Here is a 119,907-nt window from a genome sequence, read left to right as displayed (position 1 = left end):
TAATAATTGAGCATTTAATTTATTGGGAACAATTACATTTACACCCTTTGATCTATAGTCTATTTACACAAACTATCCTTATCTTTTAGATAATTACACATATATTTACCAAAATAACAATATCACTTACACAAATCACCCCTTAATTTTTTTTGAAAAATTGCACGCACACCCTTAAATATTTTAGCATCATTACACAAATTACCCCTATTTTTTTTGCAATTAAGAATAATTTTTGTAATTATGCAATAAATATAAGTAATTTGTGCAAACAGACCATAAGCCAGGAAATGTAAATGTTATTAACCCAAATTTATTATAAGAAACTAATAATAATAAGTATTTAAAAAAAAAACATTGGAGTCATTACTCCAACTAACAACTTAAGAGCCCTTTAAAAAAGAAATTAAAGTCGTTAGTGGGAATAAAATCTTTCTCTAATTACAAAATTTCTCTTTAAGCTTTAACTTGTGATTATATATATATATATATATATATATATTAATTAAATAACAAAGCCAGTTAACAGGGGAAGGCCCACCAAATAAGTATAAGGTCAATCACAGGCAATATATGCAACGCAACGTAATTCACGGCGCACGATAGAGATGGAGATAGAAAGACTGGAATAGCGGTGGACGTGGATGCATGCGTAATATAGAATCCGTGTGGAAAGTGGGGAAGAAGCAAATTTCAATAGAAGAATAAGTACAGAAGTATAAAAGTAGTGGGAAAAAGGAGGGCGCTGACATTTGATCAATGAGTGGAAGGAAGAATCTCTACTTTTATGACTTCCTTACTCATTTGCATCATAGTACTTATTGCATATAAATATAAAGGATAATTACACTTAAATTTGATATAATTTCACATAAATTTCTTATAATTTAAAAAATTATATCTAAGACTACTTATATTTGTTTTTATTGAACAAATAAATTCATTTATTAGTCAAAATTCACTAAATTTATTGATATTAAGAAAAAAATATATATTTATATCTAATTGGCTTATTACTTACTTATACAAAAAAATTTATGATCAAATTACCATCATACGTCTTCAAGTGTTAATGTGTGTGGGGAAGAATGTCTTCATCGTTATAAGGGTCGTTTAGTTTGGAAAAAATTATTTGACCTACAATAAGTTAATAGAAGATAAATATTAATTTTCATTCAATTTTTTTGTTAATAATTTAATATCAATTAATTTAGTTAATTTTGACTAACATGTTAGACAGAGTAAACCTCATGGGTGCTAGATGTAATTTTTCAAACCATAAGGGATTTATGTCTAATTCCACTAAAGTTCAAAGAAAAGGAGTGTAATTATCCTTATATATACTTATAGTTAGACTTTAGGCTAAATTACGTGATTTTTTAAATTTAACATAATTACAGATAATATTCCATAATTTAAAAAATTATTGATATTTCTAATATTTGACATGACTAACATAACCTTTGAATTGTGAGGTAGAATATCAACTTTAATTTAAAAAAATTCTTCAATTTTTTAAATTTAAAAAATTCAATATTGTGCGGTGTCCATGATGGGGCTAAACTTGGCAAGGCCCGTGGTGATTAGGCCAAATCTAGAATGGGCCTAAAACATCCTAACTAATAATACAGGCCCAAAAGCAAGTGAGGCCCTCCAAGCTCACAACTATAAAAATCAGCACGAGATGCTGAATGAAAAGCAAGTGTCTGCATCTTTGAGGACAGATATCATTCGAACGAGTGATTTTATGTATATATATCCTGGTATTTATGAAAGTCAAAGTAATTTATTCACGCGTAGACCTTTATATGTATTTTTATTCTGACTTTACGACCTATGCCCTTATAAGATCTAATTTGAGTGTTAAAATGCTGACGTCGAGTATAATCCGACCCCTTTTTTATTGTGTAGGTCCCGAGCTGATTCCCATATTTTCCTAGTTCAAGAGTGGAACAACCTACGACTCCTGAAAATCGAACCACATCAGTCCAATTTGCTCCTTTGCATTTATATCTCTATATTCTTAAAGTAGCCATTTTTGTCCATAAAAATAATGTATATCATATTTTAAGGTTTAAAAGATCATTTTAGGTTGTTGAATGCAAAATCTAAAAGAAATCCTGAAAGCTAGCAAAATTAGTCTATTGTTGTCGGATATTAGTTTGAGGGAATATCGATAGTTTTTTAAATAACAAAAGAGTATTTATAATTGTATTATTATTTCTCAAATTTTTTTATATGACATTAATAAAGACACAATATTATTTTTATCAATTTTTTATTAGTTAGTTGGTGTAATTACTCTGAGTAAAATCACACAATATAATTATGATCAATTTTTTGTATATAATATTAATAAAAATATCAATTTTATTATTAATTAATATTGGAACTACTTTATTAGTTAAAAAAATTATAAAATTAAAAAAAAAACAGACAAAGAACTGCCCAGCGAACATAAAAAAAAAAAAAAATACCGGCTTGGCCTATTTTTTCAAAAATTCTCAAAGAACTCTATTTTTATAATTTTCATTTTTTATATATTATTTAAATAATTTTCTAAAGAATGTGACCGTTGCAGTAAGAAAATATTACCGTTGGGAGGTGCAGAGCTGTAACAACTAGCAAGAGGTTTACCCTTTGGTGGAAAGAAAAGAATAAAAGGCTGAAATTAGAATTAGGCAACAAATCTCTACAGATATTCCCCCGGAAAGCAAAACCCATCTGGGTTCTCTTTCCGATTACTCCAAATTCCATCAAGGGCGATCAGTCGAATAATTGAATTATTCATTTTGGGAGAAGGGAAGCTACAATTTTGGGTGGGGGAATAATCGATGGATGATCAGGTGGTGCAGCGAGTATTTCAAGAAGGTGGGCGTGATTTCTACCAACAGCAGCCTTCGACTTCTTCCTCTTCTTCATCCATTCTCCAGGCTCTACCCCTACATGTGGTATGCACCCTTCTTATTTGGGGTTTTCCGGTTTTCCTTTCTGCCAATTCTATTTGTTCAGAAACGTTGAATGATTGAGAAAAAGGGTTCTATGCTTAGTAGTAGTTTAATTATGAAACCCTGGAGTAGTTCCGGGAGTTGAGTACGCGTGATTGAATGTGCTTTGCGCTAGTGTTGGTTCGTTATGGATGAAGTTGTTGTGGAAATTTAGAGTTGGAGTTTTATTGCTAAAACATTGTTGTCGATGGTCTCATTATAGTTATGATTATCTGTAAATCTGCATTTAACTCTAATTATATGAATACCGGTGCAATTAGTTCTGCAAAGGTTTTTCTTTATTTCTTTTCCTTTCTTTTCATTCTTTTTTTTTTTAATTGTTCTGTTGATTGTTTTTATTTTATATTGTTTGAAGAAAGGAGCCAAGGGGTTCTGATGTGGGTGATGGCATCCATATTTGAAGTTGGTATACTATGTGCAATAGTCTTTAGTTCTATGAGATTGATGAACCTTGTGATTTTGCAGTCTTTTGATCATGGATACTACTTGCTGGTGAAATCTATTCAAGAACTTAGGTCAAAAAAGGATGGTGTGGTCACTGTTGGAATTGGAGGTCCAAGTGGATCAGGAAAATCGAGGTCATTGTCATGGTTACCTACTTTTAGTTTTTTCAATTTCAATATTAATTCTTGATGGGTTTTCCTAGAAGCTCGAGGATTGTCTACTTTGTGGGTTGTCTTATACTCAAAATGTGTATTATGGTTCTTGAAGCTTAGCTGAAAAGGTAGCCTCTGTAATTGGTTGCACTGTTATCTCAATGGAGAACTATCGTACTGGAGTTGATGATGGACATGATTTGGATTCAATAGATTTCGATCTTCTTGTGCAGAATCTCGAGGTATGCTTTTGTCTTTTTCATGTGCATTTTCTTTGTAACAACTGTGCCAAAATATTTGTTGATGCCCTGAATCGGAGAAACATATATTGATGCACTATTGATTATCTTTGTTAGATACTTGATTGTATAGAGTCTTGAAATAGACCATTGTGAAACCGTTGTTGAAAAGGCGAAGTTTGGATGAGTCTTAAGCCCAGAGTTTTCATCTGCAAAGATGGTACGAGATAATTTTATTAATTTAAAAAAGTAGGCTATCAAATTAATAAAAAACTATGATTGTCTAAGAAATCTTGGTAACAAAGTTTCCTATGGACATTCTGAAATTGGCAAAAATAAATTTTGATTCTACCCATCTTTGAACCATATGCCAACTGCCAAGTGGCCTTTTGTGCCCCTAGCATATGAGAAATGCCTCTTGGCACTTCAAGACAATTTACCACTGTGTTGCCCTAGGGCACACACCACAAGCCGGACCCATGAGTGCCATTTGACCACTGGGTCAATCCTTATTTCATGTTTGGATACAGGATACCTATGCAAAACATAATGAGCTGTGGAACATTTACGCCATTCAGATTGAGTAATACGCATCTCGTAACTACGTATTTTCTTTGAATAGGACTTGACAAATGGCCGTGATACATTATCCCCAGTGTTTGATTTTCAAGGAAGAAGACGTATTGGTTCAAATGCTATAAAAAGCATTTCATCTGGGGTGGTACGTGTGCTTGTAGTTGCTGTTTTGCTAAACCTATTGATTCTGATTCTCCATGTTTTGACTGTAGGTTATAGTTGATGGTACTTATGCCCTGCACGCAAAACTACGCTCTTTGTTAGACATACGAGTTGCTGTGGTAACTCTTATAGATCTTCTATCAATTTTTCTGTATATTTTAATCACCAGTTATCACTATTCTTCTGCTATATTATTTGCGTTCTAGTAAAACAAGTGCTTCTATGGGTTTGATTAAATTTCCATATCTATGGCGAAATCAGGTTGGTGGTGTTCATTTTAGTTTACTTTCCAAAGTGCAATACGATATTGGAGAGTCGTGTTCATTGGACTACCTGATAGACAGCATTTTCCCACTTTTCAGAAAACATATCGAGCCTGATCTTCACCATGCTCAGGTTAGCATTAAGTTATCCTGGTATCCTAAGTTTGTATGGTTACTATTCTTCTTATTCTTGATTAGCTTCATTTCTATGTAGATCAGAATTAACAACAGCTTTGTTTCATCATTTAGAGAGCCAATTTACAAGCTCAAATGCAAAAGTGAGGTATGTCAGGATTTGCTGCTCACAGGATGGGTTCTTGCAAACAATGACAATTTTGTACACAATTTTCGAATTTGTGGAGAAAAAGTATTCTTTATCCAAAATCTTTAAGTTTAGGTTTTGAAACATATATCTCAGTAAATTTATTACTTGTTTATTCATCTTCCGAAACCTTCTTAATTTGGGATTCATTGTCAACTGCAGTCTCAAAGTGGGCTTGCTGCCTACATTTTTCATGGAAAGGAAACACAGGTTGACAAGTAAGTTTTCAATCGACGGAAGTTTACCACCTTTATTGTCCATGAAGATGGTTAATTGCTATTTCATTTGTCACTTTCTTTATGTTAGTAGAATCTGAGCTTGTGGATTTTTGCTTCAAGTTTTATTGAGATGTACTTGAGACCACCTTCTGCAAGTGAAGAAGCTCGAATAAATGATTGGATCAAGGTGCGCCAATCTGGTATCAAATACTATCTCTCCTTGGGTGATCAGAGGATTGTTGATAAAAATTATATCATCCGGCCAAGAGCTGAATTTGAGGTAAAACAGTTCCACTTGTGATTATGTTCCTTCCTATTCTCAGAAAGTGTCAGGATTTTTGACAAAAAACATGATTAAGTTCAGCACCAATCATGTTGCTGTTTATCAAAGAACTTTTGAATGTCTAAAAAGTATATTTTGTTTGTTGGTGTGTGGGAGAGAGATCAGGGAATAAGATTGAACAAAGCCTTTTGGTAATTGAAGTTGGAAGAAGTCCCAATCCTTGTAACTGTACATTGCGCTTGCAATCCATGCATCTGGGATGAAATGTACCACTTTGTGGAACAATGGATGCACTTCCTTGCTACATGTCTATACTCTTCTTTGTGTACTTTTTACTATTTTTCTTTACCATGTAGTTTTCCTCAGAAAATATTCTAAAGCATACAGACACATATCCTCTCTCTTTCTGCACTATCCATATATTGGAGAAAAATTTGGAAAACAGAAGTTAAAAAGTTCCATCTATCTATTCTGAAGGAACTGCATTAGTAATATCGAAGTATTTTAATTGTAAGAAAAGAACCCAACCAGTGCAGCTTGTGGGAGGGTAGTTCTTCCTAATTTGTTGAGTGGTTGGTTTTACTCGGCAATCTCCACGATAAAGTAACTGTAGTTAATGAATGTGGAGTTACTTACTGCACTGACTCCCAGAATTTCCTCATGGCATGGTTAATTTTTTTTAACTTTCCCAGTCAACTAAAATAGGCTTTAATTGAGAATAATTTTATCAGCCTAAACTATCAAAGATAACTGGGAAGTTCTGTAGCCAGAGGCCTGAATGCACTGAGTTTGGTTGCAGGATTGAGGAGTACTGATATTTGTCAATACAAAGCGCTTAATGTGCTTTATTCTTTATTCTTTTCTTTTCTTTTCCTTGTTGTTTGTGAGTCTCAGTTGTATTTTAAGAATAAATAAACAAACGGTAATATGCTTAATACTACTTTCCCCTAATTCAATTTTTAAAGATCTCTTGGTGATTTTTGAAATATCTCCATTACTTATATTTTGCATGATGGTATCTCAGGTTGGCCGGATGACTCTGGGTGGTTTACTGGCCTTGGGATATACAGTGGTGGTCAGTTATAAAAGGGCGTCAACCTCAGTTATTGATGGCAATCTCTCAGTGTCCTTGGAAACAATTGATACTCTTGGAGAGACCTACATGGTGCTCAGGGGCACAAATAGAAAAGTATGGCCTTTTCTCCTTCTTTAAGAATTATAATATTCCTGAATTTATATAGCCGAACAGGACAATCTTTGGAAGTTTTTCTTTATCTATCAGTGTTTCTCTTCACAATTTTGGGAATTTTGGTGTGAGTATGTGCTGATGTGCAAAGTTCTTGAAAAATGGTTGTATTCAGATTTTCTGATGCTTCTTCATTTCTATCTTATATTGTTTCTCTTGCTATTGCTTTCTCAAGAATGATTAATATGAGCTATCAATGAGATAGCTGGTAAAATATTTTCCAACATATGGAGATAGATGCTTGTTGCAAGTCAACGACTGTCTTAAGGCCTTCCCAGTAAAGTCAATTAAATCACGCACTTCATCCTATTCTCATCAGTGACAAGATAGTGAAGATGTCTTTCTTTTGCCTACTATTTTTGTACATTACATTTTGCTCAAATAATTTGTTTACCATTATCCTTCCTCTAAAAGTTACAAAATCACATGGGATCACAATTTTTCTTTATGTCTTTATGTATTACTTCGTTAGACTGGCCTGTATTGGCTGTTACTGCCTATCATTGTGGTTCCTCATGGCTCTATGTAACTTTTATAGTTCGTCACTTGACACTCAAATTTGTGGTCCGTAGAGCTCATTGGTTTATTAGATCTTGCTAATCCATGTGCTTCACTATACTTTAGTTGATCAACACAATATACACTTTGGTTATGCCTTTTCGGTTTCACATGGCATATTAAATAGCAGAAGTTGGAATTGCTGGTGAGTCCCTTAATAACCAGGACAACTGTGGAGTTGAACTATGTTTGATGCAGTCAATCTCTTCTGTAGGTAGTTGGTATGGAATCATCAAGGCTGGGTATCACTGGACCGTGGATCACTAAATCATATCTCGAGATGATCCTTGAGAGACAAGGTTTGAACTTATATCTACCTGCATGCATATATATCCTATCCTTGCTTTCTTTTTAGGTTTCTTCTGTTTTGTTTGTCATGTCACGAAAAAAGGCTAACTTGTGTGCCACTAATGTTAGGAATTGAATGTAGAATTTGAGGATTAAATGGTAAGGACTGGTTCTTAATTTGGTTTAAACTAGTTAGGTTCTTAATTTGTTTGGTACCAGCTTTGTCTATACTCTGTGTAACATTGCAACCATGTTTTGGTTGATGGGAGAGAGACACTGGAAAACCACTGAGTTACTCGAACTTGGTTTAAGATTGACGCTAGAGTTACAGGTGTGGTTCATTAAGCATGACAACCAAACTTGATCACATTTTCTCATGAAAGCCCGTCTCAAGATCCATTTAATTAGTTAAGATACTCTAAATATGGAAGATAGCAAGTTGCTTGAGTTTGATTCCTGTCATCAGTCAACTTGATCAAAGCTTGTGTGTGAACTCAAGTTTAATAACCAAATCAAGCTTGGCCACTACCTTGTTGGGGTCAACTCAGTTGTTGACACTACTATATAGAGATGGTCACCAAGGGGTTAAAAATGACACAAAAGTGGATGATCAGATAGTTTAGCAATTTAGTTGTCTATCCCAGCTAGTGGTTCATATGGAGAAATTCTAAATTGTGATATTTTCTGCATCCTATGATCAAGTATACATAATTATCAGCCATTTCTCTTTCTAATAGATTTATCCAAGTTTCAGGTGTTCCAAGGCTCAACACACCTCCACTTTTGTCTAATGCATCCCCGGCTACTACTCAAGAAAAGTTGATTGCAGCTCCAAAGCCACTTCGTATAACTCCCAACCTGGTGAACCGGATTGATGATTTGTCTCAGCCATGGACTCGGTCACCGACCAAGTCTAAAATGGAACCTGTCCTAGCAACATGGCATTTTATCTCACCAGATCCACTCCTATCGGGGGGATCTGCTGCTGGTATGTCCTTTTTGTAGTAGTTGGGTGCCTTAAAATGTCTGTACAAGTGAAATAAAATATATAGGTGAATCTATTTATGGTTTATCCCCTATTGCTCGATTATTCTCATAAAACAACCACAGGTTCTCCATCTTCCAGGGACTCACTGCAGCTTGCTCCAATGCCTGAATCATATGACTTAGATAGAGGACTGCTTCTTGCTGTACAAGCAATACAAGTAAGTTTTCTTGTAAATCATGGGATTTGTTTGCTTCTTGTACTAGTTTAGTTTGAGTTCATAGTCTGCCAAAATCTGTAATGAGCACAAACTTGAATTTATATATAACTATTTCAGGCTCTGCTGGAAAATAAGGGACTTCCGGTCATAGTTGGAATTGGTAAGAGGAACTCTCTCTCCCGGCACACCAAATAGTTGCAGCAATTAAATGCTTACTGAATTGAGTCGAAGAAAAGTGTGTAGCCCAACCTTTAAAGAATTGCATTGAAGTAAAGTATTTTGCATGAAAAATAGAAACCCAGAGTTTTTAGGCAGTTTATGAACAGTTCCTTTTAATATTTCTAGTTTAGCTTTTCACATTTTTATTCTATCAGGTGAGTAAAATGTTAGAAGCTCTGTTTCTTTCCAAATTCTGAAATAGTAGATCTTGTGATGCTTTTGGGTACTTAGATGGCCATGAGAACAATTAAATTCTTAGACAGAGAAGTATGCAATTGCATTATGCCATCCTTCAGTTTAGAGCATATTCTCAATCAGGCAAAGCATTATGAAAAGTAGGGTTTAAAGTTATTTATATGTGATTGAGTTACATAAATGATGTGATCGTATTTATTTTGTCTTCTCCGGCAAGAAATATAGTGTTTTCAAATAAACTTTTCTTTGCACTAAAAATGCCATTTAATGGCTCCCAAGCCGGTGTTTCCTCTATTTTGGCGTTCCAATCATTTTTGTTTAGATATTAATTGATGGTTGAATCTCGTCTTATTCATCATCAGCTGTTGTTGAAAGTATTTCAACCGCACTGAAATGAATTCTTTATATTGATGGAGTTATTATTATTAAGACTTCTGGTAAGGGGTTCTATGATGTTTCCTTCACCTGCAAAGGAATTCGGTGCCATGTTTTCTACTGTTTATTCAGGGCATACGTCAAACTTGCAAATTGATAAAACAAAGAACAACTAGTGAAAAATGGCATTTTAAGATGGTTCCGCTGGATTATGAGATAATCTAAAGCTATAGAAAGTGTGTACTATATTTCTAGTTGCATTTATCAGAATGCTTATCATTTCATTCTCACTCATTTTGTCATTCTTTATATCCTAGGCCTCTTTTTGGCATGTTTTCTTACTAACAATATATTTCTCCTTATATATTGAATTAGCTTGGACTAGGGTCAGTCTCATCCTTTTTTCAGAGAGGAAATGGTTACATATCATTCAAATCCCATGGCACCAAGTCTCATGTTCAGTACAGAACCAGAAATTTGCACATACTGCAGGAAAATCCTACTCGAGAAGAAGGTTTCTGGGCACTGGGCAATGAGGGTGGTTGAATGGAAGATGATAAGAAATTGTATCGTTACCTAAATGTTATCTAAGAGTAGATATATTATAGATGCAAGAGAAGTCATTGATGAAATCAATATAATATTTAGAAAACCAGGGGGCTTCTTTGACTATGAGGCGAGGAGAAGTTTGAGTGAGGGCTCTGAATTACTAATTTATTTTTGCAAAAGAGAAACTGCTAAAAGCTTGCTAGAAAATTAAAAGGCGTGATAACTGGGACATGTTTTTTAAGTCAGTTAATTATGCTCTACTCCAGAAGAAGGTTTTCTGGGCACTGGGCAATTAGGGTGGTTGAATGGAAGATGATAAGAGTAGATATATTATAGATGCAAGAGAAGTCATTGATGAAATCAATATAATATTTAGAAAACCAGGGGGCTTCTTTGACTATGAGGTGAGGAGAAGTTTGAGTGAGGGCTGTGAAAGGAGAAGCCTTTATTTACTAATTTATTTTTGCAAAAGAGAAACTGCTAAAAGCTTGCTAGAAAATTAAAAGGCGTGATAACTGGACATGTTTTTTAAGTCAGTTAATGATGCTCTACTCCAGAAGAAGGTTTTCTGGGCACTGGGCAATTAGGGTGGTTGAATGGAAGATGATAAGAAATTGTATTGTTTCCTAAATGTTATCTAAGAGGTTGATATATTATGAGGTTGAGAAGTAATTGATGGAATCAATATAATAATTAGGAGGCCAGGGGACTTCTTTGACTATGAGGTGAGGAAGTGTGTGTGAATGAGGGCTCTGAAAGGAGAAGCCTTTATTTATTCATTGCAAAAGAACTGGCCTGAAGCTGTTCCATATTCATGGTTTATGATGTTCGTTTCTTGTCGGCATAATGGTGGTGCTCTATTTCCGGAGCAATGTCATTATAGTTTGCTCTTGAAGAGCTGTAACCACACTCCGCACTCCCCCCTGCTCGTGTCTTTGACTTTGCATATAGTGAGCCAGTGAGCTTCTGGATCAACAATTGTTTATAGACTACTACTTTTTTTTTAATCTGAAGGGTTTTACATGTCCTATCGCTGAATTCAGCAGTTTGTTTTTTGATACTCTTGTTTCTTATAATAACCATTTCTCCTCCTAATCTTGTTTTAGGAGGTCCAAGTGGATCGGGAAAAACGAGTTTGGCTCGTAAGATGGCAAATATTGTTGGTTGTGAAGTCATTTCCCTTGAAAGCTACTACAAATCTGAACAAATGAAGGATTTTAAGTACGATGACTTCAGCTCTCTTGATCTGGCTTTACTGTCAAAAGTATGCATTTTATTTTAATTTATTTTCCATCCTATGTTTTCTATTTTATATATTATTATCAAAAGGTTTTGAAGAAATTGCCTGTATATGAGGTAGAGACGATAGATGCATGAATTATGAAACTTAGGTTATACTTGCTCCTATATATATACATGTAAAATAACCCATTATATATGTCTTTACTTCAGTGCTGTGTCTTGATACTTACATTGAACACATTGATTTTTTTGAGTATGTACTCTGAAGCAACTTCTATTTGGCTAGTGGATAGACTTGAAGCAGATAGGAACCTTAGGATTAACTGTCATACACTCTTAATCATGGACATGTTCTTAATGGCAGTTTGGGCCTTGCCTTGGCTTACTGTTTCTCTCTATCAACGTACATATATGTATGTATGTGTGTATGTTGTGTATTTCCTGGAAAAGCCTCAGGAGTGTTTAATTGCAATTCTTCATGTCTGGAGCAGTAGTAGAGAGGATCTTGTAATGTGAATATTCTCAGTGTCATATGGTGTAACTGGCTTTCAGTAGTTCTTCGCCAGTACTTTATGTCTTTATGTTATAAAACTTGTTTCAAGATGAGAAGTATAGAAGCATTAGATGGAGAAATGTTTCTGATGGATGTTGGTAGTGGACTAGACCTTAGTTCCTTGCTTCTAGGATCTTTTCCTCATTTATTAACTGAATTGTCATCCTGGCCATTGCAGAACATTAATGATATAAAAAATTGCCGGAGAACGAAGGTACCTGTGTTTGACCTGGAGACTGGTGCTCGTAGTGGTTTCAAAGAGCTTGAAGTATCTGAAGATTGTGGTGTGGTATGACATCAAATCATTTTGCTACTTTGTGGTGTTATATTTTATGATCAAATACACTCTTTTGCCTTATTAGGACTGAAGACATTTGGCTCATATATAAGTAAAAACTAAAATGAGTTATCCTCCTGGTGGCTAGTATTGAAAAATACATGATCCAGTGATTTTTTGCAACTTCTGAATTCAGTCACTAACATATTTCTTCCAAGGAAAAACTAGATGCTAAAGCTCACAGCATCATGTCATCTAATTCCTTCCAAATCACTGGAAACAACTCTGCTTGAAAGCTACATTGGATAAATCTGATTACATCTGGTAGATAGGATCTAAGGATGTAGAACCAGTTATTCATCTGTAATTTCATTATCATATATGGTCAATGTATTATCTGAATGTGCTAAATCTTTACAGGGTTACAATTAAACCTGGTTTTATTTTTATCAAACTGGTCTGAAGAAATTGGCCCTGCTTGTCTTGGCCAGGTAATTTTTGAAGGTGTTTATGCTTTGCATCCTGACATCAGAAAACCTCTGGACTTATGGATTGCTGTTGTAAGTGTGACAGAGATATTGTACTTCATCACTTTTACTCTTTGATCAATCTTGTCAATTTGAAAGTAATTATGCATGTCATGAAACAGGTTGGAGGAGTCCATTCACATCTTATTTCTCGGGTTCAAAGAGACAAAAGTAAAGTTGGATGCTTCATGTCCCAAAATGAAATTATGATGACTGTGTTTCCAATGTTCCAGCAACACATTGAACCACATCTTGTTGAAGCTCATGTTAGTTTCTTGTTGCATTTTATATTTTGATTTGGCAAAATTTGAATCACTTTAATCATGCAGTGGCCATTGCAAGAGTGTAGAATGGAGCCTCATGCTAGTTGATTTGAATTTTACTACCTCCTGGAAATTATTTGCTGCACATGCCAAAAAGTGTTCAATATTCTCGAGGAAGATCTCATACTCAACTCTAGAATATCTCATGCACTCACGTGCAGTCGATCACAGTAATGCATGCACTCACACTCATCACATTATAAGCTAAACGCTAACTGTCAAGAACTCCAGAAAATATTTTGGTAGAGATTCTTCTTTTGTCAGCAAAGGTTTTGATATATTAAAAGAGGAAGACAATTAAAGCTTTTATCAATCAGTTCTACAGTAGCTTCTAGTTATTTTGTGAGCGCATTCCCTCTGATGCAGCTGAAGATCAGAAATGACTTTGACCCGGTGCTTTCACCTGAGAGCTCGTTGTTTGTGTTGAAAAGTAACAAGCAAGTAAGTTCTTTCTGTCTTGTCTTATGCTGGATTTTTCTGTGTTTCTTGTTTGACGGCCATAATTCTATTCACAGGTTGCTTACCAAGACATCCTGAAAGTTCTTGATCCAACTAAGATATGCAGTTCAGTTCAGAATTTCATTGACATATATCTAAGATTGCCTGGAACCCCTGGTAACGGACAGCTAACAGAGAGTGATTGTATAAGAGTCAGAATATGTGAGGGTAGATTTGCTTTGCTGATCCGAGAGGTTTGTTTTCTACCTTTTGTTTTCAACACAGTTTGATGCTTATTGATTCTTTGTATCCCATGACCCACCCTCTCTCTTGTGAAGCCTATTAGAGAAGGAAACTTTATTATTCAGCCAAAAGTGGATTTTGATATCAGCATCAGTACAGTAGCAGGCCTGCTTAATCTTGGGTATGTCAAAATGTTCTGTAAAAGCAGTAGTGTGTCTTACTCTATCCGTAATCTATGTGTAGTCTTCTCGTGAGCTCCGATTCCATAACCGTTTTTATGATTTTGTCAGCTTGTCATATAATAGGATTAACAGATAATGCTCCACGCTGGTCCTTTATACCATGTTTCTCTCTTTCTTGTTGATATTTTATGTTATATCTCTGTGATTTTTTCTTCAGGTATCAAGCTGTTGCATATATTGAAGCATGTGCATATATTTACCAGGATGGAAAGGTAATATATCTTTTATCGGCATATCTTTTGTCTCAAAAATGGGAATTGTTACTTTAATTTGACTACCTATGGGCAATATTTCTTTACCGTTATGGCTTTCCAGAGAAAAGTTGGTTTATTATGTTCATACTAGTCTTCTGCTAGAGAAGTCACTGTATTCTGCTCCTGCTCCTGTTTGTTAAAATATTTCTTTCATGTGTCTTGTGTTTTTCTTTATTTTGTTCTCCTTTTTCAATAGAAGGTTGCTGCCTTTTTCGGAAGTATCAAAATATAGGCTTATGACCCGAAATATAATTTTTTTAAACTAACCCTTCAAAATATATTCCATATTTTGGGCAAATGAAACTTAACACAAAACCTTGTTCATACTGCATCTGCAAAATGCTTACTTTCTAATTTTAATTCCTTGTTCCTGGAAATTGTTTTGGCCTAAAGTATCGAAACAGTTTCTCATTTTCTTCCTTCTGTGTTCTTTTAGATTCTTATCGAGATCGATCATTTACAAGATGTCCCAAGTCCTTACCTTCAAATTAAGGGGGTTAATAAAGAAACAGTAGTAGCTGCTGGCTCGACTCTCAAGCTGGATGGTTCATATACCACAAAGGTTCTATACCATTTTTTTAGGGAATTATACACTCCTCTTCCCTAAGGTTTGGTGTAATTATGCGTAGACTTCCAGTTGTTCGGGAAATTACATCTAAAACCCTTGAGGTTTACCTTCATCTAATAAATAAGTCTCTCAATTAGTGAAAATTAACTGAATTTGTTGATACAACTAAATGAAAATTGACGTATGACTTATTGCAGGTCAAATTATTTTTTTTCAGACTAAACTACTCTTATGATGGTGAAGATATATTTCCTCACATGTATTGCCGCGTGAAGAAGTATGAGGGTCATTCGGTCATATTTGACCTGTAATAAGTCAATCGAGGGTGAATACAGATTTTTTTGTTAATATTAGCAAATTCGGTGAATTTTGATCAACGAAAGGATTTATTTGTTAGATAGAAGCAAACAAATATAATTATTAAAACTATGGGGTCTACGTATATTACCACCAAATCTTACCCCTTTTTTAATATTTACTTATTGTAGTGCTTCATAGTGGTGCTTGGCTCAATTAGCATGCGACCAGTTTTCTCAATTTTTAGAAGTATAACTCTTTTCCTTACTATGTCAGAGTTATCTTGAGATAATTATAGAAAGGTTACCTGCGGTAGAAAGGAGTTCAAGCGGGATCCATTCTCAGCAAGCTGCAAGATTGCAAGAACTTGTTGAATATATACAATCTCAGGTGTGCTCAACTTTTTTCATCCTTAGATAATATAAATATATATTTGTTTGGCATTTACACTTGTTTTATACTATAATTTTTCTTAATTCAAATTATTAATATTTAATTAGATTTTAAGAAATAAAGGAACAAAAGTAAAAGATTTAATATATATTTATTTTGCTGGAGAATGATGATTAGAAGAGATACAGAAATAGAATAGTTATTAATCCATGTGATGATTAAATGATTATTAAAACATTATGGTTCATACTCTTATGATAGTGTATACAGATGTGCTTATATATAGACATATAGATAAAATATTTAGGTTTAGATTAAATATAATCAAGATTTGTACTTAGAAAATTAATTTGCATGAATTCAATAATTTTAAAATCTAATTGAAACAATTCAATCAACTTTTTTAATAACCTTATTACAATCTTGCCCAAGTTCAATTGATATATTTATTAATTCAAAACATTATCAAAATTAAGTGTTAGATAATACTAATATTAATTTACATAAAAGCCATTAAACAGAAGTAACATAATTATAATGATAATTTTGTTAAATCAAAAAATGAGAGAAACCTCTTAGCCCATTCAAACTATTGTAATAGGTAGATAGAGACACAATAGATATATTATATACATACATACTATGGTTGTGGATAGACATAATCTGAACTCCGGCATCGTCAACCACAAAATATTATGCCCTGAGTAAGATGTCAGTGCGGTGCAGCAATGCTCTTGTTTTCTTTTTACCTAGCGATTGAACTGATAATCCTCGGCTTGCTGCCTGCTTGTTATCATCACAAAGGGGATAGTGTTAGTTCATTTCTATTACAGAGAAGAGGATCTGGGCATTATAAATTATTGCTAGGATCATTTCTATGTGAAGAATGATAGCTTCACCGGTCCTAGGCTTGAAGGTGCTTCTCATTTGGAACTATGGTTAGTGTAAGTCACTTCTAGCAGAAAAAGCCTTTCATAGATGAAGAAAGATAACAAAGTTGAAAGTTCAGCTCCAACTGTCAATGACATATTTGCTCCATGTTTATATTGATCCAAAGCATCTGCAACTTGAAACATGAACTTCAATTTTGCTGAGGACCATGTATTTGTTTTCATAATGGTGTTTATGAACGTGAAGAGTGTTCTATGTGTAAATTAGGATCATATGCAATTATGTGAAAAATTCAAGGTGGTAAGGACAGTAAGACAACAAAACATAGGACATTTTGTAACTCATTTCAGGTGTGATATTATGGTGCTGAACAGGGTAGCAGTTCAGCTTCAGAGTCATCACCAAGTCGAGAAGCTTCTCCATTGGAAGGTGTAATTGAAGATATGCAATCAAGGATTAAACGTCTTGAAAGATGGCACGCAATTAATACTGTATTCCCTTAACTCTTCTTTAAATGCTCCTATCTTTTCATGTGGGAGTTGCAGCATCCTTTTTTGTTCTTGCTTTTGCTTTAGAAAGAAGAGTATCAATCTTGTCGAAAGGAATTCAACTTGAACTTGCTGGTGTAGGTGCTTTGGACATTTTTAATGTCTGCATTTGTTGGGTACTCACTCTACCAGAGGAAGCGCCAGTAAGTTGTGTGCATTGAAGTTTATAGATTCGAAGTCTGGAATCCACATACGGAAAAGACATCGAAGGCTATAGGACAATAGTCAAAACACATGTTCTGTTCACTCACAGCGACCATTCAACTACGAGTTCTCAATTCTCTCTGACAACCAAAAAGTTTACCATATATACTTCTAACCCTCAAAGCTTCTTTCAAGAAGGAATTGAATCTGGCATAGACGAGCTTTGTTGCCTGCATTGTTTTATAATAGTGCTCATGTAGATTAGAGTTTATACAGACTGATATCACCTTTTCTGGCCATGTATTATTTACTGTCACATTTTGGCCATATTGATTTAACTGGAGATCCACGTTAAACAATGCCTTCAATTGTGAATGATGACCAACTGAAATCTTCTCTGGGTGCAACAATCATGCTTTAATTTCTTCTCGCCTTATAAGCCACCTCTTGCTTAATTAAGAGCAAAAATGCATATAAAGCAGCCATTAAGAAGAAACAGCAACAAAAATATGTATGTGAAGCATTCAAGAGTACAAAATTCTAAAGTTTCACGATCGCAGCATACCCAGAACAGCAATTAGGTATTTCCAATCTTGCAAAAAAATATATATTTGGCCGTTCAGTCATATGTTGTGATTCCTAATACAATGCACGGCATGCACAACTCCCAAATGAGAGACGATTCATGTTCAGTCACTCTGTAACTTGCATCATTTGTTTGCTGTGTGGTTTTAATACATCATTAGTTGATAGTACTGAGCCGCAGAAGAAATGGGTTCAATAGCACTTGCAATCATTTCTATCAAATACAAGAATGGCCATGAGGATCTGAATTAGAATCTGTAAACATGGAGTATTATTGTATACATTTTGAATTTGTAAGTACTGTTGACACTTTCGATGATAAGACCTTTAAATAGTAGTTTAGTAATAAGAGATCTCCAGTAACTTGCAAGACAGGCTACACAAATCCATTGCAATATCTATGGTTTCTTGCTTGTCACATAATATACAGCTACAGCCAGTAAAATGATGAGTAGAATGATCCACACGCTCATTCCTGCAAATCATATGACACGATGAGCAAAAGGAAAACAGCTTCTTGATATACACAAAAGGGTACTTTGTGAAAGTATCCATGCTTACATCCTCTAATTACTGAACTTGTTAAAATTTCATTCTAACTTAATCAAAACTAGTTCAAAATCTGGGCAATTGTAAATTCCAGACTCAGCCTCCTTTTAGAGCAACTATTTAGCAGCACTAGAGTGGATGCTAAAACAAATTTGAGAAACGTGGCAGGTGCATTGTGCTTTATCTAAAGAAATTGCCAGGTTTATAAAATGTCGAACCCCAAGGAGAAAATATACGAAAATCTTTACGCAACTGCAAGCAAGAATTTGCTAGAAGTACGCTTTAATAAATTTAGCTTTTCACTGTTGTACACTTGCAGGGGCAATTGAGAAATTCACACAGAAAAAATCCCCCGCTTCCTAACCAACAAAAGCAGCCTCTTAACTAAATGTCAGCCTGCATTAGTTGTGAAGAGATCTTTTCCTTCTTAACTTGCAACTATCTGAATATCATGTACAAATTTGTGTAACTTGTTCATTGCTGTTAGGTGATGCCATGGATTAAATGGTAGGAAGGAAATTTAACAATTTGACTGTCACAGGTAGACTGTAAGTCATGAGGCATACATAGCGAAATACTCGTGCTGGTTGCCTGAGGTGCATTCAGCTGTTCGCTAACAAACACAAGGCAATTGCTAATCTTATTTTTGCATGTATGAAAGACAAGAGAGTCCATACCATCTTTCTTCTTATCCTTGATCAAAGTCACTCTTGCACTTGAGTCTAGGGATGCAGACACCAGAGCCCTGTTGAAACCACATATTTGGGCGTCACTTATACTTAGGCATGCAAGATTACTTGAACGGTGTGAAGAAATGTACAAGAATTCACAACCTTGAATCTCGTGAAAATGCTAAAGCTGTTACAAGGCCAAGATGTGCTTTTCTGACAACAGTCTGCAACCGCATACTGGCAGAACTAATAATAAAAATGTCCCCTTGAATTGTTCCTCTGCAACATCAGTTGTAGATGGTAAAGTTAATTGAAGGAGTTAGAAGTATGCTGAAGATATCATCATATGAGTTTTTGTCATGAGCGTGGCTGAGAGCCTAGGTGAGAAATGAGGAACATAGCCACATCAGGTGCTCAAACTTGCTCAGGCAGTCAGAGCTCAAAAATAGTTGGCAATCCCAAATAGTTGGCCTCGAAAGGATAAAGAAAGGAAAAAGTTAATATCATATTCTTACATTGCAAGGAGTTTTCCATCAGGTGACACATTAAAAGCAGAAACTGGATCCCGGACAACGTGTGTTGAACTTATCCTTTTCCATGAAGTAGTGTTCCACTTCAAGATACTACCACCTTTATCTATGGATGTAGCACAGAAATGGTAAGCACTATTTGAGAATTATTTACTTTGTATAGAAAATTATGTTGCTAGAACATACTAACCTCGCATTGCTGTTATATACAGAACCTGATCTGTGTCAGTAGTCCGTGAGAATCGACAAAAGCCAAAAATCTCATCCTGCAGCAGGTAAAAGAAATTAAAGGACAGAAAAAATTGGGGTGGTATAACAGGTTATCACCCATTACAAACAAACACATCATTTTCAATTTTCAGCTGATTCACTAAGTTTATTACCCAAAATGTATTATGGAAAGTTACAGAACAGAAAAAAGTCAGAAGTTCTCTATGAACCATATTGTGAAACCTACATGCCCACTCAACTAGAAGCAATCAGAAATCAGAAAAGCAATTGTTCGTAAACCAGTTCACCAATCAGAACCCAACAAGAGCAGATGCTTTTATGATACTACCAACAGAAAGTATTTTACAAGGCCCAAGATCTTAAGAAAAAATTACATTTTCCTTTGGTAGAGAAGCTACAGATGTTGATGTTGCAACATTCCAAATTCTTCCTGGACCACTTCCAACAGAGACAAGAAACTTCGCATCAGGGCTGCATGAGACAACCAAAGGCAATTGAATGAGCACTTTAGTTTTTGTATAAAAGGTTGCTTCCTAGCTTTGAACAGCAATCAGTGCGTTAAATGATGCAGCAATCTTACAGAGAACCTGAAATCTAAATCCTTCACAGAATTATGAGCTTTGGCCTCACTGAGAGTACTTTCCATTGCTGGCCACTTAAAAACCCTTAACTTGCCATCCTGTACTGCACCAATGTAGGATAATTAAAACAACACCACCAACAACACAATAACGACATATGCAAGTACGAAGTTCTGCTTGTATAAAGAGGAGGCTTTTAATTCCTTTTTCCAAATTCCCTGAACAGGTAAACATAAAGGAAGCTAAATCCTATTTCGTCCAGTGTATAAATGACTCCTAGAAAAATATCCTGTATATTTCGTAGGGGAGGAACAAAACTCAGAATCTCATGAGAATAAGAGAAACCTGCAAAAGAATCCATTATGTACAAGCTAATTTTGATTCTTTACAAAGATGTGCCAGCAAGGAATTCCTGACCATAATTAAGAAATGGCCGCACCCTTATAGAAGAATGAACTTTCAGTCCTTCATAAGATGTGCTACCATGCACCAGAATATAATCTGACAACTCGCCCAAGAAATGCTTCCAGAGGTGTAAAGATACATAAGTGCAAAATGGATTTACACTTAAAGATCATAAAGCACATGCACACATCATATGGTAAAAACTATCTGATTTCACCAGTTACTTTAAAGTTCCAAACATATTCTTGCTCTGGCAAAGGTAAGACAGCCTCCCACTCTCACTGAACACATGCCCCAGGAAACCAAAATAATCACTAGAATTTTACTTTCAAAGTATCTTAAACTTCCAGTAGATCCATACAGTAGTGACATAAAATTTCAATTGCAGTAATGATCCATCATAATGCAGGTGAAACCCAGTTGTAAACATAGCCTGAGCTGAGTAACGATCATGCAACCTATTCTACATATTTCTTTTACCTCACCACCCACAGCAAGCAAACTTCCGTCATCATTGAAGGTCATAGCCAATTGTTGTCCAACATCTTCCAATTGCTCAAGGACTTTCTCAGATCGTTTCAAACTCAAAGTATGCTTATCTGTGCTTGTGTCTGACTCCCATTCAAACCATCTATAAGGTAAACCCATGAATGTAAGATTATAACAAAAGAGTCAGCGTTAACTCAGGTGAACGAAAGTAAATGCAACAGAATTCTCATGCCAACGGTCAACCAAAAGATTTAGTATTATTTTTACAGATTAGCAGTTACAAAGCAAAGTAAATATTTTCAGATGATAAGCAATAAAAAGCCTTTCGACTAGACTTTTGGCTGCACAGAGTTATTAACTATTTTAGCACTTACTGCAAGAACAGGCAGCTGGACACAGGTCCAATAATAAGAAAACGTGTGTTTTGTGCCATCAATAGAATTTCTAAGCATCCTTAACTCATGGCCCATTCCGACAATCAGGCATAGAAAGGAATCGAAAAGGTTACAAAAAGAAAACACTTACTAAAACAATAAAACAATCTGTAAAGACAAAATTTTCACCATCATGAAGTTAGAATAAAAATACTAAAAACTACTCCACTTACAACTTCGAACTTTTCCTATTTGATCCTCTAGGTCCAATAAAGATAAAATCCTATGCTGAGATATCAGTATCACATTAGTTAGCATGATTGGGGTTGAATACCTGCAGCTTTTGGGAAATGAACAAATAACACCTTCTCCTCCAGGATGCACGGCAATTCTGTATGGCAGATCGCTAGCGGTTCCATGTTTTGCCACCTTATACAATGAAAAAGGATGACTTTGTAGTTAGCTGAAAAAGAAAAAGCAAGAAAGAAAATACGGGCATGCACACACACATACAACATTTCTAGCAAATAACTAAAAGAACTTGTTAGATCTTTCACCTGCATTTTACCATCACAAGATTTAGACGCAAGTGTAAAGCAATGTGCTTCATCCCAAATTATATGTATTCTTATCTCGAAAACAGAACAATAATAATTGATGATTTCAACAACAATAGCTATAAATCTTCCTTTACTTTTTATAAGATTTATATAAAACAACTTACCACCAAAATATCGCCTAAGGTTCTTTGTACTAAAAATCTAGAATGAAAATGTTAGAGCAACTCATAAAGCAGTAGCTTCAGCCTTCATTTCATTTGATCAGAACAAAAGCCCACACTTGACACAAAGATAGCTATACATTTTCCCCAAATTACGAATCAACCTCAAAGCTACGATAACAAAAAATTAAAACAATAAACATTACATGAAGCGGTTTTCATATATATATATAAAAGGATTGATACACACGCACACGTATATGTGCGTGTAAATCATTGACAGTAAAGCTCACAGGCTGATCAGATAAGGAATTGGATTCAAAATCAAAGGCTGAGAGGAGGATGGCGTTCGGTATTCCGCTGTGGCCTTCTCCGCCACCTCCGGCTAGGACGACGTGGCGGTTCACAGTGTCGGAAGCGGGAGTTTCCGATTCGGCAGCGCTATCTTCCTTCACGGCGGCAGCGGGTGGAACCCACGCTGCGCCGTAGAGTGGGACGCCGTACTTCTGGCAGCTCGATTCGTCTTCGCTTTTGTTGCCCTTCCCCATCTCGCTCTCCACACTCGAGCGTCGTTTTGTCTTGTGATCTGAGTGCACTGACAACGCAGACTGCTAATTTACATCCCCACCCTGTTGAGAGATGCGGGTCGGGGAACACCCGGGTTAGACAATCTCCCGAATCCGGATCCTCCGGGCAATTTGGTAATTCCAGGATGGTGAAATTGCATTTTCATGGTTTTAATTTTTATTTTAAAGCGTTGGCTGACGTCTGGTTTTTAATTCATTTCATTTTAACGAGAAAAAAATAAATGAGTATTTATATTATTTTTTGTTATATTAATATATAATTTAAATTTATGAAATATTCCATTTATAGAGATATTGATATAAGTACATAATTAATATTTAAAAATAAAAATGATATTAATAATTTTTTAAAAAATTAGTAATAAAAATAATAATAACAACAACGACGATACATATAATGTGTAAAAAGTATAAAATAACGAATTAAATCTAATAATGCTTATATACATAATCTAAATAACGTATAGATATATTTGTGATTTAAGTTACATATAAGGAAAATTACATCATTTTTCCTTGAAGTTTGATGTTATTACATATAAATCTATTGTGGGTTGACAAATTGTATTTGGGTATTCATTATGCTCGTTTTTTGGTTTTTATTATGCTCGTTTTTCTCTAACAAATAAATTACTATATCAGTCAAAATTTATTGAATTTTGTGAAATTGGCAAAAATAGAAAAGAATAAAAATTCATAGTTAACATCGGTTTATTTATTACTAACTTATTACGGGTCAAACAATTTTTTTTATTAAACTACCCTTATACATTTTAGTACATATGAGGAAGTACATCTTTACTTTTATAAGAGTAGCCAAAAGTAGGTTAATCGGACAAAAATATAAATTCTTATTTAATTTTTGTGTGTATTGGCAATTTTTCATAAATTTTGATCTATTTATCGAATAAAAACAAATATCAATAATACTATATATAATTTTTTAAATGATAAAAGGTAAACGTCTAAATTATACAAAACTTAATAGAAGGAAGGTATAATTATCCCTATATATAAAATCCTCAATTCAATATGACTTGTTCGAGCTAAACAAGTCAAATTCGATTTCGATCTAGTATGTTATTTATTTTATTAAATTGCATTATAATTATAATTTTAGACTCATCTCATTTTATATTCAAATTTAATTTAAATTAATTATTTTTTAATTTAAATTGTGAGAACGCCAAAAGTCAAGTAAATTGAGTTAGAGGTGTTGTACGACTAAAAGATACTTTTTATGTTGAGCTATCATGATAAAGTATTTATTAGACGAATTTGGGTATTTGAAGCAACGTGTATTATAATTTTTCAAAATATTCAATTGCACAATATTTTGGCTTGCCGTCAATGAAAATATAAGACAATATGATTATATTTGGATCCACAAATTTGCATCTAGTGATGAAATTACCAAATAAATTTTGAAATTATTAAAAAGTCGAGTGAATTTGAAATCTATAGAAAAACAATTCAAAATGAATATTAATAAACTTGAATATCCTAGGTTCTCGCTCCATCGTCTCTATTGTAAATAAAGAGGGTGTTTGACTTCATATTTATAAACATTTCAAAATATTTTATAAAATATTTGAAAACTTATAAATTTTATAAGACAATTTAGTCACTTTTTTTTCACTAACGAGGGATCAACTAAGTCCTCTCGGGAACTTTTTTAAAGAGGAACCTTATGTAAATATCATGGAAGAAGGTTTGATCTTGATCCTATTCCATTCAAAAAATGGAAAGTTCGACATAATTGGGATTTTTTTGAAAATTGGATGCAGTTACTAATTCATGATCTGGCATGTATAGAATGAAAACTTCATTCTCAATTCTACGAGTAGCAATCAGGATGCCCTTGCTAATCCACGGATCGTTAGTTGGGACGATCTGAAATTTTCAAAATAAGATGTTTAATATCTTATAAGTTCTTTAAGCTCAATTCATCTTTTTTTATAAAATCATTTAAAATCTTTAGTTATAATATCCCATAGACAAAAACACCCTCATGCATTTGTTAGTCTCTATTTCACTCTCATATAATTAATATTTTTCCACTCAATGCAAAAATATTTGTTTTTTTTATTGATATGATTTTGAATTTAATAGATTGATAAACTCTAACATATCACTTATCCAAATACTCTAAATAATTATTTCAAAATAAGATTGAATACTTCTAAAAAATTTAAAATATTTTATTATAAAATATAAAAATTTATAAAATGTTTCAAATAAATTTAACTGTACTGCTCGAACCCTTCTTTTAAATTTGACGGGAGAAAAAGGAGAACAAATAAAGAATATGGAAGGAGCCACGGAAACAAATTGTAAAACAAGCTGAAGAGGAAAACGGCAAAACTCGTGGTCGGCAGGATTCGAACCTGCGCGGGCAGAGCCCACATGATTTCTAGTCATGCCCGATAACCACTCCGGCACGACCACCTTGTTGTTCATCATCTATGCAATATTCTTGAGAATCCATAGGAAGAAGTTCCGCTACTCACCTCACACAACAAACAATCGAACAAAGGAAGAGAAGAGCTAAAAAACTTTAGAGGCGAAACCCATTCCCTAAATGTCCTACACAGTCGTCTTAAGCAAATGAACTTGTGGATAAGTAAGCCTTTAGACCAAGTTTCTACCAAGACCCCCGGCTCACGTGATAATCAGAACAAAGAGAGTGGACTTAACTTGAAGAAGAAAAGAAGAACTATTAGTATAGGGGCAGAGAAGAAGGAGCCTGATCACACGTAAGAAAATATGCCTTGGGAAAGAACCTTTTCAAACCATATAGAGGAGTGGTTTTTCCTTCAATAACTGACACTAGGTTTGATGATAGACCTTGTGACAATCAATCTTCAAAAGACATCGTACCAGCAGACTAAGCTAGATCCCTTTTGCTTAAGTTGCTTTTCTTCCTCCATAGAATTTATAGCTTCGCTTGGATTATTGATAGGCTATGTGGGGGCACCTCTAACAAATAGACATGAAGAGCCTTTGAGCATTCTAGCACCGAAATAAGAGGTCTTTGAGGGAGGGTCTCCCTACCAATTCTGATTCTCCTCCGAGGGGGTTTGGGAATGGATTTGTGCGAGATGATAATGATGGAGTTTATGACCCTCATCCACTTTGAGCTCAATAAACTACAGCTGGGATAGAGGAGCTTTAATCGATGGATCTTTCGCTTCCAAAAATCTTCGTCTTTGCCTATAATACAACTTGGAGCAAGTTTTGGAACTTGTCTCTCGCCTTTGGCTCGAGCTACTTTTGCTTTCGAGGACAAATATCTTGTAAATTTATCTTCCAAAAAGCAAGTTATATGCAGTTCAACTTTCTCTCTCATTACATATCAACAATTCATAAAAATAACTTAAATTTATTTTAAACTTGAGAATTTCTCAAGTGTTGTAGGTTGGCTATGAATTTCTCCCAAATGGAACACATTCAGTGGAGATTGGGTGGGGCCTATAGCTCATAGGATTAGAGCACGTGGCTATGAACCCTGAAGGAAGAAATTGTTTTGTTTGATTGGCGGACCATCAAGAAGAAGAATTCTGTTGGCGTCGGTGCCCGCTATGGCAAACTCGAAGTTCAATAGGTCACACAGGATTTCAACTAGGCACTTACACATGCGATTAACACATATGTACCCTGGCCTATATCTTCACAAGTTGTGGAATGAAGAAGTTTCGAGTCGATTCAAAAAGATCGACCGATATTATATATAACTTAAAGGGCAAGGATCACATTTTTAGTGCGAAGTAAGAAATCACTTGGACTAAGCTGGGATTTGGTATTTCAATAGCGTCATCAGTTGGTATAATAGCATACCTTCAATTTCGAGATCCAGAGCATCCACTTTCAATTCGGAGAACCATTTCGTGAGGGGAACCATCTATTATTGGTTTGTCAACCACAACCAATATAAGGAAGGCAAATCCAAGAATTGATCCCAACAAGAAAAAAAAAAGGAACCATTCCAATCTATTCGTCTATTCTTTCTTCTTCTACAACAATAGTAGCTACAGAAGGAGATTTAGATAACCAACTTTGCGCTTGCTCCGAATGGCTGCAATTTCCCTCTCATGAGTAGTTGTGACATTATGCGAATTAAAAAGAGGTATTGGGATAAAGATAGAGTTGAGCGTTTGCGTAATTTAAAGATTATTACTATTATTATTATATTCTCATATTTTATATTTGTGTAAGATAAAATAAAAATATATTAACATGTCATATCGGGTCTTTTATAAAACAAAATTGAAAAAAAAAACTGAATTGCTTCTTGAAATGAGTTTTGACATTATAGGTTTGTTTGGTTCAACAAGAGAAAAGAAAAGTGAAAAGAAAAGATTTTTTATTTTTTTTTAAAGTTGTTTGATTCATTGAAAATAAAATAAATTTCAAATATTTGTTTTATTTTATATCAGAAAAATAGATCAAGAAAGGAGGACTAATTTTATAAGATTTTACTGATTAGCAATTTCCTTTATTCTGTACTAGATAATAAATAAGATAATATCATGCTAAAATAATTTGAAGTTACTAAACATTCTAAAATAAAAATATTCATAAAAAGAGAGCAAGAATATTTTGATATGGTTATCTATTCTAAAAAATGATATTGGAGTGTTATTAGAGGGAAAAAGAAAAAGAATGAAGGAAAATTATATGTATGGGTAATAGTATAAATAAAAATAAAATATATACTTTTTATTTTTTTGACTTTATACCTTCATTTTTTCTTTCAATTTTAAATAAAATTAAACTTGAAAAAAGATTCATATACATTTAATTTTTACTTCCTCCCTAATTAATTATCAAATTATTTTTTATATATTTATATATTTTTTATATCAATTTTTACATCAATGAAACAAACTCTCAAGTTAAAATGAACTTAGGAAGGTTGCTTTGCTTGGCCCAATCCAAAATCTCAGAGCGAGCAGCGAGCGCTAAAACCCTTGTAAAACCCTAAGCCCTTACAATAGAAAGCCTAGAACCTTCTACTATCATCTTAGAACTCCCTCTTTCTATTCTATTTATCTCCCCTCACCACTTCCCAATACCTGTTGCATACATTTCCTCGTCGCTGCGGAATCCCGGTTCATTTTCAATCTCAGCAATGGCTAAACGCTTGATCCCAACGCTGAACAGAGTGCTTGTGGAGAAAATCGTCCCTCCTTCCAAAACCACAGCGGGTATTCTCCTTCCAGAAAAGTCATCCAAGGTATCGTTTTCTTTGCCCTTTTTTCCCTTTTTCTCTTTCTGGGATTTGATATTTTTGTGGTTTCTCTTTTAATATTATCGAATTTTGACGTGGGATTTGATGGGCTTTGTCTACAGTTGAACTCTGGGAAAGTGGTTGCTGTTGGACCTGGGCTGCGGGACAAAGCTGGGAATAACATCCCAGTTGCTGTTAAAGAAGGTGATACTGTTCTCTTGCCTGAATACGGCGGAACACAAGTCAAATTGGGTGAAAAAGAGTGAGTTTCTATGATCAAGATTTTATCTTTTTTTTTTTGTTTTTTAATTTATAATTTGGGTTTTAGTTTTCGTGGATTTGAATTTAACTTGTTTGTGGGTTGGGCTGCAGGTATCATTTGTATAGAGACGAAGATATCTTGGGGACTCTGCATGACTGATTAATGATTGTAATTCTGGGATTATCAATTGAGTTATTTAAGCTTCTTGTTTTTGAGTTTAAGTGCTCATGTTCTGGTTGTAACTGATTAAGGATGTTGCCTATTCTTGCCACTTTATGATTTTCGAATCTAATGAGAATTCAGAGATTTCAGATATCTGCTGCCTTTGGGTATGCTTGGTCCAAATTTCTTAATTGGTGATCTTTATTCCTAGTATGAAATAATTGCAAATGTCGGCTACAATAAACTTGAACTGCTGTCTTAGCATTATAGACTTGATAGCAACTGATAGAATTAGCATGTTTTAGTTTCATCTGGTTGAGTGTCGTCTTGCCAACATTGATTGGAGTTCTATACAATCATGGATAGAAAACATAAGCTCCGGAACTTGCCTCCTTGAATGTCAGAATTATGCTGTAGTTGCCACAAGTGATGTACGGAAGACGGGCAAGAGAAATTCAAATTCAATCATTCTTTTTTTAACGGCTCTTTTTCGTATGTTTTCAATTGATTATTCTGTAATAACTGAACACAAGATTCATGCATTTGGGCTCTTTTATCAAATCTTTCTTGGTCCTATTGCACCTATGTATGAATTTAGTTCATCTACCTTTCTAAATTTGGAGTTGGTTAATCGGGGGCATCAGGTCTGTTTGATGATGCAGTGGACACAAGGCTGTTCTGTTCTGTACCGTTCATGATCTGATGTTATCTTAGCAGAAAGATCTCTGGAGAAATTTTCCTCACCATGCTTAGAAGCACTACTTTTAGACTTTAGTAGCGGTGGATCACATTTGCTGTATGTGTCTGCGCTGCCGTTGTATTACTTAAGGTATAACGTCTCTTTCCTCCTTCGATTTTTCTTTTAGAATCCTGGAGATACGAGAGTGACGGAAATGAAAAATGTTCAGGTTGAGATGGAAGAAAGAAGTGGTGCAACTTGAAGGTGGCCAGGACTTTGGTTTCTCTGCTTGTTACAATGTAGTTTTGTTTAGGATTTTGGGTCGATTTCGATTGTCTTGAGGTAGATTCAAGATGTGCACACTCTGATGTGAGATCTCAGTTCTCATAGCTATCATAGGATGAAACTTGCATTCCGTTGTTATGTGAAAGTAACTGGTTTTTGGTAATTAGTATAGAAATTTGTAGAAACTAGATAAGCTTACAGTGTTGCAGGTTTCAAATAATAAACGTAACAATTTACATAATTTATGTTTTACGTTGTTATATATCTAAACAATTTTGTGTACCTTTTTATGAATATTGTAAAATTATACTCAGCCCATGTATGTATTGTAAAATAAAATATACAAGAGTATATGACTAATGGTTGATTATATTTATATTTACCTGAAAATATTATATTACACTTTTTCCAATTTTTTTTCTAAGATTATATTTACATCTCTTCTAACACTTGATTGCTTTCCGTTTGACATAAGCAAATAATATATATTAGCATTTTCATATATATTTTTGTACTGACATAATATAAATATGTAGAATGTAGCATCACCATAATTTTTTTTTTATAAGTACAAAATTATTATATAAAAATATTAATGTAAAAGGTAAAATTAAAAATTTATGTGATTTTATTTTGATAATTTTAGTATTTTTTTAAATTCTAATAAAAAAAATCAGTGTAAATGGTAAATTTTATGAAGGGATGTTATTATAATTTCAATTTTTATCAGAAAAAAAGTGTAATTTTATATTTTTAGAGTCTATGAGATAAATAACTTTATAAATTAATCTATAACCTTTCGTGAGTGATACCTATGTATGTTAAAAATTTTCTTATGTAATTGAGTATAAAATCTTTTAATTTGAAATAAATAAGATATAGTATTATTTTTGTACTTAACAAATTATATATATGATGACACCATGATTCAAATAGAAGCTCAAAATCACTCTTCCTCTCATATTGCTCTGCAAATGCCATCGTCGTCATCATCATCGTCAACCTTTCTCATCATTCTCTTTCCCCCTAGCCCCTACTGCTTCTCGTCTTGTACCTCACTCTCCCTATACCAAGCACGTGCGTTCCTTCCTCACGTCACGTGCTCCCTTCTGCTTCTCTGTACCCTGCTCACACATGTTTCTTCGCGTCAGGATTTTGATCACTTTCCTATTGGGTTATTAGTTATCATGTCTATGATGTGAAGATAAGCGCAATGCACGCCTACAATCGGTACTCGAGCACCGGACGCAGTAGCCCTTCGACGCCGCCGGCGTCGCCGACCTGCCGCTCCCCGCGGTACCGCAATCGGGCCTTCAAATCGGCTAGAGGCCCACCTAGAACACTCGCGCAGCGCTTCGACCGGGTCCTCTCCTTTTTCCTAAAACGACAGGGTATATTTCTGTTCGCTCCTTTGTTGTATATTGCCGGGATGCTCTTCTACATGGGAACCGTGTCGCTTGATGTCGTTCCGTTCGCTAGGAACAGGCTTGGCCCGGGGTCGGTTTACCGGAGCCCAGACTTTTACGCTAGGGTCCGACACGAAATGGACTCTGATAATTCCTATAGCAATGCGGTTAGTGATTTTATTTATTGGTTTTCTGTTTTCCCTTCTTCATTTATTTCTTTTTTGTTCTATTTTGTCTCATTTCTGGAAATTAAAATGCTGAAGTGCTTAGTTATTGCGATTCAGATTGAAAGCGACTTGGTAACCTTTTTTCGTGATTTTGATACTTCACTTTCTTTTATCTGAGTTATTCTTATTCCTGGTAATTTTCAGTTGGCGTACCTTTTTTGTCCCTCTGTAGCTGCTAATATTTTATACATTCTGATGTGAACTTAGTGACCTCTCAGGGAAAGGAAAACATTATTTTGAGCATTTATAATCGGAAGGATGTGGTATGTTTTTACATCTCTGTCACTCGAGGGCAGTAGCCCTCTGCTTGCTGTAAATCGTTGAATTTGATTTGATAACTTCAGTTGGTCTATTTCATGTGGCAGTATCTTGCATTGATGTGTGTTTGAAATTGCATAGTTAGTTTCTTTCTAGTCGTATTAAGATTAGAGAAAACTTGTTTTTTTGAATGGCACATGGTAAAAAGTGTGCCATCAAGTGGGCATTGTTAGGATCTTGCTAGATTGAATTGAAAGAATGGAATGGGTCTAGTGAGGTAGTATATCTAGGAATTAAGAGGAAACACTAAGTTTATGCATCCAAAATTTTGAGGATTAGTCCTCGGTTGTCCCATCCACTTCTAAAGTGGTTTGAATCTTGATGTGGAATAAAATGAGGATCAGAGGTTCTATTCGAGTACTTGGTGGCTTTGCATGGAAATAATGGTGTTTGATGGCATTAAAAATCATGATAATTTGGATTTCGAGCATCAATGTACTTCTATTACAAAGATGTTTATCTGATGGGAAATGCATATTTCTTCTTGATTTCTTTGCAACTTGAGGATCCTATTCATGTGTTGTTTCCTATTTTCATGACAGTGGATGAGTGTGAGTGTAAAGATTGGCGAGCTGTCTTTTGACATCTATCAAAACCATTAGATTATTATGAGTCTTAAATATGATCGTTGGAAAAATTGATCAACAGCATAATGAGGTGGAGCTGCTTGGCTCAACTATGAGAATCCAAGTCTTGAGATGCTAAAACAACTCCCACAAATCCATCAAGAAGCATATTTTTGGACAGGTTCTACATTCAAATAATCAGGATTTCTAACTCCCACATTTGGTATCATTGACTGCAGTAGTCTAAATATTTTTATCTGGTTATGGAATAGTCTGGTGAAGTAACAACATAAGGATATTATGTGTCGCATTTTCCTTATGTTCCTTCTCTCCCAATTGAATGCTTTTGTTTCCTCTTGCTATGTCAACAAATAATGTCTTATTTTTCCAAGATTGGCTACCTTCTTGCCTAAAGTATCATCACTTAGAGCACTCATTTGACTAGTACTCTGCCAATTCTAATTAAAACTCTGTACCAACTCAAAGGGCACATGCAAATTGGTCCGAAGGGTTTACTTTCAGTTTCTATCGGATAATTCTTGATTTCTGTGATATGCCACACAATACTACAATGTTTGGAGAAAAACATAAATTGACAATTAAGATACTAACTCTAATATCCTTTGAGATGGAGGGCGCACAAAATGGTGCTTGTCAGGACTTTTTTGAGTGACACAATTTCCTGAGACTTTTATGCTACATGTGAAAATTTTCATACTTTATGGCATCATATTTTTGCTTCTAGTTTCTATATGAAACTATGTTGAAACTTATGTGTGATTTTCATCCTATATTTGTGGTAATGGCGGGACCTACAGCAAAGCAGAAATACAACTGAGTGGGGGTTGCCTTTAGTGGTTTGTAGGGGTGGCAAATGGGCAGGTTGGTCTGGATTTAGGTGGGGTCGAAATGGGTCAGGTGGGGTCTCATATGGGTTGGATCCAAAATGTGTCCAAATGAACGGGCTCAAAATGAGTTGGATCGGGTTAGTATAAACTATTTTATTAATTTGAATTATAAAGGCTTCAAAACTTTCACACAATGGAAAAAAGGATAATATCTGAACTACAAAAAGAGTAGCTACTACTTGTATATAATATGACAAAATTTGCACATGTCATTTCTGACTAATGACCAAGTACATTAAGATTCATTTGCTAAATCACAAAGTAAAAAATTCCATAATTATCTAACTAAATACTATATTTTTCAAAATAATTCATAAAATTTTTAATGCTCATTTTGAACGAACATCAATCAATGCAATCAAATTCTCTATATTTTTTGAATAACAATTTTCATCATTATCATCATCTTTGGAATCACAGGCTGTAGTTTAAACATATAAAGTATATGGCTAAATAATTTAAAATAATAAAAATAATAAATATATGTGTGCGTGCATGTGCCTCTCTGTGTGTGTGGAAAAAGAGAATTGTGAGTGCGTAAGAATAGAAGGAATAGGGATGTTGTGGGTTTCTTTTATTTTATTTTATGAATTGAACCCATTAAAAATCCATATTAGGCCTATCAACAACCCACATTAGGCCCGTCACAACCCATATCTGGCCCGCTGACAACCCCATATCCAACCATATAAATTATAAATTTATTTAACTTCCACCTGTAGAAACACATTTTAAAATATGACTGACCCAATCAAACCCAAAACTAGTTGAGTTGGGTTGCACCCATGAGTCTTAACCCACCTTGACACCCGTACTGGTATGTACTCGAAGAGGAAGATAGGTGGATAGGGGAGATGGGTAGAGCTACTGTATGTTTCAGACGAAACAAAAGAGATGCACGTCTTTCGTGTTAATGTAGGTAATATGGTATCTTAACTAGTAAAGACGTTAATATATGATTCTTGGTGAGCAGAGTAGCTGTATCTATCTTGTAATTTTTTTATTGTGTGAAAGTTTTTAATCTTTGATTTCTCATCTGCTAAATGCTCTTATCGAAGTCTTTAAGTCAGTGCAGATATCAACCATATGGGAAAACTCTTATGAAGGCGGTGTCTGGAGACCATGCACCAACCAGTCTTCTAAAGGTAGAAACTTTCTCACATTTAGAAGTCTAAGTGAGTCGTCTTCATTTCATCTATGGTCAGGCTCTTAATCTTTCATGCTATAAACAACCTAGCTAAGTGCTATTGCTGGAAGAGCTAACTAGCGGCATGATGCATGCAACTTAAAAACAATATTTACTGGTCATACAGGAGAAGATGTGACATTTTGTCCTTCTGAACTGTGCATGGATTTGAACTCTACATATTTATCTGATACACTGACTTAACTGCCGACATCTTAACTCATGTTCATTCAGTAAAGAGAATGAGAAGTTTCTGTTGCATGTCATAAATGCTTGTATATGCTCACTTTGACTGTTTGCCACTTCTAAAATAAACATATGCAACAATCACTGCCCCTGCAGTTTCTTTTCATCACATCATGTGAATATGTACTTTTTCATGAGCGGTTGATTGCTGTCCTGACTTCTCCTCTTACCTTAGGTTTGTTTAAGAATTTTGGTGTTTATGTATTGTTGGTAATCTAATGACTGGTTACTTTTATCACAACTGATGCTGGATGATTGGGAGGTAGAAAGCCAGTGTCTCTTATGCCTACTAATCGGTTGAATAATGCATCTAAAAATATGTAAATAGGGAATTCATATGCTGATTTTGGTTTCACCAAGAGGGAGGGAATGGATGAGAAATACTATAAAAACAACTTATAACCTATGGTGTTACTGCTAATTGTTATTTACCGTCAGGTTCATGACTATGCATGATAGTGCTAATGCATCACCTATTGGTTGTATCATCTCGTGCTATAGTCTATTTGCACCCTTCATGTCATGGTCCCTGGTTGTCCACAGTATAATGGAGTAATGTACTCCATTGTGCTTGACCCTGGAGTACCTTGATTCTTCGTAATGGCAGTAAGGATCCTTTAAGTGCTGTAAGGATCTTAATGTTTTCATGCATGCTTTTGTGATATTTACCTTTACAACCTTTTGTAGGCTTACCTGAATCAAATGGATATATTCTTGTTGAGGCCAATGGTGGTTTGAATCAGCAGAGAACGTCGGTACGCTCTATTTGTCTTCATGTTTATGTTGTGGTAAAACTTTGCTTATACTTAGGTACTTGTGGGCTTATGGCACACTCCATCACTGACATTGGTGATTCCAGATATGCAATGCTGTGGCTGTGGCTGGCTATCTCAATGCAACTCTTATAATTCCAACCTTCCGTTTTCACAGCATTTGGAAAGATCCAAGGTGGGTAATATTGTCATCAGCATGGCTCATTAGTTACTCGAGATATGCTTAATGTTTGTCTCTTGATGTAAAGATAAAAAATTGTGCTTGGTGAGGTAAGTTGCTAATGGAAAATGATGGCTATGCAGACTGTACGACACCTATATGCCAAATGTGCTTTCTTTTGAACTCTGATCTCTGCCTAACCATTGTTTTTAGTTTGATTAGTTTCATTACTCGATATTGGTAAAATGTAATCGATAACCTTTGAAGTTGCTTTGGTATGTCGTATCAGCCGTTGGATACTGGAACATTGCTTTTGGTATGAAGTCAATGCTTATAGCATTATCTAATACAAGATATCCATCTAATTTCAAAGATTAAAATGTCTGATTCTGTTTTTCTATGTGCAGCAAATTTGATGAGATATATGATGAAGAATTCTTTATAAAGACACTAGAAAATGATGTTCGTGTTGTAAGAACAGTTCCAGTTCACATAATGGAGCGATTTGACCATAACATGACCAATGTGTACAACTTCAAGATAAAAGCATGGTCATCTATCCAGTACTATAGTGCTACAGTTCTTCCAAAGCTACTTGAAGAGAAGTAAGTCTTTCGGTTTCTTGTACTCATTCCTGAACGTTTTTCTAACTTTATTCTTGATGATCCCGAAGTGCATTCTTTAATGAATTTATACAGTGCATTTGTGATTTATGAATGACATGATGAACTTCAGTCCTTATAATATAAATTTTGCTTATTTTTGTTATGTCCTCATCCATAGAAGTTGTAGAATTTGAGATATAAAAGCAATATTTATCCTGCACTTTGTGGTTTTTGAATATATGGTTGTAATGTTATACAAGCAAAAATGAATTGAAGAACACATTTTCTGTATCTGATTTATGTTTTAAGGGTGCATGGAACTCAGTTTGTACTCATCCTGCAAGTCATATGCAAGATTTATTTCTAAAGGAGAAATTTTGGAATTAAATCTATTCCCATTTTTGAAATTGCAAAATTTTCCCAATATGAAGCATAGTAAACATCTCATCGCAAACATTTTTGCCAACTGGCTATTTCTTTTCTTTTGTCTCTTTCTTTATTGTTGGACATTTCATTTTTCTTTATTGGTGCTCATTTGTGCAGTATGAATGACACCTGTGATATTTCAATATAGTGTGTGAGAATGATTTGCGATGATCCTTATTTGCAATGCCTTGAATTTGCCTAAGATAGTGCTGTAGACTTTTCTAGTTAGATATTTCTTACTTTCTTCTTCTGAATTAACTTTATTATTGATAATCGATGGATGTCGACATCGGTATCATGGTGTTCTTATTGCTACTATTCATATAATCTTTGCTACCTGAATAATTTACTTAATCTTCACCCTGTTCAATTTGTAACTTTGTAATTGCCTAACTCAGGATTATAAGGGTTTTTCCCTTTGCAAATCGGCTATCATTTGATGCTCCACCAGCAGTCCAACGACTTAGATGCTTGGCAAATTATCAAGCTCTAAGGTTTCCAAATCCCATACTGACTTTAGGTGAAACTTTGGTTGCAAGAATGAAAGAACACAGTGCAAATAATGGTGGCAAGTATATCTCTATCCATCTTCGCTTTGAGGAGGTTAGTTGGGATGGAATGGGATATTTACCTGAATAGTAAAAGAAGCAAGTATTGATCATCTTCTTCTGTAGGATATGGTTGCTTTCTCTTGTTGTGTATATGATGGTGGGGAGCAAGAAAAAATATACATGGATGCTGCTAGGGAAAGAGGCTGGAGGGGAAAATTTACTAGACGTGGTAGAGTGATTCACCCGGGAGCCATCAGATTAAATGGGAAATGTCCTTTAACACCTTTAGAGGTACTATCTTGAGGGAAAACAATAATATTCATTTTTCTTGCTTTTGCTTTTATCTTTTTTCACATACTTTTTATTGTCTAAGTTTGTTGATGACTCATCATGCCCCTTCTATGTTCCCGGATTTGAGATTTTTGTTTAAATCCTTATTAGAAATCTTTGCTTTTGAGTTTATTATCTAGGGCATTTAGCTATGCAGGATTCATAAAACTACCAATTCTTGTTTGGAATGAGAACTCCACATTAAATGTTTGAAGAAACTTCCACTTGCCTGTAAAGAAATGTTATTGAGAATGGCATGTCAGGTTAGAAGAGATATTAAAAAAGAAGCTGATTCAAATGAGGCATAAGGAGATTGTGGCTCTTCGGTACTAGTATAGGGTTTAGTGTTTTACTTGTTTGTTTATTAGTATGAAATGTTCAAATTTCTGTATGTTTTACCTCTATGTTTAGTGATGCTTGTTTTTGTAATCTTTTGTTTTCTGATGCTTAGATGGAAATGGATGTGAAATGGTTATGTGAAGTATTTTGAAGGAAGAATCAGTAGGTTTGGTTGCAAGGAAATCTCCTTAAAAAAATGGGTTAATTTAGGTGATACAAATGTGAAGGCACAAATAGGGTTTGGAGAGGACACTTAAGCAGGCAAGGATATGGAAGGTGGCTTTAGGTGTATTTCGTCATTGCTCCATTCATATTTCTTGCTTAGAACGTATCTCGTGAAGATCTTTTGCATGAAATCATTTTTCCTATCTAGTTTTTGGTGTTTGTTTGATGGAAATATCTCTTGGCAAATTATGATGGTGGGTGCTTGAGGTCTTGAATATGGTTGTGGTGCACAGAAAATTCACGATGTTGTATAGGAATTGTGTTTTCAAAGACATCACTCATCTTTCCATATTGAACGGATAATTTCTGAATAAACATATTTCATGTGTATAAGATTCATTTTAGATGGCCAATACACTCTATTTTTTCTATTCACATGAGGGCTGTCTTTCAAAAAGCATGACCATGTTGGCAGTCTCATATGTGGGTTATATTGGTCTTAATTCATGATCTTGACATCTCATGATTAGTCTTCATCGTTTTGTGGACCTCATATCCATCAGAATGTTTCATCTGTTTGTCTCACTAATCTTGGTCCTCTTGAAATATGCTATACTTAAGCATCTCTGAGTAATGAGGTCATCCTTTGAACTATCTCTTAATTACCTTATATTTGAAGTCTTACTGATGTTTTATTGATCAGGTAGGTTTGATGCTCAGGGGGATGGGCTTTAACAGCAATACTTCTATCTATTTAGCATCTGGAAGGATCTACGACGCTGAGAGGCATATGGCTCCACTATTGGAGATGTTTCCATTACTACAAACAAAAGAGACACTGGCATCTGAGGAGGAACTAGCTCCATTTCAGGTATGAATTGGAAATTTATTTCATCCCTCTTTGGTCTACTCATCTCTCTTTGTATCTTCTTTCAATGTTCTTATGCTGTTATATGTTTTGACTTGAATTACTTTTTCCAAGAACTACTCATCCAGAATGGCTGCCATAGACTACACTGTTTGTCTCCACAGTGAAGTATTTGTGACAACTCAAGGTGGAAACTTTCCGCAGTTTCTTTTGGGACACAGAAGCTATTTGTACGGTGGACACCCCAGGACAATTAGGCCTGATAAGAGGAAGTTGGCATTTTTATTTGGCAGTCCAAGTATTGGGTAATGCATTTTCTTGGTAATTTACTAGTTTCCAAATACTACTGGAGTGATAGTGGAGATTGGGGTATTGGAAGCAAACTTATTTCATGATGCCCAATCAGTAGATTCTGTTGTTTCAAGTTTTGGTTGTAGACATATTCAGAAAGAAAGATACTTTTGTTTTTGTTGGTTCATTCATTTCCTGCAGTTCAATTTTTAAATAGCAAATTCAGGTTGTATCAGACTGAATTTTGTTTATGTGGGCGTCTATTACTCTGGATGGATAAAAGAGAACTATAATTTTAATTTCCCGAAACTGTGACCTTATTGTTGGTGTTTACCTGCCTGCTTGTATAATTTGGCATGACAAAGGAAAATATGGTTGTGGCTTCTTGTTAGGTTGCTTTATAAACTTTGCAACATTGCTGTTTCTCTGTGGACCCTTCCTGTGTTGTACAAATTAAGGAAAATGCTTTCTGTCTTATCATGGACAGGAAGAGTTGCTTCAACCAAATTTACCTGTGTCTGTTTAAAGGAGTATCTCATTTTGATTTATAACTTGTTCAATTTTTCTTCTCATGTCCAATTCATGTAAATTTTTTGGTTGGTTTTTCTCCCAGGTGGAAAAGCTTCAAGCATCAAATGCTGAATATGCGAGCATACAGTGAATTTAAAGGTGTTGAAGTCAGGAGATCTAATGACTCAATATATTCATTTCCTTGTCCAGATTGCATGTGCAAAGTGAACAAGATGGAGGATTTAAGATCATCATCAAAGTGATTGTTCATTGGACAGAACCAGAGAGGTTCTTCTGCACATTTCACTAGTGTGTACATGTGGCTGCTAACTAACTACAATCTTGATTGAAGATTCTTTAAATTTTTTCATCTCCTTTGGAGGGAGGGTAGACACTGCTTTTCTTTGGAACCGAGGAGAGAGATTTTTAGGAAGAATATAATTGTTTCCCGGGTATTGAACTGCATTTTTTTTGTGCATGACGATGCCCGAAGAGTTGGTATAGGTTACTAGATAGTTACCCAGATATTAGTCATACATCAATTCTTCGTTGTAGTTACTGTATCTAACAAATCCCGAGTCGACACGGGATGTTTGGACGTGTGATATGTCCATGTTTGTACTATACATTAGTGCTTTCAGCTGTACAAGAGGGTAGAGCTGGACAAACATTTATACCACAATTGAAAGTTCTTAGTTTGGGAAAGAACTAGAGTGGATATGCCCATTTTCGGTTTTTCTTTTCCCTTTTGTTTAGTCTGTAATCTCTTCTCAGTTCCAACTATAATTTTTCTATTGATGGGAAAATGTTTGATGTTTGAACAATATCATAACAGTTCTTCCAATTAGACTTTACTTTTCAGTCCAAAGTGGAAACAGAGAAGAAACAAGGGAGAGTCTTATGTTGTATGCCTGCCCCATTGAACTAATGACACTTTCCGCCCCTCTCTGTTCTTATCGTCTACTCTCCGATTGTAGACAAGTGTCAATTACGAAAAGAAAAAGATATGAATCTTGAAGATCAATAGATTAATATTTCTTACTCCTAGTAAGGATATAAGAAAAGGCCTCTGAAAGAAAATCAAACTAAATGATACGGTTAATTACTCCTAAAACTCCTTGAAAATGCGAAAGAATACTTTCTTTTTGAAAAAAATTTAAAATTATATCTATATATTTTTAAAAAAAAATTCATTCATATCTAACTCTTTTATTAGAATTTAAATAAAAAATGCCGATGTTATTTTAAGAATAAATTTAAAATTATATCTATATATTTTTAAAAAAAAATTCATTCATACCTAACTCTTTTATTAGAATTTAAATAAAAACTGCCGATGTTATTTACTATTCTTATGCATAATTTTATATTTATAAAGAGATAAATATAACGTATTTGTATATGTATAAAGTTGATAAACATCATTATATTTTATTTCTTTATAAGTATAGAATTATTATATGATAATGTAATGAGGTGTAAAATTAAAAAAATTGTAATTGTTTTGTTAATGCTAGTATTTTTTTACCCAAACTCCAACAAGGGGTTTAGGTGTAAACAATAAATTTTTAGAAGGCATGTAAATATAATTTTAAAATTTTTTGAGGAAAAAGTATCATTTCTTATTTTTAAAAGAATTCTAATTATGATTAACTCTAAATATTATTTTAACTTACGTAAAATTTATTTTTTTTGTGTTTTTTATTGTGATTTTATTAAATAAGTATTCATATTGGTAGGATCTGGAGCTCCCAGCTCTTTCATCTTGGAGTATTAATTCTACTATTCCACCAAATTTTCATTGTTTTTTTCCTATAATATAATTATTTATACAATTATAGTTGCCTGGCTAAGTGTCTTGAAATACTTAAAATTCTAAACTTGAAATGAAAGGATAAGATTAAGTTGACATAATGAGTCTTTGATACTCCTATGAACCAGTTAATGACATACCAAAATTTTTAATTAAAATTTTTTCCGATAAAGTTAATTTTCATTAAGTAAAAAAAAAGTATAATATTACAATATAAGTTGCTTAATTTAAGCAGTTTTCTCGACCAGGTCAAAGAATTCATCATAAACGGGCACAAATGCTAATAACAGTAGGTAATTCTACGCTAAGTATCTGCTGCATATCTCGAACTATCAGCGCACGCACAGTGCGTGTACCTCTACATAATACATCAAATCGCCTAATATTGTGCTCATGTCAAATATGATTCACATACGAGATTATTTTTTTTCCATTAAAGTTGATAATCATTGTTGTGATTATAAGTTAATGTATATTATGAATAAAAGATTAAAAATTCATCAGGGGCGGTTGGAGTTGGACTGCTACAAATTTCTTCGGCCTCATCACGTATTCATATTTCTTCAAGATTCTACTCTGAAAACAAAACCCTCAGAGAAGCAAAAATCTTTCAGCAATTATATCTAAAGAAGAAACGAAAATTTAGAGATGGGAATTGTCGGAAATCTCAATCCAAACCAGCTTCAGTTCTTCGAATCCGAGGGGTATTTGGTATTGGAGTCTTTCGCCAGCACAGATGAGATAAGAGCACTCCGGTTGAAAATGGAGCAATTACTTGATCAATTTGATTGTTCCAGCAGAGCCTCCATTTTCTCCACTAAAAACCAAGTACAGAATATCTCATGCTGCTGGAATTTCTCCCTTTTCTAGATTTGTTTGAATGTCTTGGTTGTGAAGTTAACTTCTTTTTGTGTTTGGTTATCTGGGACAGCAACATACCACTGATGATCACTTCTTCGAAAGTGCTGAGAAGATTTCATTCTTCTTTGAAGGTATGGAATTTTGATGGTATATTTCTGATGCTGTTGTTCTTTTGGAGTCAACATACCGTTACTACTTTTTTCTGGGTTGTGGTTTTAATCAACGAATATGCTTTTAAGAAGTAGCTAAGCTTTTGCTTTGAGGTCATTAAACCGGTAGGAAATAAGAGATAAGAGTTTTGTTTTTCTCGTCATCATTACATTTGAAATTTACATGAAGAAGTTTTGGAACATATTGTGAGGTGTAGACTGTGATTATTAACTTCTCATCCAATCCCATATCAGGTCATCTCAACGGAGGAAAAGTTAAATTGAAGTTAGAGATACAACCGATTATATTGTAGTATTGGGGGATAAAAAATCTGTTATTATTGGATATTATAAACTGTATATGTGAATCTGAAAGAGATACCAGCTAATACTATCAAATATTGATACTTTGATTTATGGTTGATACTGAGATAATGTCGAGTATGTGTTTGGATGTACGATAGAAGTGTCATAATGATAGTTGATGAAAAGGTTATAAATAAGAGAGAAAATGTAATTGTTGGAGTTGATGTTATATGCCATATGTCTTTTCTGCGAGTGGTAAAATGGGTTTGGGAAATTTAGCAAACAAACATTCTTTTCTAGGAGAATATTTCAAGAGATGTTTTATTTTTCTCTTTTTCCTAAAAACAACCACTCTTGCCTGACTTTTTTGCTGTTTAGTTTATATGATTAAAGTTCAATATATAGACTATAGTGTATTTTCCATATTGCTGGTCCACTGATGTGGTTTTCTTTCTGTTCCTTATCAGGCTGTGCGTTAGATCCACTTTCACTTATTGTCGGAGTATGGTCTTGTAATGCATTATATTTTATGATTTTATATGACAAGATTGGCTCCAGTAATCAAATTTAGGTGCTGTTTTATGTATTGGTTGGAAAATATTATTTTTTTAATGATTGTCTCTTCGTCAGTTCTAATTAGCATTTTACATGTTCTATATATCCTATTTTATTTATATAAATATAATTGTTTCTCAACTTTTTAGCTTAACTGTCATCATATTCTGCTGGTTCATGGAACAATGTGGTATTTATGGAGTTTCTTGCCCACTAAAATATGTGGCGTCATTTGCTGTTTTGACAGAAAAAGCATTTGATCATGATGGCAACTTGAAGCAACCAAAAGAACTCTCAATAAACAAAGTTGGGCATGGTATGCTTTTGACCTTGTGTTGATTGATTGTATTTTGGCTGCAAATTCTATTTTCCACCTCTCCTCTACAGTTTGAAGATTTTTCACTCTGCCCCTTAGTTGTACTCCATATGTTTTCATTCAAGTTTGACTTCAATAAACATCGCTATAGTTTGGCTGTGTTCTTAATATGTATTGAGCACCATATATTTTCTTGCAGCATTACATGAAAGAGACCCAGTATTTAGGAGTTTCTCGAGCTCAGAGAGAGTGTCAAGTTTATTATGTTCTCTGGGTTACAAAAAGCCGGTAGTGATTCAGTCGATGTACATTTTCAAGGTACTTTTTTAACAGAACCACGCTGATGAACAAACCAACAATACTGGTAGTATGCATAAAGTAGGGTCCCTGGCACATATAATTGAACCATGCGTTCTCATGACATACTTTCTAACGTTTAATCTCTGGATCTTCTTGTAGATACTTGAATTTAATGTTCATGAGTAAGGATTAAGACTCTAATTGACATTTTAATTTCCTTCATTTGTGTCAAACCTAGTGAATGTGTTCTAAATTGAGTGCCCTTCCGTCACATATGAGTTTTTATTGTAAGTGCACTGTATGAATTTCATTTCCAGCAACCTGGAATTGGCGGTGAGGTTGTTCCACATCAGGATAATTCATTTCTATACACAAATCCACCTACTTGCACTGGACTATGGCTTGCTTTAGAAGATGCAACCATTACAAACGGTTGCCTCTGGGCTATTCCTGGATCTCATAAAAGTATGTTTCTAAACATGTTTCACATATTGCCCCCCGTCCCTTCTTTCTTGTTATAAGAATCTTAAATGGGTGTTAATTTTCTTGTTTAACATTTAAGATGGCCTCGTGAGAAGATTCATCAGAGATGAAAAGGGGGTTCATTTTGATAAGCCATCTCCATCCTATGACCAGAAGGATTTTGTTCCGATCGAAGTAAAAGCTGGCTCCTTGGTGGTCATTCATGGGGATCTAATTCATCAGAGGTTTGCGCTGCTCTCCAACTATAAGTGCACAGTGAATTATGATAAATTTACGTGATTAATATAGTTTTTATGATGTCTTCTTCCTATATACCTGATATACAGTTTTGAGAACAAGTCCTCAACATCACGGCATGCGTACAGCCTGCATGTGGTAGATACGGATGGCTGTAGATGGGCTGAGGACAATTGGTAAGTAGCGGAAAAGCTTGTTCTTCCTTTTGCAGTTAAGGGATTGGCAAAAAAATTGTCCAAATTTTTGTTAATCAAAGTACTTTAAGGGGGATGACCCTAAGGCTTCAGTATGGAAAACTTATTTGCAAACAACTGCATGGACTAGAAGACAAACATATCTATTGGATCCCAAACCTTCTCCCATGTGGTATAAATTATCATTCACGCCCTGAACTTATCTTTTCCATATAGCAAAATGCTCAAAGAGCAAAGACATTTCTCTAAGAGCTTACTGCCAGCTAAGTCATTTCAGATGGCAATATATATCCAGCTTTTAACTAATCGTGATTGTTCTTCTTCATTGAGAGATGACCTGTTTTGTTGAAGTTGCTGCAACAACTCATAGCATGTTCGGCTGTTAACTTGATGCTTGGAGCTGTTGTTTACTGATGCCATTAGCGTATTATTAAATATATCTATGTCTATTGCTTTCAGGATCAGAAGAAACGTGGAGCCTGAGCCTCTCTATGCTTTATGAGGTTTCTAACCAATGTATTGGTCCAGTTCTCAACTTACTTTTTATCTGTGTACTAGAGAATATTTACTTTTAATGACTGAAAAATGGAGTTGATTTGCTCGTAATAATATTGTACTTTGTTTCTCTTTTTTCTGTATCTTTACTGTTTCCCCTTGTTCTGTTCCTCTCCCTGATATTATACTGTATGTTTACACCTTGTATTGCTGAATGAAATTCTGCACATGTTCAACTTGGCTGGATTCCTGTGGTTGGAATATGGATTGGTAGCTTATGTATTAACATGATTTGAAAGCCAAGCTTCGGATGTGCCTTCTCCGGGGTTTGATTATGTTTATGCAAAAACCTGCAGACATTCTCAAAATTCCAAAAATGATATAGAATTGAAGTCTACTGCTTACTGCTTGTTATCTTAATAGGCTAATTCTTGCATGTGCCACATGGTAAACTAAAGGCAATATCAAGAGAGAGAGAGAGAGTATGAAAAACCAAACAAAGAGGTGGGCTAGATATGGGGCAGTCCATTGACTTGTGCACTGTAAATACAGTGTCAAATTTTGTCTGGTTGGGACACGGCCAAGGAGGAGGCCTACCAACCTCTTACTGCCAGAGACTATTATGTACTCTACTCAGAATATTAATGTCTTTTTCTTACGTAGATTCTGTCTAGATTTTATGGTCGGTTCCATGCATGCCATGAGTGCCACCACACCGCCACTTCTCTCCTTATTTCAAATTTTACTCATTCATTTCGAAGTGGCATGCCAATTTGCGTTCAGGGATGAGTCTATGGGCGCACACATTTCTTCAACCATACTAATAATATATACTCAGAAAGATATAATTTATATAGTCCCAGACAATTGTATTTTTTTCTATGTGAGGATGAATTGCTTTTAGGATCATTGTCACTTATGCACCTCTACTCTAATGCTGAAAAACAGAGCAGGTCCACATCATTTTATTGGCTTAATGTTTTCCAAATAGTTTATACATTGAATATATTTGTCGGGTGTATTACCATTGTGACACGAAACAGGTTTCGAGGGAAAATGACGAAGAAAAAGACTAACTATGATTGTTAAAAGGGGTAATTACATCGATTCTCTCTTCAGATTTGATATAAATTATACGTATATTGTATATGATTTGAAAAATTATGTTAATACTCTGGTGTTTATTTTTATTTAATAAATAGATAATTTATCAAAAATCACCAAATTAACAGTTATTAGAAAAAAAAATGAGTGAAAATTCATATTTAATCTCGATTAGCTTATTGCAGGCTGAACGAATCTTTTCTGATCAAATTATGATATACTTCCTCATATGTTCTAGCGTGTGAAGATCTATAAGGGTGGTTTGTTTATAAAAAATCTGTTTAACATGCAATAAATCAATAATAATTTAATCGAGATTAAATTTGGATGATTTTCATTCAAATTTTTTGTTATATCAATAAATTTGGTAAATTTTAATTAATAGAGGTATGTATTTTATAGACAAAAATAAACGTTAGCGATACCAGATGTAATTTCTCAAATCACATAAAATTACACTAAATATAAATTTTCATACCACATAGAATTTATATATAATTACATCCAACCTTACGGGAGGACTACATAATTTTCCCTTTGCTAAAATACACATTTTTATATGTTGATAAACCACAAACACATTACACAATACTTATATATTATATATTATATAAGCTAGATATTAGCCATTACACAAAAAGCATATGATACATAAACATGATCAATACAATGAAAACAGACTCACATAGTACATCTCCTAGATACCTACGAACCGACCCACATAATATTATGTGTTCCTCAACGTTTTGTAGGAAGGAACTCATAAAACTGATTAGGTGCCAATTTTGTTGCTACACTTGAAACCTCATCATCATTCTCTTCCTCAGAGGAACTCAAACCACTGCTCCTTACAGGAAACAGCTGAAGAGTTTGATTAATTTCCTTGATCTCACTCTCAACATCTCTCACATCCTTATTAACTGCAATAAAGGGTTTCTCATTTTCTTGGTCCGGAGCAGTAATTTTGAGTAGTGCAGAGTTGTTGGGAGCAGTCATGCAAGAAGATAAGTCCAATTGCCAGCAGCTGCGTTGAGTAGTCTTTGCTGTTATAATCTGCTGCAATTCCTTCTGATCCAATTGTGTCCACTCATCTTTTTGACGTTCTTCTACCACTACTGGTGCAGAATACTGAAAAAGAAAATTTTCTTACAAATCAATTAATATATAAGAAAGGTGAGTGTGATTTTCTTGCACTTTGTCCAAGAAATTCTAAACCTTTTCATGACAACAGCCCCAACAGAAAGTGTAGAGTGCAGCTTTTTAGCCTCATTCTTTTCCCATCATGCAAAGGCTTTCCCTCACTTTGCATTCAATTTTTGACCTCAAGCTATATAATTTTTTGTTGTGTCTTGTAAGTCATCAAAGTCAGGTTTTGAGTTTTGTGCAATGGTTTTCTTTTTCTTTTTTCTTTTTTGTTTGTTTTTGATGAACTTGTGCAATGGGATTGTCTAACTTGCAAAGGGTGGAGATTAAGGTACAGATTTTGATGTAAGAAAATATGTTTATGTACCTGCGAAGTTGTGGTGCAGTTTGAGGGTGCAGACAAGCTCTTAGGATGCTCAATTTCCAAATATTTCCTGCTCAATCCTGCAAGTCAAATCATGTTTTGCAAGATTTATTATGACTTTTGCATATATGAGAATGTGTCTTTAGTGAAAAGACACAAATTATACTATACTGCAAACATGTCCTTCCACTATCCATATTTTTTTTTGTCTCCATTTCTTTTTTGGAACATCTCAAAAAATAAATATTTCACTCTTTCTGGAATGATATATTTTGTTTTTTAAATACATCATTTTAACTAAATAATGATGTGACATTACTTTTATTTGTTGGAAAAATTTAATTTTTTTCAGCACTCAATTCCTTATTCCATATTGTGGTCTTATCACTAGAAGGTGATATGCTTATAAACAGATTGAAATTTTTATTCCAACTCTAATGCATATTCTATTCTTTTTTTTTTTTTTTGATAAATCAAAATTCCATCTATTCATAAACTGGCAGAAAAGAACAAAGTTATAGGGTCCATATCACAAAAGTCCAATCTTGTGTACAAAGTGGATGTTTAGAAATTTGTGATCTTTCTCTTTTGAACCCATGATATTCTCTAGCAAACTTTATAAGATATTCTAATCCAAATTATATTGTATTTTTTCAATCTTATTTAATATAATCTTTTTAATAAATTAACTTTTATATACATGAAGTGTATATATTAAATAAATAGAAAATACAACATGATTCAAAATAGAAAATTCAATCTACAAACAAAATACAATCTGAAATAGGAAATTATTTATACTTAGAGAAAAGAAAAGGAAACAAAAACTTCAACTTTGAATTTCCAAATAGAGAAACGAAAAAATTCTTATCCCGATTACATTGGATTATTGGTTATTTTTCTTAAAGTGTACGAGAAATCTATTATATTTGCTATGTAATTAATTTAGATAAGACCATGGACTTGACAACTATATACATGAAACCAGCAGAAGATAATGAAATAATTTTGAAAAATTTTCACCTGATTGTCTTCGTTCTTGCCGAGTGGTCTCAGCATTATAGCCCATCTTTTTTCCGGCAGACAACTCAAGCTGCCGACGCTTTTTCTGCCTCTCCCTCGCCTTGTGGTTCTGAAACCAGTAAAACACATTCTTCCCTTCAATCTTACCAAACCTTCTAAGTTTTGCAGCAATCTGCTGGATTTGTTCCGCAGACGGCGTTTTGGTTCCGCGTTGGTACATTTCTTCAAGGGCGTGCAGCTGCTCCGGTGTCGGATTCCATCTGGAGCTCACCAGTGGCGTTCTACTCATGATCTCTCTTTTAACTCCATAATCAGCACACGCACCGCCTGCAGAAAAGGTTGCAAATATTTACATATATGAACTGCATGTAGATGAATGAGTGTCTTATCTAAAAGTTTAAGTTATGGCTGCATATATATGTGTACTTAGGGGTTGGTTCCACGCAGAGAAGTTAGGGTTGTGAAAGCAACAACAAGGGGTTGTTGGTGTTGAAAATGCGCCAGTATTGGTGGTGTAGCTAGTGATTGGCCTTGGCATTAGAGGCCGGAGCTTCCGGCCTGCGGATAATGGATCTGTCGACATCGTCTTCCCATTTTGGCTGTTGTCATTACACTTCAATATCCACATAATTGAGTGGCAAATATGAAGTGAATGATGATTGATTTATTAGATTAGATAGCATATATGTAACATGAAAGAGAGTTATAAGGTAGAAAGTGCATGTTTGAATGCTTGGTGGGCTAAGTAAATATATGTGAAAGGGGATTCTGCATGCCTGATAGAGAGATAAAGACTTAACAGGGAACAAAAGGAGAGAATGCAAGGAGAAGGGTTTTTTTCTTGGTATTACAAAGAAGCAACGGAGCAAGGTCTACCCTGTCATATGTTTGTGTATATATATATATATATTCACATTCAAGAGAGAGAGAGAGAGAGAGAGAGAGAGAAGGACAAGAAATTAAGGGGCATGCAAAGAACTTGAAAAGAAATAGGAAAAAGGGGTGGTGTGAAATTCTGGGAGAGGGGTGGATGGTAAAAGCGACGTGACAATGATGAGATTATGAGTAAGCGTGTCATTGGGACTTCAATGTCTTGTTATCGCCTTTTACGCCTACGTTGTTCACATATCAGTCGGCAGTCGGCCCCCACCCCCCACCCCACCCCAAAACCCACAATAGCATAGTCTCGTGCCTTTCACATTTCTTCATCTTCGTGTTCCAATTCTCTCTCTCTCTCTCACACACACACAAGAACGCAAAGAATTTGCTTTTTTCTTGATTAATGCACAACTAAACTAAACCCCACGCCCCCACAATTTAGTTCTTCGCCTACCAAAAAAGTTCGTGATTTGAAGCCTCATAATGACCTTTACTTACTCTACACTTTGACTACTCTACCTAGCTACTAGTCTTTGTACATGAGTTCCCCCCAAATTACAAGGGATTATTATTGATGAATTATTACACACATTACATTTAATTTCATATATATTGTCCATTTATTATTTGTATGCACTCGTGCAACTAACCATATATTTATTAATTGCATGTTACTCATGTTTCTAACCACTAACCATACGGGGTAGGAGTACTATTATTCTTTTGCTTCAATGTTGTCATAACTCAATTTATGTTGTTTCTTGGAGTACTTGTCCACGAATTTAATTATTACACTGCATTTATACAAAGCTGAAATAATAATTGACTACACCTTCCCCTATACTTCTCAAACTTTTTCGTATTTCACTTGATTGAAAATCACACTCCATGAATTTTTAGTTATATTTATTTAATTAAATAAAGCCGTGTAGGAAAATAAAAATGAATAAATTATTAGAACATGAAATGAATTAACGTGCATGATTAATTAGTTAAAGAGACAAATATTTATTGAGTAGATAAGCTATTTTCAGTCGACCCGTATTTTATTAATTAACCAAAATTAGTTAGTCTTGGACGTTATAGTATAGATAATGCAATTTTCAATGAAGGACTAATCTTTTTAAGGAATTTATTAGCATATTAAAACTGTTTACAGCGTACACCTGCACGGAATAAATGCCCTTCCTCTATGTTGTTCCAGTTCATAAGGCGTTCACAACCGACTCAAACGATTCAAGGTAAAGAAGTTAATATAGAAAAACTATGATATAGTACTTGACAGTGACACAACTATATATATTCTCCAAAAATGAAAATTATGGTTGGCGAATTTACAGCCATTGATCTCTGTGCAGCTTACAAATGTATATAACACGAACTGATGATTCTTGATCATAAATAAAGAATAGTACTGTTCTTTTTTGTGTTCATATTCAATAACTTGATGCAAATATAAGTACTCCTTAACCAATTGAAGACGCGCTTCTTGTATTTACGTTGTAGAAATATTCTATATGGCATATCCTTTTCCTTGTCCTACCTGTGGAGGGACTCGGAGTTGAGATTCATGGATAGGTATTTTCGGCAAATTAATGAGGACAGATTAACTACTCCAAGAGTTTGTTGCAAGTGCCAACTCCAACAGCAGCGGCGAGATGCCAACCAGCATGTAGAAATGGGGTTTCAGGGAAAAGATCATCCGCAATGAAAAGGGCTCCGCCTACTACTGAAGACATCTTATGCACGTTGTGTGCCATCCTGAGATCGGGATCTTCAGACGCTCTCTTTGCAAATGCAACCTGAACGAATTATCAGAAATTGTTTGTGTCAAAGAACTTCTTCATTTAGACAAAAAGAAAGAAATTGCACTCCAGGATTTAGGATTCAGATATCATACAAAAAGAGCTCATATTCATCTATGTATGAATGGTAAACCATGAATATGGAGTGTTGAATGGCATACTCCGGATGCTGTATATGAGCCCATGCTAGTCTACTAGATCTGTTTGGTATGAGTAATCTTAATTCATGATACAACAGAAAATGGGGCACCACAAATGATAGGTTGGGGGAAGGTTGGATATGCATATATGGTGGAGGCATAACGGTAAAACTTATATTTTAAATTTTATATTCTGAAGGTATAATGAAATAAAAGAGGTCCACTGGTTTAGTTGTAACTCACTTAAGTCAATGAGCTTCAAAGTCTCCATAACTAAATAATTCTTAATATGGAACTTATCATGACGAATTTTAAGGAAGAATAGATGAGATAACTTCAAACTCTCTTGGATGTGTTTGTAAGACTGTTTAGTCAATCTCGTGTAATATCTAATGAACAAATATAGCAGTAGTTTATCATTTAAATCAGAGGATTAAGTACAAATTATATCAAGAAACAAGAAAAACAAAAGTCATGTATGAGCAATTGCATCAAACGTCTTGCCATCTTTTTGACACTACCCTTAGCACTCTTTGCCTCTAGCACAAACAAGACATCCTTTGCAACAGTTTAAAAACAGCCAAGAGTAAATATAGCTGAATATACTACCATGCCCACACTAATGTGATGAACTTAGTCGCAGCATAGTAGTAAAGGTGGGTGGCTTTTATTTAACATTTAGCTTATCATTTCCTGACAATCAAAGCAGTAAATCATGTGATTGGCAAAGCTCAAAACCAAAAAGTGACTCCCATCAGATCCAATCAGGTTGTAGTCAGAGATTCCTACGGTTGTTTATGTTTTCAATTTCAATTTCAGCAGAAAATATGTGTTTTCAATTTTGTACAGGTTTTCTATGAAATGAGAATATATTTGGATTAGTTAATGAGATTGTGTTTTATATTGGATTGTGGTATCAAATCAATATATTTCCAGTAAGAATACGTATAAACAAACATGTTTTCTTCACACTTTAATTACTGTTTCAAAAACTAAAAATTGAAAATGAAAACATAAACAAACTGCCAGACATCATAGAGATAAACAGGATGGTCGGAATACATCCAAAATCTGAATTCAGTGAATCCCGAAACTCAGAGATGCCGATGTTACCTCCATCAATCCAGTGTGAACTGCTGACACCATCAGAGGCTGTATTGGTAGACACATAGCGGATGCTGCCATCAACAACTTTGAGTTCTCTTTCCTAATTGCTCTTGACAGACACTGCAAAGGAGCTAAGTTGCTTTAGCAATGTGACCAATAAACCAAAAGGTGCCAGACGCTGAATATAAAGAAAAACTCATGGCTTACAGATTGATTGTTCTGTCTAGAATTAATATCATGTATGTTCCTTCTGGTGATTTTGGAAACCAAAAGCACAGGCATTCAGCAAAACATAGTTAGTCTCATATTACCACATTTCTAGAAGGGATGAACAGAAAATTTCACACTAGAAAAGGTTGGATTGTTCATTTTGAGTAAACAAATCTGTCCTTCCCTATCAGTAAACCATAGACCATTGGACTCTTACTTCTATGACAGTATGCCATTGAAACAAAATCGTGGTTTATACTATGAAGTTGCCAAGGGTTGCAATCAAAAGCTTATTTATGGAGATACAATTATAACAACCTCCAGTATTGCAATTGATAGAGACCAACACAAATGTACTAAAAAACAGGATAAATGCACAGAGCAACGCCATAAAAATCCAAACTTATCTCCTCAATTCTGTAAAAATTGCCATGCCAAGAACATAGTTTATAAAATCTGCAGCAATTGATTAGAAATAAGAGCTAAACTACAAACTTATTGCTTTAAGCATAGCTCCATATGTCACAAAAAGTTTCTACAAGTAATGAAGGACGTAACACTTAGACCACTTGGACATTTATACTCACCACTGTTGCTGTGGCTATCATTGCGTAATCAGCCCATCTGAAATACTTCCTCCATTTACCTCTTGAAGAATGGTACAAACTGGAGGCAACTCCTACCCCAATTAATGAATTTGCATAGATTTTACAATTAACATTTTTCCTGTATCAGCCAAAGCAGACTATTAGAAATAGCACACAATTTGAAATTTCAGTTGCAATGCACTTCTGATGGATATAACATTATCACCTTGGGGCCTGGATTCCAAGGGCAATAAAAGGAAGTGAAGTAAGCACATTAACAACTGATTCGGCGAGGTTTCTATCACCTAAGAAGAGTAAATAATTCATTAGTGCAGACAGAAGCCACCAGAAAAAAGAAGGAACAGAAAAATAGCAGAGAGGTAATTCATTTAGAAAGAAAAAGATTTTAGGTGTGAAATACCGCTAAGACCACAATGTATTGGCACGAGGAAGGAATGCTTCTGCTGCCAAACTTTCCTGATAATTAACATACTAAAGTTAGTTGAACAATCATTGACAAAACAAATTAGTATGTACCCTATAGAAGTTCGTACACAATCAAATGTCAAAGAATACGATAAAATGTTAAACAACAAGGACTTTAGGCTTACTGTGCTATTATCGATTGGTTGCTCCCAATATTTGAAGTTCCACTAGCTGATTGATTGAGATCACCATGTTGCTTTATCTCTTGGAATGTAAATGGTGAATGTGGCAGCATATGAACCCCATGCACTCCATTTAAGGCTTTACTAGGCTTCAAAGCATCCGCGGGAGTCATATGCTATTTGGCAATCAGTCAATTGAATTGGACTGATTGCCAGAAATAACATACAAGCCTCAAAACGGTGTAGGGGGAATGCACAAAGGTTTAGTCACTGCAATTAATTGATGCATAATAATATTTTAGGACACCATCTATTAAAAGCTAAAACACAAGAATGGAAAGAGAAGATCGAATCAGAATCATAAACAAAAACTTCAAACTTTGCAGTAAAACATTGAATTTAAACATTCGGGCTATTTTCACAGCATCTTCCCTACCGGTACAGCCAACTATTACATAAACAGGCAATTCATAAGGTTTTCAATAAAAAAAGTTTCCTAATCCTCTCAGTAGCTTCCCACTCTTTTGCTCATACCCTGTCTCAGTTAATGTGACCATCTCCCTCCAACTTTTCTTCCCCAACAAACGAACATGCAAAATCTTTTATCTCCTTCAAATGGATGGTGGGTTTTCCCAAGTCGTGATTAAAGATCACTTAGGTGCCGATCAAAATCAAGTTTCCTAAATTGAATTCTTGTTTCGCCCTAATCATCTCTCTAGGTCAAAAAGGGCATAATCGAACTTAATCAAGGGACAGTGAGCACCAGATGTAATCAAGAACAAATAACGCAAACTTTACTATTACAAATTCGTGAAAAAGGACGAGCTTTTTGCATGAATGATCCACAGACCTTGAACCCAGATACTTACAGAATCCAACACGAAGAACACCTAAACAATAACCAAATAAACATTAATGGCCATTACCCAGGTTGCATTTTCCCACAGTCCGTTGCATAAAATCCAAGAAATCAACAAGCAAATCCCCAAACCCATAAACCAGGCCCCTGAGTTACCAAGAAAAGGAACACCATTCTAACGAGACAAGAGGAAGAAAATTACCCGAGAAACACGAATCTTCTTGCAACTTGATGAGAAACGTATTTAATTAAAATACTTGATTGGTTATCGGAAAATCCAGGGCATCGATTGGTCAAATTTGTAAATGATAGATACCGAATCTCCTCGAGAATGTGAGGTGTGCTCGCACATTCTTGTGTTGCTTTAGTTGGGCTGCCCACCAATAATGCAATTATTGAAAAATTATTCGATATAGTATCACATACGAATACATATTAGATGTATATTAATTTTAAAAATATAAAAAAATAAAGAAAAAAATAATTACTATCAACATGTTTGACATATTTAGAATTTTTTTTTATAATTTCATTAATTTTTGAATTGTCTTAAGATTTCCGAGTTGAATAAAAAATAAAAAAAATTCAAATTAAAAGTTTTCGTATAAAATTACAAAAATTCAAGAAATCAGGATGATTTAACTCATTTGAACAATTAGAATTTTTTCTTTACTTATTTTTTAAAATAAACTAATTATATATATACATATATTTTAAATTGTATTTTAATTAAAAACTTAGATATATAATATAATTATTTTATATTTTATTTTGATATTTTTTATATTAAATATTTTAATTTTACGAAAACTGAAAATCAAACACGATCTTGCCCCTCATTTTTCAATAAAATATAAAATTAACGGTTCAAAATCTACTCCATTGAAAAACTAATGGGCAAAAACACACTCAAATAGAGCGTGAATTAGAAACAAAGCACAACATTACAAACGTAATTTTAGCTATGTACATTACGGGTTATATTTAAAATACATCAAAATAGACATAAAATTTCCTTAAATTAAAAAGATATATTTAAAAGGCACTTAACATTTTGAAAAAATGAAGCATCTAACCCCCTTTCGACTTGCTATGTCTTCAATTGCGTATTTTATCATTGATTTTCATGTTTTGGTTTGATATTGTCTATTTTGTTATCACTTACTAATTACAAAAGTTTAAGTATTCAGCTAATATTTTTTTTGTTCTCTCTAATCTTATTCTTTAGCGTGTTTGGCTAAATATATAGAAAATAAGATAAATATTCATATCTAGCTGAATATTTGAACTCGTAACTAATAATAACTAATAGCAAACTGAATAATGAGGTGATCGTTTTGAATTAATGTGATAATAAATTTTGGGCTGGAAAATCTTACTAATTAATATGTGGAGGCCATCCGTAAAAACAAGTAAAATAATCCTTAATAATATCTGTCGAGTGCTGAAATTTAGACCACATATCAATAAAAGTATTAAATAGTAGTTGGCATTTGGTTTGATAATATTCAACCAGCTTATGAAAAGCAGTTAGAAATGTGATTAATTTATTGTTGAACACCACATGATATGTATATATATAATAATATTTGAGTGTATTAAATGAACAAATTCTACACATATGTTTAGATCTGTATTTAGGTATAATTTAATTGGCGAATAATAAATAAATTGAGTTGAGTAGTATATAATTATAATAAAATATTGGTGTGGTACTGTGATTGGATGCTTCTGTCGTTTGTCGTTATACGCATACATAGTTGGAAACACAGTGGAATTGCAAATCTTTGGTTTGGACAACAGATCCTCGCAGGTGGGCTTTAAGTTAAGACGACGAGGACATACCCTTTCCTTTATAACTTAAAGCCTATTTTGGGTGAAATTATACTTCCAATTTACAAAATTTTATAAAACAGAGGATTGAATATGTTAATTTTTTTTAATTTTAATTTTATTTTGAAAATTTTATAAAGCAAAATATGTCAAGTTTTTCTCTTTTCAAATTTAAAGAAAAATAAGAATAATGGATGAATTAGATTACAACTTGAAAAACACCAAAAAATGGGAGAAAAATAGCAACTTTTCCACTTTAGATGAATGCTAGTTAAATTTAACGAAATGACCAAAAGTGCCAAAAAAAATTAAAGTTTGAACACTTAAATTGCAATATTAAATTATTTGAAAACCAAAATCATTAGTGACTATATTTAAGAACAAAAAATGCATTTATCCCTGTCAGTGGGAGACCAAGCAATTTGAAGACCAAGTAAGTATTTTGCATGGCCCAAATCCTTAATGGTGAAAAAGTTATCCAAATATTTATAACTTAGCTCATTTACGATTATGAGATTTAAATTGTAATTCTTACATAGTGACGGGATGTAAATTATAATTTTTTTGAATTTGTGAAACTAAATATGTTGAGTCGTAAAATAATGGATCAAAATTATAAATAGACTAAATTATGGAACGTAAATTTTAATTTTTCCGACCCTAACAACTTGTGACTTGTGCTTCATGAGGTAAGTCCATATGGTTCTTCTGTGATCAAACAACAATGTGTAAGAAATATTGACATCTAAATATGGTGTGTTGTCTATAAAATTCCCATGTGTCAACCTGAACAATGTTAAAGATAGAAAAAAATGGAAGTCTTCGTTGCTTAGCAATGTGATAGATATAACAACAAACTGACTCTGAATGAGAAGTAATAGTGATAATTTAAGTTGTCATTTTGGTTCTATAAATTTTTAAATCATTACGTTTTATCCCATAATTCTAAAAATGTTATAATTTTAATCCCCAACTTTAATTCTGTTAAATTTCTAACAAAAAATTCAACTACACCCCTCAAAACTTAACGAAACTTATATTTCCGTAAAATACTTAACAAATTTAAGGTTAATTGGGGGTAAATTACATTTTTGGTCCCATAAGTGGACTCGATTCTAATTTTAGTCCCATACTAAGGGCAATTCGTACATTTGGTCCCGTAAGTGGATTTTTTTTCCAATTTCAGTCCCGGTTGGGGATTTCCGTTAAAACTTAACGGCAGCTGCTGAAATCCGTTATGTGTTGTTAAATATGGAGGGAAAGCATGTAGAATTGGAGGGAAAGCATGGAGAATTGGAGAAAAAATCAACAACTTGGTGGAAATTACACTATACCCTCTTCCTTCTAAAACAACACCATAAGCCAAGATACAACCAAAAAATAAACTAAAACAGTTTGTTTTCGTTGCATCTGTGCAATTTTGTCCTCCATTCTATTCAGTTTTCGAATCAATCCGGGTATGATAACATTTGCCCTTGCACACATCGGCGGATCTTCCCAATGAAAAAAACCACATCCGCTTCTTTTTTTCGTATACCCAAAAAACCTCCTACCTGGGTTGTCGTTGGTCCATGAGGTTTTCAAAATTGCAAGCCTTCCACAATAACAAAAATTTTCTCTATTACCAGCCATATTTTGTGAGATTTTTTTCTACTAAATGCAAGAGAGAAATGAAGAAATGGGATTTAAATAGAAGGAAGAGGGTATAGTGTAATTTCCACCAAGTTGTTGATTTTTCCTCTAATTTTCCATGCTTTCCCTCCATATTTAACAGCACCTAACGGATTTCAACAGTTTCCGTTAAGTTTTAACGGAAATCCCCAACCGGGACTGAAATTGGAAAAAAAATCCACTTACGGGATCAAATGTGCGAATTGCCCTTAGTATGGGACTAAAATTGGAATCGGGTCCACTTATGGGACCAAAAATGTAATTTACCCTTAATTGGGACTAAAATTGCAATTTTTGAAATTGTAAAATGCAAATATGGTTAATTTAAAAATAATAAAACTAAAATCACAAAAAATTAACTTATATATAAGACATAAAATTCAAAATTTCCCCTCAATTAATTATGTTATACACGCACTCATACACATGGATTAATAAGCCACAATCAACTCGATTAGCACCATAGATCTGACCCTGGCAATTACTTCCGTTTACATATGTTGTGAAATTTGCTACTTTTATCAATGCAAATTTGTCCTAATTCAGTTTGGAAATTTTATTTTGATCACATAATTTGTCCTACAATATAAAAAATACCCCTCTAATTGCATGATTTATAAATCAGTTGAGTAAATCAAAATATACTTTTATTTGATAAATCTCGTGTATTTATACCATCTTTTATTTTATTTTTTCGATCCAAATGGGCCCATACTATTACTTTTTCTAATTACAAAAGTAAACGATCTCTTAATAGACGAAGGTGATAAATGATATTTATAATCAGTGGTCCTATCATATGTATGGATCCACGCACCTAAACATAAAGTGTTATACCAAAAAAGTGTATGAATCCTTATATTATTTACTTATTTTTTGATTTTAAGATGGCAAATTTGTCCTTTCCAAGTCTAATACATAAATGACCATAAGTTCGTAGGACTTTTGTCATAAACCCTGAGGGAAGATGGGAAGGAAAGAAAATAAGTTGGTAAGTATGTATTAAAACGCCCTCCATTTTTCACATTCAAATTAACTTGTATAATAATGTAGAGTTCGGCATATATATTAATGCTGAAAAGGACAGTGAAGTACCCTACCCACCCCCCACCTCACCCCCCAATCCTCCCTCTCTCCAAGCACAAACTTACGTTTGTATATATATAAAACAAACAGGCCTTAACATGCGTATCAAAATCATTCTTGTTTAGATTACAAGAAGTGAAAAAGGTCAAAGTTGGGGGATACAGAAAGGCAAGGGATAGACAACATATATATGCATAAGAAGGTTCCCAGGAATCAAGGGTCAATATCATGTGACTGAGACCCATAACACAAGAAAAGAGTTTCAGTTTCTCCACTTCTCTCTCTCTCTCTCTCTCTCTCTCTCTCCGTGGTAAGAATTTCCCAAGTTTTGGGTACTTAGATTATACTTCAGACTCCAATTTTCTTGTACTACTAACATACAAGTAGCTAGTGTCAGTGAAAGATTTTACTACTGCTGGGCGACCAGCATTTTCTGTCAAGACTTGGTATAAAGAAAATGAGGGTTTCTTCGGAAGGCGATAGGACTAGCAGAAGAAGAAAAACATGGCCGGACAGGGACTCCACCACCTCAAGAATAGCTCTTCTTCTTTGTCTTGCTTTCCTCTTGATTCTTTCAGAAGCTCCCTCCGGTGGCGCACGTCGCTTCCAGGCCAGATCAAAACCCCCGTCTCTCGGCCGACAACATGCAAGATCAGCCTCAAGTCCTCAAGAATTTGTGGAGAGAAGTCACACACATTATTCATCATCAGAAGACAAATTGTATGAAGAGGAGAAGAGATTAGTACACACCGGTCCGAACCCTCTTCACAACTAAGAGACAAAAGGATAAGAGGCTTTGCTACTACGGATTCTAATGGTTAGTTTTAGATTTGAGCTGGAGAAAATCGAGCGTGTACGTATATGTTCCTTCTGCTATCAGCCCTTCTGCTCTCTTTTCATTTTCTCTCTGAATTAGAATTAATGGTAGCATGGCTTTAATTTTCTTTATTTTTATTTTTTTTAGGGTTTTTGCTACTTCAATTCTCTGCGGTACCTCCTGTGAACATTACTGTTCTTGTATTAATTGCTGCAGTTACTGTTGTTCATCTACTCAATCTTTTTTTAGTATTTGATTCTTTTCCTTTGGCAGCTAGCTAGCTGGCTGGCATTCTTGGTCACCCCAATGAGATAAATAAAAAAAAAAAAAAAAAAGACCAATTGAGGACAGTTTTGGCAGTGTGAAGACACGTAGTGCAGTAGGGAATTCTTGAATTTTAGGGGGACAGATTTGATATTTCACAATCAATGTTGGTTAAATGGTCTGCCAAAGTTCTTGAATTCTGAATGTCTATAATTGTGTGTAGAGGTCTAGACTGTGAAAGGGGCCTCAGCAGTACCCAAAAAGGAAAACGAAAGTATGAAAGATTTACGGCAAACTTAAAAGGCTATATATATATACACACACACATACATGTGCATGGATGGAGGAGTAGGGTTTGCGTTTTTAACTAATATATATATAGGTCTAATGCTTTTTATATAATATAATAATTTTTTCATCATTGTCCACTCATTGCAGTGTTGCTTCTAACTCTACACATTATTATGTCCCGAATGATGCTAAAAGATATCGAACATAATTTACAAATGTAAGAATATTTTGGGGTTTATTTTATATTTTTAATAATTATGAAATTTATATCAGGGGATGTGAAGTGTAATAATTAATGAGATTATTTAATTTGAAGATCCAAGGAAAGAATATCCGAGATCATTTTTGAATTGGACTAAATAGTTGGTTCCGATATACCAAAGCTAAGTGTTATTAGAAGATATATCATTTCTGATTGTGGTTAATTATTATGATCATTAAAAGTTAAAATTTACGGTAAATTAATTAATATGAGTTAATTATAATTGCACAATAATTACTATATTTTTTTTATAATTGAGGCCAAATATTAGTTGTAACAGTTAAAAATGATAAATAATTTGGTCATAAGTAAAATTATGATGAATATTAATTGAACATGATCAGAATTAAAATTTCACACCAATGATCATGGTATCATATTGATCTGTCATGTGTAGGGATTAATAATTTTTTTTTTAGTGTGTTTTTGTACTTGTTATGTATAAAACAGATGACTAGTTACACAATAATTATGATTTTTGACATATTTTAGTACAATGACATGTGTTTAATCAGTTTGAGATTATGTATTCAATTTTATTACATAGATCCTGTTTTAGGTAACCCTTGTCTCCCTCCTTTTATGCTTATATATATTTTTGAGTAAATTATATTTTGGCATTTGAATTATGTTCTTGATTATATTTTATCATTTTTTATTTTTTTTGTCAATTTATCATTTCAATTTAATAAAATTTATACAACTATTTTTTAGTCAATTTTTCTACTAAAAAACAACACATGCACGGCACATTTGATATTTAAGTGCAATGTATGGGAAAAAATATCACATATTCAGTGCATATAGTGTTTTTTCCAGCAAAACAACAGATCAAAAAATAATCATATATGACAAAATGTAAATATCATAAAATTAAGATATAATTTGACATAAAAAATTAAACTATAAAATTTAAAAAAGGGCACAGTTTATATGACAAAATGATTTACCCACTATTTTTTGTAACCCAATGATTACTTATTTGATTAAAGTACAACTTATTAAATACAAATAATTAATGTCATATATAAAAAATTAGTGCAGTTCAAAATTAGAATTACATAATAAGTATAATTAATCTCATTCGATTAAATCTGATATGAATAAGAATTTTTTATCTGTCTCACATGCCAGCACCAATTTTCAGAGCTTAAGACACTGGAGTCCCATATTAATCACACATTAACAATGTCTTGTGCGTATTTAGGTCAATTCGAGTGATCGTGACAGATAATGATAAAAAGATGATTTGAATTTAAATCTCATCAAACATGATGGGATTTATTATCCCATCTGGTCCACTTGAAGAGAATTGTATATGATTTTACACATTTGTCTCTAGACATGAAAATATTTTGTTCAGAATAACTCTAATTTTTCAGATATCTACAAAATTATCTGATTTATTTCTTTAACATTTTTCAAGTTTAATTTCTCCAAAATTTTATCAATAAAAATAAATAAGATATATAGTATGATAATTTAATCTCATTCTATATTTTATTCATATTAATTTATACTAACTAATCCCATTTTAAAAGTAAAGGAGGCATATAGGTAATGAAGCGAGCTTGATTATAATGATCATTAAAAGCAAAGTTGCATATGTACGTAGTTTATGTCGGTGCTACCTAGAATCTAGGGATATCACGTTCCTTAGTTCAAACACTTAATTGTGAATCCAAATAAAAACCTCATTTTTTCAAATGAATTAATTATCGTAAAACTATGTAATAAAATTTTTTATTGAAAGTGATAAAAATGGAATTGCTGGTCGAGCTCACATTTTATATATTAGCCGCTGTGGCACGTTATTCTTGTGTGCCTATAATAACTAATATTTTATATTTTAAAATATATTATGAAAAGAAAAAATATGTATAAATCAACACATCATCTATACTAATATAAAAAAAAAAAGGCCCCCCAATATTCACAAACAGTGGTAATGACGCCACCACATCAATTTTTGATAATTCCAAAAATACCCCTCAATTTATTTAACTTTCCAAAATTTACATTAATTGATAAGTTAGTTTTCTTTTATTTCTTTCTTTATTTTCTTTTAAAATATAATGTATTGATTTATATATTTTACTTTTATTTATAATATACTATTAAAATATAAAAAATTATTTATTATATACCCGCAAAAACGACGTGCCATAATGACTAGCATTTCTAAAAAAGAAAGAAAGAAAGCAACAAACGAAAAAGAAAATCAACTTAGGGGTATTATTGGTATAATAATAAAGTTGATTTTGTAATGTTATAACCGCCGTTTTTTAGAGGAAAGGTCTTTTTTTTTTTTTTATATATAGTATAGATACAAGTTTCATATATACGCGGGTTTAAGTACATTTTTGATTTGTAGCTTAATTTATTTAATGTTTTTGTCCTTAACTAATTTTGTGTTAGCATTTTGTTTCTATATCTTTTAATTTTTTCATAATTTCAGTCATTTTTTTCACCAAAGTTCACCCTTTTCACCTGAATAGCGTATGTGCATCTCACGTGACCTTTTAAACTTGGGGTTACTGTTCTTATTGACTTATTTTTTCTTGTCACTAGAAAAAAAATGATTATTGGCTACGATTTTAATAGTTATAGACTAAGATCATGGTAAATAATTTTTGTTGACCACGATTAAATAATGTCACTGTAAAGACGTAGTCTTTCTACCAAGAAAAAAGTTATTTACCATGGTTAAGAGTCATGGTGAAAATAAGCCATGGCAAATATATTGGTCATTCTTACAGATATCACGGCCAATAATTGTAGCATGACCATAGTCAATGACTATTTGCTATGATCAATGATACAGGACTAAAATGCTAGCGTAAAAAGTTAAAGAACAAAAATATCAAATGGCCTAAGTTATGGGACCAAAGATACCTTTAGTCCTTACTATGCTACAGAGACAATGGTAGGCAAGATAGGAAATTATATTCTGGCCCCATATCTTATGGCCAGTACACTTTTCTTTTTATTAGTACTGAATTCTTACTAATAGTTTCATAAATTCCAACATATCTCGTTTTTAGTAATTAATCAAATTTCATTAGTGTTTTGACGGAAAAAATAACACATTGCCCTTATCTAGAAAATAAAAAACTTAAAGGCCTTTTCCTTTAAAAACAATCTAACAGAATCTGATTACACTAATAAAAAATTAATTTTTTCCTATACTATAAAAGACCATAATTTAAAAATTATGATAAATCAATATTATTAATCTCAGTCAAATAAAAATGAATACAAAAATTTAAATTTTTTACTGCGGTATGTAATATTTATCATGATTGTAACTATGACCAAAACATTTGCGATAGATTTAACTATGGCTAGTGTCTTGGCTTCACTTGTAGAAACAACGACTAATGATCATTGCGGTGCCATGATTTATTTATATTCCCCATGATTTTTTTTATAATTATGATAATTAACTATAGCTGAAAATTATATTTCTTTTATCGTAAAAGTGAGAGCTTTTGTGATTTATAGGACTATTCATACAAAATTTGTAACTAATAGAATGAGAAATATATTGAGCCTAAAATATAGGATGAGAAAAATTTCACCGTTGCAAGAACATCATTGATCATTCCGGGTAAACAGTACTCAATCAATGGAATTTTCTTGTGGGGGCACATTTGTACGTACTGACTTCAGGTTTCTCATTATGATAAATATTACCCTGACATAAAAATCTAAGTTCTTTTATATATTTAAAACTTTTATTCTTTTTTTTTTCATGGGTCGATATTGTCCGATTCAGGTTTTGACTTTAATTTTGACTATTAATCGATTAATTAATTATATAGAAAATTCCCTCTTTTTCGTGTTTTATCAGTGAACACTCTGTTTCGATTGTATATTGATTATTTACAACATTGTAGTGTGTGTGTATCTATATATATATATATATTAATAGATATAACTTTTAATTTGTTGTTTCACTGCCACCTTTTAATTTGCATTGATTTGTTATATCATAATACATAATATTAATTTATCATGATTTTTAAATCTTAATGAAATAATTTATTAATAAAGTTAAGAATCCATAAATAAGATAGGAGTAGCAACTTCGTACGAATAGGAAGCTACCGAGCTGTATGACCAGCCTATTTCCGAAGAGAGGAAGGAATACAATAGCAGGTCTATCAATCCTAGTCCGAAAGCGTGTCCGTAATTAAGCCAAGAGAGAAGCAAAGTTGACACAATCCAAATAATTCTTGAATTTAGGCGTAACATAAATGGTAATTATCTCGTGCTGGAAAGTACTATAACAAATTCGCATACAATTTATAACATTCCGGGCCTTTTTTTTTAACTTTGCGAGTCGTTGCTCAATACACAAATTATGTGACTTTGAGTCAAAACGGACAATTGAATCAATCTGATTGGAGCGAGTGGGTGGAGCCAAAGTGGGACGTCATTATTCTGATATTTTCAGTAGATCAACCAACCAAGCGTGACAAACATTAATTTCTATGCATGGAGAGGAGATGAGAATTTGATGTTGTGGTGGTTGGTTTACATAATAGGTGAATTGAATTTGGGGCCCTTGCTTTACGGGGTAACTGGTCCACGGTCGGAATGTTCAAATAAGTGATGATAATATGCCAATTCAGGAAGGAAATAATTACACTAAGCTCCATCCAACTTACCAAATAGTGCTACTACTCATCAAGTGTGTGTGTGTTGTGTGTGCAGGACAGTCTTCAGTATAGTTAAGACTATAATTTCATGAAAGGGAAGTGTGTGTGCGTGTGTTGGATGAGGACCACTTTAGATTATTATGACTACCCAAGATAAGGAAGGCATAGAATTGAAGGAAAGAAAGAGGAAAAAAGAATGACTGAGGATAAAAGTTGGAGCTAGAACAATTGCGGATTGGGATCTTGGTTTCGACTCTTATTGCATCTTCTATTATATTTAACGTATCTGTGTGTTGTGGATATTGAGATCGTCATTTTTATTTTATTTAAGAAAAATGCACATGGCTTGTATATAGAAATAAATTCTCCTGTCGATTAGTTTCACATCCTGCAAATGTAACTAATTATACAAATATGTCGTTTGAATTTTGTATCTAACATGGCTTATAGTACTTGTCCATTGCAATCCGACATTGATACATGAAGTATTAGTTGTTCTGGTTGAAATTTTACAATTTTTATCTTAAAAATTAGGGTTAATTACATTGTCTTATTTATCACCGATTAATTTATTACTGACTTATTACAGGTCAATCAAATCCTTTTCTAACCAAACTACCCGTACATATCATCATACGCTAATGCATGTCAAGGGGCAAATATTTTTTTGCTTAACTTAGAATAAGTCAGTATTAACTATTAATCGGAGGTAGATATAGATTTTTATTCATATATTTTGCTAATATTGTTTGGTGAATTTTGACAACGAAATGATTTATTTATTAGACAAAAATAAATGTCAAGGGTACTTAATATAATTTCTTAAATAGCATAAAATTTACAAGTAATTACACAAATTTTTAGGAGAGTACAATGTAATTATTTCTAAAAAATATGTGTCTTATTAAAGAGGGTTTGAGGTTTATATTTCACTCAAATCCCTTCATTTTGACCAACCTATATAGGATGACATATGGTATACAATTAGTTGTATCCAATAAGTGTAAATCACAGTCATCTTTAAGGTTTGTTATACTTACAAATATTTTGTTATTTGTAAATCAAATTGATATGGTGAAGTGACCAATATTTTCTTTGCAATTATAGATTATACTTTATATATTTTTTTTAAAAAAATTAAAATAATTCTATCGACTAATACATCACATGAATTATCTATTTTACTCACCCCAACTTTTTTTTACATTTTTTCAAATATTCTTTTTATTAAAAAAAATCAGTAAGGATAAAGTAATAAATTTTTACCTCACCCTTTAGGCTACATAATTATTTTATATTTAAGGGAGTATTTTATACTTAAGACGCACGTAGGTTACTTTCAAGGCGAGGATAGATTGCTTTATTTTAAAAAATACAAGAGAATAATATGATATATATTTTTTTATAAAAGGATATTTTACACATTTCGTATATCACAAGGGGATGACATGTATTTTTCCTCTATAATTTATCCATAGATTTATTTGACTAGCCTACTGTATCGCAAAGCCTTTTAAACTGGGCCTTGACTCGGATCCTAGTTCGGGTCGGAACGCAACGCAAGCCTAGAGGCCCTAAACTTCATTTTTCACGTGTCAATGTCATGCTTACTCTCAGCACGGCTAGCAAATCAGCTGGTCTACATCAGAACCGGGTTCAAAATATGAGCTTGTTAAAAATTAAAATAGCAACCGATTAAATCTGGAATTTGAATTTCGTAAGTTTTGCAGTTAAAAAAAAAAAAAAAAAAGAATTTCGAAAGTTTTAAAATTATACATATATCCTTTTAAAAAATTTACTATTTACATTTTGATCCTCTTTTATTAGAATCTAAACAAAAAATATTAACATTAACAAAAAAATTGCATAAATTTTCAATTTTATTTCTCATTTAACATTTCTATGTAATAATTTTGTACTTACGAAGAAAAAAATATAATGATGTTAACCTCTCTCTCTCTATATACATTATATTTATTTTTTCATAAGTACAAAGATATATATAAAAATATTAAATGAGGGGCAAAATTAAAAAATTATGTATTTTTCTTTACTTGCGTCTACATATTCCTTTCAAACCATAATAAAAGGATGTCATGTGTAAATTGAGAATTTTGAGAGGGGGTGTAATATAATTTCAAAACTTCTTTAAAACAAGTGTAAATTAATACTTTTATAGATGGTCTAAATATAATTAACCCTAATTATGAGCATATACATTTACTGATTGACCTAACTCTTGTCTGATTGGATCCTGTTATGATCCATCAATGAAGCATTTAAAAATATCGATATATTAAATTAATATTTGATTTAGAGATATCAATGTATTGAAATATCACCCCTTTTTTCTTTAAAAAATATAATTGTAATTAGATCAACATTTTTTTGGATAAGAATGCCGCATTACATTATTGAACACATTAACATAATTAATCGTAAATGACATATAATTTTTATTTTATTTTTTTAAAATAACTATTTATACTTTTGAAACTCTAGACATTTGTATCTTGATTGTTCTACTTCTAAATTTTTAGTATATTAATCCATTAATATTCTTAGTTTGTTATTGTCAAGGTTGATTTTAAATCCTTTTTAGATTTGTTGTTATTTATATTTATTATTATAAATTTATTCGTCAAAAAATAAATTAAGTTTATTATATAGTCTGAACTATTTTTGTCTAATCATACTTTTTTTATGATTTAATTTATTATTTTTTATTTCATAGAAAATCATAATTTTAAGTAGTTGTTTAGAGGACACTGTAATTTCATAATAATAAAAAGAAAAAAAACACATCTCTGTCTGATCCAGACCTTAATCGATTGGTCTATAGGTTAGGCTTGAGTTCAGAAAGACCCAATTGGGGGTCATTTTAAGGTCTAAAATTGCTTTAGAACCAACTATGAAAAGTAGTGGGCCGATTCTAAAAGAACTTCTTTGGGCTAGTCATTGTCGGCCTTAATCCGACTCAACCTACTGTATATTTTGAAACTAAATAATATATCTATTCTATTAATATGACAAAAAAATTATTAAAATAATTTACAATAAACTTATATAAAATAAAATAATGCCCACATATCATATAAAATTCAAATTCACTTAGACTTATTAAAAAAAATTCATATTGAAATTCCCTATTAAAATTATTTTTTTGAACACTGAAAAAATAGGGTGATTGATGGTAGCAATATTTGGTGTGAAGTATGATGAGTGCATGTCAAAAGTTATTCCTAGCCTGAAAATCACAAATTCTTTGGTGGTAAGGGACAATTTTTATCCAGTGTGATGGATAAATATCAGTAATTGGTATATGAAATTTTTGTAGTCTGAACAAAACCACCTGTCCCAGGATCAATCAACTGCATTCTGGAGGAACACACACACATAAGACACAGCAGGAGGAGGTTCGACCAATAGGATTCAACACGTGTATGAAGGAGGGCACAATAGTCATTTTCGAATCTTCATTCTACGATGTGGCCTCTCATGAGTGGTTGATTCCTACTAACTGAGAGTACTGTACTGTCTAGCACTGGAGAGGGTTGGCGGGAAGAGATCTTAATGAGAGCTGCGCTCAACTGAGGTGAACTTCACCAACCGATGGCTGCACCATCGCCATGGCGATGGCCGTTGAACTACGCTGGCTTTTCTTCTCTCCGTTGTTCCACCACTATTTTGCCTCTCTATTACGTGGGACGACATCGTATTATGACTTGGTCTTCCGATTTCAATTCTTCTTCGTCTTCTTCATCATCATGTGCTTGTTCTGCTAATAATGATTCAAATACTGTGAGAAAGAGAGCGAGAAAAGATTCACTAGAAAAAATCACCAGCGACGGTGATCCAGAAAGCAACGGAATCATTAATACTTCGGTGAAAGGCGGCGGCGGGGGTGTTAACAATAGATTGAGTTTCAAATCGTTATTTGGGAAGCGGGCGTTGTGGCGAAGAATACTGTTCGCTTCGCGGAAAGTGAGGAGCATCATTTTGCTCAATGTGATCACTGTTATTTATGGTACGACTCTCTAGTGTCTTTCGATTATTTTTTACGTTTATTTCGGTCGGTAACGTCTGATTCTTCTGACTTTTATTGGCACTATTGCTGTAGTACATTTCTTCTACTAGGTGTTAATTTTAGGTTTTATAAATCAGTAGTATACTGATTATTAGCTGATGTTAAGTTTAATCTAAAGGAAAGACTTTTTCTTAGATGTTGCAGCTCAGGAGAGAAGTTAATAAACTCAAAGGATGTAGAAAGAATAAAAGGATAGTAACTTTAAATGGTTTGTTATTTGTGGTCACTCTTTTTCATATACTAGGTTTTGAATTTCCTCAATGATGTCATTTGGAATTCCAGAAGAGCAAGAAAGTAGAATGGGGCCAGGGAAATAAAATGATGAAGATAAAGTACAGTCTAACCTACAAAATCTACAAGAGAGTTAAAATTTTAAAGCAGAGATGTAAATGCCGTTCACCCTTTAGTTGACGACTTGTGTGTGTGTCGTAATCTAATAGCATTTCCTCTGAAAGTGAGATGATAACAATGTACTATTATGAAAAAAATGGAAAGTAATGTCTTTTTATGTCTCTGTCCTTCTATCATGATTAACAGAATACAATTGATGGATTTAGTTATGTATAGAGTAGTCCTTTGGCTCTATTGGAACGTTAAGCAATTAAAAGCTTGTAGTTTACATTGGCCTATGTTCTGATTGGTTTTGGTGGAAAATATTTTTGAGAAAGTGATAGAGAGAGTCTGGAGTGTTCCTTAGATGTATAACCTCTTCTGAAGAACTGTAGTTGCAGAAGATTGTTGAGAGCTTTGAGTAATCACAGTGCGTAAATGCTCCTACAGGCTACATTAAATCACATTTGAAAGATGTGTCCGCGGCAAATCCTGTTGAACCATGATGAACTAAATTTTTTCAGTTTATGTAATTTGATCTAAGTTGCAAGTGGTTACTTTGTACTGATCATATCTTTGTAAATTGATCATGTTGATATATGTTAGGTTGATATGGTTAACTTCAATGAGAAAGAACCAGGGTTAAAAACTTTAAGTTGTTTGCTGATTTATTTACAATTACAATTGACAAGAGTATGTTAATCTTGCTGCAGCTAGTAACATTCCAGTGGTCAAGGAAGTTGAAGCAATTATTGATCCTGAGGTCTTCAATGTCATGCGATTTGCTGTGGCTGCCATTCCATTTATTCCGGTTGTTCTCCAGGCTAGAGATGATGTTAATACTCGTAATGCTGGGATAGAATTGGGATTTTGGGTAAGCCTAGGATACATTATGCAAGCGCTTGGACTCCTCACATCTGATGCTGGACGAGCATCGTTTATTTCTATGTTCACTGTAAGAAATCCTTTAATTGTGTATTCCTTTATGAACTGTCTCAGTAATTGATAAATTTTGTTTTCTGGGCCTGCTGAATGGTTCATTCCCTGCTCATTAATGGTTGATGTCCAGGTGGTAGTTGTGCCCCTGATTGATGGCATGCTGGGATCTGCAGTTCCTCCACGTACCTGGTTTGGAGCTCTCATGTCTATAATTGGGGTTGCAATGCTAGAGTCCAGTGGATCACCTCCATGTGTAAGTTGGTGATTTTCCTACACTTTGTGATGGTAACTTGTTTCTTCTATATAGCATTTATATGGCCAATATCACTTATTACCATAAACCGCAACTTTCTTTTGTTCGTCCCCCTACTTTTAAGAAACTAAGTACATTTATGCTCGTGTTGTCTGTTTCCAGGTTGGAGACTTGTTAAATTTCATTAGTGCATTGTCTTTTGGAATTCATATGCTAAGAACTGAACATATTTCAAGAAGTACAAAAAGAGAAAATTTCTTACCACTCCTTGGATATGAGGTTGGTACTAATTCATGTATGCTTGGCTAAATTTTACTTTTTGTCATAAGCTTCCTGAGTGTAAACTTTTGCTTCTTATAGGTATGCGTTGTCGCCTTTCTATCGACTATTTGGTATTTCATTGAAGGTTGGTTTACTGGTGGCATCCAAGAATTAAATCCCTCGTCTTGGACATGGGAAACAATCTTGGTTTGGATTTCAGTGTTTCCTTGGATACCTGCACTTTATACTGGAATTTTCTCAACAGGCTTATGCTTATGGGTAGAGGTACAATCTTTATTGTACTTATCGAACTTCAATGTTGAATTTTAATTGACGAAGGTTTATTCTTGTTTATGTTTCACTTGCTGATGTATTCCGGGGTTTGGGTTTCTGGGAGTTGTGGGTTTTGAGAGGTTATGTCCAAGTTTTACGTGCTGATTCTCCTTTTCTGCTTAGCTCCTTCTAGGATATACATTCTTCTTTTTGGAGTTTACTCTATATCTCCATCCTAAGTAATCTGATTTTGTGTTGTAAATTTGGGAAACATCTTTTTCTTTTTATTAATTCATGATACTGACGAATTTTGATGTTAGAAAATTTCGGATGACATAATCATTAGAGCATAAGTGGTTTTTGTTTTTCGCCTTCTTTCTCCTTACCTACTTGTCCTTTTATCAGCTAACAAGATTTCCTCTTATTCAGCAATCCTAGGTTTTTGCACCTCGAACATCAGTTAAATGATTTTCGCTGAATCTCTATCATATATTGATTTAAAGATAATTTTGCAGATGGCTGCCATGCGTGATGTTTCTGCCACAGAAACTGCAATAGTTTATGGGTTGGAACCAGTTTGGGGTGCTGGATTTGCTTGGTTTTTACTTGGTGAGAGATGGGGTGTTGGTGGATGGATTGGGGCTGCTCTTGTGCTGGGTAAGACACTTTTCCTTTTTCTTATTGGTCCATTCAGCTGATTTTTTTTTTTGAAAATATTATGATGCCTAACCGCAGAGGGAATTTTAAATGGTACTTACTTCTGAAACTACATTTTGTTTGATTGTGTTGGCTAAGGATCGTCAAAAATTTCGAACCCGTACAGATTTAAAGTTCTGAACACTGCGATTTTAAATCCTAACATGTACCCAAAAAGTGATGTAAATCCTAATGGTAGGGTCAGCGTTCTCTGCTTGCTTGTCTACAGAGATTGGTATCTACCGCCATTTATGTTTCTACTCTTAACTTAACTTTTGAGTTTTGAATGTCAAATCCAGGAATTTAATTCAGATGCATGGTCTATATGAATTAAAACTTGAGGGCCGAAAAATGGCTGGCTGAGTGATTTCTTCTGGGAGATATTAAAGTATTTTTCTTGTCACTCTCTTGTGTAGGTGGAAGTTTAACAGTGCAGATAATGGGAGCTACATCCGACTCTCAATCCAGAGGATCCAAAAGGGACACCGCAGAAAGCGATGATTTGTTATTTCCAGATAAGCAGAATAGTTTTTCAACATCTCCAATAGTTGTCAAGAATAGAAAGAATCATCCGACTTAATAAAGAAGTGAGCATATTGCTTATTTCTTCTGTCATTTAGAGTCTTAACTAATATCTATCCTCGTGCCCTTGTGCATATGTGAATCACGAGGTGGTAGTTTGACCAAATATAAAACAATTAGGAAGCTATCCGCGCTTTCTCTTTATGTGTACAGATGTAGAAAATGATACTGTTAGCAAAAATGTAAGTCAGCATTTCCACGTATCTTCTATGCTTATCACACTTGTTACAAATGTCAATATATAGAATGCAAGGGACTTAGTACTCAAATTGATTCCACATCTCGCCCTGTACCTGCAATTTCATGGCTTAGATAGTGCCTGTGGCACAGAAGCTAAAAATGAATAATAGAAGATTGTTTGGATCACTAAGTTTTGACCAAAGAGATCGGCGCTCAGGCAGAGTACAAGGATAATAAAATTTGCAAACAATGACAATTGAATCATCTAATGCCACCAGAACCTACATGATAGTTTACTGACTGTTTATGGTTGATTTCTGAACCATCGGAGTGGCTTCTAAATTACAAAAATAAGATGATTTTCTCAAGTGTGCAATATCTTTATAGATCTTGGATATTTCAAGCTTTGGTTGCTTACAGCTTACAAGCCTCAGGCTTGGAACATATCCCTGTTATTGTAACATTATATTCCTTCCTAAGACTTAATGATTACTTGTGATATCTAATGAATAAGGAAGAATCGTCGTGTTGATAGTATTGCACCTAAAAGTTCTTTCACCTTGTAAGGTGGGACAACTTGATTCCCTTTGCCGAAGACATGATTTAGTGAAAGCACACTGTTGAAAGGAATAAGCATATGACCAATGTAATACCTGTACAGTTTCATTCGTAAAGTACCATTTTCAGCAGCACCCTTGGATTCCAATCACACCCCATCAGCCGAGTAGTTAAATGGGAAGTACCATTAGTGTTCTTCTTTTACCTTTACAAAGGCATGTCACAGGTCATTTCACTACTTGTACTCCAACATTTGACGATAAGTGTCTCTTGTGCGTGGGAAATGCTTCTGTAGTGACTAGTAAAGCTATACCCCAGCAGTGGCTTGTGGCTTGTTGAATGACTATGTCACTTAAAAATTAAAGCTATTAAAGATAAGATCAAGATTCCGACAGTGCTTGTAGAATAAACTCAACAGTTAATCAATGTGGAATCAATTCTGGTCGAGTGTTCTTTTACTGCAATATAAGGAAGCCCACAAGCTCTAATTCCACCATCAAGTTCCCAGATTTGTGCCCTAATCTGATTAAGCACTTCCTGTAAATTGAGACTACAGAAACAATGGCTCAACTCCATAAGCTTCAGCTCCAAACTCAGATCAGCTCATCTCCTGACAAAATATTTGACGTTTACAAGAACAAAACCTATCTCATGCCCAGCATTAGCCCTGACAAATTACAAAGCATTCAGGTGCTTCAAGGAGATGGGAAGAGCGTTGGCTCCATCAGGCTTTGGACTTACGTCATGGGTAACGTTCATCTCAAACTCGACCTAATTTGTTAACTTTTTGTACATTTTTGCACCACTCCAAGTGCCCGCTCTTGAAAGTTTTGTTTCAGGTGTCGCTGTGGTTGCTAAAGACAAGATCGTTGCTGTCGATGAAGAGAACAAGTCGATCACATTTGAGCTCATCGGTGGAGAAGTCACGAAATACTTCAATTCTTTCAGAGCCACATTTCGGGCCACGGGCAAGGGTGAGAGGAACATAGTAACATGGAGTGTTGAGTATGAGAAAGCAAGTGAAGATGTGCCCCATCCACATTCTCATCTTGAGTTTCTGGTGAATTTGTCCAGGGAGGTTGATGCTTTCCTTCTCAAAGCATAGGTTACCCAATTATACAATAAGCTTAATAGACTTGTCATATGATTGATATACAATTCAAGAAAAGTGACCGATCATGTACACGCTTGCTATATAATAATTTCCCCCACTTGGAGGGGAGGATAATTCTTTTTAGTTTTCTTTCAATTCCTCTTTATTCCCCATTGAGAGGAAAACAAATTCAAAGATGCTCATGGAGGCTCTCCGAAGGCGACACAATACATATCCACAAAGAGTATAATGATTCTTCATGTCATATATACACAACGTTTTAATCTGTACTTGAATGGGATTGATAGATTAGGATTTGATAAAAGAATTGAAAAAATTGATTTCAAATAATTTTTTATTAAAAAAATTTAAAATTTATTCTTATTCAGTAATATATAATTTAAATTTAAAATAACAAAATTTAAAACATTTTATGTGTAAAATTATCCAAACAAATTCTAAAAGAATTTAAAAGTGTATCTTTTTGTTTTTCTCTCAACATGGACTCCTCGTTTTCTTTTCTTAATTTTTCTTTTTTTACGCATACATCCAAATTTTAATACAAATCCTTTTATAAAAAAATTTAAACCCATATTGTTGAATTGTAAGTTTGTAATTCAATTTTATGAACAATATTTTGGTGTCTTCTTTTGTAAAGCCAAAATCGTATCATCTTTAGTCTAAATATTATTATACTATCATAAATAATTTATATTGGTACTTATTTTTTTATTTTTTATACAGTGTCAATCTATAACGAATGGACACTTCAAAAAATTACTCAGCACAGCGTCGGACACGAAATGATTCAAACGCGTGTTGTACACAGCATTCGCATGTCCAAAAATATAAAAATAACTAAAAAGAACATGGTCTCGAACACGCCACAACCGTGTCCCACATCTTTTTGATATGTTTTTAGATTTTCTTTTGATACTTTCAAAAATTATTGGGCTATCTTTAAAATGAAAAAAAAAAGTGTTTTGAGCTTAAAAAAAGAAAAAGAATTAATTCATTCATGTGAAATGAAAAGTTTTGGGATGATACTAAAAATTCAAGTACAATGATTTAACTAATTTGGATTGTTAGAAAATTTTTATTGCGTACTTTTTAAAATAAATTTATTATGTATATTTTTGAAGCCACATTTGTTTAAAAATTTAAATGTAAGACATACTTATTTTATGTTTTATTTGATATTTTAATTTTATTAGAAATTAAAAATATATTATGTATAGTCGTGTTAGTGCTGTGTAAGGTCGTAATTTTTTCAATTTTTTTTGTATCACCGGATTCTTGTCGTATCGTGCTTGTGTCCATGAATCATAGGTGTTAATTAGTTTATATATTTACAAATTAATCAAATTGTCATTATAAATACAAGTCATTTACCAAGCAAAAACAATGTACTAATACATATCATTTAGCTGATACATAGAACAAAAGAAGTCATGAAATTGCACAAACTAAAACTAATGAATTTCGGGTATTAAATTGTCACCTAATTGCTAAAAAATATTAAATTGTGAGTTATAATTTGCCATTTCTGTAGCTAGAGTCTTTAAATTATCATTCCCTAATATATAAAGTAGTAAATGCAATTAAGCCGATCTAAAGCAGACGCTCACATATATATGTAAATTTAAACGAATCTACAAATTGCACACATGTAGCTTTTAAGAACACTAGTCCAGCAACTAATAAGTTGAGATTCCATCCATGAGCACCAGCAGTATATAAAGAACGCAGGTTGGATCAGCATTTCTTGCAACACATACATAGTTACATTACTTGTCTACTTGTACGACATAATTTGTAAGAAGATATCATGGGGCTTCATGGAAAGCTGGTTACCCAAATAAGCATCAAGGCCGACGGAGATATCTTCTTTCATCTGTTCAAACACAAACTTCACCACATCACAAACATCTGCCCCCAAATGGTTCAAAGTGTTAAGTTGATTGCTGGGCAGTGGGGAACTGTTGGTTCTGTCATCTCCTGGAAGTACACCCAAGGTACATCATCAACATGCTGCCCTTTCGATCTTTTCTATGATCTTACCATATGTTTTTGGATCATCAGAATCCTGTTCTAAAGATAAACACTTGAAGTGTTTGCATATAATAAGATTACATACAGAGGTCTTTTTTGCATATAAACACTTGAAGTGTTTGCATATAAGCAATTCCGGAAAAATTTTATAAGATGTTTTGAACAAACCTCTGTCTTAGTCTGTTCCGATGTTTGTTTATGTTCTGTTATTACATAACTTCAGTAACAAGACTGAGATGAACAATTGGCAGATGGGGCTTCTTTTACTGCAAAGGAGATAATTGAGGCCGTGGACGAGGAAAAGAGATCAATCACGTACAAACTGATTGAAGGAGATCTGATGGCGGCGTACAACACATTCAAACTCAGTTTCAGTATTGACAGCAAGGGGGAATTAGACAACGTGGTGACATGGACCATAGAGTACGAGAAGAAGAATGAGTCTGTGCCTGAACCCTCGACGTTCCTGGATATCTGCCGCAGTGCTACCCAAGAAATTGAGCGCCACTACATTCTCGTCCCTAATTAAACATATATATAAATACTTTGATGCAATGTCCATCTACACCTTAATGTCATTGCCATATATATATCTACTCCAGCTGGGACATAAATAAATTATGTACTGTGTGATTAATGAATAATTCCCACCTTATTTTCTTTGTTGTAAGTTTGATCACGTCGCAATTATGTGTGGACGAGTTGGATTATCGAGTGGGTGTAAGACCACAAATATTAATACATATACAGGGTTTAATTAAATTGATTGTTGGTGTGATTGTTGATCGTATCATTTTCTTGATGAAAAATATCAAAGCGATGTAATTTTATGTGTTGGACAAAAGACTAATAATTTGTGTAAATAGATTATATATTAGATAATGTTAATATAATTACTCAAAAACATTAATAATAATAATAATCTAACGTAATTTCACCACTCCATCAACCAGGAATTTGCTCATGTTGGGTATCACTCTCAAAAAATTCCAAGCCCAATCAAAGAAAAAATCTATCAACTATTACAGAATAGAATGAGTTCGAAAAACCCCTTATACATCAACACTACAGATTAAGAAATACAAGAAGAAAAAATAAGAGATATTTTACAGATCTAAAGAGATAAACAAATATTTACAAGAAACTATTAGAGATCAAAACAGATTCACAGAAAATAGGCTTAGAAAGCTAGTTCCAAATACTATAAACCCAAATGCCAAAAAGGCCTGCAACTCTAACTCACGGTTGCTTAGAAACATAGAGCCACAAAGGCTATTAATTAACCCAGGGCGACAAAGGCAAAGATCTACACTAGATCAATCAACCACAAAGGTTTTGTTCACGAAAAATTTTAAAGCACAGAGAAGGAGATCAGAGAGAAGAGGAGTTATCAGGTTATTTAAAAACCAGAATGAAATCAGATACATAGTGACAATCCATTTATTGTCGGAGGTGATGATAGAGAAAAAGAGGCGGTGAAGGGAGAATCGAGAAACGGCGGAGGGAAACCAACATCAGAAAAATGCGGAGAACCAAGGCTCGGGAAATAGGGTTAGGGTTTTAACCATGGTTTATTGTCATGGTTAATAACATTAAACTCGTAGCAAGTAGTTATGACCATGGCCAAGCAACGGTTTGTTGGCCGTAGTTTTTACGATGATGGCTAAAACATTTACCATTACTTTTATATTTTTACTATAACTCTTAAATGTGACAAATAATTTTTTAATGATAAAAAAAATAATTTTTTGCATCGATTTTATGTAACCGTAATTAATAATAGCCAGTTACCATAAATTTTAGCCATAACAATTGATATTGTATTCAATAATAATATTTTTTTTTTTTTGTTTGGTAGTGAAAGAGATCTATCCGAACCTTTTGAGTTATGAATCCAACAATTTCACCCACTCGGAGGGGAGGATAATTCTTTCTATTTTACTTTTCAATTCCTTCTTTTTCCCATTGGAACAAAGGAAAACAAAATCAAAGATGCTCGTGGAGGCCCTCCAAAAACGACTAAAGACATATCCACAAACAAATCGGATTCCTAATGTGACATTATTGTGTGATATGGACAATATATATATATATATATATATATATGATGGAATTTTTTATTTTTTCAGTTGTGTGTTATATATAATATGTTCCGACTTAATTATCATCTTATCTTTTCTTTTCATCCGTATAATAATACTATCTGACAATTAATAATACTTATTACTCATTCTGTAAATCTACGTCTATCTACACACACACTAGCATACGTATATATGTAAATTTAAAGGAATCTACAAATTGCACAGTAGATAGGACAAGCATGTCAGTAGTCCAGCAACTTCAAAAGTTGAGATTCCATTCATGAGCAGCAGCAGTATATAAAGAACAGTAGGTTGGATCACCATTTCTTGCAACATATACATATTCACATTATTTGTCTACTTATACGACGTAATTTGTAAGAAGAGATCATGGGGCTTGATGGTAAGCTGGTTAGCCAAATAAGCATCAAGGCCGACGGAGGTCTCTTCTTTCATCTGTTTAAATACAAACTTCACCATACCATGAACATCTGCCCCCAAAAGATTCAAACTCTTAATTTGGTTGATGGGCAGTGGGGAACTGTTGGTTCTGTCATCACCTCCAACTTCACCGCAGGTACATCAACATACCCTACCCCCTCCCTTTTTTTTGTCATGATTTTATTTAAGTACAAGAGCGCATCTTACTTAGAAAATGACAATCCTGTTCAGGAAAAAGGTCATGAGATATTAGTCACAATTGAGAAAAAATTATCAAGATTTTGAAAGTAATTTATGAACAATCTCCTTATTTCTGCAAATAAGTCTCACTACAAAAAGAAAAAATGCGGGATTTTTTATGGCTTTTCAGCGGCCAAATATGGACTGCCTTTGTAGCAACTTTGGAACGGGAAACATTTGCCGACGTTACGTTACAAAAATTTAATGGTTACAATGTGAAACGACTTTTCGAATTGTTATAAAATTTGGAACCGCTTCTAGTTCTATGAAAACTCACCATTCCAAAACCTGATTGAGAGATCGTTCCAAATATATAATTTGCCGTGACTGTTACAAACATCAGTACAAATTTTTTACCGCTATAAATTTACTATGATTTTTGGAACGATCTTGTTGGTGTTGTAAGGGCCACTGGAAAAAATAAAACTTTCGTTTTAATAATCCTATGTAAAGACATTAGAAAACGTAATACACATTCTTATTCGGATTTAAAAAGCTAATTTTCTATAATTCCATTCAATATTCTATAATATCTTATAAGATGTTTTAAAAGCTTTATAAGTTGTGCGATCGCATTGTATTACTATGTAAGTCCGAATAAAAACATTTAAATTGACAGATGGGGAGAAGTTTGTTGCCAAGGTGGTGATTGAGGCCGTGGACGAGGAAAAAAGATCGATTACGTACAAAGTGATTGAAGGAGATTTGATGGTGGCGTACAACACATTCAAAGTTACTTTTTGTGTAGACAGCAAAGGGGAATTAGACAACGTGGTGACATGGACCATAGAGTACGAGAAGAAGAATGAGTCTGTGCCCGAACCCTCGAAGTTCCTGGATTTCTGCTCCAATGCCACCCAAGAAATTGAGCGCCACTACATGCTCCTCCCCAATTAAACATATATATATATATACTTTGATGCAATTTCCATCTCCACCTAATTATATATGTCATCGCCATATATGTATTCACTCCAGCTGGGATATAAATTACTGTACTATGTGATTAATGAATAATTTCCCACCTTATTTTCTTTGTTGTAAGTGTGATCGATCATGTCGCAATTATGTGCGGACGAGTTGGATTATCGAGAAAAGTGGGTGTAAGACCACAAATGTATACATGTATTAATTAAAATGATTGTTGGTGTACTTGTTGATCCGATTATTTTCTTGAGAAAACATATTATAGCAATGCAATTTTATTTGTTGGACAAAAGACAAGAATAATTTATGTAAATAGACTATATATTAAATAGTGTAAATATAATTTAAAATAATAATAATAATAATAATAAGCAAACGTAATTTGACAACTCCATCAACCGGGAATTTGCTCAATATTTTTTTGTTTTTCTTGTGAAGACATGATTCTTGTTCTGCTCTCCACTTTCTATAAGGTGCTGGGAATGGGATTCTGACCAGTGGGCAATCCCCTTTCACAATCAAATTATCACTACGTACGCTCAATTATATCAGTTCGATGCTTACATTTTTAAATCTTGCCAAGAATATTGCTTTCTTTGGTAAGAACAATTGTGCTGTCTATTCGAATGTTTTGTGTTTTTATTTATTTATTTTGACATGTGGGAATTAATTACGATGATGAGTATTTCTGTACCCCTTACTATATGTATCAATTTTAATTTTTCTTCACATTGACCCTTCAAATCTGATAGTGTATGTCATATCTACTTTAAAAATGACATAAGTTCCACTAAAAATTAGTGTCTATTACAAAGTTATGCTAAAAATTCACTCCCTCTCAATTTAGGTCAAGTCACTCAACCCGACCTGTTTGAGCGACTCGGCTCCGATGACTCACTATTGAGAGCCATTGATTTATCTGACAACACATAAGGCGAAATCATGACACGTGACACAAGCAAGTGAGCTCTTTCGAACCCTATAAATACACCATTTATACTTCATTTATGACAAGACATTACATTGACGCTTGCACCAAAAATATTGAGATTACTTTCTTCTATCTCGACCACATTACTAACTTAGGCATTAAAAAATTTTAGTAGGAGACCTCTCAACAAGCTTAACAATCTAATCTTTTCTCAAATCTCAACACTATTCTAAAGACGCGAGACGAACAACGATCTACAACCCGAATCAAAATCATTTAAAGTACCAGCCCATAATGTGCCTTTTATGAGTTCAAAAAGTAAAGGCTATAATATACGAAAGTTAAAGGTTAATTGGACACCTAACAATAATGATCACTCTTCTCTTCCCAAATCCTAACATCCACCATCATAATCCATATTGTTCATGATATAAAAATTTACTTTTATCATGTTAGTTACTAATATTTTTTATTGTTAAAATATAATTAATTGGATTTTAATAAACAAAAAAAGATATTAACAATTGTAGTTTAATAATATTTTGGCCTTCAAACTTCCACCTTGAAAATTGAACTCCTTTAAAAAAATTTAATATTGAAAAATTAAAAAACACGTGTTAATATTTCGCGTGAACAACCACACCACTAGGATATACATATTATTTAACTAGAAAAGAAGTCTAACAACTTAAAAAATTTAGATACCATATCTCCGAGACGAGTATCTAAACACAGGGCTCTTAGCTAGTGGTATCAGGCGTTTCTTGCAAAACATAATTCATATTATTTCTCGACTTATATACAATTGTATAAATCGTGTTGAAGAGATGGCGCTAAATGGAAGCTTTGTTAAATTTGATGTGTGGGAAACAGAGTATATTCATGGCAATAAATTAGAGAAGGAAAAACTAGGCTTTATTCATATAAAAACTCAAGTCCTTTATTCATCTAAACTCTCTCGTTCTAAAGTTACAGAGATGTGAGATTATATATAAAGAATAGAGTTCTAGCTAAAGAAGAAAACTAACTCACTTTGAACTCTAGTTGGTAACAGACTCAACAAAAATTAAATATTGAAATACTAATAAAAACAAATATTGAGAACAAAAGGATAAGTACGAGCAGAACTTGATAAGTACAAGCAGAACTTTCAACAGCTTCCTCGGCTCCAGCTTGCAAAGGAATTGTCCGAAGTCAGCAATAGGATGTATCAGGATGGCAGCATTGTTATTGCATCAAAAGGGAATGGGTAGCGGAACGGAGACATAGAACAGAATGAAGGCTTAGGAGCCTTAAAACCCAAGGCCTACTAAGACCAAATGCCACAACCACTTCACAGTTGCACAAATCACTCAAAGCCACAAAAGCTTATAGAACCATAAAGGCTCCACCAATATTCAAAGCCACAAAGGCTTATGGAACATAAAAGCTCCACCAATATTCAAAGCTACAAAGGCTCATAAAACCACAAAGGCCCTACCAATATTCAAAGCCATAAAGACTCATAGAACCACAAAGGCTCTACCAATATTCAAAGCCACAAAGGCTATAGAACCACAAAGGTCTATCAATATTCAAAGCCACAAAGGCTCTACCAATATTCAAAGCCACAAAGGCTCATAGACGAATTTCAGAGAAGGAAGAAGGAGATCATCAACGTTCATTGTCGAAGTTCCATCAATGAATGTAGTTTCATGCGGCGGCGCTCTAGAGTTTTAAAGGCAGCGAGCAAGTATGCCAAAGACGGCATACTAGGATTTCAAAGTAGCGAGCAAGTACGTCAGCGGCAGCGTGCTAGGGTTTCAAAAGGTTCTCTTTTTCTCTCTTCTTCTTCTTCTTCTTTTTTTTTTTTTTTTTTGAGAAACCCGCTTTGATACCATGTTAAAATTTGATGTGTGGGAAACAGAGTATATTCATGGAAATAAATTAGAGAAGGAAAAACTAGGCTTTATTCATCTAAAAACTCAAGTCATTTATTCATCTAAACTCTCTCGTTCTAAAATTAGAGAGATGTGAGACTATATATAAAGAATAGAGTTCTAGCTAAAGAAGAAAACTAACTCACTTTGAACTCTAGTTGGCAACAGACTCAATAAAAATTAAATACTGGAATACTAATAAAAACAAATATTGAGAACAAAAGGATAAATACGAGCAGAACTTGATAAGTACAAGCAGAACTTTCAACAAACTTATTTCTAGAACAAACATAAAGTCAGACGGGGATCTCTTCTTTGAGCTGTGTAGGTACAAACTTTCCGACATGACCAACATCTGCCCCCAAATCGTTCATAGTGTTGATTGGTTGCTGGGCAGTGGGGAGCTGTTGGTTCTGTCTTCAGCTCCAAGTATACTTTAGGTATGTCCATCTAATTTATTAAGATGTTATTGTAATTACGTAATTATTATTTTTTTATTAAAAATAAGATTATTATAATAGGCCGTCCCATATCTAAGAAAATCAATCTGATTTATTTTATTTAAAAAGAATGATAAGCTCGTAAAGTTGTAATTATATATATTGTTTTGAGCTTATAAATAAAACATAACATTTTATTCTAACAATAAGCTGACTAAATATTTGAAAAAAATGTAATTTACCCTTATGTGTTAGGAGAAATGTGCAAATACTCCATGTGGAGGAAAAAAAGTACAGTAATTTACTTTTTTATATTTTTATAAATAGAACAAAATACCCTACTATACCCCATAGTGCATTATATGCGCCCCCTCTGCGTCTTGGAGATGATTTTTAATCAATAAAGTATTATTTTATATATTAATTATATTAATGTATAAATATATTATTAATAAAAATAATATTTATATATATACATACACACACCTTCTTCCTCGCTGCCGACAACCATAGTGAGCACTCCCCTTGCGCCCCACCACCCCGTCTCCCTCTCCAAGACCTCGCTCCAACCCCCTCCCTTTCCCCCTTTTCCCCTCTTTTTTCCTTACTTTACCCCCACATTTCTATTTTCTCATATACTTTTTTCTTTTTCACCATCCCACTACGTTTTATATCTTTTCTAAAAAAATTATTCATCTCATACTATAATTTTTTATATGCTCACGGAAATCGGGTGCAGATCAACTAATAATGATTAAAACTAAAGGAGAGTTTGTAAAAATCTTAAACTTAAATTAGGAACTTCTTGATTACCTTTTTCTTTAAAAAAAGAAAAAGTTTATAAAGTTCTGAATTTTATTTTTACAGTTTCAAAAGAAAATTTATATAAATTTTCAAACATTTTAGTGATAAGAAAAACCCTAATTTGTATGAAAAAGACTATTTTACTCCTGAAATGGCACAAAATTACAATTTTACCAGAAGGATCCGTGCATTTTTTACCTGGTCGGCTCGCAACCCAGCAACTCGAGACACGTGGAAAACGCCCATTGGGCCAACCAGGCCCCCAGCCTTTCTCTATAAATACTCCATAGTCAGTGTATTAATGGTACGTTCACTTTACCCCTCTTTACTTTATGGTCGCTTCGGCTCATCAGCTCGCATGCAACTTACTTTAATGACCTCAAAATCAAACACTGAGTTAAGCATCGGAGGGTCCTAGCTGGGTGTCACTCCAACAAGCTTAACGATCTGATTCTTTTCTTAGGGCTCAATCACTAGTTTGGGAGAGGTAGTGACCTCAAACCACTTGGAGGACCAGTTCGCCCGATCAAGGAGGTCGGGAGGATTTCGACTCGAATCACTTAGTATAAGATATTTTACAAGGACAGTATTGTTCGAATCTGTCCGAATCTTTGTTTATATCCTGATGTTATATAAGTTGACAGATGGAAAAAAGTTGGTCAAGGCGAAGATTGAAGCCATAGACGAGAAAAAGAGATGAATTACGTACAAGGTGGTCGAAGGAAGTGTGCTGGAGGTGTACACCTCTTTTAAGTTACCTTCAGTATTGAGAGAAATGGGCAACACGAGGTGGTGACATGGAGCATCGAGTACGAGAAGAAGAGTGTGTGCGCCCCCCACCCGCACGCCCTCCCTGATCTCCTCAGTGCTCTCACCAAACTACTTGAGCTTCGTTGCTTGTTCGTCCCCAATTGAGATCTTCGTTGCACTTGGACCTAATGCTTCTTTAGTGAATAAATGATGTCTAATGAGTGTGTGCTCTCATCAACAACGATTGATTGAGTTAGCATGACTTTTCTTCAATAAAAGGAGGTCTTTGAGTGGTTCACTCATCTTCAACCCCCATGTGATGAAAGAAATGTATGTCGTTGCTGCTTGTGATGTATTGTGTTTCGAGTTGTGGTTTTTTGGATGTTATGAACAAGTACGTTGTTTTTATGAACTTCTATATTAAATAAGTGAAGACGTCGTATGTTCTTGCTCGATATATATGCACACAAGTATATATCTGTACAAACTCTGTATTGCAAACTATGTTACAAAGCTGTTGAGCACAATTATATTTCTGCTAATTACACTTTATGCTTATTTCTTGCACTAGAGCTTCCCATTTCCACTTGCGTAATTGTCAATTTGGGAAATATCAAGGATTTTATCCAACCCACTGGCTACAAGAAACCTGGCAACAGCAACAAGTTAATATCATCCAACGGTACTATTTAAGTACGTACGAGGAAATTAATTTCAGACATTAGGAGTAATCAGCATATGTGGAGCTCCAAGGATTGCTTACTTGTCCCTGAGAGCTCTTGCCATGGACTGGCAACCCCCTGGAACTGTGGACTGAAGATTAACAGCTATATTCGGGTTGTGGATGCTCTGCCTCAGGTGTACCCACCCATGTTCTCCATGTTCTGCCTCTGACACTTTGGCCCTGGATTATAATTTCAATCGAGTCGAATTTTCACAACTGTGAACTGAATTATAATTATACTAACACCCTTTTACTTATGGCCAAATTATATAAGTTATCGATGGCTAGTTTTAGTTTTTGAATATATATATATATATATATATATATAAGTGCGTGGACTGTGATTTAGAGTTTGTTCACACAATTACTTAGTCATGGTCTGAAAGGGTACTGTTCGAGTTTCGTATTAGATAAAAAGCTGAATCAGGGTTTGGGATTGTATTTGTGTGCATGGTACCTGTACATATGGGCGTCAACCGGTGCTGGAGTGTCATTAGAGTCCACAAGGCACCCTTCACTTACCCAACAATCTCCACAGGAATCCAGTTCCCACCCTTCTAATCTTCCTTGCTGTTGACAAAACAAATTGAGTTTTTCTCTTGATTTAACCAATCCGAGCTGTTAGGGCATGAGAGAGAGAGAGAACCTGGCTCGGACATGGACGTAATTGAAAATTTCTTACCTCGATGAAATTTCTGAATTCCTCAATAGCTTGGACGCCTTTTGTCTTTGCAAACCTGGGCTCGGACAGGATGTTCATTCTCAGCTCCACTGATTCCAGAGGCTCATCAAGGTCTTGTATTAGGCTTCCAATTCCTTCCTCCGATCCTTCAAGTTTCATCCTCACCATTTCTATGATAATTTTTACCACCATATAAGCACCTGCAAATATCCCACTTTTAGAATTACATAAACCCCAAAACTTTACTCCGAAAACTAAGAACACGGCTAACTGAGGATTTTTTTTCCCACTTTAAAAGGGATCAATTGGTGACCCAATTACCTTTTTTGAACGATAAAATATTTTTCTAATCCCATAAAATAAGGACAGAATTTATTTTGGTATCATAATCATATAAGGTGACGTTTTTTATCCCATAAAACTCAAAATCACATCTTTTTAGTGCCAAAAAATGTGATTTTGAGACTTTTTAGTTTCAAAATCATAACATATATTTAGTCCCAAAACCATAACGCATATGATTTTTTAGGACTAAAAATACATGATTATGAATTTTATTGAACTAAAAGCAAAACCTATCATAATTGTGATACCAAAATAAATTTTGTGCTTGTTTTGTTGAACTAAAAAAAGCATTTTGTCCCCTGTTGGACTCTAACCCATACAAAGTATTCCCATTGATCATTTGTTGATCATCCCAACCTAAAGTTAGGGATTGTAACAAGGAAATTCCCCGGACATCGAAATTACCCCTGTAGTCTAATAGGGTAGGGGTCCAGTACTCTTAGTTCTTTGTTTTAGGAGATTTTATGAAACGAAATATTTTGAACTTTTCAAATTTTAAGACCATTTTAAAAATTTCGTAAAGCATGGGATCAAGTAACTCAATTTTTTCTAATTTTGAAATCATTTTGAGAATCAGGTAAGTAGAAGATTAAAAATATTGACCCCTACCCTTTGTGACCGAAAATATTATTTTGTCTTTCCTATATGCTAGCAAAACTAAAAGGGCATATATAATTATATACCATCATCAAGAAAGTGATTCTCTTTGAGGGCACCATGTCCGGATGTTTCCATCATAAGATGGGTCTCAATGCCATCCTTGTTGAGCTGAACTCCCTTATCAATCACATTCCGGTATCCAACCCTGTACAGGCAGTGATGCCCTCCTCTGTCCGTGATAAATCGCGTCAACGCCATGCTAGTACGTGCATCGGTCACGATAGTCGTGTTTGGGTGCTCCTTCAACACAATAGCGGACATGAGCGCGATAAGCTTGTCGCCGTTTATAGGGTTGCCATGTTTATCCACCACGCCACTTCGGTCGACGTCCGTGTCGAAAACTATGCCGAGATCGGCTTTGTTTTCAAGCACGGCGGCCCGTGTTAGGGCCATGGCAGTTTTGTCCTCTGGATTTGGGATGTGGTTAGGGAACATTCCGTCCGGGTTGAGGTGGAGAGAGCCGAATGTGTCTGCACCCAGCTTGTCCAACACGTCCCATGTGAAGAACCCTCCTGATCCGTTTCCAGCATTTACGATTATCTGCATAGATAATGATTTAGATTACGAGAGAATAATTAAAGAATGGGCATCACTCCGAATATGCAGTCGGGGTTAGAAATAAGGATAAAAACATCATTTTCCTGCACCTACTAATAGGTGATGGAATTTTCAATTTCAAAGGTTATTATATCGTCTATTTCAATTAACATATAAATGTTATGAAATAAGGACATGTATTTTATTTATATAAAAAAATTTATACTCATTATGAGTATATATATTAAATAAAATAAAAAATGCGATAGAAATTTGAAATAGAAATTTAATCCAATCGAGTACAGCATATATAAGGACTTTTGGCTAGAGGGAAAAGTAGAATAGATGATTTGAAGAGCTTGGCTTTAGACAAACTTATAGGATATATTAATATCACTCTACAAATTAAAATGGATTATTCCCTCTATAATAAATGAGCACGACTTAGACATAATAAAAAATCAATGTTATTTATCATGATTGAATAATATTTCTCATGATTTTTAATTATTGCAAAAACAAAAAAAAAAAAAAAGTCATAGTTATAACTAGTAGTTTTGGCATTGATTTTCCGTGAAAATAATGATTGACAGTTATTGTACAACTACAGTTAACTAGTATTTACTATGAATTTTTACGTTTTGTTATCGTAATTAATGATGACAAAAAATTAGATTTCTTTTAATATATGTGTTTTTTTTTTTATGTGGATTTTGATATATGTGGTTGATGATGAAAGTAGTAGGTGGAGGGGTAAAATAGTGTTTTGGTACCATTAAAAAAGATTAGTTTTATTTTTGATACCACAAATTTTGCAAGTTCGAATTTTGGTACTATTAAACCAAAAAATAAGCATTTTTTGTTCCAACTTAAGGGCAAAGCCCATGTGCCGTGCACATGGGCCTTAACGGCCGTCAACCTCACAATTTTGGCAGGAAAAGTCACACGAGTTTGAGAAAAAAGAGAAAATTGGTCTTTCAATATTTATTTTGGTACCATTAAACCTAAAAATAAGCCTTTTTGGTCTCATAAAATCATGTGTGGCACAATATAAGTAATACAACATATTCCAAAATAAAAAATAGAATTCATAAACATGAAACAAAATATATTGGTTATAAATACACGATTTGAGCTAATTAAAAACCTGGTTTGACAAAAATTTGACAAAACCCACTTGACATATTTTATCTTATATATTTTGTCAAGTGGGTTTTGTCAAACCAGGTTTCAATTAGCTCAAATCGTGTATTTATAACCAATATATTTTACTTCATATTTATGGAATCTATCTTTTATTTTGGAATGTGTTTATTACTTATTTTCCGGTGCACATGACTTTATGATACCAAAAAGACTTATTTTTAGGTTTAATAGTACCAAAACACTATAAAATATTGAAAAACCAATTTTTCCTCTTTTTTTCCAGACTCACATGACTTTTCCCGCCAAAATGGTAGGATTGACTGCCGTTAAGGCCTATATGGCTCTGCCGTTAAGTTGGTACAAAAAATGTTTACTTTTTGGTTTAATAGTACCAAAACACGACTTGCAAAATTTATGGTACCAAAAATAAAACTGACCTTTTTTAATGGTATCAAAACACAATTTTGCCCGTAGGTAGAGAAAAGGTTAAAATGAATGGAAGGAGAACCTGAAATCCTTGAAGAGGAGAGTCATAATGCAAGGGATGATCGACTCTTTGTTTGATAATATCTCTGAGGTGGTGAGCATAAGCGCTCATGAAATCGACTCTGGTTGGCGGAACCCTAAGTGCTGTCGACAGTTTGGCGAAGCGGTTGGCGTATTTCCGGGCAGCGTTATCGCAAATCTCCTCCACTTGTGGCGATGTGAGACCTCCTTTCTTTGTGAAGAATTTCAAGCCATTGCGTGTGTAGGGCAAGTGGGATGCTGTCATCTGTACCCAAAATCAATTTCTCTTCAATTTCTTGATTTCCTATCTATAGATTAAAAAAAAAAAAGGTTTCTTTTCCTTCTTGGAGAAAAGGTGAATTCAGGGAAATGATTAGGAAAACCTTGTTCGTGTGACTAAAAAATGTTATCAGAGTTGTAGTGGTAAGTATTAAATGTATTTTTTCGACGAGTAGGGTGAATTCCAAAAAAAAAGAGACTAAATCACAAAAAATTAAAAAGATTTAGGACCAAAATAATATCTTAAAAAGTTAAATGACGAAAACGTCAAATGACCTAACTTACGGGACCAAAAGTACATTTAATTATAATTGTAATGCAAAAATACCGAAACCTTACAAAAACACCCTTCTGTATACATTGCACTGACACTCCTCACATTTATAATTTTATAAAAAGTATGTGGTGTGTATGTAATTAAAAATCTAACATGATAGGCGATGCATGTAATTTACCCAAAATGTTTTATATCAAGAATTAAAGTTGACTATTGTTTTTTCTTTTCCCTTGAATTGAAAAGGACTGATTGACTAAACTCAATCGAATAAAACTAATTGCAATAATTGCTAATTGAAGAAATTAAATAGTTGTGAATAATATCTATTTGAACTAGTATTTTTATCATGTATTTCACTTCACACATATACCCTATAGCTACTGTGAAAAAACAAAAAAAAAAGTTCATTTGATTTATATATAAAGAAAAAAAATTAGTATTAATTTCTGTACCTAGAGAAAGAATTGAATGCATGCCAACTATATAGCAAGGATGATTATATAGGAAGGGCTAGTCCGCCCTACCATTATAGAGGCGTCATACGTAAACGGAGGCAGCAATGTACTCATGAAGCAAGCCGGCGTGGTCGCAAGTCCCATGTCGAAAACCACACAACCCGCCCGAGCAAGCCCCGCAAACACCGCCACGCTCAATACCCCGCCAGAAATCCTCGGGTCCCTCCCCAGCGACACCCTGGCCGGCGCCCCCCCTCCACCTCTTTCTATCTCCAGTCCACTAACCACCCACTCCCCAAAGCTCTCCGCTATCGCCTCCACCGCCGGCGGTGTCAGGTCCACGGACCGCCCCTTCTCGCCCTTCAGCGCCACCCCACGCACGTCGGACCCGTTCTGCAGCCGCCTAATCCTGTCCATTTCCTCATCCACCACCACTTGATCATTGTACCCTGCAGTAGTCGACGTAGAGTTGTAAGACGCTACGCGAACTGGGTGGAGTTTAGCAGTAGAAAAAGATGGGAACGTAATAAGATTGTTGTTAGAGCGAAAGGGTCTCGTTTTTTGAAATGATGGGAAGTTTGTCTTTGTGGGAATATGGTGAGTTAGAGATTGGGAAGCCATGGAAAGTTTTTGGCGGTCTGGAGCTGAGATGATATTTCAATTTGAACACAGGGAACAAGGAATTGCGGAAGATAAGGTTTTTTTTATAAGTGAAGGTCGGACAACCCTACGTTTGCAAATCATTTCTCGGACAAAAATATCTGTAGACAAGCTTCCAAAATTGCACGCAAGATTTTTACCTTGTTTTATTTGAAATATATCGCAGCCTGTGATATTTTTATTTTCTTTCAATTTTAATAGATCACAATGGCATATATATATACATATATATATATGGGCGATGATTGTGTTGAATATTCCAACAAAATATCCAGTTCAGATATACATATGCTTGACATTGAAATTTTTCGTTTCTGATAATAATATTTATTTCATCTTTAAATTCATCTTATATATTATACGCTTACATCTTGTGAAGAACTACAAATTGGAGTAATTATGTAAAGGGGAAATTATAGAAGAGAGATACAGCTTGCCTTACCAAATAACATTATAAAACGGCTCCAATAACAAGTATCAGAAATATTTGTTATTTTTTAACTATCGTCAAAATATTTTTTATAATTATTAATTAAGACTAATTTTTTGGGACTTATAGAAATAACAACCAACTCATTGAGAGCTCAGTTGACATGTCAACACTGTCGTGGCACTTTAGAGTCCTTGTCATGTAGTAAGTCAGCAGGCATCTGGAATGCCAGCAACTCCGCCGCATCACATCGTTTAACCAAGTATGTCGTCCATGTCACTGTGTTGGACAGGTAAATTACCAAATGGGCAGGGGTTAGCCAACTCATTAAGGCTTTGTTTGGATTTGTTACTCCGCAATTCCCGAGACAAGATAAAACACACTCAATATTTGTTTTTGTATTTTTACACCTTATCTACGTGTTTTTCTATTTTTCAACTTTCTATATATAATATATATATATATATATATAATATAAAACAGACATGATTTGACAATAAACAGTAATTTTTGTCTCCCAAAAGTACAACCTTAAACATAAATATTAATATATATACATATTTATATATAAAAATATATGATTTGACAATGAACAGTGATTTTTGTCTCCCAAATCCCAACATCAAACCTACACAACTTATTTTAAAATATTTTAAATTTTCCCAAAACACAAATCCAAACATATCATCTATTTTCAACACACACTTACTTATCTCTATTTTTCTCTCTCTATTTCCAAAATACAAAACAAAACAACTAAAACACAAATCCAAACATAATGTAAGCTTTTCTTTCAGAATGCAAGATGTCGGCGGTCAGACTGAAGGGTTAAAGCAACAATTAGCATAAATAAACTTGGCTCTCATTTTTTTTCTTTTTTTTGTTGGTTTGGGGGTGTTTACATTGTTATGAAGTTTGATATAATTATAAGAATATTCTCCTTTGAAAATACAGAGAGGCAATATGTAATTTGACGTAATATTATTCTATCGCCCCCTTTGAAGTTTAGTGTAATCACACAAACACTCCCCAGAGACATTAATATATGTCTAACCAAGTTAACAAGGGTATTTTGGGGGATTCTTAATGGTTTCTTTCGCCTTTTTCGGGTTGGGAATGGGGGAGAATGTGTCGATGTAAGAATGTTAACATTTTTATTGGGTATAAGAATGGCGTGTGTAATTACACTTTAGGTCGCGGGTGTCTTTTCTCTGGGTAATTCTACCTATTAACAATGCCAATGCTTTTCGCAGTAAAGCACAATAAAAGTTTACAAGTTACAGCAGCAATAACTCAGCAGTTCTAACACATACATTATATGCAACTTGGTTACACTACACAGACGAGTAGTCGAATCAGCTGAGCCAACAACGAGTACAGAGACGATCCAAGATGTTATTCCTACATCGTTCTAATCGAGAAACAGTTTCATATTTATCATGCTGACCCGTATATGATACCATGGTCGTCCCATCAACAATTTTATTTATGTACTTTGTGAACATGATTCCCCATCTTAAATCTTGAAGCCTCGGCTGCAACCTGGAAGATCAAGCCATTCAATTTGGAGCTCTAGTTCACCACATTCAACATTTCTCAACCTGAGAATCATGTCTTGAGTCATTTTCCCTTTGTTCCAGACGACAAAGCTCTCATCCGCTAGGCAGTTCTCACTGCTCGGCTCAACTCTATCAATTCTAGCGCCATCTGCGAGATCTTTCAATCCCATCCTCAGACATTCTATGTAAGGTTTGATGTCAATACGAGCGTTTCCCATGCTGTCATCTCCAGTGAACGTGTCTTTGTCATAAACAGACTAAAAAAGTACAAGAAACATCATTGGAGACTGGAAGCATGGTGTTTTCTTTAGCTTTAGAAATGACAGCTTATATTCGCAGGAAAAAAAAAAAAAAAAAAAAAGATTACTTACTAGAACGATGGGATCATTAAGATCCTTGACGTAAATAGTGAGCTCTTCGTCCCAGACAGGGTTGCAGTTGTCTTTGACAACTCTGGTCTTCACTCTCTGCAGCAATTATGTATAAAATCAGAATACACAAACATTAAAAGCTATCTGCATCATTCAACATATTGCACCAGCGCTGAACTGGATATCAAGATATCATTTGTGGTCAAGAAACGTCGTAAAAGAGTCAATCAATACCATCATATGGGGTTTCTTTGTCTAGATCACAGTCGGCCGTCCCTTTTATACCTCTCTTTTATAGACATTTTCTCAGAAAGTGATTGAGAATATATATATATATATATAGAGAGAGAGAGAGAGTAGATTTAACCCTAAGCAAACTAAAAGTTAACGGCAATTCTTGTAATACAATTTCAACTCATTAGATAGTTAAACATCGTGAATGTCCTAAAGCTGGAGAGTGTATCAGTCATCCGACTATCGCTACAAATGAGTAATTGAAGAAGTGAATTATGTGGAATATTGTAAAGTAAAGGGAAAATTCTGGCTGGCTCGAAACGAGTTCAGCCAATTCTACAGCAACCAACCAATTGTCTCGTTTTCGAGCATTGGGTATCGTTTTCAGACTACAAAGGGAAATGTAGCAAATGGCATCAAGAACGCCCAAAAAATAATTAGCACGTTCTCCGACAAATATCAGGATAATTACAATTTTGGTCCTCAAACATAACCATTTATACGATTTTGATCATCAAATAATTTGAGACTGCAGTTTTTGTCATCAAAATTTTATCTGTTTTGATCCTTCCATAAGTAACATCGTTATAATTGACGGAATTTTGGTTTGAAGGGATAACAAAAACTGCAACCTCAAATTATTTGAGATGCCAAAAGCGCATAAGTGCTGTGTTTGAGCATAAGAAATCTCAATTATTCCAACAAATGTCATAGTTTTCTTTTCTTTTTCTCTCACCGGACCAAAGGACAGCATGACAAAGACTCTACTTAAATTGTCCAGCCATTAATGAAGCTTCTTCAAGGGCCCAAATTGAGTCCGGAAAACTCTAGAATCAAGAACTAATAGGTCCAAATTCCATGAAAGAGAAAAAAAAAAAACGGGGCGCGCGGGGGGGGGGGGGGGGTATCAATTTACTTCAGTAAATAGTTTTTCTTTTTTTCTGATATATGGTTATGTAAGAGCATTAAATTCATTGTAAAGTAAAGCATCATTCTTCGAGAAAATTGATGAGGATGCGGACAACAATTCACTCCATATACCTCAACAACTAAAATGCTTTTACGATGTGGAGATTTCAGGCCAAAACTCCATAAATCCATCAATTCCACCGAAAATCATACAGCCCATCAAATAAAATTAGAACACATACAACACAAACACAATCGAAAGAGCAAAAACAGCACTAATCTATTTTCAGTTCATTCATGTCTGAACTTGCGATCAAGTGGAAATAGGAAAAAAAAGGAAACAGAGAATTAAGAAAGATGAGAGATGACCTGAGAGCCGGATTCAATAACAACGTAAGGATCACTGCTTCTAGTGTCACGGACAGCAAGATTCATACCTCTGCGAACCCGGATTCTCAGAAGACCCAAAGCATCCATTCCAAACTACTTTCCAATGTTTCCTCTTCCTTCTCTACGCTTTCCCTTGAAATAAAAAAACAGCAGTGTGTTGTGGGAGTGAATAAGAAAATGGGATGCTCGCACACCCACAAACAATTAAGGAAACAATATCCACCCATATAGCCACAAAATGCCCACTAAGCTATTCTTTCAAGTCGTCCAGTTTTCAGTTTTTCAAAAATAATTAAATATATATATATATATATATGTTTATTGATATGTATTTTTATTAAAAATATGATACTATATTAACTAGAAAATATAAGTTCATTAAGTAATCCAAATATATTCACAATTCAGACAAAAATTTATATTTTCCTATCAAAACAGAACATGCAATGGACTGCATAGGGTCAAATATTTATCTATCCACTTTATAATTTAATACTTATTCTCTTTGATTTATATTTAGGCCTCGTTTATTTTGTTGTGTGAATAATCGGATTATAGAATAAATTAAAATGAAATATAAAATAAGATTAGGTGTGTATTACCTGTCACCCGTTTACTTTGTTTGCTTGAATTAGTAAGATAAATATTAAGGGGTGTTTATTTTATTTAATATATAAAAATAATCCAAGGTGTGAAATGACAAATATAGCCTTAAATATTTATAAAAAGTGAAAAATAGATTTTGGAAGAGCATACATCTCCAGAGGAAGGGTGGTGTTGTATGAAGCTGTTGATCTGTCCATATACCCATTCCAAAATCAAGATGAAGTTGTTGCTATCCCCTACTGATTCGGGTTGTGTCCCTTTTTGAAAGAGATGATGAGCTTATAATACTTAATTATTATGATTAATAAAAAATAATTTATAGAAAATTTACAACACTTGTATTGATGTTATACTACACATAAAACAACTTGGTTGGCATCTCGAAATTTACTTGGTCATGACTGAGCCGGAATGGGTCAGGCTGGTGGGTCGATTTCCGAAATAGGGCCTTGGAGCTCATCATCACTGTGTTTACGCCAATAGGGGATGCTGTGTGCTCCGATAATAAGGGTTGGTACGTGAACATTTGATTGCAAGAAAATTGAAGGCATGTGGTGCTGGCCCACAACTAACCTGGGTTAAAAAACATTGAAATTTCCGGAAACCAAACATGGTTTAAGGAAGAAGAAGAAGAATTGATTCTGGAATATACAGTACGTCATTAATTTGCCTTATTTAATAAAAACACTGTTACGTCACTATAATATTTATAATTGACTCACGACCAAGTTGAGTCGGCAGATGGTAGGTACAGAGTATCAAATAAGGAGGACAACATATCAAAATTGGCGCTTTCTTACATGAAATCACCCCAACGTGGTCGTATCTCAATGCTAAGGTTGATGCTTCATACAAGTTTTTGTATGTACGTACTCATATGAAAATATTATTTGTCATAATAACCAAATATTAAAGAATATAAGTAATAGCTTCTATTCAAAAATAAAAAATAAAAACAAAAAATGCGATGAAATCTTTAAGGTGCGTGAAAGGACGGTGAAAAGGGTAGGCGACCCATGTGCAGCCGTAGGGACATGCATGTTACTGGGGCTGGTGGGTCGCAATTTCGGACCACTTGATCACCAATCATTTAATTTTGCATTCTTATTATTATTGTTTTTTCATAGAAAATAAATTAACATATATTCTACTTGGGGTTTTTTTCATCAAATTTGGTAGATAAAGATGAGAATGTGGAGGGTGGGGGGGGGGGGGGGGGTAAGGGTACGTGTTCGAGTGTCGAGTGTTGGGATGAGGTTAATATAACTGACGCATGAATGCCTCTGCCACTTGCATGACCAATTCCTATACGGAAACCGAAACTAACACTTTCTCCTGTTTTTTTCTTTTTTCTTTTAGTTTTTATCAAACGAACGAACGAGACACATGTAAGAACATTTATTAGGTTTATGTTATGAGTTTGAAATTCTTAAACACGACGAGGTCGAGGTTGAGGTCTTCCACTTCAGGTTTTAGGATGCTCGAGTCAAAAGAAATAAGTTAGAAGTGTTGCAATTATTTCTATAAAAAATATTCCGACAATCAAGTTATAAATAATTTTAAACCAACAAGTCTAATATAAAAATAATATAATAGGACACTGTAAAATCATCCGTAGATATTTATTATAGAGTTATTTATACTTATTTGTCATTATACGGTCCCATTTAGGGACTCTCAGATATTGTCATGTATCTATCAATCAAAGGCTCAAATTCTAGGCGTCAGATCGAGTCAAATTAGACAGAGTTAGTAAAAAAAAAATACACATATCCTTACCATTTTTTGAGATTTTATTAGCTTTGGAGGAGGGGGAGGGTATTTCGTGCTTTTACCCATACCAATAAAGTCACTCAGCGTTTCACCTTGCTTATTTTTGTATTTTTGTCTCGAGTTTTGCTTATTAAATTGAAGAATAAGTGAATTATTAGTCGATGTCTTAATATAATAATATAATTATTGTTTTCTAGAATATTAGGTAGGAGTAATAATTAAGAAATAAGTAGGTTGGGTATTTAATTGCTAAGCAAAGTTTTAAAATTGAAGCACATAGATAGCCCTTTGCACTTAAGTTTTTGTTGTTGAAAGAAAATAAATCGACACTATAACGACACATTGAAATTCTAGTATGACGACAAATTTATGAGTTTATGAATGTGATGCGCCATGGATAGATTCCATGTGCCGTTATGTAATGTAAAGTATTATTTATTTTGATTTCAGACTTTTTATATTTTGTTAGAAAAATAATATTTTAAGACCTTCAATTTTTTTATTTACAACTAATATAATACATATATTTATATCATTAGCCTCCAGAAGACGGAGGCTTGGAATGGGCATTTTGCCTCATCCCCACATAAAACACTAGACATATAATCAGATTGGTATCATATTACTCAATGTATTGTTCACTTTGCTTTCGTATGAAACTCACGATTTTATCTTAAAAAAATTTCTCGTTAAGAAAAGAAAATTTTGGAAACTTACAAAATGATCAAGCATACCAGACATGCGATGCGATTCATATCCAATTGTTCGAAGTATTGTCTTTGACTTTGTATAAATCTTAAAAGTTTCTCACTAAGGAAATGAACATTGGAGCTTAAAAACAACTCAAGCTTCTCGTCTGCAAACGTTATGCAATGGTCGCTTACATCATAATAATTGCTTGATCAATTTTGCTTTCCTCTCAAAAAGAAGTATAGATTTTGCACATATAAATGAAATTTGTGTTAAATATAAGAATAGGGCATTTTAAGAAATGAAAGTAAAGGGAAACCATAAAAAGAGACATTGTAACATTACTATCATGAAAGATGCCGATCGAGCTGTAAATTTATTTCATTTCCTTTTTATTACATTCTGTACATTTAAGACTGATACATATTTTCCACCCAAAACAATGTGATAACATTTCATTTTGTATACTTCCCATTGTCTTCAAGATCCAGCCAACAACTCCTAGAATAATTGTAGGCAAAATCAAGAATGTCAGCACTCACCCACATGTCATCACAGCCAGTACCTACACAAGCCAACAATTTAGTGTTTCATGTAAAACTGCAACTTCTCTGTTGATCCTAATATGGTAATCCTCAGTCATTACAAGACAAACAAATCCAATAATGTCAGATGTTAACAAGGAAAAGCCCCGCAAAACTTATATGTAATAAAGCTATAAGCTTCTAACAACCTCTGGCATGAGACTAATCAAGTTCAGATTTTTACAAAACTTGGTAATCAGTAGTTAATGAGTTGGCTGCCTGGGCCATGATTAATCAAAGTCCCCAAGCACATTGAACATTCAAGTTAAACATGTACCATAATGCCAACCTTAAAATTATCACATTTACCTTACAAGGGTCCATTACCACTTTAGTGAATGGCCAGGAACCTTAAGAAAGCAAATAAAAACTATGAAGTCTACCTTTTCCTTGACAACTCTGAACAACTTCTTTCACTAGTGCAAAAATGAGTATAACTCAAACCAGTTTGTAGGTGCAGCACATGTAATTACAGGAAGGAAAAGATGTATTCAATGCGAAGAAGCAGCAAGAATTAAAGATGAACTTGACAAGCAAGTCTATTTTATTAAGCAACAAAACCACAAAGGTTTACATTATTCATGACGGTGAACTTAAGAAACAGCTGACCAGGCAGAAAACTGCCCACAAAATAGACAATGGAATCATTACCAAAGACAAACATGAGAATCCTAAACACCAATAGAATTCCCCAATGATTGAAATAAGACTTATTCAATGAGAAGATATCTTGAGATTGAGAGATTTATGAAACCAAGCCTTCCAGCTTCCAGATCCCTTCCGGGAGATTGCAGATGACTTCTCACTGTCGATGGAATTCTCAGTTTGAGGCTTCTTGCACAGCATGAAATTCCGAACACCGGCTGACCCAATTGTCTCCCATGGACTCAGCGCTACAGCCAAAGACAAGTAAAAGTAAGTATCATAACCATCAAAATTCAACTCCCCCAAGTTAACACAGAATTAAGCAGCCTAATAACTTAAGAAATACAGAGTCATAGAAATACGACAAGTTGAAGCTAAAAGTATAGCAGAAAAGTATCAATCAGTGTACTAAAGAATGACAGATCAACATCTGTGGTCGACCAAATGTTATGAACCCACAACAAAACTCTATTTCAGTTCAAAAAATTATGTATTACACAGAACAAAGCAACAATGGCTACAAACTGCAGCAATATAACTATTCAACTACAGTGACCAATTGAGAATACATTCATCAAACAATAAATACACCAATTGTTAAATATCACATCAAATTTCACCATAGTGCAGAATAATTCAAATAAAACATGCAAATTTGACATAAAAATACTACCTTCAGTTCCAGCAATTGGGCAATAGAGCATAAAATTATTGAGGTCAGATCCAAGAATAGGAAGCCTCCCCTCGCGCGCATACGATTTCAGAGCAGTATCAATCACAGCAGCAACAAGCTCGTCCTCATTGACCACGAATCGAATGGGCCCAGCACTACCGAGCACCGTAACGCTAATCAAGAACCGATTCCCTTTAAAGGGCTGATTCTTCTTCTGCTTGTAAAGCAACATTTTATTTTTCTTCGATTTTCTTAAGATTTCTTTACGAGACGTTAAAAAATTGCGAATGAAAAGAGAGAGCAATCAAAGAATTCAATCAAAGAAGAGAAGGGCTCGTTGCACAAAACCAAAAACAAAAAAACAAAAATCAAGAATTCAAGGGTCGAGGCCGAGGCAGCGGTAGTACCAGCCTTCCATGCAGGATCCAAAGCAGAAAGAGTTCGCGGCCGAAATCGAAATCCCCCTTCTCGTAGAAGAAGGGATGACCATTAATTGTGCGCTCGAGATTTCCACCATTCACAAAGGAAAAATCTTGAATTTATTTAGGGATAACAAGATGAAGAAGAAGCAACCAAAAGGGTTGAAGAATACGAAGCCAAATCTCAAAAGAATGGCAGAAAGGAGGTCAGGATGAAATCCACTGGAACGGAGAACAAACGGGTCGGTTGAGATATTGATGGAAAAAAAGGGGTAGGGAAACGTGAATTTATATATCTCCGTCCCGTGGCCGTGTGTATGCAATCCTAATAAAACTAGGGTTAGGGTTGTTTAATTTGAATCTGATTTTCTTTTTCTTTTTCTTTTTCCTTTTCTTTTGCAGTCACATTTTTGTAAAAGTGAGATGATATTGTGATTGAGGTGAGCTGGATTTTGTTGAGCAAAGTCTGGTGAGATACGACGCCGCTTCCCACCGATTCCCTTTTTGGAACTTATCATCAATAATTTCAAGCTGTAAAATCAGTTTATTCTTTTTAAAGACTATATACTTAATATTATATTAAAATGGATATTAATAATATAAATCATAATAAAATCGAAAATGTTAAAATTCAGTTATTTACGTATATCTATGATTCCATCTTTTAAATATATCTATGTTAAAATTTCACTTATTAAACAAATTTTAATTAAAAAATAATTTGGTGGTGTTTTAACGTGCAAAATATCAAAATATATTGAGAATAATATAATTAAAAGCATGAGAGACATTTTTATCCAACCAATAGGATAAATATTACATTTATTAATTTAAGATGGTATAAAATATTACATCAATAATTTAGGAGGCAAAGTATATTTTATAACTCAAATTCAACTAACACATAATTAAAAATATCCCATTTATCCAAGGTTAGGAGCTATAGATAGAATTAGGACTCGATCCAATCGAAAGATCGTAGTAACTTCCAAGATAATTCGATCCAAATGTATTTGGGATCTAAGAAAACGAACAAGTTATTAAACTTGTTCGGAGATCCCCAACTAAGATATTCCAGTACTTAAGTTAGATCGGTATGAAATCGAGGGGAAAAAAATAGAATATTCTTCCTGTAAAATGGTGTATCTTGATTCTTGACCCAAAAATGGCTATAGAGTATTTATAAGGTTAATTATTAGTATTTGTAAGGGTTCACGTATCGTGATCTTAGCCCTCCAATCATTGAGTTATCAATAATTATAGTTCCGAGTCTCCTAATTAGATCAACTCGAATGCGACACGATCCAACTAAAAAATATACAGATCCTTATGTGAGTGGCATTTTAAGGTCTTGCGGTGGGCAATTTTGTTCATTTATAAGCCCCCATATTAGACCCCCTATGAGGAATTGAATTAAATTGTAGTATAGTACATATTCCTAATTCTACTTTGTTTTAATAGTATAATGCTAATTCTGATGATAAGGTTAGAGAGATCAGTCATTCATCTTATATTTTCTACTCAAGAAAAATAGTATAATGACACCAACATTATATTATAATCAAAGTTGAGTTGGTGTGCGAATTATTGACTTAAAATTTCAAATAGAGAATGCAAGTTGTTTTATTTTGGTGAGATTAAGACCAATTGATGCTATATTTTCTTTAAAGAAATAATCAACCATGTGTTTATGTACATTATAACGTAAAATCTCGAACACATTAAGCATGCATAATTATTAATTTTGAGTCCAAGTATAAAAATAGTTATTCACAACTATCATTTTGAATTGAATTTGTTCGACTTTATTTAATCTTATAGTATTCATTTATTTATCTATTTGCCTTACAACGATGAAGTGCAATTTATATAAACTATTTATTCTGATGTAACCAAAAGAAAGAAAATGGAAACTACTTTTTAGAAAATATATAAAAATAAACGGACAAAAAGATCAAATTAGATGACACGCTATTGTATTAATATAAGCAAACATCTCATATTGGTCTTATCGAGAAGTTTAAGCATCCTCTCTCTAGTGAGACGCCTTTTAGAACAAATTTGTAAGGCTTATATGAAACTAGGCAAGATAAAACTACGAGAAAAATAGAGTGCCGATTACATTGCACGTCATATCATTTGGGCCTATTTGCGGGAACGAGGTCATGTGTCCATCTCAAGCCCCATGTTTAGGAGCCTGATAATATAAACACATGTTTGATGGTATATAAGCTTCGCGGCCTCTTCTACCTCTTTTTCATAGGATAAAAATCTTTAAAATAAACAGTACTCTATATAATGGGGTGTCAATTCAATCACAAATTACATTATATGTATTTAAAATTAATTTTTATCACAGGTTGATGTGTGTCGTACAAGGAAGACGTTGAAAAATTATACATTAGTTGTATTTGTGTTTACTCATAGCATCAAAAGATTCCATGTGGGAACAACAACGATGCAGCTAAGTCAAAGTGCATTATTATTCTTCGTTCACACTACATGCGCCATTTTGACCAACACTAGCTCGTGAATATTATCGAAAATTCTGCCTAAGTTTTCAACAAATCTGCAATGATAATGGCCGGACATTATATATGTCGAGACCAACCTCTTTCAATCCTCATCATTGAGCCAGCGGAAGCAATAAAAATTTGATTAATAACGTAAGAACATGTCTCCAGTATTTTGATAAATTAAAATTGGAAAAAAATATAATTTATTTTTATGTGATTTCAACAATATAATATCTGTATATTTAAAAGAAAGAGTCATAACCTAAGCAAAATATAAGGCCCAGATGACAATTATGAAAAAAAGTATGAAAATTAACTAAAATCTAATGAAAAAACAAAAAAGATAAAAAAAAAAAGATTCGAATAGTGGTTGAAGTGATGGAATTTTACAATGAAAGATAGCCCATCGAGATAATAATAGTGAGAGGTTGGGTTATTTTCAAGAAGAGAATCAAAATAATAGATAGATCATTCCGTAACTGCTTTTGAAACAAAATTTATGGTCATTTAAAATTTCACTATTAAACCACGTAACTAAAGTACTATACTCACAATCTAGAAGAACTTTGATTTTTCATTATAGTTAAAAGTAAAAACATGTGGTAGATACTATAAGTAAAATCGTAGGGACTGTTAGTTAATTGTGATAAAACTAAACTTAAATTTTAGCATTGATTTTGTTTGACTGTAATAGATAATATTGATTTTTAGCTGTGGTAATTTATAGTATAGAAAATAATTAATTTTTTTTATAGTAACATTAAAATTTCGTGTAACCAAATGTTCCCAAAATACATCCCTATCTCGTTGTACATCACCTCACATGGAAAAAGCCATTAATACCTCAAAATACGTGCAGGTATTTTTATCTATTGACTCTATTTAATTAAAAAGACCTAAAAAAAATTAAAAAATTACACATGCATTGGAAACCTTAAATACTGTTTCTGAATGTCTGAACTTTCATAAATATACAATAAAAGAACTAAAATACGAAATGAAATTTCCGGAGAATGTGATCCCATGTGATAACTGATCGAATCTTAGGTTCTTACTGTCCTCCGTATCAAAATTGACCCTTACTCCATTAATTTATGTGTTTAAATATTTAAGATCAGCACATGGTTGATGTAATTAAAATTAATCAAAGAAATAAATATATTTATTTATATAAATTATCTCTGTTTTTTAAAAAATTATACATACATCCATTAATAATGTCAACGATATTAACACAAATTATTTTTTTAAAAAAAAATCAATACACCCCAGAAAAACAATAACATCATTATACAAATTATATCTGCTTTTTATCTGCTAAAATTATGAGAATAGACTAAAATTAGAAGTATAAATATAATTATCTCTAAATTGAATTTATGCTGGTACTAATAGAGAATTGGTTCAATATTCGAGAGTTTAAGTAGCTCAGGCCAGGCTATTAATTAATGTTAAGAATAATTGCATGAAATCCCTATGTGTTTTAGAAATTTAACTAAAAATTCTCTATATTAAAAATATATGCAAAAACCTCCTCTGTATTTTTTAAAATATCACAACACACTCTAAATTATGCTTAATTGCGTCAATTATTTAATGATTTGCCCGTTATGCTCTTATTTTGATAGTCATTGATCTTTTCTAATTAAAAACGAGCGGCTTTTAGATCTCAAGTATTTATAAAATATATTTTCTGCATTTATACATATACCCAATTATATATAAAATAAAATATTATGATATATAATATATACAAATAATTAATACAATATATACTATATACGTGGGCGACGTCGACGTCGCCCCAGATCTGGGCGGCGACGCCACGATCGGTGCGCAACCCACCCTAATGTCCTGGAGAGGCAGACGGTGGAGGCCGGCAGACGGAGGCTGGGGGTGGAAGCTGGGAGGCGGAGGCGGAGGTTGGGGATGGATGCCGGAGGCACATGCGGGGGCGGTGGGTGGCTGGCGATTGGGGGTGGAGGGTGATGGGCGATTCGTTTTTCTCTTTACTTTTTTTAATATTTATTTATTTATTGTTATTTTGTAAATTTCAATATAATGAATTAGTTTAATTATATTATGCCTAAATATATTATATTAAAAAAAATAAATTTATTTATCATGTATTTTGATTTTAAAAACTTATAAATGATATTAAAAATTTAGTATTTTCATAAGTAGAATATTTTAATTTAATGTAATAATATATTTTTACATATAAAAATTGACAAATACTATTTTTTTGGTATTTATCATGTTTGTTTCTACAAAATATGAAAAATATAAAGAATTAATCAAAAACAATATTGACAGGGGCAATTTTATCTATCCAAATATGATAAATGTTGAAAATGCATCAAAAAGTTATCCATTTGCATGTGTGAACAACTCTCCATTTCTTTTTAAAAAGAGAGTTTTTTTCGCAAAGTTTATAATTTTGACTATTTTATCAACACAAATAAGTATTTTATAAGTTTTCTACAACACATGGGGTAATATGCAATTTCCCCTTAACTGTTGTTGGAGATCTAAAGTCGTGCAAAGGCTTATCTCAATTGCTTTCGCGAATGACTTTTGGTCTGCTCATATTCTTTATTTACCTCTCTACTACAGATTCCATTGCCACTTTGCATAAAGATGAGGAACAAACTACTTCTTTTGTGCTGAAAATGCAGGGCCAGGAATTCTTGACCCACTTAAATTCTTCATTTATAATCAATGTCATATATTTGTATAAATTAATTATTTATATATATGGATTATGACAGGACGGCAATCTTCTACATTTTTCTAACTATTGTAAGAAAATAGTACTGTACAAACTAGTGTTTAGAAATTACGTCATTGTTCTATGTCAGATATAACTTTTTTTTTAAAAAAAAAGTTATTTTACAGTATATGATATTTTTTCAGGATATATAAACTATATGAACAATTTTAAAATACTCCCATAAATCCCGTAAAGCATAGTCGAGTTTTCTCAAATTTTATATTATTTTAAAAATTCCATAAAATAAGACTGAAAATATTGAGCTTCACATTCTACGGGACTAAAAAGTATAATTCCAACCCCCAAACACATTACACGGCTGTGGATGTTGCAAGTGGGGTGTGAATTACAATGCTAAAATTGAATGAAGTGTGTGATTGCTTTTGGGCAGGTACTATTGCTTTTGCCCTAATATTTGAGTTTATGTTTTACTAAAATTATGGAGTTTGGTTTGTTAAGGTTTGATGTTGAGACACTTTCCGGAAATGATGCATTGCCCTTTACTAAAATCGTCAACTCAACTCACAAACAATGCCCCAACTTGTCCACATCTCTATAAATAAACCCCTCTTTCTCACTCTCTCTCTCTCTCTATATATATGTCTATATATTCACTTTCTGTTAAAGTTTTTTGAAAAAATGTCTCTTAGTTCTAAGAACGATACATTGATTCTTGCCTGAAAATTATGCAACTGACTGTAGAAATGATACGTTTAATTTTTTATTATTTGAAAAATTATCGATTCTTGTTGATGTATGACGTTAATATAACTCTTGAGTGATAAGGTAAAAAAAAATCAATTTTATCCTCGCTGCAATTTAATTTGAAAAGAAAATTTAAAAAAAATATCTTGTTTTGGTCCGACGTTATTATAAAAAAATATAAAAATCTTGTGTTGAACATATATAATTATAAAAGAAAATAAACATAAAAAAATATATAAATTGATACACCCTAATGGAAGCGAACATAACAAGTTAATTATTGAAAGGACGTTATTATTAGTGGATATTGTTAATTTTTCAGACAACGAAAGAGTATTTGTAATTGTATCAAACATAATTTACTCATATTGTAATACCTACTTGTTAAACGATCACCTTATCTAAAAGTTTAAATTGTTAGATGTGAGAATTATTTAATATTAATTTCTTAACACGTCCCCTTTATGTCTAAATCCTACCTATAACATTTCTTTAGTAGATTGGTGACAATGAAATTCAAATTTCAAGACTTTTGATTTGGTCTGGTTCAGACACTATATTAAACAATTACTTTATCTAAAAAATTAAATTAATATAAAAGATAATCATTTAATATTAATATTTTACATACTTTTCAAAAGTAGAAAAGAGCAGTTTATGGTTCTAGAAAGTAATTAGGCAAACGACCAAAAGATTGATGTTTGTAAAAAATAGTGATGGCTTAAATATATTTTTGGTTATTAATTTTTGGTATTTTTATTCTTTATCTTTTTAGGATTGTAAAAAGTCCGATAATTTTTTGACATTTCATAATTTTGGTCCTTTCAGTATCGAATTTTCCAAAAATTGCTAGAATAAATTATGTGCCCCTCACAATTTTGGCTTTCTTATCTCTTTTATCTTTGTAAGAGTTGCAAAAAAATCTTGTAACTTTTTGACATTTCACAATTTTGGTCCTTTTGCTATCGAATTTTGCAAAAGTTGCCAGAATAAATCATGTGTGCCACAAAAATTACAAAAACTACCCCGACAGCCAAAAATAGGGGTAGTTTGTGTAATGATGCTAATATTTTTAGGGTGTGTATGTAATTTTTTAAAAAAGTAAGAGATGATTTATGTAAATAATAATAATATTTTAATAGGTATATATGTAATTATCCAAAAGATAGAAGTAATTTATATAAATAGATCATTCTCAAAATCTTGACACTCAGTAAAATTTTAAAAATCTCTTGGACTTAAGTTACAATGAAAATCCATTGGATATATGATGAGCCCAAAGTCCTAATAAGTTGATGAATACATAGGCTTCAGAAAATCCAAACTAAACTAAGCCCCTTCACAACTTATCTAAATCAATTCTTGTCTAATTAAATGGACCAAACACGCCCTTGTCAAAAGGCCCAAAAATATAACTGCTCTAAAACTTGCAATCAAGCAAGTATTTCTTGTTGTGAGTCCCTACGGACGTGTGAATATTTATTTATTATATTTTGTCTGAATTATTATTATTAATTAAATTAAATATTATTTAATATGTTAAAATAATTTATCGTAAATTTATTTATTGTTATTAATTAAAATAATAATAATTATTTTTTTAAGAGACCAAAGAAGAGACTTAAGGGGGGTGTTTGTTAGAATTTAAAATAAGAGTAAATCAGCTTATTACTGAAAGTGAGATAAAATTAATCATTTTATTTTTAAATTATTTAAATTAAAAGTTATAAATAGCTTTTTATCAACTTTTTAGCTTATTAGTAAAGTCGTAGTATTAAATTATTTTTCTAAATATCAAACCTCTATTTTTCTGTTTTATTTTTAATTTTATTTTCAAACACTCTCAAATTTTATTATTTTTTTTAAGTTATAATATGTTTTTACAATTTATTTAGGAAAAAATAAAATTTTCATCCTATAACTTTGCCTTAATTCATTTTGATCCTTTATTTTTTACAATATTAGATTTAGTAATTTATCTACCAATTATGTGTAAATTTGGTCCTTTAACCTAATTTATGACTCTTTTTCCCTTTTGATAATAAAGGATATTAGTCCATTCTAATGTTTTAAGTGTAATATAAATAAATATTTTTTTCATAAACTTAAACTCTTATACCATTATAGGCGCGTATTAGCTACGAGATTCAAAATGAATTATATATACGAATTAAAATTCTCTTGAAAAATTATGTAGCGGTAAAATTGTCTGAAATTTGATCAAAAGATTAAAATTAAGTAATGTTAAAAATTATCGAACTAAAATTAAAATAGATAAATTTAAAAAATTAAAATTAAGAGCAGACAAAATCAAAGAATTAAACAAATAATATTTTCATTTATTTATAGTGCAACAGCAGAAATTATTGTAAATAGCTCGTAGAGACAATGACAAGGATTCGACCTAAAATCATTACCGGATCTTTCACTCAATCAGATGTTGATATCCCAAATTGGGAGTTGAAATTTCTGGGTATTAATTTTTGGTGGTGCATGTGCTTCTGTTGGGCCCATTCTCTTAAATACGACAGTGACATGAGGAGAAACACTCATCAATTTTCGGAAACACTGTATTTTTTTGTACCATATATTAATTTTTTTTTCAATTTAGTACGATTTGCTAATATTGCATTTTATAATCTAAAAAAAAAATTAATATTAGTATTCACGTATATTTTTTGTCTAATAATTAACAAAAAATATACAGTAATAATAATAATTTCGTTAATTATTAGTTGAAAAATGTACAAAATAACTGAAATTAAAAAAATAATAACTTATAAAAGACAATATGAGAAAATCGTAATAAATTGAACTAAATTAAAAAAAAAAAAATTACAGGAGCACGAATACAAATCCTAGACAGGATAACATTTTCCCCCACGATTTGATGTGACTTTTCAATTACAATGTGTTTATTATTACACTGCGAAAACAAATATGATGAACGACCAATCGGCCAATGCGAATCATACTTCATTTTCATACTACTTATTGAATCTAATTAAAATATCTTATATTATTTGTGGCCTTTATATGTTTTGTTAGGATTATTTGATGTCAACATCTTACAAATTTTTACAACATGATATTGATACATAGAATGTTGACTTATTTTCTGGATGCGGTTGTAAGAACGAGTCATTTTTAAATTACGAACGATGTTTTTAAATACTATTAAAAAAAAATCAAGTTTTTGCTAAACTAGAAGCAACCACTTCTAAACTTAAATTTTTATCGCGATAATCAATATTTATCATAATTTTTAGTCATAATCAGAATACTTGCCATGATTTGACCACACTGCAGAAATAACGACTAATGACTGTTACGAATCTATGGTTAAACGCGACAGAAAAATAAAAAATTTATTATAACATTCACTTATATAAAACTGGAATTGATAATGTTTAGGTGGTGAGGGTTCAATTTTTTGTTTTTGGCGGAAGAATTATAAATATAAAGAAGTGGTGAGAAATGAGCGAATTCTTGAAGACAAATTGTAGTGGGAGTCTTTTTGTAGTGGAAATTGTCCAAAATTGAACTTAAAAGAGAAAGTAAGAAAAGCCACTTTCTGAACCCCCACCCCCCACACCCTCACATACCCACCTATTACATCTCATGCTTCATATTGCTCACAATCAAACTTCCACTCTATTTTTCCATTACAATATTTTACAGACCACTGACGTTGTTAGGTTTTATATATATATATATACAATTCATTGCATTTTTTAATATATTTAAATTATAAAAAAATCAAAAAACATATTTAAGAAAATAACAAATTATTATAAAAGTAGACATCCAAATGTAGGGGAGTCAAGCTGATTATAATATTTTTATAACGAAATCTCAACCTTAGCGGTTAGAACAAGATTTGGTTAACAGTTGTGAGCCACTTTTGACATTGCACTTTAGACCTCCCCACTTTGTTAATTCATCAGCCGTCAAATGTAGAGACCAGTAGTACTGTGCATGGATGAATGTATGCATAACTCCGAAATTTGACTTAGTCCTATTAAATTTTAATTAATTAGGTAGTAAATAAAAATATTCAATTTTATAAAAAAAATTATTAAAATAATTATTACAAATTAAATAAATACAATAATATAAGTACTGATGATTCTTACAAATTATTATTCCGACAATAAGGACAGATAAAAATTTACAAACAAGAGGAATTTTAGTAAGAATATAACCTGATGTTGAGCAAATCACAAGATAACAAAATTTTCTTTTTGGCTAAATGAAAATCGTGTGGTTAGAAGCAGTAGAGAGAGGTTAAAATAAGAATGTTGAAAAAATTATTTTTTAAATACGTTACTGTAAATTTTGAATATTATTTGTATTAATAGACAAGATAAATTTAAATTTAACACTTAATAAACTCAAACTGGAGACAAGCTCTATCGACCGCTAGAGCTGGACGGGGCTTGACTTTGCCGCTGAATGTATGTTATGTTGATGCACATATCCAATTAATGTTAATTTTCTATCTCTCAACAAATGTAAGAAATATGTTATGTGTTGAATCTGGAGCTTCATTTGTCCATTGAAGTTCCCTCCCTGTCCGCACTTAGTTTCAGCGGCTTACTCTGACTTGGCTTCCACCATCCACTCATTCTCTGCATGCCATCCAACCCCTTCTCTCTCTCTCTCTCTCTATAAATAGAAAATGAAGATGAGATTGAAGTGGAAGTGGAGTATGATGTGATCGTCCAATAATTTCCAAAACAACTGGGATCCTACCTATAACCCTTTTTCTATGTCTTGGCCGCCCATGCAATTTCACATTAATTACATGATAACCCCACCCCACCAAAAAAAAAAAAGAAAATAAAAAAAAGTATTAACAATTTGCATGGGCGCAATAATCTAAAAGCGGGCCACAAGAAAAAGCAACAATAATATGATTTACGTGTGAGGGGGCCAATATTTATGGAGTAATATGATAAACGCTTTTCAACTAACTTTATTTTTTTTTCGCATTCGTACAGTGCTAATGGAATTCTCTTGCTACTCTATATACTATATATATATATATATATATATATATAACTAGCTAGTGCAAATTCAGTGTGACAGAGAAAGAGAGAGTCAGCATAGATCAATGATATTAACCTAGTAATTGTGGCTAAGATTGAGATCCTATCAATAAAATTGAGGTTATGAATTCGAGTCATATCGAATGTATTAATATTTATCTCACTTTATATGAGTTAAAGTAATTTGTTGTTTAGTGATTGATTGATTGAAACGAGGATTATTGTAATTTATTATTTACTATTTATAGTAAATCGTTCAATTGATTGAATCGATATAATGCTAAAAACGAGTCTAGTTGGATTAAATAATATACTTCAAAAGCATCAAATTAAATTAGCAAAATGCACCTCAAATAATTAGCCTAACAGCAAAAACTGAGTCCTATGGCCTCATGAATATGAATCTATTTTTAACATGGATAGTTCATCTTGAATTATTGGACATCAGAGGAAGTATATTTTTTGGCTGTAATTTATTATCACGGACAAAAATAAAATAAAAATATAACAAAGATTAATTAATTTTAATTGCACAATGACAATTTATTATTTTTGCAAATAAGATCAAAATATTAATCGTAGTTAAAATCATAACAAATATTTTGAATATATCTAAAATCATATCAAATGTTGATGAATTGTATTCAAAATTTAAGCATGATTGGCACAGTAATAAAAATTATAAGTATTTTAATAGAGACTTGAAAAATGAGAGAGAAAAAAAAAAAACAAAAACAAAAAAGTGAAGTATATTTAGGAAAACAACCTAATACTTATAAATTTATAAATAAGCTGTAAAAATTGATGGAAAACTGCTAATAGTTTTTAGTTTACAATAATTTAATTTAATCAGTTAAAAAATATAAATATAAATAAAAAATTAAAAATATATTTTTTAATTTAATTTTAATAATGAATTAATAAATATTTATTTTAAGTCGTTGCAGACACTATTTAGAATAGGCCAATTGCAAACTACCAGCTGTCTTAAACCAAAAATGTCAAAATGCGTCCCTTGTGAAAATAATATCTCAATTTACCTTCCAGAATTCTTTAAAAAGGGGCAAAATACCCTACTAAGGAAAAAAAAGTTACAATCGCCTGCGATTTTTTTGGTTATGGATTAAAGTTGTGGTAAATAATTAGTATTAACTTCAGTTAAATAAAAATCAACACAAAATCTCAACTTATTCCTCATTGAAAATTATTTTTGCCATGGCTCTAGCCGTGAAAAATATATATAACCATGACTAATGATTAGTCATACTGACAAAAACCTCGATCAACAACTATTGCATTGTCATGATTAATGACTTTTTACTATGACTATTAATTTTTAATTATGACTAATAAATTTTATATTTCTTGTATTGTCCCTTATGACATATGGGGTCTACATCACGTGCCTTATGTAAGATTTTGCTTAAATACCATCTATAAAATAACTTTTTATGTCCTAAATGTGAGCCATTAGATTTTATAAACAAATCAATAACCTAAATCTTTTCTTATTTTAGATCAAAGTTCATAATGATGTAAAAAATCAACGGCTAATATCTATTTGAATTAGATCAATGGCTCTAATTTATACAAATTATATAAACATATTTATAAAACGTAAAAATAAATATATCAATTATACTCATATATATATATATATAGAATATATATAATCGACGTGTGGAATGGAAAAGGAAGGCAGCCTAGATGGGTGAGAGGAAAGGGGAAGCGAACCAAGCGGATGGAGAGGAAAAAGAGAGGTGGTGTGGGCAAGCAAAAAGAGGAGGCGGAGGAATTTCTTATCCGAACCTGACTCGGTTAAACTTGAACCAATCACATACACTTGTTATGTGATTGGCGTATAATTTAGGAAAAATGACCAATCACACAATAAATATATCACATTTACTTTGTGATTGAATTGAATTAGTTATATTTTTTAGGAGAAAGGAAATTGTGTATTTTTCATATCCTCAAAAGCAAATTGCAATTTGGGTATTTAGAATAGATGAACATCACAACATATACATCAAGAATGAAGAATCCATCCCACAAACATGAGCTCCAGGGGGCCCCACATAAGAAAAGCTCAGTAATCATGAAATGAATTTTAGGCAACTCTCTAGTGTAGTAGTGAAAGTATTGTTAATGCCCAAAGTTGGTACTTTAGTAACTAACATTTCTTTTTACGCTTTTAAACATCGTGATCAATACCATCCCACGCCTTTTCATAACTAAATTAATCATTCATTCCAGAACCATAAAAGAGCCGCCCGCCTACCCACATTCACTTTACTCTTTCAAATTTACACCTACATAATATCTCGCTTAACATCCTTCTATTAAAATAAATCAGTTTACCAATTAATAATAATTAAAATTATTAATATATCGGAGATGAAAATCACGACTCATAATTATAAATATATTATTTTTTAAAAGAAAATTACAAAAATACCCTTAATCAAGTTGCTGCATGCATTATCAAACATATATGTATATATACACATACATACTATCACGCCCTAGATAGTGAATCCATTGGACGCGAGACTTAATTCTAGACCCATCGAGTGGGTATTGAAATTCGACTATGAACAATTTGTTTAAAAATGCATACCCAATGAATGCACTTGAATTTTTCTTATCAAAACTTATACGGTATTTATTTGATCAGTTGTTAATCGATGTGGGATGTGACATCACACACACACATATATATATATATATATATATATATATTCCCTCTGCACGCATATATATAGTTTTCCTCTTATGTTATGTTAATACCTTAATTACACCAAGTTGAATTTCACATGAAAATTCTGTTCGAATCAGATTTTGTCGAACTAATTAAATCAATTAGAAAACAAATATATTATACCTGCTATGTAATTGGTCGTTTTCTCTGAACTGTACACCAATTACATGCATGACAAGTGAATTGCATTTATTATATAATTAATTCAAATTCGATCGAATTTGATACAAATTAGAGTTTGCAGTTTCATATTGTGTTAGCAAGAAAAGCAGGATAAGATGGATGTTTAACACGCGGGTCATTAGTGGATAGTGTTGTCGAATGGACCATATATATATATATATATTTAATTATGCCAAATTCATTGAACTACATGTATGAATCACCAAAGTCTTCATTAATTTTTACGTAATCGATGGACGGAGAAATTATATAGTTTCCAAAAAGTATCAATTACGTAATCAAGTAGCTTTTGAAACCATCCACATTCATGCTACTTCTATTAAAAAAATTATAAAGAATGTAATTAGAAATCATAATATATAATTAATTACTTATAACCAAATAAATACATATAGAGGGATTAATTAGAGGGTGCATGCATGAAGGTTTACTGAAGGGATTGCAAACTCTTACGTGTAACATTTATATATAATTAGTCTATAATATTTAAGGGACTAGACTTGTTAATGGATAAATAATGCACTATTTTAAAAATTGACTTTTAACAAAATTAACAATATTTGTTATAGCAATCATACGTGTTTTTTTCCTTTATTTTTTTATTTTGAAATTAAAGGAATATACAATTATTATTTAAATAAATCAATTGTAATAATCAATATCAATATTTATATCTAACAATGATCCAAAATTATAACAATTAAAATATAATAACATCTCACACGTTGGTGGCGTTCAGATGAATACATAGAATGTTTTTTATAGTTAACACGTCGAAAAATATTATATTGTAGCCAATATTTTTAAGGTACTTTTTTTTATATTAGACATCATGACACGCAATATTTACGTGCATACAGTCAGATTGGCATGACACAACAGAAGTTTTAAAAACATAAACCAGTACATGATAAAAAATAGAGCGAGTGATAAAATATAAGTGAAAGTGAGAATAAATATGGTAGTAGATTGATGGTTAAAAAAATGATGTGAACCATTTGAAAAGAAAATAAATAAGTATGTTAATATCCACACATTAATGAGAATCAAAGTCATTATCAAATAATTATGAAGTCTCAATTTCACCAATTAAATTAAATTTGATCGAGGGTTGGAAAGTGGAAATTGTTAGTCCAAATTCTCAACGGGACATCAAGTACAATTTTGGAACAAGATGAAATTAATCAGCAACTTCATCAACATATTCGTGTCAATTATGGAACAAGAAGGAAATCATGAGAATCGTACCTACTAATTAAAATTTAAAATGTTTTGCTGACATGATTTTCTAACACACACACACAAATCAACCAATAATATCTGGACATCACATGCAGAATCGAAGGTTGAGAGCTTAGAAAAGAATTAAGTTGGGGCCCTCAAGTGAGGAAAATCACGTCATTATGAGTTGATGGCAACAGGAATTTAAGTTGTTTAATGTCCTGAGTGTCATTAATAAGTGTGTGAATGATTAAGCATCCAGCTCATCAACATGGCATATGTACATACACACACATCGTATATATTTATAATACCAATTCATGGTGTGACCTCTATATATTATATTTATTATTATTATTATTATTCATGTTTGGACATTGATTCCCTTAATTATCGCTTTTAAAGTACTTGCATTTATTAGTTTTTCCATCAAGTTTCAACTCCTCCATCCCTCCCTTATGAGGAATGAAGTGGAATTTAAATCCCATTCATGGTGTTTGACCTCCTTTATCCATTATATTTATATTGAAATAAAAACTCTATGATTCTTGATATATATGAAAATATATACATACACACACATGTTTTATTATATTTTTTTAATATTATATCGATTCAACCAATATATCATTGATATATTATGAAAAATAAACAATAAAAACCCACAAATTCGATAACTCAAACCTAAGCTTTCGACTTGTTTATTGAACCACAACCATAGCCATAACATCATTGGTCTGCTTCATTACACTTGTTAACTTTCATATACTAATAATAACACTTGAGCTTAAATCATATTTGATAAATCTAAATATGTTTGTCGTGTGATTGGTGCATAATTCATTCAATGTCCTGATAAATACAACTTCAACTCAAGCGACATTTTCACAGCAAAAGAGCAGAAGAAACTAATCTTGAGCAAATGAACTGCAGCTCAAATTCTGATGCTGGAGAATCCAATAGTGTTGCAACATATGATATGACCAGTTCTCTCCTCAACATTAGACACAACAAACAAAAGCTGGCCCTTTGATTACAATCACCTTTTCACATTCAAGAATCCGAGAAAGAGTGATTTCTTTTTATTATGCAGCAAAAGCTACTATATATGTAATGTAAATACAGATTCCACTATTCCAGATTCACCCCTGAGAAATTACACGAAAGAAAGAAATTCACTTGAGAAATTCAAAACCTAAAAAGAGAGCAATAAGCAAAAGCTGAAAAAGAAAGGAAGAAAAGATCAATTTTTTTCCAACTTGGAAATGGAAAATGGAAAGGGTGGAGTGGACTGTGGAGGAGACACACTAGAGAAGTGGTGGGTCTCACTTTTCACTAAGGCATTGTACTCACAGCTCAGCAGAGATACCCACTCTGACAAGAAACATGGCCACCCCACCCCACCCCCCTCTTCTTGAACCCTAGATGAGTTAACCCACCGGATGAACCCGAGTTAAATCAATAAGTTCTAACTTAGTTTCCAAGCTGAGGTAGCAATCAATGGCCTTGTGTGCCATCCCAACATCAAACAGCCATTGTTTTCATCCACTCTGTACCCATCCCCACCAGCAAACAGTGCCAACAGCATACTAGCTTGCTTGTAAGCATTGGAGCCCAGGTGAACCGGGACGAATCCAGCTGAACCGAACCGGGATCTCCATTGAGCCAGTGTCTCATGCCTCTCAACCCGGTCAGCACCCTCACAAGCCACCACATTGCAGATCTGCCGCCCCAAGTATACCTCGCTCATAACCTTATCTTGATCACTCACCACCCCGTCACTGCCGTTACTGCCGCCGCCACAACTCTCCAGTGAATCGAAAAGGGTTGAGTAATAATGCAAAGACTCGGTGAATCGATCCAAGAAAACGTTTCCGTTGTGATTAGCCTCCTGCTCAACCACAGTCAAGATTTCAGGCTTCAATTCACGCACTACTTTCAGAACCTTCTCAATAGCCCCTGGTCTCGCTAACAACTGATGCAACTCGAAAATCGAATTGACGGCTACCGACTCGCCTTCCCTTATGTCAAACATGGACGCATCAAGATCAGCCAAAGAATTCGCCACAAAACCTCTGTACTCAAACTCAACATTGATTGTTTCAGCCAATTGAGCTAATCTCCACCCAACTTCCTGTAAATGATCCGTGTTATCGTGTGAAGGTGGGCCGATTCCCGTCAAACGGAAGCTCGGCGGGCCTCCAGGCCTCAGGGCCAAAGCTTGCAACAGTGCAGGCCACTGCATCCCCTGCTTCATGCTGAAATCAATCACATGAACTCGGTTTTTCCCTGCAAAGGCTTCAAGAATTGCTTGATTTGCAGTAAAATGCGCGAATTTGAGATACGGGCATGTCTCATAAAAGTGCATTTGTAACATATCAGTAAACGCAGTGTCCTGCGGATTTGAGGGATACAGTCTATAAATTCTCCTAGCCAATGCTTCAGCAAAATATGTAGCCACTTTTCTCATAGCCCCTGCTTGCGAAACTGCTAGAAATCCAATATTCTTGACCAAAGCCTCAGCCAATTTGAAGTTCTCTTGCTGTACGGCCTCAGCACAAGCCAACAGAGTATGAACAAGTCTGATACCATTTTCCTGCGAGTCAACCAGGACAACAGGCCGCGTCGACTCAACGGGCCGAGCAAAAACTGGCTCACTCTGCAACCCCCCAACCGAATTATCTATATACGGCGATGTTTTCAGTCTCTTAGCTAGGGGCTGATGCTGATGCTGCGGTGGCTGTAGTGGAGGCGGTGGCGCGACGGGGGGTTCGGTTCTGGGGAAAACGGCTTTTCCGGGTATGGCAATAAGATCCGACCCGAAGTCCAAGTCAACCGCCATTTGGGCACGGCTGTTAACGCTGCAGGTGTTGTCAACACTAGTGATAGTGGAAGATTCGAGGAAGGGATCGGAAGAGGAGTCGAATTCGGGCATGGGGTTGAGGCCCGAAATCATGGACTCGAGCCAGGACGAGAGATCCGAAGGATTATAATGAACAGTTTCAGAAGCGAGGTGAGACAGGCCGTCGTGCTGAACACTTCCCATCACTTCCTCCAACTGTTGGATCTTTTGCGCCACCTCCGCCATGTCGGAAGACTTGACGTTGTATCCCAAAACCGCAAAGAGCTCATCGACGCCGGCCTCTTCAGCTTCACATGACCACATCTTAGCCTTACCAGAGGAGCTGCAGCTCCCACTGCTCGAGAAATTTTCTTGATTCATATGGTCCCTCTTCATCCTTCCGTTTCTGAAGATTCTTCTTGGGGCCTGGCTGCCTGCCTAGGGTAAAACTTTCTTTCTGGAGAAACAAAAAACAAGCGGTGAAGGGTTGGTGAAGAAGGGAATCAGGACATTGGGGATTGGCCTAGGGTGCTTGGTTTTTCACATATGGCCTCTGTTTCTGAGTTTTAGAGAGAG

General features: G+C 33.5%; 15 protein-coding genes and 1 non-coding gene across 23 annotated transcripts in view; 8 read left to right on the top strand and 8 right to left on the bottom strand.

Moving 5' to 3' along the window:
• Nucleotides 1-2,670: 2,670 nt before the first annotated feature.
• LOC105156246 (P-loop containing nucleoside triphosphate hydrolases superfamily protein) lies at nucleotides 2,671-17,652 on the top strand. Of its 2 annotated transcripts, XM_011072322.3 has the most exons (26): nucleotides 2,672-2,951; nucleotides 3,474-3,586; nucleotides 3,720-3,846; nucleotides 4,466-4,564; nucleotides 4,632-4,700; nucleotides 4,843-4,977; nucleotides 5,059-5,127; nucleotides 5,329-5,384; nucleotides 5,505-5,664; nucleotides 6,692-6,856; nucleotides 7,686-7,770; nucleotides 8,514-8,747; nucleotides 8,870-8,964; nucleotides 9,082-9,124; nucleotides 11,409-11,566; nucleotides 12,276-12,386; nucleotides 12,866-12,934; nucleotides 13,024-13,167; nucleotides 13,591-13,665; nucleotides 13,740-13,916; nucleotides 14,001-14,086; nucleotides 14,305-14,359; nucleotides 14,838-14,963; nucleotides 15,543-15,656; nucleotides 16,925-17,041; nucleotides 17,180-17,652. In XM_011072322.3, the coding sequence occupies exons 1-26, from the start codon at nucleotides 2,835-2,837 to the stop codon at nucleotides 17,243-17,245; spliced, it is 2,865 nt and encodes a 954-aa protein (XP_011070624.1). In that variant the 5' UTR covers nucleotides 2,672-2,834; the 3' UTR covers nucleotides 17,246-17,652. The 2 variants fall into 2 exon arrangements, with proteins under 2 accessions (XP_088734091.1, XP_011070624.1); XM_088877965.1 differs by lacking the exon at nucleotides 17,180-17,652 and having other exon boundaries at nucleotides 2,671-2,951; nucleotides 16,901-17,029.
• A 346-nt stretch (nucleotides 17,653-17,998) lies between these two features.
• LOC105156245 (SEC12-like protein 2) lies at nucleotides 17,999-22,982 on the bottom strand. Its single transcript, XM_011072321.3, has 10 exons — nucleotides 22,672-22,982; nucleotides 21,992-22,086; nucleotides 21,275-21,425; nucleotides 20,396-20,487; nucleotides 20,183-20,279; nucleotides 19,768-19,843; nucleotides 19,563-19,683; nucleotides 19,210-19,326; nucleotides 19,054-19,121; nucleotides 17,999-18,302 (listed from the first exon to the last, which is right to left on the bottom strand). The coding sequence occupies exons 1-10, from the start codon at nucleotides 22,924-22,926 to the stop codon at nucleotides 18,226-18,228; spliced, it is 1,149 nt and encodes a 382-aa protein (XP_011070623.1). The 5' UTR covers nucleotides 22,927-22,982; the 3' UTR covers nucleotides 17,999-18,225.
• A 2,349-nt stretch (nucleotides 22,983-25,331) lies between these two features.
• TRNAS-AGA (transfer RNA serine (anticodon AGA)) lies at nucleotides 25,332-25,413 on the bottom strand. The gene has a single exon. It is a non-coding gene; the product is annotated as a tRNA-Ser (tRNA).
• A 2,561-nt stretch (nucleotides 25,414-27,974) lies between these two features.
• LOC105156244 (10 kDa chaperonin, mitochondrial) lies at nucleotides 27,975-28,772 on the top strand. The gene is made up of 3 exons (XM_020699271.2): nucleotides 27,975-28,201; nucleotides 28,318-28,457; nucleotides 28,568-28,772. The coding sequence occupies exons 1-3, from the start codon at nucleotides 28,097-28,099 to the stop codon at nucleotides 28,614-28,616; spliced, it is 294 nt and encodes a 97-aa protein (XP_020554930.1). The 5' UTR covers nucleotides 27,975-28,096; the 3' UTR covers nucleotides 28,617-28,772.
• Nucleotides 28,773-30,511: 1,739 nt separating this feature from the next.
• Nucleotides 30,512-40,193, top strand: LOC105156243 (protein ESMERALDA 1). Of its 5 annotated transcripts, XM_088877739.1 has the most exons (12): nucleotides 30,852-30,974; nucleotides 31,069-31,156; nucleotides 31,435-31,479; nucleotides 34,084-34,153; nucleotides 35,128-35,195; nucleotides 35,300-35,388; nucleotides 35,781-35,978; nucleotides 36,803-37,007; nucleotides 37,079-37,246; nucleotides 38,493-38,660; nucleotides 38,772-38,962; nucleotides 39,562-40,193. In XM_088877739.1, exons 2-12 carry the CDS (start codon nucleotides 31,127-31,129, stop codon nucleotides 39,719-39,721), a joined length of 1,392 nt encoding a protein of 463 aa, XP_088733865.1. In that variant the 5' UTR covers nucleotides 30,852-30,974; nucleotides 31,069-31,126; the 3' UTR covers nucleotides 39,722-40,193. The 5 variants fall into 5 exon arrangements, with proteins under 5 accessions (XP_088733864.1, XP_088733862.1, XP_088733863.1 ...); XM_088877738.1 differs by having other exon boundaries at nucleotides 30,512-31,156; nucleotides 38,772-38,978; nucleotides 39,562-39,700; XM_088877736.1 differs by having other exon boundaries at nucleotides 30,513-31,156.
• A 1,574-nt stretch (nucleotides 40,194-41,767) lies between these two features.
• On the top strand, nucleotides 41,768-45,299 carry PAHX (phytanoyl-CoA dioxygenase (PhyH) family protein). Its single transcript, XM_011072318.3, has 8 exons — nucleotides 41,768-42,099; nucleotides 42,203-42,263; nucleotides 43,390-43,458; nucleotides 43,658-43,776; nucleotides 44,076-44,223; nucleotides 44,321-44,465; nucleotides 44,568-44,654; nucleotides 45,132-45,299. The coding sequence occupies exons 1-8, from the start codon at nucleotides 41,920-41,922 to the stop codon at nucleotides 45,172-45,174; spliced, it is 852 nt and encodes a 283-aa protein (XP_011070620.1). The 5' UTR covers nucleotides 41,768-41,919; the 3' UTR covers nucleotides 45,175-45,299.
• Nucleotides 45,300-46,900: 1,601 nt separating this feature from the next.
• LOC105156241 (uncharacterized) lies at nucleotides 46,901-49,743 on the bottom strand. Its single transcript, XM_011072317.3, has 4 exons — nucleotides 49,228-49,743; nucleotides 48,802-49,128; nucleotides 47,782-47,858; nucleotides 46,901-47,399 (listed from the first exon to the last, which is right to left on the bottom strand). Exons 1-4 carry the CDS (start codon nucleotides 49,427-49,429, stop codon nucleotides 47,010-47,012), a joined length of 996 nt encoding a protein of 331 aa, XP_011070619.1. The 5' UTR covers nucleotides 49,430-49,743; the 3' UTR covers nucleotides 46,901-47,009.
• Nucleotides 49,744-50,952: 1,209 nt separating this feature from the next.
• On the bottom strand, nucleotides 50,953-55,374 carry LOC105156239 (uncharacterized). Of its 3 annotated transcripts, none has more exons than XM_011072314.3 (7): nucleotides 55,199-55,374; nucleotides 54,141-54,407; nucleotides 53,951-54,006; nucleotides 53,756-53,834; nucleotides 53,530-53,668; nucleotides 52,739-52,852; nucleotides 50,953-51,482 (listed from the first exon to the last, which is right to left on the bottom strand). In XM_011072314.3, the coding sequence occupies exons 2-7, from the start codon at nucleotides 54,308-54,310 to the stop codon at nucleotides 51,291-51,293; spliced, it is 750 nt and encodes a 249-aa protein (XP_011070616.1). In that variant the 5' UTR covers nucleotides 54,311-54,407; nucleotides 55,199-55,374; the 3' UTR covers nucleotides 50,953-51,290. The 3 variants fall into 3 exon arrangements, with proteins under 3 accessions (XP_011070616.1, XP_011070617.1, XP_020553735.1); XM_011072315.3 differs by having other exon boundaries at nucleotides 55,064-55,203; XM_020698076.2 differs by lacking the exon at nucleotides 55,199-55,374 and adding an exon at nucleotides 55,007-55,165.
• A 14,072-nt stretch (nucleotides 55,375-69,446) lies between these two features.
• LOC105156238 (uncharacterized) lies at nucleotides 69,447-73,508 on the top strand. The gene is made up of 7 exons (XM_011072313.3): nucleotides 69,447-69,911; nucleotides 71,015-71,256; nucleotides 71,371-71,493; nucleotides 71,656-71,772; nucleotides 71,854-72,039; nucleotides 72,543-72,684; nucleotides 73,140-73,508. The coding sequence occupies exons 1-7, from the start codon at nucleotides 69,497-69,499 to the stop codon at nucleotides 73,301-73,303; spliced, it is 1,389 nt and encodes a 462-aa protein (XP_011070615.1). The 5' UTR covers nucleotides 69,447-69,496; the 3' UTR covers nucleotides 73,304-73,508.
• A 957-nt stretch (nucleotides 73,509-74,465) lies between these two features.
• Nucleotides 74,466-75,280, top strand: LOC105156236 (MLP-like protein 43). Its single transcript, XM_020698270.2, has 2 exons — nucleotides 74,466-74,791; nucleotides 74,883-75,280. The coding sequence occupies exons 1-2, from the start codon at nucleotides 74,605-74,607 to the stop codon at nucleotides 75,146-75,148; spliced, it is 453 nt and encodes a 150-aa protein (XP_020553929.1). The 5' UTR covers nucleotides 74,466-74,604; the 3' UTR covers nucleotides 75,149-75,280.
• A 1,612-nt stretch (nucleotides 75,281-76,892) lies between these two features.
• Nucleotides 76,893-77,950, top strand: LOC105156235 (kirola). The gene is made up of 2 exons (XM_011072311.3): nucleotides 76,893-77,151; nucleotides 77,440-77,950. Exons 1-2 carry the CDS (start codon nucleotides 76,965-76,967, stop codon nucleotides 77,715-77,717), a joined length of 465 nt encoding a protein of 154 aa, XP_011070613.1. The 5' UTR covers nucleotides 76,893-76,964; the 3' UTR covers nucleotides 77,718-77,950.
• A 1,643-nt stretch (nucleotides 77,951-79,593) lies between these two features.
• Nucleotides 79,594-81,105, top strand: LOC105156234 (kirola). Its single transcript, XM_011072310.3, has 2 exons — nucleotides 79,594-79,849; nucleotides 80,573-81,105. Exons 1-2 carry the CDS (start codon nucleotides 79,663-79,665, stop codon nucleotides 80,848-80,850), a joined length of 465 nt encoding a protein of 154 aa, XP_011070612.1. The 5' UTR covers nucleotides 79,594-79,662; the 3' UTR covers nucleotides 80,851-81,105.
• A 5,061-nt stretch (nucleotides 81,106-86,166) lies between these two features.
• Nucleotides 86,167-92,028, bottom strand: LOC105156326 (phosphoglucomutase, putative / glucose phosphomutase). The gene is made up of 7 exons (XM_088876254.1): nucleotides 91,406-92,028; nucleotides 90,327-90,590; nucleotides 88,159-88,675; nucleotides 87,131-87,330; nucleotides 86,906-87,018; nucleotides 86,488-86,628; nucleotides 86,167-86,373 (listed from the first exon to the last, which is right to left on the bottom strand). The coding sequence occupies exons 1-7, from the start codon at nucleotides 91,955-91,957 to the stop codon at nucleotides 86,292-86,294; spliced, it is 1,869 nt and encodes a 622-aa protein (XP_088732380.1). The 5' UTR covers nucleotides 91,958-92,028; the 3' UTR covers nucleotides 86,167-86,291.
• A 1,626-nt stretch (nucleotides 92,029-93,654) lies between these two features.
• LOC105156233 (protein C2-DOMAIN ABA-RELATED 7) lies at nucleotides 93,655-96,126 on the bottom strand. The gene is made up of 3 exons (XM_011072309.3): nucleotides 95,869-96,126; nucleotides 94,357-94,452; nucleotides 93,655-94,242 (listed from the first exon to the last, which is right to left on the bottom strand). The coding sequence occupies exons 1-3, from the start codon at nucleotides 95,974-95,976 to the stop codon at nucleotides 93,943-93,945; spliced, it is 504 nt and encodes a 167-aa protein (XP_011070611.1). The 5' UTR covers nucleotides 95,977-96,126; the 3' UTR covers nucleotides 93,655-93,942.
• A 3,930-nt stretch (nucleotides 96,127-100,056) lies between these two features.
• On the bottom strand, nucleotides 100,057-101,699 carry LOC105156232 (uncharacterized protein At4g22758). The gene is made up of 2 exons (XM_011072308.3): nucleotides 100,861-101,699; nucleotides 100,057-100,435 (listed from the first exon to the last, which is right to left on the bottom strand). Exons 1-2 carry the CDS (start codon nucleotides 101,090-101,092, stop codon nucleotides 100,257-100,259), a joined length of 411 nt encoding a protein of 136 aa, XP_011070610.1. The 5' UTR covers nucleotides 101,093-101,699; the 3' UTR covers nucleotides 100,057-100,256.
• A 15,850-nt stretch (nucleotides 101,700-117,549) lies between these two features.
• Nucleotides 117,550-119,907, bottom strand: part of LOC105156231 (DELLA protein GAI1) — a 2,475-nt gene continuing 117 nt past the window's right edge. The window contains exon 1 of the mRNA XM_011072307.3: nucleotides 117,550-119,907. This exon is cut by the window's right edge and continues 117 nt beyond it. Within this exon, the coding sequence (XP_011070609.2) occupies nucleotides 117,958-119,727 (1,770 nt within the window). The 5' untranslated portion in view covers nucleotides 119,728-119,907 and the 3' untranslated portion in view covers nucleotides 117,550-117,957.

This window comes from Sesamum indicum, linkage group LG2, assembly GCF_026168435.1.
Source record: "Sesamum indicum cultivar Baizhima isolate 11 linkage group LG2, ASM2616843v1, whole genome shotgun sequence".
In the NCBI taxonomy this organism is placed as follows: Eukaryota; Viridiplantae; Streptophyta; class Magnoliopsida; order Lamiales; family Pedaliaceae; genus Sesamum; species Sesamum indicum.
This window is presented reverse-complemented; position numbering and strand designations above follow the sequence as displayed.

Excerpts from the sequence above, each read along its gene's own strand:
- LOC105156233 (XM_011072309.3), bottom strand. The coding sequence starts at position 95,976 with ATGGATGCTTTGGGTCTTCTGAGAATCCGGGTTCGCAGAGGTATGAAT. Across the intron at positions 94,453-95,868 it reads TTATTGAATCCGGCTCTCAG|AGAGTGAAGACCAGAGTTGT; the intron begins GTCATCTCTCAT and ends TAATTGCTGCAG. Across the intron at positions 94,243-94,356 it reads TTAATGATCCCATCGTTCTA|TCTGTTTATGACAAAGACAC; the intron begins GTAAGTAATCTT and ends GTACTTTTTTAG.
- LOC105156238 (XM_011072313.3), top strand. The coding sequence starts at position 69,497 with ATGGCTGCACCATCGCCATGGCGATGGCCGTTGAACTACGCTGGCTTT. Across the intron at positions 71,257-71,370 it reads CGTTTATTTCTATGTTCACT|GTGGTAGTTGTGCCCCTGAT; the intron begins GTAAGAAATCCT and ends GTTGATGTCCAG. Across the intron at positions 72,685-73,139 it reads TGGGGCTGCTCTTGTGCTGG|GTGGAAGTTTAACAGTGCAG; the intron begins GTAAGACACTTT and ends TCTCTTGTGTAG.
- LOC105156235 (XM_011072311.3), top strand. The coding sequence starts at position 76,965 with ATGGGGCTTCATGGAAAGCTGGTTACCCAAATAAGCATCAAGGCCGAC. Across the intron at positions 77,152-77,439 it reads CTCCTGGAAGTACACCCAAG|ATGGGGCTTCTTTTACTGCA; the intron begins GTACATCATCAA and ends AACAATTGGCAG.
- LOC105156243 (XM_088877736.1), top strand. The coding sequence starts at position 30,797 with ATGCACGCCTACAATCGGTACTCGAGCACCGGACGCAGTAGCCCTTCG. Across the intron at positions 35,196-35,299 it reads TGAATCAGCAGAGAACGTCG|ATATGCAATGCTGTGGCTGT; the intron begins GTACGCTCTATT and ends TGGTGATTCCAG. Across the intron at positions 35,979-36,802 it reads CCAAAGCTACTTGAAGAGAA|GATTATAAGGGTTTTTCCCT; the intron begins GTAAGTCTTTCG and ends TGCCTAACTCAG.
- LOC105156241 (XM_011072317.3), bottom strand. The coding sequence starts at position 49,429 with ATGTGGATATTGAAGTGTAATGACAACAGCCAAAATGGGAAGACGATG. Across the intron at positions 49,129-49,227 it reads TGCGTGGAACCAACCCCTAA|GCGGTGCGTGTGCTGATTAT; the intron begins GTACACATATAT and ends CCTTTTCTGCAG. Across the intron at positions 47,400-47,781 it reads ACTGCACCACAACTTCGCAG|TATTCTGCACCAGTAGTGGT; the intron begins GTACATAAACAT and ends TTTCTTTTTCAG.
- LOC105156236 (XM_020698270.2), top strand. The coding sequence starts at position 74,605 with ATGGCTCAACTCCATAAGCTTCAGCTCCAAACTCAGATCAGCTCATCT. Across the intron at positions 74,792-74,882 it reads GCTTTGGACTTACGTCATGG|GTGTCGCTGTGGTTGCTAAA; the intron begins GTAACGTTCATC and ends GTTTTGTTTCAG.
- LOC105156244 (XM_020699271.2), top strand. The coding sequence starts at position 28,097 with ATGGCTAAACGCTTGATCCCAACGCTGAACAGAGTGCTTGTGGAGAAA. Across the intron at positions 28,202-28,317 it reads TTCCAGAAAAGTCATCCAAG|TTGAACTCTGGGAAAGTGGT; the intron begins GTATCGTTTTCT and ends CTTTGTCTACAG. Across the intron at positions 28,458-28,567 it reads GTCAAATTGGGTGAAAAAGA|GTATCATTTGTATAGAGACG; the intron begins GTGAGTTTCTAT and ends GTTGGGCTGCAG.
- LOC105156246 (XM_011072322.3), top strand. The coding sequence starts at position 2,835 with ATGGATGATCAGGTGGTGCAGCGAGTATTTCAAGAAGGTGGGCGTGAT. Across the intron at positions 2,952-3,473 it reads AGGCTCTACCCCTACATGTG|TCTTTTGATCATGGATACTA; the intron begins GTATGCACCCTT and ends GTGATTTTGCAG. Across the intron at positions 8,748-8,869 it reads ATCGGGGGGATCTGCTGCTG|GTTCTCCATCTTCCAGGGAC; the intron begins GTATGTCCTTTT and ends AAACAACCACAG.
- LOC105156239 (XM_011072314.3), bottom strand. The coding sequence starts at position 54,310 with ATGACTCCCGCGGATGCTTTGAAGCCTAGTAAAGCCTTAAATGGAGTG. Across the intron at positions 52,853-53,529 it reads TGATAGCCACAGCAACAGTG|TGTCTGTCAAGAGCAATTAG; the intron begins GTGAGTATAAAT and ends GCTCCTTTGCAG. Across the intron at positions 51,483-52,738 it reads TTCACACTGGATTGATGGAG|GTTGCATTTGCAAAGAGAGC; the intron begins GTAACATCGGCA and ends TAATTCGTTCAG.
- PAHX (XM_011072318.3), top strand. The coding sequence starts at position 41,920 with ATGGGAATTGTCGGAAATCTCAATCCAAACCAGCTTCAGTTCTTCGAA. Across the intron at positions 42,100-42,202 it reads TTTTCTCCACTAAAAACCAA|CAACATACCACTGATGATCA; the intron begins GTACAGAATATC and ends TATCTGGGACAG. Across the intron at positions 44,224-44,320 it reads TATTCCTGGATCTCATAAAA|ATGGCCTCGTGAGAAGATTC; the intron begins GTATGTTTCTAA and ends TTAACATTTAAG.
- LOC105156326 (XM_088876254.1), bottom strand. The coding sequence starts at position 91,957 with ATGGCTTCCCAATCTCTAACTCACCATATTCCCACAAAGACAAACTTC. Across the intron at positions 87,331-88,158 it reads GAATCACTTTCTTGATGATG|GTGCTTATATGGTGGTAAAA; the intron begins GTATATAATTAT and ends GGATATTTGCAG. Across the intron at positions 86,629-86,905 it reads GTTGACGCCCATATGTACAG|GGCCAAAGTGTCAGAGGCAG; the intron begins GTACCATGCACA and ends ATTATAATCCAG.
- LOC105156232 (XM_011072308.3), bottom strand. The coding sequence starts at position 101,092 with ATGTTGCTTTACAAGCAGAAGAAGAATCAGCCCTTTAAAGGGAATCGG. Across the intron at positions 100,436-100,860 it reads CCCAATTGCTGGAACTGAAG|CGCTGAGTCCATGGGAGACA; the intron begins GTAGTATTTTTA and ends CTTTGGCTGTAG.
- LOC105156245 (XM_011072321.3), bottom strand. The coding sequence starts at position 22,926 with ATGGGGAAGGGCAACAAAAGCGAAGACGAATCGAGCTGCCAGAAGTAC. Across the intron at positions 22,087-22,671 it reads ATTCCTTATCTGATCAGCCT|GTGGCAAAACATGGAACCGC; the intron begins GTGAGCTTTACT and ends TCATTGTATAAG. Across the intron at positions 19,684-19,767 it reads GTATATAACAGCAATGCGAG|ATAAAGGTGGTAGTATCTTG; the intron begins GTTAGTATGTTC and ends CTACATCCATAG.
- LOC105156234 (XM_011072310.3), top strand. The coding sequence starts at position 79,663 with ATGGGGCTTGATGGTAAGCTGGTTAGCCAAATAAGCATCAAGGCCGAC. Across the intron at positions 79,850-80,572 it reads CACCTCCAACTTCACCGCAG|ATGGGGAGAAGTTTGTTGCC; the intron begins GTACATCAACAT and ends TTAAATTGACAG.